Source organism: Drosophila sulfurigaster, chromosome 2L (genome assembly GCF_023558435.1).
Source record: "Drosophila sulfurigaster albostrigata strain 15112-1811.04 chromosome 2L, ASM2355843v2, whole genome shotgun sequence".
In the NCBI taxonomy this organism is placed as follows: Eukaryota; Metazoa; Arthropoda; class Insecta; order Diptera; family Drosophilidae; genus Drosophila; species Drosophila sulfurigaster.
Window position 1 is genome coordinate 7,234,710 of NC_084881.1, and position 144,179 is coordinate 7,378,888.

The 144,179-nt window shown below is 35.9% G+C and overlaps 10 protein-coding genes across 15 annotated transcripts; 5 read left to right on the forward strand and 5 right to left on the reverse strand.

Annotated features, from left to right (window-relative positions):
- The first annotated feature begins 25,988 nt into the window (after window positions 1-25,988).
- On the forward strand, window positions 25,989-73,804 carry LOC133850516 (uncharacterized). Its single transcript, XM_062286646.1, is given in 14 exon segments — window positions 25,989-26,213; window positions 48,883-49,358; window positions 59,267-59,815; window positions 62,505-62,971; window positions 63,047-63,368; window positions 63,370-63,525; window positions 63,527-64,033; window positions 64,756-65,473; window positions 66,302-66,493; window positions 68,033-68,671; window positions 68,790-69,433; window positions 69,497-70,178; window positions 71,196-71,454; window positions 73,329-73,804. Coding segments are annotated over 13 exon segments (5,571 nt in total). The 5' UTR covers window positions 25,989-26,213; window positions 48,883-49,106; the 3' UTR covers window positions 73,513-73,804.
- LOC133850527 (fibrinogen-like protein 1) lies at window positions 51,693-52,801 on the reverse strand. The gene is made up of 3 exons (XM_062286654.1): window positions 52,662-52,801; window positions 51,889-52,601; window positions 51,693-51,829 (listed from the first exon to the last, which is right to left on the reverse strand). The coding sequence occupies exons 1-3, from the start codon at window positions 52,734-52,736 to the stop codon at window positions 51,733-51,735; spliced, it is 885 nt and encodes a 294-aa protein (XP_062142638.1). The 5' UTR covers window positions 52,737-52,801; the 3' UTR covers window positions 51,693-51,732.
- Window positions 73,805-74,880: 1,076 nt separating the features above from the next.
- Window positions 74,881-78,244, forward strand: LOC133850539 (CD63 antigen). 2 transcript variants are annotated; one of them, XM_062286672.1, is made up of 4 exons: window positions 74,881-74,967; window positions 76,377-76,469; window positions 77,328-77,927; window positions 77,991-78,244. In XM_062286672.1, the coding sequence occupies exons 2-4, from the start codon at window positions 76,401-76,403 to the stop codon at window positions 78,063-78,065; spliced, it is 744 nt and encodes a 247-aa protein (XP_062142656.1). In that variant the 5' UTR covers window positions 74,881-74,967; window positions 76,377-76,400; the 3' UTR covers window positions 78,066-78,244. The 2 variants fall into 2 exon arrangements, with proteins under 2 accessions (XP_062142656.1, XP_062142649.1); XM_062286665.1 differs by lacking the exon at window positions 74,881-74,967 and adding an exon at window positions 76,221-76,317.
- A 1,601-nt stretch (window positions 78,245-79,845) lies between these two features.
- Window positions 79,846-83,977, forward strand: LOC133844589 (tetraspanin-6). 2 transcript variants are annotated; one of them, XM_062278767.1, is made up of 5 exons: window positions 79,846-79,930; window positions 80,028-80,151; window positions 81,886-82,074; window positions 82,139-82,309; window positions 83,318-83,977. In XM_062278767.1, exons 2-5 carry the CDS (start codon window positions 80,071-80,073, stop codon window positions 83,807-83,809), a joined length of 933 nt encoding a protein of 310 aa, XP_062134751.1. In that variant the 5' UTR covers window positions 79,846-79,930; window positions 80,028-80,070; the 3' UTR covers window positions 83,810-83,977. The 2 variants fall into 2 exon arrangements, with proteins under 2 accessions (XP_062134751.1, XP_062134679.1); XM_062278695.1 differs by lacking the exon at window positions 79,846-79,930 and having other exon boundaries at window positions 79,988-80,151.
- On the reverse strand, window positions 83,853-86,246 carry LOC133844382 (argininosuccinate lyase). Its single transcript, XM_062278372.1, has 3 exons — window positions 85,414-86,246; window positions 84,302-84,702; window positions 83,853-84,241 (listed from the first exon to the last, which is right to left on the reverse strand). The coding sequence occupies exons 1-3, from the start codon at window positions 86,141-86,143 to the stop codon at window positions 83,960-83,962; spliced, it is 1,413 nt and encodes a 470-aa protein (XP_062134356.1). The 5' UTR covers window positions 86,144-86,246; the 3' UTR covers window positions 83,853-83,959.
- A 530-nt stretch (window positions 86,247-86,776) lies between these two features.
- LOC133844723 (dTTP/UTP pyrophosphatase) lies at window positions 86,777-88,082 on the reverse strand. The gene is made up of 4 exons (XM_062278897.1): window positions 87,877-88,082; window positions 87,522-87,766; window positions 87,324-87,470; window positions 86,777-87,267 (listed from the first exon to the last, which is right to left on the reverse strand). Exons 1-4 carry the CDS (start codon window positions 87,964-87,966, stop codon window positions 87,120-87,122), a joined length of 630 nt encoding a protein of 209 aa, XP_062134881.1. The 5' UTR covers window positions 87,967-88,082; the 3' UTR covers window positions 86,777-87,119.
- Window positions 88,083-88,679: 597 nt separating this feature from the next.
- LOC133840607 (uncharacterized) lies at window positions 88,680-95,767 on the forward strand. Its single transcript, XM_062272541.1, has 4 exons — window positions 88,680-89,286; window positions 90,668-91,486; window positions 94,605-94,898; window positions 94,958-95,767. Exons 2-4 carry the CDS (start codon window positions 90,797-90,799, stop codon window positions 95,264-95,266), a joined length of 1,293 nt encoding a protein of 430 aa, XP_062128525.1. The 5' UTR covers window positions 88,680-89,286; window positions 90,668-90,796; the 3' UTR covers window positions 95,267-95,767.
- Window positions 95,768-96,146: 379 nt separating this feature from the next.
- LOC133847655 (neurotrimin) lies at window positions 96,147-103,955 on the reverse strand. Its single transcript, XM_062282829.1, is given in 6 exon segments — window positions 96,147-96,268; window positions 96,375-96,445; window positions 96,497-96,782; window positions 96,839-97,203; window positions 98,776-99,019; window positions 103,725-103,955. Coding segments are annotated over 6 exon segments (1,170 nt in total). The 5' UTR covers window positions 103,807-103,955.
- Window positions 103,956-113,476: 9,521 nt separating this feature from the next.
- On the forward strand, window positions 113,477-123,693 carry LOC133850386 (fibrinogen-like protein 1). 4 transcript variants are annotated; one of them, XM_062286470.1, is made up of 4 exons: window positions 113,477-113,621; window positions 113,755-113,905; window positions 120,720-121,429; window positions 121,499-121,708. In XM_062286470.1, the coding sequence occupies exons 3-4, from the start codon at window positions 120,972-120,974 to the stop codon at window positions 121,620-121,622; spliced, it is 582 nt and encodes a 193-aa protein (XP_062142454.1). In that variant the 5' UTR covers window positions 113,477-113,621; window positions 113,755-113,905; window positions 120,720-120,971; the 3' UTR covers window positions 121,623-121,708. The 4 variants fall into 4 exon arrangements, with proteins under 4 accessions (XP_062142454.1, XP_062142453.1, XP_062142452.1 ...); XM_062286469.1 differs by lacking the exons at window positions 113,477-113,621; window positions 113,755-113,905; window positions 121,499-121,708 and adding exons at window positions 120,538-120,678; window positions 123,401-123,693 and having other exon boundaries at window positions 120,732-121,429; XM_062286468.1 differs by lacking the exons at window positions 113,477-113,621; window positions 113,755-113,905 and adding an exon at window positions 120,541-120,678 and having other exon boundaries at window positions 120,732-121,429.
- An 11,179-nt stretch (window positions 123,694-134,872) lies between these two features.
- Window positions 134,873-137,206, reverse strand: LOC133847662 (transient receptor potential cation channel protein painless-like). Its single transcript, XM_062282843.1, has 2 exons — window positions 135,796-137,206; window positions 134,873-135,340 (listed from the first exon to the last, which is right to left on the reverse strand). Exons 1-2 carry the CDS (start codon window positions 137,203-137,205, stop codon window positions 134,873-134,875), a joined length of 1,878 nt encoding a protein of 625 aa, XP_062138827.1. The 5' UTR covers window position 137,206.
- Window positions 137,207-144,179: the final 6,973 nt, after the last annotated feature.

A 144,179-nucleotide genomic window follows, 5' to 3' on the forward strand; every position in this document is an offset into this window, starting at 1 on the left:
ATAAATCACAAGTTAATAGATAAAAATATTAATAATTAATAATAATAAAGTTATAATTAGTATAAATTTGACTATAAAAAGAACTAAATGGAAGAAATATGTAATTTTAGTATTTTATACTTAGATTATTGCAAATAAAAATATAAAACTAAGTTGTATAATTACATAACAATTGACTTTGTTATTTATAGATACTTATTTTTAGCCCAACAAAAGCATTAAAGAAGACGCATCAGGCAGCTAGATGAATGTCTAAATTACAAAATCCCAGCAAAGTACATACTCGTATCTATAATAAACACGTCAAGAAATAGGAGAAATGGGTTTGGGACTGCGACTTGTAATAGAGTCAGCTCCCTCAATCAAAGATGTGGGCGCGAGATTTTGTTTGAAAAATGGTGATAAAGAGACAAAGAGAGAGAGAGTGGAATATAGAATGAGTGAGCGAGATGGCAGGAAGATGGCGACGGCAAAATGCAAAGAGAAGAAATGCTGATAAATGAGGCAAGTAAATGTTGAAATAATGACGCCTTGCCTTTAGTTGAGAGTCTGAGACGGAGTCGGAGTTGAAGTTGAGAAATATGACACGGCATGGAAAATAGTTCTCTGTAATGGTTAACGCTGCCAAACTGATTGATGAACTCCCATTAAGCCACCGGACCAAGTTAGGAGCCAGTTCACTTGCAACTGAAATCTAACCAAAAAAAAAAAAAAAAAGTGTTAAAAAATGGTGAGTGATGATGCGTGGTACGGACCAAACATCGCTCTAATTGCACTCGCAATCAACGCTGCAACTTCAATCTTAGTGCAATCATAATCATCGAAAGTGCAGGGCACAGAGCATACCACATACCCATTCTCTCCTCCATCTTCATCGCCATCTCCATCTCCATTCTGATGTCTATTACTATGCCCAACCCATTCCCAGGCCCATTACTATTCCTGGCCTGCAATTAAATGGACTCTTAAACACCGCTCACGGCTTATCGCGTGTTAGACATCTCTCTGCAGCTCTTGGCAGCGATAAATGCTGGCGATAAGTCGATTCATTCCTCAATCTCATCTCCCTCTCAGATGATTTGCGTCGTCTCACTGTCTACTCCAGTCGCTGTCTCAGACTCCGACTTCAATTCCGACTCCGACCTCGACTCTCACATATGCGCCGCTAATTTCTGATTTTATTAAACGGCCATCGCATATAAAAATCGGTATTTTTACTCATCTCACTTTTTCCCTCTTTTTTTCCTTTCTTGAATATCATCCTATATAATTAAATACACCAAGCACGTCGTTTCAAGTTGGGCTTTTTTGTTCTTGCTGTTGCTGTTGCTGTGGTGGCTGCTGTTAAAAATATTTCTTCAATTTAATTTCAATTTCATGTCACAGACACAGCTAGGTGGGTGGATAGGCATGGCATTTGTTTCTCCGAGGGTTGATATTCATTTTTATTAACAGTTTATTTTGTATTTTTTTAGTTAAAGGTTTATCATGGACAGTCCAATAAATATTACATTAAAAGTAATTACATTTTGTGAACATGTTGATAAACTTTACTATTGCAAACAATAAATAAAAACAAAAATAAGATAATGATTACTTACTAAGTAAAATATTGTGCTAAATAAATATATTTACTGTATACTTTGGAATTACCAAATTACATTCAACTCTTCAATAATTTTTACTAAATCATTATTAAATATTTATATAGATTAAAGTATTTGTATAACATTTATACATAGGGTAGAACGGTACTATTACTTCAATTAAAATTATAACTACACTATTTATAATTCCAGAAAATTTGGTTGCAAATCAGATAATAATTTTAGAAGTTATTTAAGAAATACAATAAAACGACTGCTACAAAAGGATCTTAGCTGCTTTGGCTAACAATATGTTATGCTACAATATCAATACATCAAATATAGTTTTCAGTATATTTAAGTAATTTTGTATATCATATATACATATATATATATTTTGGTATATATTATATATATTATATATATTTTTATATATATTATATATATTTTTGATTTCAAAAATAATACCGCCCTTTTGCTATTCTTCTCTTCAAAATGGGTAGCGGGTATCTCACAGACGAGCACACTCGACATTTTCGCATTGTTAACCGAAACTTACTAAACTACTCTCGAGTCGAACTGATGCTGCAGATAATTATTATGCCGACTGCATTAGATTCACATGCGTTGTCAGTTTTTGCAGTCCTCTTCTTAGTGAACTGCAGTTGCCTTTTTTGTTACCCTCTCTCATTCTCTCTCTCTCTCTCTCTCTCTCTCTCGCTCTATTTCTCACTTCTGTCATCTTCGTTTCTCAGCACCAATGCAATTAAGTTAAGTGACAAGCAAATAAAGCTAGTAATCCTTGAATTTCCAAATGCATTGCAATAAACGAAGTATGGGAACTCCGAAACAATTAGCAAACCTTTCAAGATTACTTGAATTTATTTGAGTTATTTTTTAAATGAATAAATACCTGCTTCAAATTCTATATTTAATAAAAGCATTCAAAACCTTTATAGCTAAGAGTATTTTCAAAAATCCTATTTTTGTTTCCATTTTAATTTCTCTGCTAAAACATTGAAAGTTTTACGTAGATTTTTTAAAAATATGAACCACGAATTTCATTTTCATTCTTGCTTTTTTATATATGCAAACATTCTACTTGCTATTTATCTGTAAAAATCATTTAAAGTGAAATTATCAATTGTGAATTTGAATTTCTAGCTCAAATATTTCATATGAATTTATTTTATGATCTTCTTCATAATAAAACCAAAATATTTTATATAAATTACTAAAATTTCTTTTTGTTAATGTATCCGAAATCTTTTTATGATCAATGTACAATATACATTTTCCTAATTATTTATTTGCTTATTATTGTTAATACCTTCACAATTTTAAGCATAATTTTATGTGAGAACATACTCTGCTCATTCTGCACTCCGGATATGGAAATATATCCTGAAGCAACAAGTCAGCATCCTTCAGCCAAGGACTGAAGAAAAAAAGCCATTTTCCCTCAAGTCTGGCTAAAGTATGTGCAAAAATATTACAATTAAGTAGATGTGAAGGCAAATGCGCAACAAAGTCGTAGAAAAAGCGCAACAGCATGGACAACAGCAACATCAACAGCAAAAAATGTAAAAATGGAGGGAAATGTGTATAGAAAAAAAAGAAAAGAAACTGAAAACTGAAATGCAGGCGGGAAAAACAAAATTGACAACACGCCGCAAAATTCAATTACGTATTCATGTATGCAAAAAGGGGAAGCGCCAAATACGCAGCTAACGCAACAACAACAGCAATGAAGATTGTAAGAGTAAGAGGCCACAGCAATAGCAACAGCAACAGCAGCAGCAACAGTAGCTAAAGAATATGCAGAGCAACGCCCACACCTCACACACACTGGATTGGGGGCGGAGGCGGGGGGCGGGCATAGACGAAACGCGACGCGACGCGACGCCTCCTCATGTGGTTGGCAAGTCTTCCCTCTTCTCTCTCCTCTCTTGCCTCATTCACCTCATTCCGCACCTCGCGACGACAACATTTGATTGTCTGTGCATGTGTTCATATGGGTGTGTGTGTGTGTGTGTGTAAGTGTGAGTGTGGTTGTCATTTATGCAAAACAGCTGCCAAGTAAAGGAAGTGAAGTCACTCCCTGTCCAAGTTTATCTCACAGCCTTATTGATAAAGGCAACGGAAGGACTTAGACACAAAAAGGCATTCGACAAGGCAACAACAAGAAAAAAAATAGAAAAGAATCGAAAGTCTCACATATTTCAACACAACAACAAACACATCAAATCAAAATAATAAGGAACGACAGTAAAATACGCTGCAATATTTTCAAACTTCAACTTATTCACAATTATTATAAAGTTTTTATAATTATGAACAATTTCAGCAGCTGAAAAGTTGAATTAGTCTCTATATATGTTAGACTGTTTTAGTCTTTAAATTATTTCTCATAATTTTTAAATGGTATGTGAAACATTTCTCATAAAATAAATTAATAAATAACAAACCTGTCTTTACAATTATTTTATTTTGAAGTCAAAATGAATGGTCACGTTTTTAAAGATTTTCATTTAATTATTTTTTAACAATGAAAAACGATAAACTTTTAAAATAAGTAAAGGTTATTCTTATATTTTTGTTATTCTTATATCTTTTATGATATTTTTGCCAGAGAATTACTCATATGGGTAATTATCTGGCGGATTTATTACAGTCTTTAGAATGAAAAAACATAAGTTGAAACACTTTAAAAATAAGTAAAGGTTATTCTTATATCACTGGATTAGTGCTTTAATTAGAGCAAAGAATGGTTTTGGATTTTTTTCTGTTTTAATTGCAAAAATGAAGAAATTCGTTCGCAAACCAAAAAATGAACAAATTTTTATATTTTGTCGTAAAACAGAACAAGTTCCTAAAATCAATCCTAACTCTAAATATAGTACTAATCCAAAGCTTTAAGAATACCTTTCACTTATTTTTAAAATTGTTTCTGTTTATGTTTTTTTCATTCTAATGAATTCCACACCCCACAAATCCGTCAGAGAATTACGCATATACACAATATACTGCGTTTTAGTAAATATTAGAAATATTATTCGTAAAGAATTGAAGGAATACATTATGCAATGAATATAATTAACAGACAGATTTAATTAAAAATTACATAATTTGATAATTTATAAAAAACACACTAAAATGTTAATAAATAAATATTATTTTTAATTAAATTCGATAAATTATGACAAGAAAGTTGTAAGGCGCTTCTACAAACGTAATAATGCACGCAACATTTTTAATATAAGTTTATAATTCACAACCCATTAAGAATACTATTGTTTGTTCACTTTTTATTTAATTTGAAATGAAGAAATTATGTAGAAGTTGAAATCGTCACTTTTCTTCTTTGTTTCCGATTGTCTCACAACAACATTTAAGTCCATATTCACTTTGCACGCGAAATCAGCGGGAAATAATATTAACAAAACTCTTGCAAATTTTCATATTATATCTTATTCAACATAAAAAGTACAATACAATAATTTGATTTTTCAAATGCACATTTAAGAAATTTTATTTATTTTCTGTTTTCTTTTCTTTTAATCATAATCTGTCTGTTTAAACAATAAGTAAATTGTATAATTAAAATTAAGTTCACAGAAATAGCAGTTTTCCAATGAGTTCTGCTATTATATGTTATAGGATCTTTTCAGTAAGATACGGAGTTATTATTAAATAAAATTGAAACAAAAATGAAGCTGGTTAAACTAATATTCTAAGAATAATCCGTTCTTTTAAATAAAGCCTTCATTAAGTGCACTGAAAAAGACACTGATTATTGCACAGAACAGGGTATTAAAACAATTGGCTTACTTAACGATTATGGGTAAAAAAGAAAAATAAAAGAAAAAAAAACATTTCTATTAGACGATTGGCTTAAAGAAGAGAAGCAGCCGCATCTTCAAAAGCGAGCAAAGGGTTTTGCGCGTGTTTACGTATCAATCAGAGGACGCGATCCATTTGCATGATGTGGCATAAAAAAGAAGTTAGCTGGAAAGAGAAATGGAAATGGATATGGATATGGAGCTGAGATTGAAGATGAAGTTGAGACTGAGGCTGAAGCTGAAGCCAAAGCTGAGTCAGTGCATCTCTCAGAGGTCTGGCAAGATTCCGACATTGATCACAGCGTCATCGTCATGAGAAACACGAGATTAGCGCAACGAATTAAGAAATTGAAATTACTCCAAAAAAGTGTTTGGCGATCGATACAAACAGTCAGCATATTTCACATCATCCACATCCATACACAAGAACAACATCGGCAACACCAACACCAACACTAGCAACACCAACAACAACAACATCAACTCCAATACTCAATCCAATCGCAAGGCGCAAGTCATCGCGGATCAAATGCGTTTCGCCGACGCGTGATATTTGTGTTTTGTTGCCACAGACGCAGCAATCACGCTGTATCGAAAAACTGAAAACTGAAACTGAATCTCAATCCAAATCGCACTCTCAACTCGAATTTGAATCTGATTCAAATATCCAATAGCAAACGGCACTCGAGATGCGCTAATCTCCAGTCCAGTCAAATTCAGAGTCAGAGTCAGAGGAGTCAGAGGGCCAAGCCTCAGAGTTCAACCAATCCCCACTAAACTAATTAATCAACATTCAACAGTAAAATAGTGTCAATTGTCAACCTGAGATTGAAGCATTTGACTGGCCAACTATCGACTCTGACTGTGAGTGTGATTGTGATTGTGAGTGCAATCGATCATCGACACTCGTTTCTCGGTCTCTGATTAGCCGCCACTTTTACGCAGCATTCCACAACACACATTTGACATTTTCTGTTCAATTTTGATGGCTATCGAAATTGAGATTGAGATACGTGTCACATTTGTCCAAAAGTATCTCAAAGTGTGGCAAACTGTGTGTGTGTGCATTGTCAGCTAATTAAACGGTTGACCAAACGGATTAAACCGAATCGTTTTTGTTTCATTGTAAGTATGTTGCCCTAGAAATCGTTTCATTTCATTTCAACAACGAACAACTAAGATTTAAATTCATTTATTTACTTTAACAACAATTTTACCATTACTCTCTTCCTTGAGTTTGGCGTCACCTGCGTGCAACGCACGTTCACGACCTGTCGCTGGTGCGTTAAAAATGATTAATTAAGGCATTTGAAAATCATTTGTCATTCTTAATTTATTAATTAATTAGAATTGCCCAACACGTACATTGACACCTGAGTCCGTCTCCGTCTCTGTCGCTGACTCCGACTGCCACTTTGGGTGTTAACAAAAGCCATGAAAAACCGGTCGCGATCGCAGAGTTTTGGCTTGTTAGCATTTTGATAAGAGAGATGAAAACAAAACTATTCACAAGATGTTTTAAACTGCACGAAATTTATTAACATATTTACAAATTGTTTGGTTTAAGTTAGTACACGTTGCAATTAAAATACCAACTAAATTAAATTCAGTTGAATTTGAATAAATTCAAACCAACATTAATTTACAGCCAAGACACAAACCAAAAATGTCAGCATTTTGCACATAGCTAACTTTACTCAAAGCTAGCTGCTATGAAACACTTTTATTAGCGCCATCTGCCTGTGGTGGGAAAAGTAACGTTGAGTTGGAACAGACCTTCGTTAAGTGAATTTCCGATTTCGTTGGGTGTGGAGCAAACTTCGTTAAATAGGTTGCAAAATTATTTCGAATGCGAAGCAGTGAACTGCTTTGACAACTGCTTGATTGTGAAAGCAGTTCAGATGAGTCGCAATCAACAGGCACAGTAATTGCATCAATATTTCTTTCAGGTTCATACAGTGATTCTCTTTTAATATGAAATATGAATATTTCAATTGGATGTTCTAAAGTTGGAATATTCTACTGCCCTTTGACTATGTTTATTGATATATTAAAATTAATAGAAATTTCAATTTGCCGGACTCGCACGCAAACATGGGTGTTGGCTCAATAGAGATTTTGGAGGATTCTTAACAATAGTATTTTGTGATTATATGAATGTAATTGTTATTGAAAAATACAGCAAAATAAGAGACGTACAAAAAGTATCCGCTTGAAAGGAGGTATGAGCTGGAGGAAGTTTCACTATGTATTAATAAATATTTACATATATATATATATATATATATATATATCGAAAGCTTATTTGGATAAGCAATTATTAAATCATTTAAAGTTATTTTCACGAAGCACTGAATTCAGAAAACTGACTAATTTTTATATAATATATACTCACGTGAACTTTTGATATTGAATTGCTGTAAAAAATGTGGCCTAATTACAATAAATAAAAAAATGATGGGACAAGCAAAAATTTTTGCAAGTTTTCTGAAGAAATTTTGAATTTTCAGTAATCTTTATTGCGGGGTTTACAATGTAATTAAGTGCTCTATATATATTATCATATAAATTTAATTACAATCTATGCTATAGACTTTAGCTAGATGTTATAATATAGTAAAATTTCAGGACAAGAAGATTAGGCTTTATAAACTAATCAGCTTTGCAAGCAGTACACTGCTTGCGGAAGATGAACTGCTTGTGGCATGAATTCAATTATTCATCGCTTTTTAGAGGCCATTGATTGTGTTGTGAATCTGTGAATCCATTCATCATTCAACTGACTTTTGAATAAAGAATTCCTCGATAAACAACAGATCTCACAAGCTAATTCCATATGTCAATTTCCAGTCACGTCCTGTCCACAGTTTGATCAAAACAAGAAAACTACAATTGAGTTACGCTTTCAGAGTGCAGAACAATACTTTTGTAATTTACAATTATTGTCGATTTACGATCTGCGCTTTTGAGTCACACAAACAAATCAATGTTCGATTCAAAGACATAAGGAAGTAAGTATCTCCATCGCCATCGCCATCTGTCAAGCTGGCAATTTAAGTATAAACTCTCGATCAGCCCTAAAGGTTACCTGCCACAAACCAAAAAAAAAAGAAAACATAAACACGCACTTTGCGACGCTAGCCAAGTATTTATATAGCTAAATGAAAAAACGTGACCGGCCACACTCGAGCGGTAGAGTGTCAAGTTGAAGGCCCTTGCCAGCACCATCACCATCATCATCATCGACAGCATCATCATCATCGACAGCATCATCGGCAGCAGAAATTCATCATTTGAAGTGTACAAGCAGTTGCCAGAGCTTAGCCTCTGATGTCTGAGTCCGGTTTGGGACTCCAGCTCTCAGCTCCAGCTATCCAGAGAGCTCTGCGCGTGTCGCGGGTGTGGCAAAGGCGACGACACTTCGACACTTCTGCTGTGGCTGCGGCTGCCTCTGATGATGTCGTTGTGGCACTCAGCGCTTGATTGAAGTCTACGGGCGCTTAATGAAGTTACACGATAAGATAATTATGCTTAAGAGTCTGCAGTCGGCAAATCGTCAAGAAATTCGCTGTTGCCAATGCTGACTTCATTACGGACAACTTCGAGTACAAAAACGAATACGAATACGAGTATGAGTATCTATCGTAATTAAAATTGCACAACAACTTAAGACAACTTCCTGAAGTTCTCTGTTCTCAGTTCTCTGATTTCTTGCTGGCTTCTTTGGCTTGCGCGGCATGTACAATAATTATTACTTAATATTTTTTTTTAAACAATTCAAATGTTGGCTAAATAACATCGGCTCAGCTGTGTGTTTTGAATTTTGCTGGCTATTATATTATTTTTTACGACCCGTTTTTTACGAGCTGCGGCGCGGCAAGTCAATCGCCTTAAAGAACTGTCAAATCATGCAAATAAATGTGTTTTTAAAGCGACAGCCAAACGACTTGCCTCAACTTTGCTTGGTAGCCCAAAAGCTGACTCTCAATCCCCCAATCTGAATCTGAATCTGAATCTGAATCTGAGCCTGAATCTCAATCTGAATCCCGTCATAGTTGGCCAGGCTGAAGGTGTTGCTGCTGCGTGATTTGCACAAAATAACATTACAATGTGTTTATAAAAAAAAATGAAATTAATGAAGACAATGCAAATTGTTTGTACGCATAAAATAAACAATAATAAAACACACGGCGAGTATCGCATACAAATTAATAGTTTATTAATTGATTAATTAGAAATACATTGAAGATGGTTCTTGCATTCGATACTAGGAAACATTTATAGTAAAGTGTTTCCTGACTCTTGATGAAGCGAAGGAGTGTGAATCAGACTCGAAAAAGAATTCTAAGATGGAACAGCTCTATGTTGATCCATCTTTTGTCTGGTTTGTATTAAGAGAAGCAAATCTTATAAAAACAAACGTTCTTGCTTAATTGTACAACTTAAATTAACACGCGAATTGGCTGATTAATGAGATGAGCATGCAGAATTTAAAGTTCCGTCTGTCTACTTAGCTTTGGCTACTCTAAGAAACTTCAATTGAAGCATTAAACAAGAAGGAAAGCTACCGTCGAGTGAGCTCGACTGCGAGATACCCGTCAGAATATACCACATTTTTTAGTCAAAGCCTCTAAGTGTGTTTTTAGCCATATAAAAGTATTTCTTGTATAACTTTTACGGCTTTTATCCTATCGAAATCCAATGCTCAAGTAGCATAAATAGTATTTATTAAATACTATAGTTATTATTGCTTATACCAAAAAACGAATCTAGCTTCAAAACTACGCTTGTTATTCGATTTTTGTCGACTGCGATGGCAGAAGTGGAAATATCATCTCCGCTTTTGGCACTGATCAATAATATATATACTTTATGCGGTCGAAGTTTATTCCTTCTACCTGTTAAACTCATTTCCTGTCGTCACAAATTTATAATACCCTTCTACTTAATGGGTAGCGAGTATAAAAATATTAGATACTCATAACTAATAACTAATGCTATTTATTTTATTCAAGATGATTGGTAGCTGCAATTAAATTGCAAAAGTTTCACAATTAATTGCTAAAGTGGAAGATATTATTAATACTTATGACGGCGCCAGGAGTCTTAATAATTATTTTATGTGATTCCAGCAAACAAAACCATGAAAAGACATAGATTTCAGTGGCCCAGCACAAAGAGATCCATTGAAGCTCAAGACTGAAGAGCCAATTGTGCGTTTTATTTGCTAATGATCTTATAGTTTGTTAATTGCAGTCGTAAAAGCGCAGGCGGCAACTTAATTAAAACAAGTTTGCAGCATTCCCAAAATAAACGAGACAAGAAAGAAATAACAGTGTCATAAATATGTGTGTTTAAACGGCGGCACCCTTAACACGAATACCGAGAAAACCATTGCGAACAAAAGCGACAAACAAAAAAGACCAACAAAGAAAAAAAAAGGTTAACTAGACTTCAAGTCAAGTCCACTTGGGCAAGATTTGTGGTCAAGGTGAATGTTAATTGTGGCCCGTTTTCTTTTATTTTGTTGAGTGCAGCTCAACTGTATTTTATGCAGAAATTAAAGGTTAAGACATCAATTTGCAATTGAATTGCAAAAAAGACTTGGAAATTAGAGCATTAATGACAATGAACGATTGTTTAATCGCTTAGGTCGGTGCACAAATTGATTTTGATTTTGATTTACAGCCAGTAACAATTTAGCAGCAACTTCGGTCCCATCACAAAGCGTCTCGGCTTTATATGGTCAGAACTAGGTAATTGACATTAAGCCAACTGCGATAAAACTGGCAACTGAACAAGCCGATTTGACAAATTAAAGCACATAAATTAGGCAAATAAAATGAATAGCGATCGCTTGGCAACAAGCACGGCTGAAATCGATTTTGGTTATATGTGGCGTATACTTAATATTCTGTAATTCTGCTAATCCAACCTAAATGCAAAGGCATTTAAATACTAACTTAGCTGAAGATGAAAAAGGAACTTTGACTTTTATTTACAGAATTGTTTATACATTCTGTAAACTTTCAAATAAGGCATTTAAAGTATTGTATTATGTATTGTTAGGTGGAAATAATAAATAAAATAAACTGAAGAATATTTTTTAGTTTTACATTCTTTGTATATTGCTAAAAGAAATACGTAAATTGAATTATGTCATAAAATTAAGAAGATTATGTTCTTAAATTAAGTTTGTTTAAATTTTATGTTCCAAAAATTTTTATTAGACTGTTTAATAATAATAAAATTGGCAAAATTTATTAAAGTAATAGGAAAACAAATTATTTTACAAGAAATGAGAACAGGATAATTTGGCCTTTTCTATTTAAAAAGATTAACTTTTAGTAAATAGGGAAAAGGTTAAACTATACGAATTTTTAGACTAGAAAATGTTTACTAACACATAATTAAGCTGTTAATAATAGTCTTATTATCTAAGAGGAGAATTGTTTCATACTGTTTCCTCACTTTGTGAACTTTAATTTGAAGATTACATTTTAATAAATTATCTCATAATCAATCATCGGATTTAAAAATCATTAAGAATAAGCGTCTTCTCTTGTATCCACATTTACCTTTGATTATTACACAATTATTCTATTAGGAATCTTTGAGTTTTTGAAGCCGCCCTCGCAATTCGGGGAAATTGTTTCTAATTTTTCCACGAATTTCACGAAACTTTCTAGCGAGGCAGCTGCAGCCCTGAGTTGGCTGCAGTTAAGGGCATTTGAACAGCGAGGTGCTTGGCTCGTGTCACTGCGGCTGCGGGGGCGTATGATTGATGTGTCTGATGTGCAGTGTGTGATTCGTTTCGTTTAAGCAAGACGTGTACAACTTTGGCTCGCTGCAGACAAAAGCGAGACCGTTATGAGTCGCTATTGGCCATCAATCATCGTACGTTGTCATGACTTTTTCTGTGTAGTCGTCGTTTCGCTGCGTCTGCGCGTTGGCAGACAAACTGGTGCCAAATGGTGATGGAGTCGATGTTGATGCTGATGTCGTTGCTGATGCTGATGCGTCTGTGGAGCTTTCCCAGAAATGATCGGGTTGATATGCAAAGCTGACTATAAAATTCTGATCTTTATGGGAAGCACTCATCATCATCAAATGGTGGGCATTTCGTTGCTTTTTTATGACAATTGCTTCTCCTTTTGGGAACTTTTAGAGTTTCTAGTTTGCAGTATTCGAGTTTCTGTTGCTGTTGCTGTTTCTGGGATTTTAGTGTTTTCTCTTTGTGTTGCTTTTATTGGGGCTAATTTCGCAATCACAGTCGCAGTCGCCATAGCTAATGTTTGTTTTCTAAATTATGCTCGTCAAGGTTTATTGGGGAGCTGCTTTCTGCATAGGTCATAAACCAACGGATTTGTGTTGTTATGCACATCAAAAATGGATTAAGTGTCTTGCGGAATTGGATTGATAGGCGGCATTGGCAAGGGATTTGCGTTATTCAAATTGATGAACTGTGAAGCGAATTCACTCACAATTGCCTCGCCTGCGAAGCGTCTTAAAATTAACGATCTATTTCATCTCCATGCCATTTGATCTCTGCTCCGGTTTGGCCTAATATAGTTCAGCGCCATCCATTAGCTCATAAAAACTTGGGGAAATACGGCAGATTTCAATTTAAATATTCGCTCACTTATGTTAGATGAAATCCAATTTATAATACTAAAACAAATATATATTGTTTAATATTTAATGGTTTTTTCAATAATTTAAAATAAAAACTGTATTTCCATTTGTTTTAATCCTAATTGGTTCTTTAATAATTCACAATCTGAATGTTAAAAAGATAAATAAAAAACCAAAAATAAGATAGCTATAATTTTGAGAACACGACTGGCAGATGTCATACTCTAAAGATATACCAAATAAGTATATTAAAATATACTGAATCAATGAATGTTAGTATTACATTAAAAATATACTACTAAACATGCCAGATTGTCACCAAAACAAACACAAAGTTATAATACCCTTCAACACGGAAAGCGGATACTAAAATCTCAAAACACTTTAATTTGTTATTTTGAAATAAATAAAAAATTAAATTGCAGACGAAATCAATTAAATTCAAATCTGCAAATTATTCATTAAGAACCTAAAGCTGTGCACCTTTTTTTGGAAAATAATTAACTCCTAAAGAGTTCTGATGACTCAAATTATTTAATTTGCATTCAATCAAACTGTCAAATGTTTCCCAACTCGAATGCATGGCCAAAACTCCCCACGCTGCATTGCTGCGCCCCAAACAAAATGCAAAGCAAATTAAAAGCAACAACAACAACAATAACAACGAAAACAATGTTGGCAACAAATTTACGCAACGCTTTTTGACATTTGCCAAAACAGAGAATACAATTCAAACGCAATCAATCATTAGCATCTTTTGGAAATTAATTCTCATTTTTATTAGTTGTACAATTGATGCAACGTTCAGCAGCCAAAGGCAAACACAAGAGCAGCAACAACATCAACAACATCAATAGCATTAGCAATAACAATAACACTAACAATAACTACAACAACAACATCGACGCCAACGCTTAAGCAAATGCTGCCATTATGTCTGCCATACAGAAAATCGACAGTATGTGCAGCATAGTACGCATTCAATTAACACAAATGAATGAATAATTAAATATTGCAGAGAAAACGCAAAGATTGTTTATATCACTTCTGATGAATTCTTTGATGCCCTTTTGAATTTTGACTCTGATTTTGTTTGAATACACTTTTAAGATTTATCATTACTCGAGGAAGGCAACTCTTTAACTGCGGCATACCCCTCTTAGCTACTGCTGGCAATACAGGGTACAGTTCAAACGAAAGACTTAAGCGACGAACTGAGGGAGCAGCTCAGTTGGTTGATCAACTTCCCACAAGCGCAGTGCACATTTCAAAACTACACTCAATGCACGTAGTCGCAACTGAGAGAAGCTGCTGAAATGATGCCATCAACAGCAGATGACAAAAAAGCAAGGAAAATGTGAGTATAATACCAGGCACGTGAATACCCTGTAACTTTAATATTATTTTAATGTTTCCACAACTTTATTGAGTTGATAATATGAATATACTATATTTTATTATTATATATTATATATACTTAATTTATGGCATTAAAATATTATAGTTGAAATATTAGAATGTACCATAGAAGAATGCTTGCTAACAGATAATATGCAATAAATAACGTTGTTTAACCATTTCGTATTCGAGTTATGAGCTGTTGTAAAGTTGCCTTATTCAAGTAGCGAGAAGATTGTTGATATTTCTGCAAATTCATTTCATAATATGAAGATATAATTTTATACATAATTTAATTTATAATATTTAATTATAAGCCTTATATACTTTGAATAATAAATAAATAATAATTAGTTAATACGCACTAAACCTAAATTTAAAGCTGTTCGCACATTCTTTGATCTCCTAAATTGCTTTCTTGATGTGAATTGATTTTTAAAAATTCAATTAAAAGCAACATATATTTTAAGTAAATTAAATCATAACAAACAGCAACTTAAAGTTACATAAACTCCCTTTGTTACTTTTCGCTGGGTATGCAAAGACAATGAAACACAATTGAGATCTGATAGATGCGAAAGAGGAGAGCAAGACGTAAGAGGAGGAGGTGTGGCTTGTGTCTGAGCAAAAGTCAGACACTCGCAATAAAGAAATCTAATAAATGAAAACCAAGTTGTTGTTGTTTTTTTTTCGGGGGGAGCTCATAAAGCACACGCAGACAATTGTTTCTTCGGGGCTCTGCCCCAAAGCCTCTGCGTACGGAGTGTTTCTCAATGATCCAACGCCAACTTGAAGCAGCCACTGCTGACACACTCACCAATTCAGCAGCTCATCATCAATTCAGCGAGTCACCAACACACGACTTCAACTCGAACTGGGCTCATTCATTGGGTGACTTAATGGGCGCATAATTAACTAATGTGGGCAATGCTTAAACCTTGCTGGGCTTCAGGTTGACAGACAATTAGACTGGCAACGCGACCCGTGGCACGAAATGAGTGCGCAACTGTAGCACTTCGTATTTATTGTGCAACACATAAAACGGTTTTTGAAGAAAGATAGAGAGACAGAGAGAGAGAGAGAGAGAAAAAAATTAATAATTAACCAGACAGCCCCAATGGTAACGCCTTCCTTGCAATCCCCTTCAATGCAATTCGGCCCCTGGTTTCATGTTCAGCTTTAATCTTGTCTTCTTTTGAGGGGCTGTAATGTTTAATTATGTATGGCTTATTTATGAATTACACCAAAAAGGAAACCATATAACATTTAATTTTCTGTTTTAACAGATTTCACAAGCAACCATAATTATATGTTGTTGAAGTGAAGCCTGGTTTGAAAATATCGCAAATAGTGGGACAACAAATATTTTAAAGCTTGGAAAACTAAACAAGATTTTATCTAAGTGATAGAATTTAAATTTTTAATTTATTCTTTAAGCTTTTTGACTGTTAGGTTTTAAATAGGGTTCTAAACATTGTTCGCTCACTTGCTGTTAAAATTTGTTAAATAAATACAAAAAAGACCGGGGTTATTACTAGCATCTCTAAGCTAAGAAATCATATAACATTGAATTTCTATTCTTTTTGAAAAGCATTCGTTATTATAAAATTAATCTTTATTAAAATTCATAGAAAAACATGTTTTAGAATATGCTATTTTCACTTTGAATAGTATGACAATTTTGTATTTTTGTTTAGTGTTATTTTCTGTGCTTGATTTGAATTCTAAATAAGGTTATTCTAGTTAAATTTGATAGTAAATAAAAATAATTCTATGGAAAATGCGATGAAATTAAGCATTTCTAAGGTCAGAAGCCATATGACATATAATTTAATGTTTTAATCGATTACACTAGCATTTGTAATTATATATACTACCTACTTATTCACTACTACTTACTATCGAAGAATAATAGAATAAAATAGTTGGGTTACAAATATTTTACAGTCAGTTGTAAAATTAATGAATATTTTATATAAGTAAAAGAATTTGATAACTATTTTACCTTATGCACATAAATTTTTTAAATTTTTTCACTCTTTTGCCTACTGTTAATTATTGATGACAAGAATAAACAAATAATATAATAAAACAAATTGTATTTATTGCGAAGAGAAACATCTCTTAGCTCTGATGATGATTCATGTGTGAGTTGCAGGCTCTCTAACAGGAATTAAGAGTTGGCTAAGCTGACACTTTGATTGTCATATCAATGTCGTGAAATTAGCTAGTGAATGTCTAAATTAAATCCCTCTATGCGAATGGGCGTGGCAAATGGCGAGTGGTGAGTGACCGTGTTAAATCAGCAAAGGCTTTCAGACTCAGCTCATTAGATGGAAAGGCTTTTAATACAAATCTGTGTGTGTTGGGTGCGGTTGCTTGTTAGGCTTCGATAAATATGAATGCTGATTGAGTTATTCCTCAATGTGCTAAAGCGAACAAAACTGAAAGTTGCCGCTGCTCTTCCTGTCCTTCAAAATGAATAGTATATTTGTGACATGGTCAAGTTCATACACGTATTCATCTGTATTTCCCGGCTTATCTTTTATACATTTAATTAACAATATTCACTCTTGTGTGTGTGTCTTCAGCCATTTCCTACGCAGCACGTCCACTTCCATTTCGGAGAGCGCATTTTTTGTTGTATTTGTTGATTGTCAACCACGCGATAAACATCTTGAAGTAACATGCAAATTGTTAAGAGATGCTACCAAACAGGCCCCCAACTAGCAGCCATCATTCGCATAGTTTATGCCGTAAAAGGCCAAACTAATTAGCTTCCTGTTCGGCGCAATGTCCGAAATGGTCAAAACAACAATCAACGGGTATATAAACAATTTAATTATAAATAAATAATTAAATAAATAGCCAGCCCGTACACAGTCAGCCAATTTACATAGCTTGTAAATGCCGTAAATACTCGAGTCTCGAATCTCGAATCTTATAAATAGAATACAATATAATAGAGCCACAGCGAATGAAATAAATCAAGCCAAGCGCATTTAAATAAGATTCTCCAAAATGGTGCGAGCACAGACAAAGATTCTACATAACTATTTAATTCATTATATATATCAAATATTTAAAGTTCGCGCCATCTTTTGCCATCGGCTGCCATGTCGTCCCTCCTAATATGGCAGCTGGACCATGTGGCGAAAATGAATTTTTAATTCGAATTTCGAATTCGAGTCTGAATGCGACTGTGAATACGAGTGCGAGTGCGAGTACAACTCGACTACTCGTATTTCTACTCATTGTGACTCTGAGTGTCAGACCCACGCGTGTTAATTACAAATGATTTGTTATGGTTATACATATCTATCTGCCTGTGGTTGTTGCCATTGTGGGGCTTTTTTTCTATTCATTGTTTTGTTTTTTTGTCTCTATGTTACTCTATAGACTTGTGTCACATTTAGGCGCAACGTATTTATCATGTCAGCAATTAATCAATACGTTCATAGTACAGTTTTTCAGCATGTTACGTTCAGTTTAAGGGCGGTTCCAATAGTTCGTAATCAAATTTTGTGATCAGAAGAAGAGTGTGACTAGATAATGTAACATTTAAATTTACTATCAATCCATGTATAACTGGGATAAAATAGTAAACCAACAATATAAATTGATAAACAAAAAATGCTTTGAATAATAACCTTTTTTTTTGAGTTACAGTATAAATATTTATAATTTCAATTTTTATATTTTCTAGGTATATAGTAATAAAATAGTATGATGTGGACTGTAAATTAAAATTGAGTTTACGTTTTATAATAATAGATTGCATTCCATTTGTAGAATATTTAAATATTACTAAGAGAAAAATTTATATATTATATCGATGTTTATTTAATTAAGAAAATATCCCAAAAAATAGAATATGTAGAATCGAAAAAAAGAACATTTAAAATACTACTTAAAAGAAATAATATTAAGTATTTGCATATTATTCGAAATAAAAAGAATAATATTATTAAGAATGAATAAATAGATCATATTTATATTAATTATTATTAATTGTTCAATGCAAATAATATAAAAATGTAAGTATTTACATAAGAAAATGAAAAAAAACAATTTAAATAGCAAAATTTTATTATTTTGCTCTTCACAATGACTTCTTTATTGAATTGTAATTACAAATCTTAAATTTTTCATTTCGAATAGAAACTTATAAAACTTCTCTCGTAGTACTTAGTGAACAAGTACAAATCCATCGTTGCAGTTCATTGCTAAATGATATCATTGAACATGGCTTCTATTTGGGTGCTTCACACACACACACACACACACACACACACACACACACACACACACACACACAGCGAAGTGCACACTAAAAGCGTATGCAGTGGGCCCCGTTTTTAGTGAATAGGATTGAGGCGCAGAAATGTGCAAAAAGTGCGAACAAGTTGACAGTATTTGGCATCGAATTTGATTGTCTGGTTAAAGTGTTGAGTAAAGTAATTGTTATAGCAGTCGCAGGCTGTGCCCAGATGACAGTTGTTGGCATACAAAACGAGCACATAAATATGTATAACTTACAAAACACACACACACACACACACACACTAACAGAAACGAGTACTCACGGCGAGTACTCGATAGAGAGATAGAGTGGGCTGTCATTTTGGCCATAAATATTAGGTGTTAAAATTATGCTAAATGCAGTGGGTAGCTAGGCCGTGATTTCTATATAACTACATTTCATTGCATTCAGTTTCGCTGCCCAAGTTATTCGATTTCTGTCATTTTGCTTGCCTTATTTTCATTGAAACACTGTGACTTAATTTATGCCCATTGCCTTTCTCAAAGCTTCCAGTTACGCGATCTTAAAACACATTTTAAATCAGTTTTTTTCTTCCATTGGATTTTCATTAACTGTGAGACATTTTTGCAAACGATTTGGCAAACTTCTTCAACAAAGGCGGCCAGCAGTCTGTTACCAAGTCAGTTATTCACTTAGGCTCCCAAAAATGGTCATGAAAAAAATACTTATTGCGGTTTTTATGGGTAAATGTGGTTTTCTTGTTTATACGCGTTTATGCAAGAATTGCGACAAGCATACACATAACAGAGGTGTGGAGATTGAATCTATGATCGATGAAGAATTTCTCTTTGAGGTAATGTTGATGTAATTTTACTATAACAGAGTTTTTATTGATGTATTAAAACTATAATTCAAAAAGAATTTTATGTATCGATACTTATTGACAGTCTAACCAGATGAACACTAATGTGGTTGCCAGATTCACATCCAAAAAGTGACTAATTAGTTTTAATACTATTATTTAATGCAACATTTTGGACAGTTTTCATCCTCTCTTCCCACGGTCCATTCAGTTACGTATGCAAGTGACTTCTCCAGTAATTTTAAGTCTATATACATAATGCCACGCTTTGGGGACGGGGCTTTGCAAAATGCGTTCCATGTGATTTGCAGATGTTGTGAACTCCGACGACGTCAGTCAGCCGCGAGACAACGCAGAAAATTTGCTACTTGTTTGTTGTCGGTCTGGTTTAGTTTGGTTTTGGCATCCGAGCGACTAGCAACTGAACTGGCAAAGCAAAGCAAGCCCAGCGTACAAAATCTTTTAGCTTAACATGTAATAGCTCTTTAAAAGGTTCACCTAAGCGCGCCCGAGTTTTAAGACAGCTTTGCAGCGAAATTGGGTCAACAAAGTGTTATGTATGCAGCTATTTATAAAGCATGTGAGCCAAGTTTGTTGCCTAAGTCATTTGATTCGCCTCTGGCATTAGACATGAGACATGAGACATGAGAGATACATACATTGGCTGTGCCTAGTTGGCACTGCGCCTCACATTACACTCCAAGATGCACATTGATTAGCTAAGGCCAAAGTTTAAGCGGTTAAACGTGCGCCCAACCAACAAGCAACAGTCAGACACTCAGACACTCAGCCATCCAGCCGTTCAACTAAGCCAAAGATTCAGCCATGGCACAAGCTATGACAGAGCTAATGCCACGAAATGACTCAATTTGTGCGAACTATCCTATTTGAGTATAGCACGCATGCGTTCATTTAATAATTAAATAGACATAAATTACTTTATTTTAATATTTATTCTTTATTACACACGCCCAACCAAATAGTTCACACACACAACTTGCACGTGGTCAAACGCACAGACTGTGGTAAGAGGCGTAGAACCAAAATCAAATTATAAATTCAAAGCATATTCCCACCATAAATGTCGCATAAATTCGAGTATTTCGACAAAAGGGGCACGTAACATAAACAAATGCAAATTAGACGTAAATCAATCATAAAGCACGAGTAAGTCACCAACCGAAGCGCAGACATAAAACATATGTCATCGGCAGCACCAAAGCCAAGAATATGAAAATTAATTCTACTCGCTGACCACAATAAATTGATTGGGGCAAAAGCATTTAAGTAAATCAAGTTATTAGGATTCCATTGACCTTTTATTTGCAAAAAAGAAGAAATCTAAAATAAATACATAAAGAAAATGTAAATACTGCGTAAGAAATCGTGTTATACTTTAAAAGTATTTAAGAATTATTTAAACAAGTATGAAAGTTACAGACGAGAGTGCTTGACTATGTGAAACTTTGTTGTACTATTCAATACCAAATATACAAATATACCAAATTATTAAAAAAAAAAAGCCGAAGCGTATAATTGGTGTATCGATATAACAACACATTTAGAATATACCATTTAGTACAAAATATACCAAAAAGCCAACCAAAACAACTAAGAACCTGAGTCAAACAAATTCTATAACTGTTATCTTTTATTTGAAAAGGCGAAAGGGAGAGTAGCAAAAATAAAATAAATAATATATAAAATAATAAAATAAATAACAGGCATTGTCGAAAAAAAAAGATTGTTCTATCTCTTAAGGGTTTTTTGAACCAATGTTTCGTACGATTATATCGTCTCGACTTATCTAGAATATATATATACTTAATGAAGTGGAAAGTACACAAATTGTTAAGTGACCTTGATTTGATTTTAATTGGATATATCTGATTGAGTGAATCAAGCTTCAAATAAACAATTAATTCATTAAAGTGATCTTATTTCTTAAAGACATGAAGTATAATCAAAAATTTGTTTGCGTTCCTATCTCTACCTAAACTTGTAATATAAAAACAGCAAATTTGTGTTGCAATCCTAATCCTCAAAATGAAACAAAAATGAAGAGTACAACAATGCATATACTCATGACGTTTGTATAAGCAGACATAATTATAGTGAATATTGTTGTCAGCTCCCAGCATTAAAAAGTACTTCAAAATTTCCACTTTACGAGTAGAGAATACTGAGAATACTTGTGAATTTCTCAAAATAAACATTACAGCCATTTGAACGATGCACTGTGAATGTGACGAGGATGACACAACAAGCACAAACACATGTCATAAAAGGTAAAATACAGCAATAATAATAACCAAATAAATAAGAAAGAAATAATAAAAACTGCTCACCTGCAGCTGGCGCCCAGAAACCGGAAGCAAAAGGCAGACAACAACGGCTGATGAACCTTTACCTGACTCAAAGGCGTGTCGCAAATCTAACAAATAAATATATGCGAGTATATAATTTTGTTTTTGCATCATGTGAAGTTGTCTCGGTGTGAGTTCGGTTGTTTGCTTTTAATACGGCTAATTTAGTGCCACGATATGTTTTCAGTAATTAGTCAAGCATGCAACTCGACAAACTGAGACCGTGCAGACGCAAAATAAATCACACAAACTCAAACAAATAAACAAACAACAAAAACTTAAAGTAAACGTTGAGGAAGCAGTCATAAACACACATAAATATTAGCTTACAAAATGCATGCGTCAAATGTTTCGGCTTTTGGCTTTCTGTATTTGCTTTTGATTGGAGGTATGCGAAAAACGTGATTTGTGCTTTGGCTTGCGGCATTTTAGTTATACGCAAAAAAAAGATACAAAAAAAGTTTGACAGGCACGTGTGCCAAATGGCAAAAAGCCGCCTCATTTGTTTATAATTTGCTATTGCGTAAATTTCAGTTTTATTTCTAAGTGTTATTGACATTTGAACTCTGTCCGAAAGTATGATTGATATTTAACTAGGATTCTTTGCTTTGCTGATTCATAAAATTGAAACAATCAAATATTATCAGAGGCCGCAGAAAACGCTTCCCCTCAAATATTTCACTTTTAGGTGCCATAGACCTCTTTTTTCAGTGCCTTCGAAAACACCGATTATTTTGCAAGTGGTTTTGCTAAGAATAGTAATGAAACTTTACCTGAATGTACAAAATTTCATTGATTCATAGACTGTTCAATTTTTGATTAATCTGTATTAAAATAATGAAATATTCTGTTGACTAAATTATTAAAATTAACATTTTTTTAAATCATTAGTCTGTGCAGGGCAAACACTTCAGTGCTTGATGATTTCCCAATCACAAGTGATTTCTGTGGAACCCCTGTATAGTTTATATAATAATTATATTATCAAATTACATAACTATGACTGAAACTATCTAAGCTATCGTTTCCTCACACTCTAACTTATGTCGGTTGATTCACAATATCTGTTACAACGTTCACCAATTTGGAATTGACATCCATTAACCACAATTGTCAGACGAAAAAGGACGCATTTTCCATTTGTGTTTTCCAAAAATACCAAGTACACATCAACAACAGAAATGATTTGCCCAAAAGCAAAGAGTCCCGGTAATTTGTTTGCCTCACACTCAGACAGTCAGAGAGTCAAAAAGGAATACAAAAGCGTCCCACACAGGGACCATAACTTTCAAATGCGATTTGTTCAAAATTTGTAACTGAAAACAATTGAGGCTATTTCCAAATGGCGTGACAACATTTTCATTTTAGCCATGCTTGACTTGCTTTGCCTGCTGCTGTTTCCAATAACCGAATCTGTAACCAAATACGAATCCCAATTGCAATTCCCCAATGCGAAACAGCCACCGCCAGCAACACGTTTTGATCCCAAAGGCCCAAAGGGTCAAGTGGCGCGTGTAGCGAAAGCCACGCCAAAAGCCATAGATACTATTGACAGGGACAGAGCAATAGCATTAGCAAGCATAAATGCGAGGTGCGATCTGTTGATAGCAAATTTTCTACAAAATATATTAATAACAAATCCATTCGCTGCAAATTATTCAATAATTTGTGTTCTTTGTAAAAAAGTTTGTACTTTTACTTTAAATTAAATTAAGTAATTAATATATGTTATAATGTTCTAACTTGGGTTCTAGGTTTCAATCACTTGTTGAAGACTGCAAGATGAAAAGTAATAAATGTAAATATGTTTATATGTATGTATTTCACTGTAATAAATTAGTATTAGTTTTTTCTAGTCGGTGATAGAGAATTTTACATTGATTACCTCAAGGCGATAAATAATTTTAGTATTTATTTAGAGTATATAAAATGTTAAAGTTCTGATAACTTTTAGTTCATCAAATTTTTTCCTTGCTTCTTCTAACCGAAGGCCATTTTGTAGCCAGTGCTTTAGAAATACGTAAGTGTTAATTTTAATAATATCTTTTCCTTTTTTAATAATTATAAGATCGTTCTACTTCTTAGATAATAAGAAAAGAAAATTCGGAATTTCACAACAGATCTTAAAGGCGATGTTACATAATCTCCTCTTCAAGCCAAAGTGCTAGAGATGATACTTTAATAAATAAGGAAGTTTTTTTCTGATGAACAATATATCGATAATTTTGAACTTAGTATTTATCTTAACATAATCTGGCAGCTTTTCGCTTAGTAACACTGTCTATACACATATCGATACCGCTTTTTGTGTTAGCTCCACTCTACGTTCTGTGTATTGAATAACTTTTTGAGCACTTTCTTATTGTATTTCACATAAGTTACACACGGATCAACCCTCGCATGAGCGATGGCCATGTTGGTGAGCCAGCTACACACCAAATATATACAATTATCACAACTACAAGTGCACTTGGAATACAAAAACTTGGGCACAGATAGATGCAAAGGGCCCGAACGCAGTCTGGCGGCTCATCAGTATCTGTTCTCAGTTCGATCTTCACGCCCGAGTGCCGCTTGGGACCTTCCTCGGTACTCAGCATGCAGTGGAGGGCCGTGAGGTGGGCTGTGGTGGAGAGCGGGCAATACTTGGCTGAACTTGACATGCATTTTGTTATGCCAGTGCGTGTAGTAAAGTGAGTAAATGTAACTACTACGAGTAGGTAGAGGTAAGACTCTCAGTCTAGACTTGCTTGGCAAATTGTAAACTGCATTGGAGCACGGCCTACGTTCAGCATTGGGGCAAATCGCATGTTTTGTCTGCTCTGTTGTTGTTCTAATTAATCGACTCATTTCGTGCTGTCGTCAATGGGATTGGATTGGATTGGATTAGCGATGCCCCAAGCCAAAAATATGAATTATGGTCAAAAGCACTAAAATTCAATTAGTCAATCAGAGCCGACACATCTTTATTGTCTCATATGCTCATATTTTGTCAGCTCACCTGTGGTTTTATATTTCCACGAATTAACGTTTCACTTCGAACGCACATCGAGCACACTTTTTGGAAAAGTCAAGAATTCCAATTTTGCTTTGCGTAAATACGCAACTTTACTTACGTCACGTTACGTTACGTTATTACGAATGCGAGCCGGTCTCAAATGCCGGTTTCTTGGTGACTACGTAAGAGCAGAGCGCAAATAAATAAAAGCCGGCCAAAAGCGTTGAGAGCGTGAGATTTAAGAGTACACATAGGGTTGTCAAGTAACGTGCAGAAATTCAAGTTGATAAAGTCTTCATAAAATAAATACACTTTATTATCGAAGTCGTCTTTTAATAGTTGACTAAAAAGTAACAATAAAAATAAATGAGAATTTAAAATTGAATAATAAAATACAACATGATGCAATGTAAGATTGAAAATAGCCGTAATAATCCTTCACAAAATAATAAATTGCAAGACAATAAATTACACATTCTTAGAAAATAATTAATCGATTCAGTAAATGAACTTAGGAGGATATGCTGTCTCCCATTTTCTATAACTAGGAATGACTTCATAGAAATTACTTACGAGTAATAAATACTCTGCATAAATATGCAGCTCCTTTTTAGGGATGACAGCAGTAAATCAACTTTTATTACAAAAGCATTGTTACTTTTGTGTACACAGTATACAAATAATATTCAATTAGTTTATCTGGTGTCATTTCCAAGACACAGCCACTACTGCAAGTGGGTGAAAATCAATATAAACTCTAGAGTCTATAGAGTCTAGACCGAAGAGAGGCAACGACACAATGAGGGAGCCGAGCCATAAAGCAATTTACTCTTTACACTTCCGTTTGTGCTCTCTCTCTTCGCAACACTCTCTGGCCACAAAAGCTGACATCATCCATTGGCTAGGCAGCCCGATCGAGCCCAGACCGACGAAGCAGATATACTCAGATACAGACCAAGTTAGCAAGACCAGACCAGAGCAGAGCCAGCTGTCAGACTCGGGCTTATTTAACGCGCGGGCCAAGCTGAAAACTCTTTTAGTATAGCGTTGGCGTGCGAGACAGTCGGTTCGGTTGAGCACAAGATACACAAAGTACTTGACTCGCCTGAAAGCGAGAAACGAGTTCGAGTTGCGAGCAAAAAAAAATACAACAAAAAAACAAAATTATATATACTTAATACACATACAATATAAGCACATTTAGCGCAGGCGTTGAACTAGTGCGAAACAATAACAACAAAAAACTGAAAGAAAAAACAAAAGTAATAAATAATATAGAAAAAGAAAATGAACGTTAAATTATTTGTGCTGTGACTGTCTGTGATAAAGCTCTTTAGCCACTTGGCTGATGTCAGTCTATCTCTCTCTCTCTCTCTCTCCCTCTCCGTCTCAGTGTCAGGCCAAGTCTAAAGCTGAACTCGACGTGAATTAAAGTGAAGCCAAGCGTTGAGTGTGAAACGCAAAGCAGGCGCATTTAAAACGCTATCGCAAGTGCCGCTTTTTAGTCACAAAGACTAAGCAGCAAAAGTTACAATTTCAAAACAATTGTAAAGAAAGTGAAAAACGAGACGCGACAACCGAGTCCCCCAAACAAACAAAATAAAAGGGAAAGGGAAAGGCGTCTCTGCTCTTCGTTAACTTTGCATACATTTATCTTTTTTTCAAGTGCAACGCTCAGAATTACATATATACATATATACTGTATACAGATATATATTTATTTGCTTGTAGTTAGCTAAAGCCCACAAACAGCTGTTTGTGTTCAGTTAGTCGCCCACATGCTGCGGCATAAAAATCATTGAAAATTAATTTTTTATACATAAATAAATAATGTATATGGTAGATATATTTTCAATAATTTTTATTCCGATGCTTTGATTTGCTTTGCTTTTTCGCTGACTACGCGTTTTTTATTTATTTATTCAATAATACCGATACAAAAATTGAAACCACGCGTTTTCAATTGCTGTCTATGAGTGTGTGTGTGTCTGTGTGTGAGCGTAATAAAAATAAAAATCGAATGAAAAAAGTCGCAGCTTAAAAAGCGGCCAAGCGACATTGATGCCAATCGCCAGTGCATTTGGTTTTGCAGCAGAGTCTCCATCGACACCAACAACATTGAATACGAGTACAACAAGAATAACAACAATAATATAGCATAAGCCAAAAACGCCTTCAGTGGACTTCGATTGGAGCGTAAGACACATGCTAAAAAGAGCTATCAAAGTCTGACTATCGCGCCAGAGCCAGTGCCAGAGGTAAGTGTGTAATCGTCTTTTGATTTATTTATTTAAAGTTTTGTCCAGTTTTTGGTCTCTAATTTATATTCGATTATATAATAAATAACAAAGCTGTTTGCCAAAAATGTTTGCGATACAATCAATGTGTTGGCAAAGCACAGCCAAATCAGGCTTTATTATGACTTTAGTTGAGATTGCAAAGAATTACGGACAATTGCTTGAGTTTCTTTGAAATTTATATAGAGGGGAAAAATAATGTTAACTGGAATTGTTGCAATAAGAAAGTTCATTATAATTGCAAGAATAAATTATGTTTTGTATAACTTGTTCATTGTTCTTCCTCTGGATTTAGTTTCTCCATAAAATTACCACAAATTATAAAGTATTTTTTGTTTTAAATGTTCTAAAATGTAATGTCTGATTTTCTTAATGCGTTTACATTACTAACGACCACAGTCAAAATACATTTACTCATTATTTCCGGCAACTAAGTGTTACACAACATTTACATTTTTCTCACCCACCCAGCAACGTTCATTATCCAATGAGCTTTCTCATGCATCTCTGTGGACACACACACACACATCAGTAGTTGTAGTTTCTCATCTCGTCTCTGACTCGTTCGAAACAAAAGACTTAGGAAACAAACTTATATATATATATATATATTACACATTTGCTAGGTTGTTGAATCATGAAATCATGAAATATTTTTTCTTGCAATAAAGTTCAATGATTCTTTAGAGTCAATCATCTGTTCAGCGTTGCAGATTGTTGTAGAAAATCTCTCTTTAATTGTAGAGATTTATTTATATGATATCAGAATTTTGTTTATTATAATTCTTTACTGCAATGAGATGAGACAGAGCGAGTAACAGAATTAAACTACATGTTTCCTTGTTAATATTTATGACTATATTAAATTACTCAAGAACTCGTCCAGGGATCAGCTTAAGCCTCATAAAGTAGTTTGCGACGTGCATTAGCACAAATTACCATTGGCAAAAAAGGTGTTGGCCCCAATTGTCACCTCCAACGACATCACGAAAAACAACGACCCAAAAGAACTGGGTGTGGAGTTCTAGCATTACCTTGTGTCAGAGCTACGATAATTTTTATTGCCACGCGCCTTTTTGGCAATTTATCAGTCTCTTGAATGTCACAGTTAGAACTCAGTGTCTGGCGTGATGGCGTTGACATTAAGCGAGTTTCAGCACTGCAATCACCAAGCACTTTTTGTCAAGCTGTGACAACGACAACGAAGCACGTGTCAGACTCAGTTCTAATATGCACATAAAGGGCATATCAATTGCTGATAAATGGTAAGGTTTTCGCCTTCTACTATCGATATATTTCACTCATAAATAGATTGTAGATTGACAACAAATAATTCTAATAGCAATGCCGAAAAAAGTTCAATGTACAATGCTGACAAAAAATATTCATAATTTTCCTTTTTTTTTTTTTAATTTTTATAGCAATAATTCAATGGTGTTTTTGACACCACACCCGAGCATGCTATTTGCATATGCAGGGAATTCAATTTTATTTGCTGACAATTTTATCACATTGTTTTCTTTGTGAGTACAATTTCGGGCGAACGAAAAATTGCGCATAGCTAAAAGTAAAAACAAGAAAACAAAAAAATTAAAAGTAAAAAATCCACAGACAAACGAAAAAACCGACATATCCAAACGTTTCAAAGTCATAATTATCAGCTTTGCCTTTTATGGTTGCACATTGCTATTTTGAATGCTGAAAACAAAAAACAAATCCCAATAAAAACAAAAAAAAAATTCTATATAAATCATTCGTTAGCTGCGTTTCGCTTAGAATTAATTCCAATGAACTTTGGCAGACGTCGAGCCATTTGCAATTTGTTTGCATTTATATCTACAAAAAAATAGATGTTTTTAATGTTGGCTTTTGGCTTGGCTTTCGTATTAATTTCGGCGCCAGCCAGGATATAGCGTGCGCTTCATGGAAATGTAGCTAGCATGACTGATGACATAAGAGGTGGAAGTATTTCTAGGCTGGTTGACTTCAAGGTTTTTAGGTTTGGGCACATGAGTTGACGCTGTGTCGATTTTCAATCGACTTAATTACTATTGTGTTCCTAATTAGCTCGTATGCTAGTCAAGTCAAATCAAGTTTGTGTCTTAAGTCTTTTGTTTTGGACAATGTTTCTGAGACATTGTTGAGCCAACGTCAGTTTCTTTCCTTTCATTTATTTTTTCAACGTGCTTAATTAAACCATAAACACCTCAAAACACGCTACCATATTCAACATATTGCCACCCATATGACAAGCGACCCACACGACTTTTTTTCAGTTGTCGTTTTTTTGTCTTTTTTTCGTTAACAATGCCAATTCGAAAAGAGCAGTTGAAAACTGCAGTGACTACACCTCCGTGGCGAGCAGCGACAGTCAGTGAGCAGTCAACACTCGACAACATAAACGAAGCCCAACCTAGGACAAGTTTTTGCTTGATGTGTTGTGGGCTTGCGTTTAGGTTAATCAATTTAAATTACCTTCAATTAGGCTTTTTGTTTCTTTTCGGGCATTGTGAAAGACGGCGCTGAACAAAAGCAAAACGAGAAAACAAAAATATGAAAACAATTTGTTGCATTGTCTGTGCGCAAACGCCCAGCTAACGGAGCTATTTAGCAACTCAATTGTGAGGCTGCTGTTGCTGCCTGTGTGCTCTTACATAAATACATCTTACACTACAATATATAAGAAATGGAAATTACAATTTTATTAGCTCTTGATATGCCGGCATGCCTCCAATTTGTACAATAAAGAAAATATTCATTCATTTGCCGAGCAGCTGGTCAACAAAATTCATTTATGCATATGTATGTTGCTTTATTGACCCAGCCAAGCTAAGCCAACGTTGCCCAAGCTGTCACACACGGCGCTTTGCTCTGGCAATTAAACATTTTATAGCTTCATTCGATATGCATGCTGCCCCATGAATGCCAAGAAGTCTTGCCTCGTGTGCAACATGCGCTGTGTTGTGGGTGTTGGCTCGGTATGTATCATAAAATGCAAATTTCTTTGAGTCATAAAATAATATGAAAGAGAATTGATTGCCAGTAATCAGCTCAATCGGGACACATATAAGTAGGGGAGGGATGCCAGAATAAAACACAAATACAAGTTTTTTGAATTCTCCATAATTTGCAATGCAAACTTGCATGGTTTATGCATCAGTCGGCTTCTTGATCTATAAAGCAGATTTCATTCCCGACTCTAAATTACTTTATGAACAATTTATTGAAATTTATTTCTTCTAATTGGATGCCACAAATGCAAATCTTAACATGAGTTCAATAAAACCAACAAAGCTCCTCAAATAATGCCATCAACAAAAGACTTAGGCAACAAACTTGCACAAATTCGCAATTAATTAATTTTTTTGATCCACTCGCATTGCGAAAAATGTAGATTGTCAGGTGAAAGTTGATATATAAATTACATGGTGAATTGTCTAAATATCAAAAAACGTCGACAGCACGTCAGCCTGCCATTACAACGTCACTCGATTTAAATAAGCAATCAAATCAGCACCTAAGCAGTGTCATTGAACCAAGCAGCCAAGCAACAAGCCAACTAACCAACGTCCAGCAAATCAAAGCCGCTTAACAAAGCAACAAAAAAAAAACACAAAAAGGCACACAAAAACTTATAGTTTACGACTGCAGTCACACAAATCAACGGCGATCGCCTTACGACTGACAAACAGCACAAAGTCGCTCAGGATTGATGACAAGTCGGCGGCAATGGCAAATGGCAATTAACAGCGAGTACGAGTGTACTCAAAAAGCCTACCAGAGAGTATCATAAAAACATACGCAGAAACCAGAGACTTCAACATAAATATCACAAAAAATTAAGCGAAATGTGTTTATTGACGTCATTTCATGAAATCAGCAAACAAAAAATTGCAAAATTGCGGAGAAAATTCGCCAAGACAGATCGCAGACCGAGTCAAGCCTATCTCGATCCATCCCCATTCCTATTGCCACCCGCTGGGGTTGTATCCACTAAGAGCGAGCCGTTTGCGAATTGTTATAATTGCAAACAATTACAATGGCAATAAAGACTGAGACTGCGGCCATTGTCTTGTCCAGCCTGTTTCGGTCTCATTGAAGACAATTTCTGATTATTTTTTTGTGTGCTTTTTTTGGCGGAATATTTGCAATGACTAGCTAAAGCCTGCCTATCACATGGGCTAAGCAAAAAAAAGCAACAACCATGGCAATCCCATTAGACAGGGTCCAAGTTCGACCAGGTCAGCTCCTGCTGCTGTCGCTCATTTTTTTTTCTTTTGCATAATTATGTGCAGAATATTTTTGTTTGGCTTTTTGCTTTAAGTTTGTGTTTTTCCTTTTTTTTTTGGGAGAAGTCGCCTCTTGGGTCTTGTTTTTTTTTTCGACTGTGCTGCCAATTACCGGCATGAAGGTCTTTGACTGCGCAATCACCAAAGAAAAAATACAAAAAAAAAACCACGACGACAACAACTAGAAAATTTGTAACATTTTTGTTTTAGTCGGGGCTCTTCAAGTTTGTATTTGTTGTTGCTGCTGTTGCTTTAGTTGCTATTATCCAAGTAGTTTCGGTATTTTTTATGACTTGTTTTTCATGCTTTAATTTGTTGCGTTGTTGTTTTTCTCTTCTCGTTGGCTTTTTGTTGAGCTTTTGCCATGGCTCACAATTATTTTGCGGTTGCGTTGTTTGTTGTTGTTGTTGTTGTTTTCAGTATTTTCATATATACTTATGTATATAATTTTTGTTTTATTGTTGTTGGAGGCTTTTACATTTCACGCTCTTGACTTGATTGGCTTGCAAAACATTTCAGTGGCAATGAAAAAAAAGTGTTATATCTCTCAGGGAGATATGTATTTTGAATTAAATGCGAATAGAAATATCTACCTAATAATTATCCAACTAATCTTCTTTTAAATGCCAATTACAACAGCTTGCAACTCCAGTCCGAGTTTGCATTTCACTTACACTTTCTGCTGGTGATTCAATAAAAAAGACGATAAACATTCAATAATCGACAGCAAAACCATTTTTCAATTAACCTGAACCGCAAATGCAATTAACTTTTACACGATTTCTAAAAGAAAACAACAATAATGCAACTTCGCTCGCCATTTTACCCGGTAACCCAGTTATTCAATGCTTTAAACAGATGTTTAATTAAATGCTTGAAAAGTTTATTATGCTGCAGCAAATTAAATAAGTAATTTGAAAAAACCTTTGCCAACGATAATTAAGTTAAAAATCATTATTAAGCAACCAGTCTTTATTTGATGGAGTTAATCAGTCAACTTCATTAATAATTTGTATGCAATTAATTAAAAACTTTTCATTAATTAAGCCATAATGGATTTTGTGTGTTTAATTGAATTATGGTAGCAATAAAACTGGAAAATATAATGAAAATAATTTTGATTTCTATAAGAATGGACAATAAGCCTATTATATATTTTGTGTTCCCAAACAGTAGTAAAAAGTGTTGAAAAGCCTAATTAAAATAAAGAATCAACAATAAGCCGCAATTAATGTGGTGTTAAACTTGACCTCTAAACCATGAAATATGCATAATGAAAAAGGGCAAATCATGCGAGTTGAATGCGTTTCTCGTGCGTTTTTAAACGCTTCAAAATAAAACACATTATTATTATTATGTATTTCAATGCCTTCGTTTTAATGGGACGCCATTTCTATGAGCATGAATGAAATTGTTTGACTTTGGTAAGCAATTTGGCCTAAAAAATAAAACAAGTAAGATTTCTACGGTCGAGTGTGCTCGACTGTGAGATACCCGCTATGTTATTTTAAATAAAACTATATTCTGAAAATATACCGCAAAAATACAAAAATATACTGAAGAATATACATATATGGTATATTGAAAAAATACTTCATTCAAAATCGTTTTAATTGTTATTGTATGTACCATGAATCGCAACTCTCCCAAAAAATACTAAAATATACCGAAGGCTATATATAGTATATTCTTATAATACTTTATTCAAAATAGTTGTAGTTGTTATTGTATGTACCAAGAATCGCATCTCTAGTGCTTCGCTTGTTATTTTATTTATTTAGTTTTGCAGGGCCGATAGCATTTGCTTCTTCTTCTTCTTATGCCTCTATCTCTTATATAGTATAGTAGTCTCAGAGATCTAGGTGTTCATAAGGACGGACGGACAGACTGACATGGCTGCTATATCCCCACGGCTGTTGATTATGTCTAAGAATATATATAATATATAGGATCGGAGATGCCTCCTTCTGTCTGAAGGCACAAAGTTATAATACCCTTCTACATTTATAGGTAGGGGGTATAAAAAAGTTCAAGTTTATAGTTAATAATGCGGGCTAATTGGGAATTATATAAGGGGCTACAATATGTAAATTGCAGGTTGCATTTGACCTAGAACTACAACTATTGACAAAGAGAGTACTTGAGTGTGCGTTGGTTTGCGTGTGTGTGTGTGTGTGTGTAAGTGAGTGTGTCTATTGAGGTGCGAAATGTAGGTGAGGAAGTAAACAATTTTGGATATGAATTTGCTTATTTGGATTTGGGCGGCTTGTTGTGTTGTGTTGTGTTTACCCGCTAATAGAGCTGCTGCCCTGACCTTCAATATTAATTGACTGTGATGTTCGAGTACCTCGATCGTTTATGTTGTTATTATTACTTGTGTTTAGTCATGCTGCTAATGAGCAGCCACCAGCCAGGGGCAGGTTCAATGCAGGTTGAGAGAGACCAAGCTAATTTCGGGGGGATTGGCCACAGACACCGCGTGTGTCTGACTGGGCTGACTTTGCCTGCAGGCCAACATCAAGTATTTAAGCTGCTTTCATAAGCGGCGTTACCTAATCTCAGTAGCAGCTCTCTTAAATTGCGGAACTGCAATATAATTTTCAAACTCTTTGCTGCAATTGCAGGTTACAACTTTGTAACAATAAACATCATTTTCTTGAACAAAAGCAGCATTTTTTTTTTTTTTGTATCATGTTTTCATTCTCTCTGTCGTCATCCACATCCACATTGCCATCGCTTTCACTTTTCCACTTTTCCTTACAAGCTCATTCGTATTGATTATTGCCTATTGATGACTGCGCCGTGTGATTTTTGCTCATTTCGTCTGAGTTTTTTGGTTTTTTGCCCCAAGTCACACACATTTCTCATGTCTTGGTCTTGGTAGCCGAAATGAAAAGTTTTCGCTTTGCTATTTGTCATAATTAATTTTTTGCGCTTTATTATTTAATTTTAAAGACAACTAGCCAGCGACTGGGCTATTAAAATCCATTCAAAATCATTCGAATGCGAGTGTGATTGACTTTTTATAGCCGCTCTAGTTTTGCGTTTAATGAAGTGAAAGATGTTTGTGCACCTTTGTTGTTGTGTTTTCTTGTAATTGGGGTGCCTTGTGGTGTTGATAAATGAGCCACAGCGAAAGCTCATATCAAATTTAAGATTTACGATGAGAAAGGAACCTTTGAGAGACCACCGAAATGGAGTCATTTAGGTGTTGAAACTAAATGCATTTTTCTTTGGTAATAAATTTACAAAAATCGGATAAGAATAGTCAACTTTCAAAAGATCATATCTAGCATATTTACATTTAAATATAATGATGTCATATTCAGAGAAACACAAAATTGCACTTCTGAAACTTATATCAGATTTAAAATAGGAAAGGAACATGAAAACGATCATCGAAGTAGAGCAAATTTGCTGTTAAAGTAAAATTTACCTTACTTTGGCTATAAATAAATACTTTAAATAAATCAGATTAGATCAGTCAAATTCTTTAAGATTTTCTCTAGAATATATAAGTTGAAACATATTTCTTTCTATTCAGGAATATTTAAAAAATTATACTGCCAACCATATCATCGGAAGCGAAGATGAATTTTATAATTTACGATAATTTAAATAATCTACGATAATTAGAATATTACATATAAATTGCAAAATTTCTTAGGTTATTTTCTAGCATAGTAAAATTAATGTATATTGAAATATACTTGTATTAAGGGAAAGGCAAATATTAGACTGCGAGCAAAAGCATCTTAAGTTAAGATTAAAATCTAGGAATAAAATATCTGATACCCAAACATCCAACTTCTACTTCTTCTCTAGTATACTTAAAATGAAATGTATTGATTTATATTTAGGGATATATTTTAAATTATTAGCATGTACAAAAAATCGTTTTAAGCTCATATCACATTTATAATTTCCGATAATTCGAATATCAGATATAAATGTTAAAATGCTTAAGATATTTTTTATTATTTTTAAAAACAAAAAAAATGGTGATGTCATATCTATTGAAAGAAACAAGCAATGCTGAATGATCACCCTATGTGAGACAATACACTATTGCAGTTCTCTGAAAGTCAAACAAAGCTGCAGCATGACTAAGCCAGGTTCACTTCAAGTTTGCCAATCCCCGCAAGCCATGGCCAGCGTGTTAATCAGCAATTTAGAATATTTTTGCACAAGTTAAATGCAAACAAAGCGACCAGAGCAACAGATGTAGAGAAACTAAGGATTCGAGTTCCCTTCAATGCATTGCCATTTCCATTTCCTGCAACATTTGTTGGCCCAGCTGTTCGAGTTTTGCTGTTTGAGTGCTGTTATGGCATTGCAATGCATTTATCATTTGGCTCACACAAAAGACCCTTAGCTTGGCAGCAGCAGCAAACAAGCTGTGCATTGATTTCCTTTTTGCTATCTTGACAGCATTAACTTTGTTGCTAGGAAGTGAGCACACAGGAAGGGGAGAGGGGAAGGAAGGCAGGCAGGGGGCAGGCACTTCGACAGAGACAAACGAAATAAATGCGCGATCGGGCGATAAACTATTTTTAAAGACAGCTTCAGAGGAACGAGTCAAAGAAAAGCCAAATAAGCTGACACGAGAGATACTCTACAAAAAACTGAAATACTATATAAAAAGATAGTTTTCATAGTTGTTGTTGTTTAACTGATCGATCCTCTTGCATCGATCTACAGGGTATACAAATAAGACAAGTCAAAATGATTTCTTACACAGTCAGAGGGAGACAGAAAGAAAGCTGTGGCAAAAAAAGCCTAACAAGCTGTAGACTAAGAGCTTCTCCTGCCAAGCCATCCTCTCCTCCTACAGCCTTTAGGTTGTATTTGTTTTGCTTTTTCTTTAAGGCCTTGGTTAGCTTTAAAAGGAGTTGCAGCTGAGGCCAGCTTATTTCCTGCTGCAAAATAAAAATTCTAAGCAGCTGCCAGACTTGACTTGAGCCTCGAGAGCATCCTTTTGTCTTGGCAAAAAATGGAAAGAAGCAAAAGAACTGGCAGACGAAGGAAGGCAGAGCTGTGAAGACTTTGGTCGCTTGTTGGCTTGTAAGGAGGAGGCATTCGGTTCTAGGTCTTGTCTTGCCTGTTTGCTGCTTGCTTGCCTGCCTTTCTGCCTGCCTGCCATTTCTAGTTTGTCTCGTTGACCATTTTTAGCTTTTTAAGTACTCTTTGGTCATTGTTAAGTACTTTTGCGTGTCTGGCAGCTCAGCTCGACAGGCGCTGCCTTCTGGGAGAACATGTTTTAGTTGGTTATTTATGGGCAAAGTGTCAGCGCTAATCAAATGGCAGCCATCTAAAACAATTTGGTTTATATAGTATATACGTATATAAGCCAGGCAATTGGCATTGTTTTGGCCAAAAAGGTCATAGAACTATGTACGTAGCAAATGCTACCATTCGGATCTCCATCCTCATCTCCATTTCCATCTCTGCTTGACCACCTTCTACTCAAATACTCTCATAAAGATACAAATCTTTATAGTTGAGACGAAGACGTGCAATTGAAATTTGGTCATTTCCATATTGAGCCAGTTCCAGTTCCTCAATATTTTCCGAGTGCTCATAAACTGCAGTTTTATGGGCAACGTGTGGCCAGTTGTGCAAATGACGCAATGCCAACAGCGGTTCTTTTTTTTTTGCGGGCTTTGTGGTCTTTGATCAGGGCACACGTGTGTGCGATATTTGTCATCATCATCATCGAAACGCCGCCCACGCGAGTAGCATAGGGGGAATGGGAGGGGAAGGGGTCAGGGATTATAACTGATCCGCATAGAACGTGGCATTAGGTAACCTGAGCTCACGGAATTGTTGCTAGAAAAGTTGAAGCTGGTTCGTTGACTGGCATTCATCACTCATACGACGCGGTGTCCGAACCTTACTCAATCACAGATGAAAGAGTTTGATGGGAACACGGCTTTTGCGAATTGAATTGTGAAACGAGTTCTTTCGCTACGACGCGTCGGGTCAATGCCATAGAACAACGGCATATACTCGAATTGACAATCGATATGTAAATTAGCCAGACTCTTGCTGTGTGCTTGAGAAAATCATGCCAAACAGCGAACAAAATAATACGAAATTGTGAGGGATGCGAATACTTAATTTCATATGGATTTATTTAATGAGCTATTAAGTTGGATAAACATCGTGACGTGATTAGAAATTATACCCGAACAACTGTACAATAAACAAGAGAAAATGTGTGTGAAACAACTTATGGAAATAATCTAGTTTTGAAATGTTCATACGAGTATGTAGAAAGAGATCTCTAATTCAATATATTCCCATTTGATTTAATCGAAATTGAGTCTGTTGTATCAACTTGTTCTTGTCAGCAAAGAGATTTACTTGCCCTCTTTTGACTCTACTATGATAAATGATATATTTCTTTGTGATTTCTTCACTTTACATCTTATCTTTTGCTCATCTCTCACTTTCCTTTTAGAATACATGTGCTTTAACAGATGAGCATCGATTATATATTTTCTATAAATAAATATGCATTTAATTATCGATGTGCTAAAACATGCATTCGCCATGTCCATCAACGAGATCATCCTTCGATCTCTCTCCATAACATCACAGTTGATATATTTTGGCACCATTTATGTAAATCCGCTTGTCAGTCGCTAATTCGGAGCTATCTGACCAAACTGCCATCCGATTTGCTTAGCTTTCATGCAAAAATCCGCCAACTCGCCAATATGCAAATCTGGCTATCTATTTTATGTAGCTGTTCAATTTTTGCATGTCTTCAGTTTTTCACTATCCAATTAAGGGCATACAAAAGACTGAGGCGACAAACTCGGCCGAGACAACTGCAAAAATATTTTGCGGACATTCAGTCTCAAGGCTAAGCAACGGCAATCAATCAACGCAAAAACAGAAAGCACAAGAAAATAAAAAAGCCGCTAAATTATTATGTAAATTATAATTTCTTATTGTCAGCTGAGCACAAAAAGTAAAAGTGTTAAAATCCATAAGCATTCATGCAAAATTGTATGTTGTGTTGTATGCAAAAAGATTAAAACCAAAGACCATTAAGAATAGTCTTGAGCACAGCTTGGAGATACCATTCAGTTAATGAAGTTGATTATAGTACTTTTATTTGAAGTTGAGCGAGTGAGGGAATTAGAAATCCTCTTGACAACAGCAGCATTGAAAAACCAAATACAATTGTATTGTTTGCAATATTTACTTGTCAGTTAGTAAGATTAGATAACGAATACATTCAGATTATAAAACGACTTAAGACTTATTATTTAAGTATTATTGTTGTATTGTTGTATTTATTTAATTTATTTGATATATTTTGATTTGAAATTTGACAACGACTCAAGTCAGATGAATGTGTTGCTCATTATTCTTTGTGTCTTCTATTGTTTTTAATTAATATATTTTATACATTGCGATCACATTGAAAAATACTGAAAACATGTGCATTTCTTTTCTATTAATATTTATAACACCTATTTAATATATATGTATATTATATTATTTTATATATATTTTTGTGATTAATTTATTAGTATCTGAAATTATTATTGTTATTAGTAAATATTTTTGCTCTTATTCAAAATCTCACACTCAAGTGTAATTTGCTTTCTTGTTTTTAAATCCAGCTGTAGTATTTGCAGGGTATTTTGGTTTTTGCAACTGACCACAGATAAGCCAGGTCATATTTCACTTTCAAAAAAACACGAAGTGTCCAAGCCAAGCTTTTGACCACACACACACACCACACTTAACAATTCGCTGTCGTTTGCGATGTAGGCGTCGTATGTAATTAACTTTTGGCCCTACGAGGGCCATTCCCGATGCCATTCCCCCCTCTCGGCGAATGCAACTTCATGCGAACTGACGTTATGTGGCAAGCGCTGCTCGTTTTTCTTTCGTTACGCTTCATTTAATATGCAGTTCCTGAAAACGTAGCATATTTTATTTTATTTTACTTTTTTACTTGAGATTTCTTTTGTGATTTTGTGAGTTGTTCGTGTTGGCAAACGGTTCATTTATTTTGTCACATTGGAGCACATGCGTGGGCGTTTTCCAAGGGGGAGTGGCCGTGAGTAGTAACTTATGAATGTTGTCTTGATTTCGGGCGTCTGATAAACGCCGTTTGCTGACTTTATTTATTGGCCTGTTACCATTTTGGCAGTCGTGCCTGAAGGCGGCCAAAACGTTGTAAACTTTATTAGCAGGATATGACCAAAATGGCTTCCAGCAATTTTGAAAGAGGTTAGCTCAATAAAATTGTCAATTTGAAGTATGTGATTCACTTGATTGAAACATAATTTACAAATATGGAGAGCATTTCGTAGATTCGTTAATTTTTATGAGTGTTGTAAAAACATTAAAGTTATTTAAGCATCTTTTTTATTTCTCTCATTAAGTGGTAGAAGATGTCTGCCCTTCAATTTCCCTTTCTTATAATGGCCTCTTCTGCTGTTATTCGTGTAGAACTATCGTTTTATTTATTACTTCAATTCCAGCACGCAAAATATCATCTCAATGTATCTGAAATTGCACACAACTTACTCTCAACATAAGAAGAGAGCAGTAGTAAAGTAAATATTGTGGAAGAAAAACAACTTTCACCCACGCTTCTTTCAACTGTGAGAGATCTCTGATCTCAGATATTGTTGCGGCACTTTTGTGACACATTCTACGAGATTTTTTGCTCGAGCTCTTCTGGAGTCAAAGTCTGCTCCCAATTGTCAACAGCGATACAATGGGCGATAGCAACAACTTAATCAACGACAAGTAAAGTAATGTAAATAGAGTAAAGTACTCTCCGAGTATTCGTCGTATGGGTGCTCTATAATTATATGCATGGCTGGTAACATGAAAGTCGTTTGTGGGGCTTTAAGTGAAGAAAGTTAAAGATTTGTTAGTGCCATTGTCAACTGGCAAATGGCCGGGATAAAAATAAAAGCAAATTTCACACATTATTCAACTGTTCTAGCAACAATACAAATGAAAGTGTGGCATCAATAACAGAGTAATAAGAGTACCGAAACACAACACAAAAAAAGGGGCGTTTACAGCCAGCCAGCAATGACACTTAAATTGGCAACACTTAAGTGACAGTTGATGGACAGCAGTTGAACGAGGGAAAAGTTGACTTAGGCACAATTGTGGAAAGTGGATCAAGAGCGCAATCCGAGCAGCTGCACTCCAAGTGATTTGCTCTCCAAACAGAAGGTATATACGATACGATATAAATTCCCAGAGTTGACACGAACTACAAATGTTTATTTCCGTTTCAGGGCATTTCAGGCTTTTAATCATATGCAATACGGCAGCAGCTATGGCCTATTAAATATGCAAATCGAACACAGTTCGCAATCACAAAGTTATCACATAAATTAGTTAACAAGTTTGCTGGCTATTTTGTTTTGGTTTTGGCTTTTCGCTTTTCGCTTTGGTTGTTTGCTGTTTACAATTCGATGAATCTAATCTTATCGTTTCTGCGGGCCAAAACAAGCAACCATTTTAAGTACTTCCATAGCGAGTACGTCATTGAACTTGACTTTGAAGGCGTTCCAGTCGTAGCTTTTAGCTCGAGAGCTCAGCTCAAGTTATGACACTCGATGTCAGTCGTCTTCGTTGTTGTTGTTTTTGTGCTGCACGCAGGGCGGACAGATGTACAAATACAGATGCAGATACATATATGAAGATAGAGATACAGATGCGATGCGCTGTTAAACCAGTTTATTAAAGTGCAAGTGTAGCTGGCTAAGCATGATGGCCATTTAATTGTAGCCCCAGAAGGCAGCTCGCGAGATTCAATTTGAAAAGCAGCTGCATAAATCGTACTTGAAACTCTTCGACGTGTAGGTGTTTCTGGGTCTCCGAAGTATGTCGTTGTCTCATGCCTCGCATTTGTACGCTAATTAAGGAAAAAACACAAACACACATACTTATGTATCTGTATTTGTGAAAACAGGCTATGTAAATTTCGTCGATTTAGTTCACAATGCGCTTCGCACATTTCATCATGAAATTCTCCCGCTTTTACGCAATGACTCACAGTTATCAACTGTCCAATTTAGTTAACACAAAAGAATAAGTAGTCACAAGGGTATTTTTTGCCAGTTAACAACTTGTTTTTTTGGTGTGCCCATTACATCAAGTTCGTTGCTTAAGTCTTTTGTTTAACTGGCATCAGAAGAACTCTTAAGTGCGGCATGTTAATAAAGCGCAATGACGACTACCAAAATCGTTGTATGTTGGTGCCGTTGCCCTTTTTTTAATGTTTTGTTGGTCGCAACAAGTCGAAATTACACAACTTAACGGTTAATTTAATTATACAGCCAGATACGAAACGAGACGAAAGGAAACCGAGTAGCATTTTTTTGTGAATGCATTGCAGAAAAAGGAAAAGATAAGCAACAACACAAATGAAAAAAGAACAAACGAACTGTCAGGTAATTCGTCAATCTGTCAGCTTTTTTGACAGGCCAAATTGTGTGGGTTTTTTGTTGTGTTTGCCAAGTGTGGTTCTTTGTTTGATCTGCATTGTGAATTCAATTGGGTTGCAATTTATCAGTTGCATGCGGAAATAATCAGAGCAGCTGGCATAACTTCATTATGATGTTTTCAACAAAGATTGTGATTATCATAAATTGCCAAAGACTTTTGAATGAATTCTGTGTGATTCACTAAATGAATTTCAACACTAGTTCACTTTCACACTCAGCCAAAATAGCTCGTCACAATGAATCAATGAAATACTCGAACTTTGGGTGGGGGAAAAATTACACAAGCGAACGCAACGAGTCAAGTTTCATGAGACATTACGCATACGCATAGTCAGTGTGAAATTACGCATACGCTCTTTGAGCGCAATATGGGAAATCGACACCAGTTTGTGGGCGTTGCAGGAAGTCATAAAATGTAATTTTCATTAGACGGAAGATATCGCGGTGTCTATATAATATATCTGTTACTTTTGTCACAAACAGCAACACGGATAAATTATAACTATGTTACAATTACCAGTTTTTCAGTTTTTTTACATTTCATTTTTCGCTGCAATTGTGGGCAGAGTGTGAATGTCTCGAAGGTGGAACCTAGCAAGCTAGCTGCGAGCATATTCAACAAAGTGTATTCAACCACTTTTGGCAATCCAAATTATGTAATTTTGTAAGCAAATTGGCCAAGCCAAAGGCAGCTAAGAATTGTCTCTCAGACTAAACAAGTTTCCATTCATTTTACAACTCGGAATATTACAATGAAAATGCCATAAATTTGTACTCAATAAATGTCACTTAATTAAATGCAATTGACTCATTTAGCAAATTAATCAATGCAAAATAGCTACAACAAATCGACGCCCGCAACAATCAAGTGCGGGTGCCCAGCAACTCACCATATAATTAAGCGATTTGCGCATTTGCCTAACCAATACTTCCAACTGTTCCTCAGTGAACCAGGCGGAAGTCGCAACAATCCAAAAGATACATTCGCGTGTGCCTAATAACAGACGCTAAACGAAAGCATTGCGGTATGCTCTGACCACAAAAAAGCAACAGCAAAACAGCATTGTATTAAAATCGTATTTATTTACCAATAGAAAAAAATTGCCATGCTTTGGGAGTGTAAAAAGCCTCAAACAAAAAACAACATCTTAATACTGAGTTAGATCTATAATAAGTACAAACTGTGGGGTCAAAGTGACGCAGACGGAAGCACAATGGAAACTTGTGGTTTTTTATGAGTACATTCACATAGTCTGATGAATAACATATATATCACTATATATCAGTTGAAGTAAGGGGAGTTCTTGTTTAATGTGCGGCACTTTAATCAAAAAGTATTTATAATTGAATTGTTGCCAGAGTTTTGTGCTGAAAGATTGAGCCAAAACATCAAAGCGATCATAGATACTGAAAATTGAGACATGTATTGTAAGGCCCAGATCTACTTGAATACGAGTATATAAAGCGGTTTTCAAGATTGATGTTGAAAGGAGAGCAGATAAGAACCAAACCAAACCGAACAGAAATGACATGAGCAAGGAAGTGAACAATTGTTGTTTGGCAAGAATATGAAATGATTTTACAGCACACAATATAAAGATTTATGAAAAACGATTAAATCTTTCTGTGTTCTTTACTGGAATGTATCGATTGTGTTTGTTGCTATAGTTTAATGAACTTTATTTAAATCTTCACCTAATGATCACTGTAAATTTATTCGAGAAGAACTATAAATAAATGTGAGGTGCACTTTCAAAATCAAATTCAGTAACTAAGCAAAGAAATAGCTTACATGCTCAAACATATCTTGTTAGCAACCAAGTTTGTTGTCAAAGTCTTTCGTTTTTGCTACGGCTGTCAAAGTGACGCATTGGCCGACACGCGTTTGCTTCTGTTTGTGACTGAGTCAAAACTTTAAACCAGAACACCAGAGCCAATTATGCAAATCTTTGCATTCAGCAGCAGCAGCAGCAGCAAGTGAGCTGGAAACTGAAATAACAAAATTTGCATATCGGTCAATTGTTGCACGATTTTCGCAGCGCACGCGCTAAAAATAACAAAAATGTCGCTTATCCGATTGTGATTGTGAAATAAATTCTTCAAACACCGCAATTGTTTAATTGACAATTATATTTACTTGTACCTTTGCCTCTCTTTTCATTCCAAATCTATTTACGCACTTTCAATGCCACCGAATGTCTTGAACGCCTGCGCAAAACTTGCATAAAACATTCCACATATAAAAATAAGCAATTTTTCAGTCGAAGCGCAGCCCACACATCATTTATTTTTAAACCAACAAATAAATCAATCAGCAGAGTAACACCATTTCGTATTAATTTGTCAGCTGTAACACAAAACCAAAAAAATTCAGATTAACCTAGATAAAGAGTGTTCATGAGTACAATATAAGTTTAGGCAAATTTTCAAGTGCCACAATTACGCATCGAATTGAAATGCAAATACTACATAAGTATGAAACATCTGTCAAACAATGCCAGCCCAGTTTTGGCCACAAAAGCCACAGCAAATGGACTTTCGTTTTGGTAATGAAGGAGAAAATAAATTATTATTATTTTTGTACCTCATTGCGGTTGTTTCGCATTCATATTTCCTTACGGACTAATAGAAAAAAAAACTGTAAAAACGAGCATAAGAAATTCATAATAATATTATCATTTACACTGACCTTCGCAACAACTGGCGTTATACATTGTATTCGAATATGTTCGTAAAAGGTCTGCCATGATTACTAAGTAGACTCGAATGTCTCACGTTCGTCAGTGGCGACTCCGGGTGGCAATGTGGTTTTTTGTGGTTGCATTGCAAACTGGAACAGAACCGAGTAACACGCATTTCACATTCGAGTGGAAAGTGGTATGGGTTACACTCTCCATGGACTGCAACGGGATTGATAGAAATGATCTATATGTGTACGTATAATATAAGGCAAATAAATAAAATTGTATTTGCATTTTTCTTTGAGGAGCAGAACTCAATGTTACCAAAATAATTCAACTTTTTAATTTATGTTACGACATCATGAAATCCTCTGTTTATCTCTTTGTTTTATTTAACTACAAAAGAAAACATCAAATCCTTAAATTTACTTTGCTCACCCGCTACCAATAGGGTAGAAGAGTATTATAACTTAGTGTCTTCAGCAAATGGATCTAACACTTAGAAGGCGTAATCTTCGAGTCTGTCTGTCCGTATAAAACATTGGATCTGAGAGACTATTTTGCATGCAGATCACTTCCCACTTCCAGCCCCGAAAAATCGAATTTTTGCTATATTAAAACTATAGTCTTTCTCATATTATTATTTGATTATATGAAAATTGTAGCAATTATTTAAGAAATATTTGTATTTTGGATATACCAAATATAGTCAACGGGATATTAAAATATATTATAAGTATATTAATTTGGTATAATTTAAGAATAATATCTCACCGTTTTGCTCTTATTGGGAACCGGATATCAGTCATATTATGATTTTGTTACGATCAGATAAAATTTTTAGAATTAATTAAAAATTAATGTATACTCAAAAAACGATTTCTGTCTTAATTGCTTTGGTATATTTTGTGAATGTATATTGAAAGTAATAGTATTTTGATATACCAAATATAGTCTTCGGTATATTTCAATATTTTTTCAGTATATTAATGTAGTATACCTAATACCTTATTTTTGTTGATTTTATTAAAATGGGCACCGGGTATCCGGGAGAGTCTAGCACATTCGACTGTAGCTTTCTTACTTGTTTTGTTTTCCTTTTGAAAAATAACTGCAGCAATATCTCAAGCATAGGGTGGGAAGAAAAATTGTAGATTTAAATTAGAATGGCAGAAGATAATAATAATGTTTCTTCCAGTTTGCAATATCAGTTGACTGTGGCAATAATCGGTGAGGCCATCATTAGTATACGCTCGGTCGGCTAATGCATACGATTTGTTGGGATAAAGCTAGCTGGCAGTAACCTTTTGCGATGACAACGCAAGCGATAAGGCCAATTAATCAAATTCTAACGATAAATTGGCGACTTTATTGTGGGGAATTGAGAGTGTGTGTGTGTGTGTGTGTGTGGAAGACAACGGGAAAAATAAATTGGCAACGGTGCGGTGCACAGCATTTCAGTGTTTATTTATGCGCAGCGAGCGAAGTCTAATTACACATAATTGCGCATAATTAAAATTTAATTAACACAATCAAGCTGCTCGCTGAGCTGACTGGAACTGCTATGTTGAGTCGAGTTGAGTCGAGTGAAGCTGCTGCTGAGCCTAGCAAGAATTGAAGTCAAAATAGTGAAACCGGCAAAACGTGTCCAAGGTGCTTAGATGTGAATGTGTCTTTCGGCCAAGTTGCGTGCTCTGGCTCTGACTATGGCTTTGGCTTTAACAGGGAAATAGTGCAACCGAAAAAATAATAACAACTTTTATTTCTAGCCCAAGTGTTAAGAGACAAAATAACGCACACCGAAACGAAAACGAGTGCAAGTTCAACGGCGAAAAACGAGTTTCTTATTTTATTTGACTCACTCGTATTTATTTTATTTGTTGTGTTTGTTGTGCTTTTATGGCAAGCGTAACCAACTCTCCAACTCTCTGAAACTTCAGCCATGGGCATTGGCAGCGTCATCGTTGGCATATGAGGAAGTTATTGCCTCAGCAGCAGCAGCACAACTCGCTCGACGCTCGAAACGCCAAGATCAGCGAAAGAAAACTAAGTAACAGTTACTATTTAGCGGACCAGCCAGCCAGCCAGCCAGCATATAAAATATGCAGTAAAATTGCTTTTCTTTTAAACTGACCATGAGCATGGAGAGCGAAAAGGGAGCGGGAGGGGAGCGACTTGCGGCTATCGGCTGTTGTCGGTGGTGTACAAAGTGGGTCCGTGTGGTGGGATTGCATCGCTGACTCGGCCCGTGTGCTAAATTTGGTTTCTTATTTAGCTTAACTGGCGTTTCAGTGTTAATGCTGCCGAACACTTGTTTTGACAGCACTGGCACAGTGGGGCAAACTTGTATATTCAAATGGGATAACAACTAAATTGATGCCACAATGTTATTAAATATGAGAAATTAAATACACTTCTTACGTGTATTCAATATTTAAATGAGGTCGATTTGAAAAAAATATATATATTTAGCAATGGAAAAACAATTTTAAACAATGTTTAAAAAATATATAAAAATTACTTTGAAAATATTGCAATATGTAATAATTAAAGCCACAGATTACAGAACCTACTTTGTTATAAATTGACAGCACTCTTACAGTGAGACTAAGTTGTATACTCGGATGGTATCAAAATAAAAACTAAATTGTTGCGATAACGCCATCTGCTTGATAGGTAATGGAAGTAACACTTGTAGCACTTGAAAGTTGAAGTTTGTAAATTAGGTCGGATAAATGCAAATTTATTTAAAAAAAAAAATAGTAGTAATAGTCATAGTCTTTCAGCCAATGTTATTAAAAATACTTGGGGATATACTATAACTGTTGCTCATCAATAAGCTGAACACTTGTTTTGACAGCTGAAAAAGAAAAACTAAATTGAAGCGACAATTAAAAATAAAGCGTAAAATACTTTGATTACTTGGTCCAAATCCAACTGCTGTTCTAATAGCAAATAAAATTAAAATAAATTACCATTTATTATAAATAAATATTAATATAAATCGACGAATGAAACTCTTCTCGAATTCCATTCACCCAAACGAAACGAATATATAAATAATTTCGAAAATATAATTTTAACATTATTAGAATGATGAGACCAACGCTTGATACTCGCATATTGAGGCAAAGTTGGAAAAAGAAATGAACATGTATCTTAAATTTAACTAAACGTTTTCTTGTCAAAACCGGGCTTGATAACACTCTCAAAGTAAGGTAAAAAATACAAATGTAATAATGTAAATTATGAAACAACTGAATCACTGAAATCGCCGTCTGCAAAATATGATTACCGTGCAATTTTTGACAATAATTAATGTATGTTGTGTGTTGTCATTGTGGCAAGTACTCGCTGTGGCGGCTTGGTCAGTAAATTCTACGCCTCTATGCCTGTCATCAAAAACAAATTAAATTAAGTACCTTTGCCAGAATCAGACACATGTTACAAGCCGGCTGAATGACTGACTGGCTGTTGATCCAAGCGGAAATAGACTGTGACATCCGCCGAGTTGCTGACAGCTTCAACTCGGCTGATGAGGTCTCTCTCTCCGTTTGTGTTTGTGTGTCTGTGCCTCTGGTTCTGGCATATCCGCTGGACGTTGGCCGCAAATTTAATTAGAAATCTGCACGGACTTTGTGTTGGAGTTGGAATTGAAGTTGAAGTTGAAGTTGGTTCAAGGCACTCGGTTTCCGGTGCTGCCACTGGCGAAACGGCCAAAACGAAACTAAAAAGAAATAACAAAATACCAGAAAATAAAGAAAAAACAACACATTTTCACACTTTGCAAATATAATTAACTAACAAAATTTCTTTTCATTCTGCTCTTGTCATTTCAGCAAACGCAAACGCACAAGCACACACATAGTCAGACTCAAATTAGAGCGTGAAAGCAATAAAAAAAAGCACACGGGCAGCAAAGCGTGCAAAAGGAAAAGCAAAGAAAATTATCATAGTTAGCATAGAAGCAAGACGGAAAGGAGGAAGCGAAAGGGGGGTTATAAGTGTGCACAGTAGCATGGCTAGAACGTCTAGAAAATGATTATTATGATAATAAATTAAACTTGCCATTAATTTAGTAACGAAAACGGCTGTCGAGACGGCGGAGAGAAGACAGTAGACTGTAGGTAGCATAATAACAATAAATAATAATTTGAAATAGGCGAGCGAGAATAATACACACACACACACACACACAAAGAGAGCGAGTGACTTGGGCCCAAGCCACAAACTGAAGCCCAGTGCAGCAGCCCCAGAAAAAGAATACGAATAAACCAAACTAGACGACGAAGAGCAGCTCGAGCGCGTCGAGCGTGCAAATTAAAAGCGCACAGTAGCACGAAGACGAAGGAATACAGCACAGCACACAGCACAAACTGAAGCAACATGGAAGTGGCAACAACAAACAATCACAGTCAGAGCCATCATCATAATCATCATCGCAGCAGCAACAGCAGCAGTAACAACAACAACAACAACAGTGGAGGAGGCGGTGTTGCCGTTGGCAGCGGTTCCCGTTCGCCATTTCAGCGCGAGGTGCGTGAATGGCAACGCATCGATCCGGACACTGGAGCCCTGTTCAGCGGCCGCTTGGAGGCAGATCGCTGGATAAATGGACCACTGAACAGCTATGGCAAGGTAAGAGAACATAACCATACCAATATTATTTGTGCAACTTGAATAAATTACTCCCCAACTGCAAGCGAGATTTTAAATATGTTTTTGCCAATTTAAAATGCATTTGTCTTGCACTCGAATTTGCTCACTGAATTTTGTTCAGTGTACTCAGTGTATACTGATTGATGCCCCCAGACTCAAACTCAGGCCTAATTGTTGTTGCCTTCTTTATTTGCCAGTCTGCTGCTTGGGCTCGAGCATCAAAATGAAATTGAAAGGCACGCTCCGGGGCAACCTCGACTTCTCTGCACTGCAGTTGAGCGCTCTAAATGTAGAGGCGTCTACTAATTTAGTGCACTCTGCATTGGTGCTTTTGTGCCTGATTGCCAGTTTGGTTAGCTGCCTTTCGATTTTAATCGGTTAATAGTTTATTTAGCTATCAAGCGCATGGCCCGCCCCCACAAAAGCATCTCAGCTTTGGGATGCTAGTGAAAACGAACTTGGGCAGTATTTTCTACTTCTACTTCTAGTTGAATCTGCTGGCAGAAAATAATTAAAAATAAAAAAGTATTATGATGGCTAACTATATTAATTGTTTTAATATGAAATAGATTCATTAACTCAGATGTCCAATGGAGAAATTAGTAGTTTTCTTAAAGAAGTCTAGTTGCCTTTCAATAAAATGATTTATTTCAACACTCGAAGATTATTTGTGGACTATTATGTTAACTTTGAAATTTGTTGTTGATTAATTGAAATATTATAACTTGTAATGCAAAATGTTTTCACATACTCAGACTTTCAATTGTGAAGTTGAATAATTTACTTAAGGTTGTCTTTAATACTTTGAATTTTGTTTATTTTCATATATTCTAAGAATTAACAAAGATGAATTTAGTTGGCACTAAGATTTGATGCAATAAATCATGATTTTTGCGGTATATTAATTTAATATATTTTAAGAATAAAACATTTCTGTTTTTATTGTTTCTAATTTAAAATGGGTAGTCGATCACACTTTACTGTAGCTTTTTTATTTGTCCTAAATATAATTTCAATACTTATTATGCAGTAACATATTCAATCAAAATTAAGAGACCAATTATTACCTTAATTCCTCAATAGAATATTTGCTTAAAGTTAAGTGTTGTTAATTTATTAAGCGTGTGTAATTACGGTTTTGATTAATTAATTGGTCAATAATAAAATGCCAATAGCAAAGATTAGAATTCGCCAGAAGAACGCATAAACTACTATCAGATAGAAAGTAGCTAAGCAGCATCTTCTTTTCCCTCCTCTTTTTCTCTAACCCTCTCTCATTCTCTCCCTCTCTCAGTTGTTTACAATTATGAATTTACAGTTCCACTGCTCATCAGGCAATTACCCATAGCAAAAATTCCAATGATGCCACTGGGCATGCGGTTCGAACCGTTAGCTACGCATAGCGAATAGGAAAAACACTTTGATAGATCTCCATCGCACAGCAAGTTTGTTATTCTGTCTGGTTTGGTTTGTGTGTCAGGCAACTCCAACTCCAACTGCATCAGCATCAGCGTTCACATCAGAGAGTTGACCATCTTCAGTGAGGCATAATTAACAGGTCGCACGCAATAATAACAAAGAGACGTCAATCTTTTGCTCAGATGCTCAGATACTAGATACTAAACACACACAAGTTGTGTGTGCCACTTATTAATCGATTTGCTGGCGAATCTAAATGAATGAATCTTTTTTATTAATAATTACCCAAAAAGTGAAACAATGCGCATGGCCAAGACACTTGAGAAAATTCCAGCAAATGTTTGTATTGCTTTTGTTTTGATTTGTTTTATCTAACTTTGCCTTTTTTTACACACATACACACACACACTCATACACCTACATTAGTAATTAATGCGAGCTCTTCAGATTTCACTTGTCTTTTGGGCCATTGATTGCTCCAGAATTTGTCGGTCCTCAGACCGCTTGGCAATTATACTATATGCTTGCTCATTCAACGCTGAGAGAATACAGAGCGGCTCTTTAGTGAGCCCCAAGTGCCGGAGTCGTCATCGTCTTGAGTCGTGCGTGTGGCCAAGTCAAGTTCGCGGCTCAAGTGCTCTGATATATATAAAAGATAAAACTGAAATACCCAAACATCTGATGACATCATCGCAGTATAGAAGCATTCGCACATTCCTTCAACGAATTAAAAGTAATCTATGAAATTGTACCATATGAATTTATTTGTATTTAACAAGTCTCCACGTTATCTTGATCTTCTGTTTACACTTTTGGTCTGATCATAATTTGAGAGATAAAACTGAAATACTCAAACATCATCAAATTCCTTCATGAAATCAAAACTAAGCCACAAAAATATGCCATATGAATTTATTTGCAGTTGAAGTTCACTTTACACTTTTGGTCTGATCATAATTTGTGAGGACTTGAGCACATTTCGTTGCCAAGGATACCAATAGAATCCACCGTTGTAGGGACCATTGAGATTGCTGTAATTAAGTCACAATCATTTCAATATTATTCTTATTTCAATTCACGAATTACTTACCAATGATAGCAATTGTTGAACCACCATCCAGAGCTATTCTCATCCGCGCAATTTCTGTTGCTTCTATCGTTATCTTGATCAAAGGTTGAGAACTTCATGTTGTCGTGGAATCTTAAGCCATCGCCTGAAGTGCCTGAGAACTTGCCAAGAGAAGTGATTTGGAACGATGCGTCGTCATTGCCAATCGAAAAAGTATCGTATTTAGCATATCGGGTCTCATTGTTCAAGTTCTGAAGCACTATATAAAGCTCGTGAGGTTGTGAATTGGTGATCAGATGCAGTTTGTCAAGACCAATGAAGAATTCTCCTCGCAAATCTCCAAAGCCCCTTTGATAGTCTCTCCAGTCGCGGTTGAAATTCTCCTTGCCATTGGTGCGACGCTGAATCACTGTCCACCCGGAGCCGGAACCAGCTATTGACGAGTCACAAGAAACTTGGAACGGTTCTGCTCCAGGTATTTTGATAGTATGTAGTTCAGTTTCTTTACACAAGCAGCTGGAGGAGTGGCATTTATTGGACTCAAGCACATATTCGGAGAGTTGAGACTTCAATTCCTTTATTTGCTTTTCTTGTTCCTCAATTTGCTCTGTTTCCTGAGCAGTTTTAATTCGCAACATTGCTATCATTTCATCCTTATTGAGTGCCGCTTTTTCAAGTTTCTCTACTTCACCACGTAAAGTGGCCACTTCTCTTTCCAAACTTGGAATAGTGTTCTGTAAGTTTATTGATTTAAGTAAATGATTTTGAATACCTTAAAACAAATAAATACTCACTGTTTGAGCTCCATAACAAGTTTTTGAAAATGTTAAAATCGCAAACAAAGAAAATACAATCGCACTTTTCAACATTTCTTTTAAGTAATTTTATAAAATCAACCGATGACGAAGTCAGACAAATGAAAACTAATTCAACTTATTATTTAAACATCGAATGAAATTTCGAGTTGAGTTCAAATCTATTCCGTCTCTTTACATATATTATCAGCTATTTATTGTGTTCAGAAATATATAATTAAAGTCTATGTATTTATACAACACATTTGAATGAAGCCTAGGTCATCAATACGCCTATCACCTTCTAATCTACTATAAGACTGATTTTTAGTTTATAACATATGTATTTAGAATACAACAATATTTATTATAAATTTTCTTTATATGAATGTATAGTTTATATGTAATTTTTTATGTTTTAAAAGCATAGGTTTTTAATTTTCCCAATAGTTGTTTTTAATAAACTTATTTCACAATTACTTTTGAATTTAATAAGTCTATATATTATATATTATTATTAAATAATTACCTTAGCTGGCTGAATTTTATCTCTTTCTTTGTCCCATAGCCACTCTTTTTAGTCAATTTCATTTCTACAGCCGTAAGCAATGTGCTTTAGGCCTAGCTTTGATATTTTGGGCTTCATTTACTATTCCTATTCATTTTTTATTGTACTTCAGATAGAAGACCTTTTGCCAATTGTTACAATCACTCACTCAAAGTTTATATGCCCTTTTGAATTCACTATATGGCTGCAGGGTATTGAGAAACTTGCTGAAATTTGTTGTTGCTGCTTTAGTTTTGTTGCTTTTTCTATTGCTGTGCTGTGAATATATATTTTGTACTTTTCTGCCTAACTTATCGCGATTGAACGTTGTTGCCACTGCTGGCTGCCGTTGTCGTTGTCGTTGTCGAAGTCGTTGTCATTGTTGTTGCCGATAGAAGCAATCAATAGAATCGAAAACAATCAAAGAACCCTCGAACTAGAAATTGGAGCCGTAGTTAAAGTCAAAGCTGAAACTATTTGGAGTGGTCACTTCCAGTTGAAATAGTCGCACAGCTCGGTTGATTGCTTGCTCTGCGACCGAGACTGAGACCGAGGATTTATATCAATGGCAAGTCTATTGACTGAATATATATCCCGCTGTGTTTGTTTGCCGACAAAGTCAAAGGGAAAATTGCCGACGCGATGCGATGCGATGCGATGCGATGCGACGAGATTCGCAAGCCCACGAAAATTTCAATTGAATGAGCTCAATGGGAACGATCTTTGATTTGGTGCCAGAGCAGAGAGTAGAGCTGTAGAGCTGAAAATAGAATAGATCAGAAGACGCATCCCAGCTAAGCTCAGATACCGTTACAGAACTCAAAGTCATGGGTTGCTTCATTAACATTATGGATAGTTGCAACAACAACAAGAAAAAAGCAAATTTACATTTTACCAGAGCGCTCGCGACATGCAGCATTTGAATTATTTTTGCCAAAGTTGGAGTTGATTCTTGACGCTAAGGCTGAAGCTGGAGTTGGAGTTGCAATCACCGCGGGGCAGACGTAGCATGTGGCAATCCAAGTGCAGAGTAACGGTAAAAAAAGCCGCTGGCAGCAAGACAGACAATTTTTGTGGGTCAGTAGGTTGCCAACCAAGACAGAGGAAGAGAGCTTGAGACTATTGAAGATGCCTGCTCCAGCAGCGCAGCGAATCACCCCCTTGGTCATTTGGCCATTTGACGCTCTGCAAGCCATTTGTGCTATGGCTACTGCTCGTAAATTACATGCAACTAATTGAGGATGTCATCTAACGCGACTCACTTCAATTAAGCACCGCCACTTGTTAGTTTCCTGTATTACTGCATCTCGAGAGCCCACAAACCGACCATGATGCGGTCTTGAGCAGCAAAAAAAAAAAAAAAGATCTTGTATATATTTAATACATACATATATCTATGATTTAGTTGCACAAGCGGAAAGTACTCGCACTCGTCTAGTCGTAAAGGCAGCGCACGCTGTGCTCTATAGAGATATAAAGCCAACGAGATCGTGACAGAAATAATGCATATAAAAATGTATATTATTAGCGTTTAAGAGGCGCAGAGCAAAGCCACAGCATGGCCAACAAAATGGCCATTGTTAGGCCAAGAAAGCAATTTAAAATGCAGCAACGCACAGTGGGCTCAAGGTAATATAATTGGCCGATCATAAATATGGCATTGCAAGTAGCTCATGTGAAACATATTAATAAGAGATACATACATATATGGTGGTATATAAAAATACTCAATTTAGTTAATTATATTGTATATATTTTATATTTTTATTGTACTACATTTTTTGCTTTTTTATATTTTCTTTGATATACAATATATACGACATCTCTTAAAGTTTTGTTTCGTCAGTGGTAGAAGAATGGGAATGCGCAAAAGAGAGAAATAAAGTACGAAGAATAATAGCACAAAGTGTAGTGCACAAAATGTGATAAGTTAAGTTTGACTCTGTTTGCATCTCCTCTTTTCAAGTAACGGTAATTTCAACTAGGCTGCACGAACTTTGCTTTGCACTTTGAGTTAGTTAAAAACCGAGCTGTATTTTAATAAAATAGAAGTATCTTAAATGAGAAACTACGAGATTTATTTATTAATTTAAATTTGTTTATTTATTTCATACATGTTTGTATTTTTTAATTTCTATGTTATTTACTCATATAGTTTTAAATGTCAGCAGATATCTGATTATTATTATTTGTACAATTTGTGAAAAAATGAATATGAACTTATTAACGTAAAATATTTCGCTCTATTGTTTTCAGTTAATATTATTAATTTAATACATAACGAAATAGAATTCTTATCACATATTTTGTTTTTGTTGTATTGAAAAAATAAGAAAATATGTATGAATTTATTAATAAAAAATGGTTAAATAACGATTATAGTTGGGGAACGTTCATTTAATAATGCGTATAAAGAACACATAAAATCAATAAATTTTAATGTTAAGTTATAAAACAACCTTAGCATGGCTTGCTAGTTTTCACTCAGGTTGGTCACACTGTGCGCGCAAAGTCAGCTAAAAATAAAAAGAGTCAACGCTTTGGCATGTCTATGCAGCGATCTGCGCAGCCCTGCCGCCAGAAAAGGCGACATGCATGCGCAGACATGGAGCATATGGCAGGCAGAGGCTGACACGGACGGACAGACAGAGAGGCAGACAGACAGACAGACAGACAGAGAGTGAGGCAGCCCATAAGCTGAGATAGACAGTCAATCTTATGGCTGGAGACAGCCACGAAGACGTTGACGTTGTTGCGGGCAGCAGCATCATTAAATTCGTTTAAAGCATGGCTTGGGCGAAAATATTTTGGCATAGGTCAAGAGACAGAGTCGGGGGCTGTGTCTGCTGTGGCTTCGGCTGTGGCATAGTCTGAGTCTGCGGCAGCATCTACAACGTCTCTACAACATCACGACTTTGGCTTTGGTACTCACTTGTAATATATGCGAGCAGCGCAACATTTGCTTTTTTTTTGGTTGGTTTATTGCAGCTGCCGCATTTCGTTGAACCTTCAACTTGACTTTGAGCAGAAAACACAGCACACAACCAACCAGCAGCAATAAAGCCGTTGAGCATTTTTTCCTACTGCTGTTGTTGTTGTTGTATTCAATTTGACTCGTATCGAGCATAAGGCTGGTGCTTTGGAATCGGGTTGCTTTATCAGCAAATGCGAAGCCAGCAGCATGGGGGCTCAAGTTCGAGATCATGACACTGATTCACTGATTGTTTTGCCGTGCCAAAAGAAATATTTTCAAGTCCCGCCAGCTGCTGTTTTGATTAGACACCCCCTCTAAAGCTGTGTGCATGCAGATTGGCACAGCTTAATTAGCTGGCAGGCGAAATCAGGCCAAGTCTGGCCATAAAACTGCATTGAGCGGGCCAAGTCGAAAATCCTACACATGTTCTCACTGGGGAAAAAGAGGTCATCGATAGACAGACTACATATAACTGCAGTCACTAGCAACAGCAACAGCAAAAAATGTAATACATTGCCAAAAGGAGATTTAAGACAAAGTCTCTTCAATTCTCCTTCTCCTTCTTCACCTTCGCCTACTTCTTCAACCTTTACTTCTCCTGCTGCCATCGTGGTGGCGTGAGAAACTCAACGACAGAACGTGCATAGCCCAAGGGTTCGAAACCCGGCTTATAATTTATGTCTGCGGAACGTTGCTGGATATCCAAGTACCCGCTTACCCTTGGCTGCTGCTCAAGGATGAGTGTAACTTTAGGGAGCTGCACATAAAAATGATTATGCATTTGCAATTTGGCCTGCGGTTAAATGCGGCGATCATAATGCGGCCAAGACCGAAATGAATTGTTATTTCAAAGTATCCCCCAGTGACATCACTTTTGGGAAAACTTGTAGTTGTTAAATAAAACGAAATACTCACTCCACACATCTAGGCATATTCTTGATTCTTTTATGTGGTAACAACCCAACAAGCTCAGCTTTGTCTTAGTCACTGAACAAAAACCCATGACTCAACTCACAGCATCGATACATTTTTTATGTTCGTTGTTATTTTTGTTGTAATCAAATTTAATGTTTGCCATTGTTGTAGAGATTGTTGTTGTTGCTGTGCATTTGCATGGAAGTGGAGCATTGAGAATGCATTTGATTTGGTCATTGACACGAATATGCCCAAACTGAACCCTAATACAAAAAATTCTAACGCTATAAATCATAGTCATAATCGATTGCCACAATCGATCTTTTGGGCCACACAGCCCCGCACACTCAGTGTTTGTGTGTGTTTGTCGCTGGTCATGGCACGATCCAATAAAATAAATAAAAGAAACTGTTAATTGCTGTGAGTGCACACTGAAAAGGGTGCAGTGGGTCAGCGACTGAGGTCTGGTCACGTGTGCAGCTGTTGAGATAAGAGCTCAAAGCAAAACACTTGACGTTCAAGTGCAATTGGCCAACAACCTAATGACCAATGCGGCGACTATTTACAAGACGCATACGCCCCGTCAAACACACCCAATAAAAATGCATATTGCAAGCTGCTGAAATGAGGGTAAATGTTGTTGATTAGATTATGCAGTTATTTTATATACACAAATGACAAGTATTCATATACCTTTATAGAGATCATTCTCTTTAAAAGGTATCTTGACATATTAAATTAGCAAGAAATGTTCTAGTCCTATTACTAAATTAGAAATATTTATATTTCTTAATTAGGAACAAGTTTGATTTTGTAGACTAGATCTAATTAAATTAACATTAATTGAACTACAAGTGAGTTAATCGTATGGGCACGACTAACTTTGTCATATATTTTATTTAAAATTCAAATAAATTCACTAATTCACACTGTAAAACGTGGAGACCTTCGTCAAATAACAAATAAATTAGATTATATCTTAAGCATGTTTTGATTTGAGTCTTATAAAGTTTGATTTAATGACTATTATTTAAATATAAACCTGTTGATTTGTAATAGAGGGTATTATAACTATGTGCCAGCAGGAAATGTATGTAGCATACATAAGGAGGCGTCTCTGACCCTTTAAATTATATATAATCTTTATCAGCGTGAACATCCGAGACGATCTAGCCATATCAGTCTGTCGTTCTGTCTATCCTATGAACACATAAATCTCAGAGACTCAAGATTTGATACGTGTAATAATAATTAATCTTTTATGATTCCTGAAAATTTTGTTAACGATCAGATGAAAATTACTACCCAACTCAAAAGTATTACTATCGTATACATGCAATTCTGTTCTATTCAATATTATGTAGACAATTTCGATTCTGTCAATTAACACGTGGGCTGAAAAGTCCGGGCGTTACACATAGATTGTGCTAGTTTTATTGGTGTCACCTTTTTTCAGTTAATACAATCCTTCAGAAGACAGCTGCTAAAATTGCATGATATTCTATTCAATAGTTTGTAAGTTATTGAGCCAAAAGTGACACTACTTTTTATTTTCACAACAATGGATCAAATGCAATTTCGTCTTCTAATCTTACAATGCTTCTTGGTGGGAAAAATACCGTTCAAGCAAGGTTTTGGCTTGAAAAGTGTTATGGGGACTCCTCTCCATCAGAAACAACAACAAAACGTTGGTTTGCTGACTTCAAACATGGTCGTAGAGACACCGATGATGCAGAACCCAGTGGACGTCCAAATGGGAGGTCACACCAGAAAACATCAAAAAATCCACAAAATCGTTTTGAATGATCGAAAATTAAATTTGCGTGAGTTAGCTAACATCGTAAAGATATCAAAAGAACATGTTGGCTTAATATTGCATGAGCATTTTTGACTATGAGAAAATCTCTTCAAAATGGCTGCCGCGTTTGCTCACTTTTGAACAACAACAAGAATGTGTACAATTTGTCTACCAAACACATTGAGAAAACACTCATCCGCCCTGTGGACAGCAAGTAGACCTACTAAACTTGTCAAAAATTGTACTTACAAACTTACGATCATAATACAATACAATTAATACAATCCAAACACATTATCCTGCTATCACGCCAAAAATCCTAAACTCTGTCTCTCTCTCCCGCTCTCTTTGTCTCTCTCTCTCTCTCTCAGATATCCGATTCCCAAAATATCTCACAGCCCAATGGCACACAGCACACACAGCGCAAACAGTTGGAGGTGCTGCGCACCGCCAATGGCGCCATGCAAGTGATCCGCACACAGACAGTACAAAAGACATCCTCCACATCCCGTTGGTCCACCTCCTCATCCAGCACCACCACCCGCAGCAGTGCGGCGCCCATGGCGCTCTGGGCGTCCAAGCCAAGCCAAGGCGTTGACATCTGTGAGCTTAGCAACGACGACGATGACGACGACGACGACGATGATGATCGTGACGCTGGCGTCGCTGTCATCGTCGACCATGAATCGCCAGCCACATTGAAGTCGAGCCACAACTATGGCCATGGCCAGAAGGAGCTGGTTGATGATCATGTTGATTTTGTTGTGATTAATGGCCACTCGGACGACGCTGACGAGCGGCAACACAGCCAACTCGATGTCGACGACGACGACGACGATGACGACGTACCTCATTTGCACAAACTCGGCCACAATTTGTTACCCGATACTGCGCCAAGTTTGAAATTGAGCAATCTAATGGTAAGTTGTGTCCACGTACCCCTCTCTCACTTTATCTATCATCCATCTACCATCGTACCAAACCCTCCTCCGCCCACTGCTCCCCAAGACAGGCTCAAAATGCGGTAGTAGCAGTTTGCTTTGGGCCGCAATTTTTCATTTGCTTGTTGGCGGCTCATTAGCATGCTGCGATGTTTGCTTTTTGTTTTTCTCCATTTGCTTCTGTTTTCTTAAATGTATATCTCTTTCACTCTTTTGTTTTTTTTTGTATTTTGCTTTTGGTTTTTTGCATGGCAATCGGCAAGTCCCGACCATGGCAATGACCGAAAAACCATCTGCTTAGCTTGAGCAACGCTTAAGTGGAGGAAATCATGAGAAAATTGTAATCTTGAAGCTTACATAAATTATCATAACGAAGACTTTTATTTTACCTGTAATAGAAATGGGTATTTATATTTAAAGAGCAAATACAAGGGTTTAAATAAACACTGACAAGGCTTTTAAACGATAATTGGAACTTAAGAGTTATCTGCAATATAAAAAGAATATACAAAATACAAAAATAAAAGCTGCACATTACCTCTTATTTATGTGTCAATAAAAATTTAAGAACATAAAAGTATATAATCCTAAGTTTTTTAACTAAAAGACAAAAGTAAGATCAAGCTTTCATTATAAAAGTAAACACAGCGCTTGAGAAATATCTTTAATCAAATTGTTGATTCAAGATCAAATTATTTTGCGTAAATACTGTTAGATATATTAAAAGTAATTTTTTATACCCGTTACCCATAGAAGTAGTCTTAATAGCTGTAGCTAACAATATATGGTATATAATATAATCTACTGTATATTTTGAATGTGGTACTATATCATTAATAGCTGGTATCTTACAGTCGAGCACATTGGATTGAAGCTTCTAATTTACAAAAAAAATAATGTAAGATGTTTTAGAACAAAGTAAACTTAATGCAAATATGTAAGTCATAAAAGTTATTGCGAATTACTTTCTTTTTGATACTTTCTACAATTTAAATAAGAACAATATTTAAAAAGTCAGCAAAGAATATTATCATGTGAGCTTTTTTTGTGTTCCCTATTTGCACTTATTAATCCAAAAATTAAAAGAAATTTATATGTGCACATTGTCTAGACAGAAATTTGTTAGCTATTGAAACTTGACCATGGCACATCGATCTCTCTCAACATGAGATTGATGCCAGGCCCAGACGACCACGCTCTGAATGTGATTCTAATTAAGCGCCTGGCAACAATCGATACTAATAGGCGAGCTCAATTAAGCATTTAACACTTAAGCCAAATTTATGAAAAGCATCCAAAACCCATTTTGGCAACCCGACATTTGGGTCATGACTACAAAGGAAATTCTGGCAAAGGCAAAACGTTGGATGGAATCTCCGCTGGCTCGGTCATTAGGCAAACAGAAAAAAAGTCTTTAATTATTGGGTCTGCCAAGGGGATGTTGAGGGGCCCAGCCTCTCTTTCTATCGCTCTGTCTCTTTCATTTCACAATACTGCTTCAAAGACAAGACAGAGAGAGAGAGAGACGTGACTCTCGAGCCAAGTTTTTTACACCCACCTGAAAAGTGGCCATGCCCATCAATCTTGACACGTTCAGTTTTTTCTTTCTTTATTTTGTTGTATGTTGTTTGCGGATTAGTATGCTTTTGGTGAAGTAACAGTACATGTTGTGGATATAATTACAAATGATAAATTGGATAATAGGCAATACAAATATTTGAGAAATTAGCAAGTTAAATACAGAATAGAAAAAATTTGATATTTATGTACATACGAGCACATTAGCTCATTTAAGATATTACGAATTAAATTGCTTTATATTATTTATAACGACATATTAAAATTCTCTTAAAGCTTTTAGAAAATATATATTTATTAATAATTATTTCAATTCTTTGAAGTCTTAATTTTAAAAGTTTAATAGGAATCAAAGCAACTGAACATTTGTAATAATTCAATTCTTATGAGTACATTTATCTAACTTAAAAAGAGTATAGAATAATTGTATATTAATATATTTTAAAACACAAATCATCATTAACCACAACAACATATTTAAGTCTTTTGATATGATTTTTATTTTAATAGGCTGAGTTGTAGTTAATTCCGAACCCTCTTTACTAAGGATAGTTGTATAAATAATACTAAATAATAACAATATGAATTAGATGCTATAACTCTGAATTTCAAAGTTGATTATTTTACATTTAAAATGTCAAATGTATTAAATAATATATATTGATATATTTAATAAAATGTAACCAATAATAATATTAGAAGAAACTTTAAGGTCTTACTTATAAAAAAAAAGAAGATGGAGCGCTTCTAAAATGACTTATTAAATCAGATTCTTGTTGGCTTTTTGATCCCTCTTAATGCTAAGAATAAGTAAAATTTTATGAATGACTCTCCATATCTGAAACCGTCCCAGCTTAAGAAGTAATCAGCAATTAATGCGCTTATATTACACGGAAATCCATTAAAGAGTTTAGCTGCAAAAGAAGGACTTCCTCATGGAACTCCTTCTGCACTGCGCCCACACCAATAAAAAACAATAAGAGAACAACTGAAAAAGAGAGACAGAGAAAAAGAGAGACAGAGAGAGAGAGAGAGAGAGAGAGACAGACACTAATGCGTTCCAAAAACTGCTTTTGTTTGCCATTTACAGAAAAGCAGTTCGAGTATCTCCAGCCAAAGCAGCAACAACTCAAATTTAACAACTGCAGCGGCAGCGACTGTTGGCAACACCCACAGAAATGCGGGTAAAATAAGCCTACATGCAATTGTTGGCCAGACGACAACGACAACAGCAGCGGCAACAGCAACACCAACAACACCATCCACATCGTCATCATCATCATCATCATTATCAACGTGGCCCAAGCGACTGGGACTGACGGAGCAGGCTGACTTATATGGCCAGAACAACAACAGCAGCAGCAACAGCAACAAACGTCGCGTGGGTGTCCCAAGTGAAGCTGCTGGCGATGCTGACGTAGCCGTTGTTGCCACGCCAACGCTGCGTCGTGATTTGGAAAGTTTCCGGCATTATAACGATGACGCCGCCACCGCCACCACCACGACAACAACAACAACAACAACGAGAGGCGACAACGACGATGATGATGATTTGCGGTAAGTGTTTCGGAATTGAAATCGAAATATTCATGGCATTATTCGATTGAACTTGCTGCCAAAAACACTTTGCAGACTCAGTGCTCGCCATCAGCGTCGCCAACAGGTGTCCCAATCCGTCTACGCCCCGCCATTGCCCGCCAGCTTTGGCCACCTTGGCAGCCTGCAGCGTTCGCGTTCGATATCGACGGATGATCTCAGCAACGATTGGCCCGAGGACGCCGATGAACAGCCCTGCGGCGATTGGCGACGTGTCAGCAAACTGCGACGCTCCTTTCAATCCCAAGACTATCACAACAAAGTCCCAACTCGACCACGTCCGCGTCCCTTGGATTTGCCCAGCAGTTCGGTAAGCGTGGCCCGCATCAGGGCGGAGCTGGAGAACGGACGACTCCTCAAAAAAGGTCATGCACAACAATCACGTAGATCTGGCAGCCCTCGACAGCATTCTGAATCCCAACACTGCCTCCACGGTCACGCTGTCTGCCAGCAAGCCGCTGGTGGCCAAGCGCAGCACATTCCTCACAGCCGAGTCGCTGCAGGAGATACGCGGCCAAGCTCAAGAAACTGTCCGACGAGAGTCTCTACAAGGAGGACTTTCTGGCCCATCAGGCCATCACGAAGCCAGCCGCCGTTGCAGTGCTGCAAACCCCAGAGCCAGCTCAAGTGGCAGCACCACCTTCCGCCTTCCGTGCCGTCCACAACACGCACAGTCTGGAGACGCGACAGCGGCCCAAAGACACCAGCTCCAGTGAGTGGCACTTGCGACGCAAGTCCTACGGCTTTGAGAAAATGTCGCCACCCGAGAGTCGCAGCATCTTCCGTGTGGATGCTTCCACTGACAGCGGCTTGGGTCGCTCCGGCGAGCAGCTGGGCAACTGGTCACCCACCACAGATCGCACTGCTGCCTCAGCTGCCAATGGTGGACCTGGCTCCACGATCATCCACTTTGGACGTCAGCAAGCTGCACAGTCGCCAGCTAGTCCCAATGAAGCCGAGCTGAGCAAACGACACTCGATTGCCGTGGAGGAAACTTGGCGCGACATTCGCAAGACATCGCAGGTGAGTGACAACAAAAAAACCGAAGAAGAGACTACAATGTTATTGATCTGCAAATGTGTAACCTTTAATTCGCAATGATTACTAATGTTGTTAATTTACATGTCGGTTATTCAATCACTACATTAAGCAAAATCTGACGATTATTAATTCTAATGAATCCAAAAAAGTTTATATTTTTAATATGTGAGAAATCATGTTGCTCAAGGCAACATATGTAGAATCTAAGTGTGATCACACATGCAATGATTTATATCAGACTCCACAAAGTATGCAATACTTCAACAATATTCGAAAATAAATCACAACTAGACAATCTCAATAAGACAGAGAAAACATTTGAAACAGCTCTTTAGAGTTGAAAAGGTGTTTTAGGGATCTCATTTTTCAAAAGTCAATTTGTGTTGACTATAATAAACCTTACCATTTTCACATTAAATGTATGAAAGATTAAAAATACATTTTTATACTATTGTTTTTCGGAGGATTGTATAACTATGAAGACTTTTTTCATATTTTATTCTGAATAACACTTTTGACTTTTTCTTAATAAAGTTCCTTTATTTCTGTTAATCACAACATTTAGAGCTGATAGTTAGTTGTTTATTTAAGTAATTCCTAGTTTGGTATTGTAAAGATTATTTAAATTGCATTTAAATGAAATTATATTTAAGTGTTGATCGTAAAATTAATTAGAACTAACTGATTTTTATGGACACTCTCAGGTGCACGTGAATGGCGGTGTCGTGAACGGCAGTAACAGCAGCAACAACAACAATAATATCAGCAGCTCCACACAATTGCAGCGCAGCAGCGCTCAGAAGCGTGTGGAATTCTGCAAGACAGAGGTGCATTTTGCAGCCGAATCGGGCCGTGTGAATATTGTGGAAACCGATGGAAAGCCGCCGCCCACGCAGAACTTTCGACGACGTCGACGCACAGCAAGTGGTCCACTGCAAAGTCTGGTGAAATCGGCCAGTGTGACCAGCAGCATCAGCAGCACAAGTACCACAAGCTCTAGCAGCAGCAATGTGACGCACTTTGGCGACGATCCCACTGTGCGCAGCAAGCCAATTGCCTCGAGCACTGTGGCATATCGAGCCATGCTCATGGATCCCCCAGAGCTGATCACACAGCCTGTGGCTGGCAGTCAAGTGACGGTGATAACGACGACACCGAAGCAGCCATCATTGGAGCCTCGCTACAGTCTGCTGGAGACAACGAGCTCAACGTCCAGGCATAGCTACACTTCCACCAGTGGCGTGGATACGACCGACAATGAGACCGACGAGTTGGCCAACATACGTGGCATACTGAAGAACAAACCGATTAAACCGAAACCTTATCATCTGGGCGAAAATATCGAGAGTGCCGATGCGCTCTGGAGCATGCCAGCTACGATCAAAAGTGAGCGCGAGAGTAGTCCACCAATCAGGGAGAGCGGTGAGTCATCAATTACTTCAAAATCTATTAATAAACATAATTAAATTGAAATACAATCAGTTTTAAATTCCCAAGTGCTACATGTTTAAACAAAACAATAATTACTTTATAACTTTATAACTTTAAGATACCATTTTCAAAGCAAAGCTGTGCGGAATTTATTATTAAAATATAACAAATTAATATATCGGTAATACTGGTATATTTATATAGAACTACAGTCACAATATACCGTAGAGCACAAAAATAATACAATGTCTGCCAAAGCAACCAAGAACCGTAATAAGTAAACATCTATTTCTTAAATAACTTCAACAATTTTAATGTGATCGCGCTCAAAACTAACTATAGTTATTATTGTCTGCTCGAGACGGTAGCTTTAAGTTTAAGCTTGTTATGGATTTGAAACAAATATAAACAGAGCTGTCGAAAAAAAAATATCTCTATCTCTTAGAGTCTCTGAGATCTAGGCGTTCATATGGACGGACAGTCGAACGGGCCTATATCGTCACTGATCACAAATATATATACATTATTGGGTCGGAGTCGACTCCCTCTGCTTGTTACATACATTTCATGTAGGCACAAAGTTATATTATATTATATATATTCTTACCTATCTATAGTGGGTACGCACTTAAGCAAGTTTGAATTAACCTTTTAACATGCTAGAAAATTGATTGAATCCCAGATAAGCGATCACTTTATAATGGCAATCAAATGAAGGAATTAGATTAACACAGTTGTAAAAATCTAACAAGCTAAAATAATTACAGTTTATTAAACTGGATTTACTCATTTTGTATTTGTATTTGTATATCTCTTCAGCCACTGGCGATCACTCACCGATCACCACTAAATCGGTGGCTGAACGTGTGCGAATTGTGGAGCAACGGCAACAGCAACCACAGCAGCAGCATCAGCAACTACAGCAACAACAACAGCCATCGCCTGCTGGCAATGGTTACTCCACAAAGATCAATGTGAGCCTCGGAGCATCGGAGGAGTGGCTAGAAACAGGTTGGTAGAAGAAAAAAAGAAAAAGAAATTAACTACTCGTACTTATTTTAGCTATTGTTGTGCCTGTTGTAGTAGCTCGTAATTATTGTTATTATTAGTGTCTTATATTTTGATTTGTCTTTGATTTATTGTATTGTACTTCAACGCGGTTTTGTTGTAAACTCCTCTACTTGTCTCTCTCTCTCAACTAGCGCCAAGTCTCAAAGTACTGAATACTCATACTCAATACTTGAACTCGTAAAGCATGCTGCTTCTAAATTGCCGCTTCAACTCGTACTCGTACTCGCACTCGACTCGCCAATAAAAATCTCTAACCCTGAACATACACTCACTTTCTAACCATTACCAAAGCCAATCTATAGACCGTTAATCACGCTAATATCAAAACTACTTTACCCATGATTGGAACATGATTGAAAAACATTTAATGCTTAATTCGAATTTCTAGTGCACAATGACTGCTTTGCTTATAAATTGACAAACATAATTTTGAATTACTGTCATAATTATTAAAAAGTTGAACAAAACAATGAGAAAATATTAATTTGTGCAATTTCAAAACATTCTTTACTTAAATTTAGTTTAATTTTTATTCAAACGTTTAAATTGTAATTATTTGAGATAAAAATTTTAAAATAAGAAAATATTTAAAGATTTCAAGATCGTAAAATGGCTTTATTATTAAAATAAATGTCCATTTTTAATTCTGGTCTATTGTTAAACTTCAAAAACTTAAATGCAACTAGCAAACTGACTGAATTTAATAAATGAAACAGAAAATTATTAATTGTGAAATTTGTAAATAGCCAAAATATTATTTTCCGTTCAATCCTTTGTCGATTTAAATTTTCAAATCATTTAAAATGGAACTATAAATGAATATAGTTCTTTTTTCCAATTCAGTTCGGTTGTCAAACTGTAATGACTGTAACACTCAAATAAAGTAAATAAATACAAATTTCCATAATGCAATATTTTTATATAGAAATTTTTTAAATATTTTATGAATTAAATAAATCCAATATAAAACATACAAATTCTAAATTTTATAGTAGTTTTTAAAAAAGATTTATTTTTGATGTTTTAAATTCCAATTAAAGCACAAAATTTAAGAACAAAAAGAATTCATGTAAATGTCAAATATTGCAATATCTTTCAATGGCTCTACTAATAAATTCAACTTGCATTTGTGATTCTGTTTAATTTTACAAGTCATTAAAAGAGAATAATTAAAAAAAATGATTCAAATAAAATTTAATTAGAATCAAAATTGCAAAATAAATGATATTCATAAATGGCAAATTCTACTTAAAAATAAAAAACAATTATCCAGAAATTCACTAAAAAGTAAAAAATTGCAGATTACAAACATTTTGGAGAACCTCACCAATTTATTTAACTTGCTTTTTCAATCCTGAATCCATCATTTTGAATAAATACCCCAACACTGCTACTAATCCAACTGCAAGTCATTAAAAAAATCCAACAAAAAAAAAAGCAAACCACCAACAACATTTTTCGCACATTTCGCTATCACAGGTTCAAGCTCAGGCTCAGGGCCAGTTCGTCGTCGCAGCAGTGCCCAGGAGCTGCTGCTGCAGGACTTGCGCGTTCATCAGCGCATCCTCGATGAGGGCCTCAAGTCCACATCGCTGATCATGAAAACAATGCGCTCGGCCAGCGAATTCGATGAGGCCATGCGTCGTCTGAGCATAGCCTCAATCGAGTCCGCCCTAATACAGCCCACAATTGTGGTGCCCACGCCCATGTTGCGCTCCCACAGCTATCAGGAGGAGAGCTCGCGTCGTACCTCGACCACATCGATAACCAGCAGCGATCTCTTTGGCAGCACCCTCTATGACTCCTTGCCACGTACTCCGTTGGCACCGCCGCGTCTCAAGCTGCTGGGCAACACGCAAATACCCGTTAGTCAGCAGTTGATGCAGCTGCGGCGTCTCTACGATGCCGCAGAGCAGGAGGAGGACAGCGCCGATGAGGAGGTGAAGCGCTATTTCCGCGAGAACAGCAACAGTGATAGTGGAGGTGGCACTCAGGACAGCTCCTCGCCCGAGGATGTGGTGCACAAGGGTTGTGAGTACTCGAGCAGCTGGAGCCGGCTAAAGGCCAAGCGCACCATCTGGAAAATCGAGGCGCAAGAACAAACGCTAAAGCGTGCAGGTAAAACTAGTGAATCTTCGTCGTCTTCAAGTAGAGGAGTTTACTTCGCGTCTAGGGCCAAGGCAGATTTTCCCCGTCTTAAATACATTATCATGCTTCTCCTTATGGTTCTTTTCAGATCTGCCCAAGTCCAATGTGATGAACATTGCGCTGCATGCCCCACGGCTGCAGAAGCCAAAGCCAGCGCCTCCCACGCTACGCATTGGTCAGCTGGTGCCTGTGGCCAAGCCTCGCACTCTGCTCGTCCAACCGCAGCCACAGCCACAGCCGCAGCTCACTCAGCTTCCCGTGGATAATGGCGACGAGTCGGGCAGCGAGTCCTTGAAGATTGTGAAGGAGGCACGTGGCGCACGCAAGCTGCGTGAGCATGAGCTCTCCTACTTTGGGGTACAACATTCTCCGTCACCCAGCCAAACCGCCAAGCTGTCCACCAATCCACGACGATCGCTGCCGTCACGCAGCAAGCAAACAAGCCACAACGAGGAGGAATCCAGCACAGCAACCACTACGACCACCAAGTGGCAGTTGTTGAACGATCGACCCGATTTACTTAGACACAGCCCACAGGGCAACGACGAAAGCAACAACAACATCAAAGACTACAACGAGGATGACGAGCATTGCTATGAGAACATTGCCAACGAGTTGACCACCACGTTCCGTGTGAAGTCGCCATCTCCGAGCTACGAACGCAAAGCAGATTTGCAGCGAGATGCGCAGATTCTTAGCGAGATGACACGCAACGCTGATCAGACATTGAAGGTTCATCATCAGCCTCCTTTCACCACCCTTTACTTGAACTAATTCACTTTACTTTCACAACAGGCACTCTCCGATGAGGCTGCCTACAAGGATCAGCGACGTAGATCCTGCTCGCTACAGCGTCGCAGTGCCAAGCCTCTGGCCACCATCGACGAGAAGGTCAAGACATCGAGTGTGACCCGCGGCACCTTCGCCTCAGAGGCACGCCGCAATTCACGCCAATCGACGCCCTCGCCAACTCGAGCACGCAGCTCATCGCAGTCATCCATTGAGTGTTGTCCCCGCGATCGCTCGCGTTCCAGTTCGCGTGAATCCATGACCCAAGGTGGCAACTCGTCGGACGACAATCAACTGAGCAAGCAGCGCGTAGAGCGACTGCGCATGCGCACCCCGAAGCGAGAAAAGTCTCGCCACGAATCAAACGAACAACAGCGATCATCACGACAGAGCAGCAAGCCACGCAGCAGCTCCAGTGCTGTCACCCATCATCACAGCAGCAGGCATCGTGAGAAGGAGCACAGCAGCGAGCACTCGGGTGTTAAGCACAGTTCGGCCTCGGCTGCCGTCGTTAGCTCGTCGGGTGGCTCGACACGATTGCTGCGCTCATCGCGTGTCAGCGAAGAGAGCCGACCACGCACCAGCTCTCACCGCACCAGCGACCGAGAGCGCAATCGCGAAAGAGAGCGAGAGCGTGAACGTTCGCGCGGCAGTGAGAAGCACCGAGAAGAGCTGTCACGTTCACGTGGTAAGTCGCTTGTTTGCCTAAATATCGCCATCGTATTCATAATCCCTTGCCATATGCGTACTCGTATACTCGTATCTATTGCAGACTTGTTTGTTTTGGGCTTGCTCATTTTGGGTGCCACACAGCCGCTTAAGCTGCGCAAGCGTTTTAGGTTAGCTAGCCGCGACAGTCAGCCATTCAAATCGAAACTAAGCCCCACCAAATTTGCAGTTCGGGCAATAGATCAAAACTTGTGGCGACTGATCGAGTCAAGGCTTCAAGGCTGTTGCTTACTTTTTCCACTTGGCACTTGTTTTTCTTTACACCAAGCAGCTGAGAATGAAATTTAAAATGGCTAAACACACTTTTGAAAATTAAAATCAAGAATAAGCTATTGAAATTGCATTTAATTCACCGAACTTAAAGATATCATGCAGCATTACCTAATTGTAATTATAATAAACTATCTTAAAAAAAGTATTCTAAAATGACACTTTGGAAAACTACTTATTTTAAATCTTGAAAACTTTAACATTCAAATAAACTTTATAATTAAGGGTATCAAATTTAAAAGTTGAGATTGTTTCTGCCCTAAAAAACCAAATTTGATATAATTTCTAATATTAAATCTTAAAAATTCGAATTTAGAGTTTCAAATATATTGCAATATTATTTAATTGTCATTATTAAAAATAATATTTTAACTAAGGAAGTACTCCGAAAAATGAATATTTAATTCTAGGAGTATATTTGAAGAAGAAAATCAATTTAAAATGAGACGTATAATTGTTAATCGCAAAACAAAAAGAATTATTTTTGAATTAAATATTAGTAACCATACAAATTGAAGTTACTCATTCTCAGTTGCCGCAAACTACAAAATTTACCACTCACATTTTGGCACACACACAAAAACACAACAATTAGTCTTAATCAAGTTAACAGTCGTAGCGAAGTTCGCAAATTGGTTAATCTAACACTCTGACAACTTGAAATCGAATTCGCAAGCTCATCGTCTCCATTGACATTCACACACAGGTCACTCCAGTCGCTCGAGACACAGTGAACAGCAGCAACAGGCAGCAACAGCGGGTCACAAGTCGAGTAAAAGCGTTCGCAGCAGCAATCACAACGACACTGCACACACAACGTCGTCGGCACACAGAAAGTCTGCGACTGGCTCTAGGACAACAACAACCACAGCAGGCAGCACAACAAAAAGCACAACAGCAACAACAACGCACAAAGCAACAACAGCTACAACAGCAACACCAACAACAACGCACAACGAACTGACGTACGTATACGTAACGAATTTAGCCAATACACAAACCGCCGAGGATGCAGACTATGCCAGCATAGATGAGACTGCCGCAACTCCGCTCCCACAGCCGCCACTGCCACCCCCTCGCCGCAAGCGCAAGCAGTCTCTCATACCCGTGCCCATCTCACAGCCCGCAGCCGCCTACGAGCATCGCGTTAAGCTGGACATGATTCCGGTGGCGCCGAGCTACTCGAATCAGTCGACGCTGCGTTGCAAGTCTAAGCCTCAGCCTCGCAAGCTTTCGCTCAAGTGCACGCAATCAACGAGCTCAAGCTTCGCCTTTCTGCCCTATTTGCCGGCCAAGCGCAACTCGAGCGTTAGCCATGTCTATGACAATTATTTGCTGTACGCAACTCCAGCGGCAACGTTAACCGCAAGCAAGTTGCGTCCCTATCAGCACAATTTGAGCAACGAGCACGCTCAACTCTTTGGCAGCAGTGGGCGTGGTGGGGCGGCGAATGGAGGCGCAACTGCTGCGCTGGCGAGTCGGCTGGGCAGTTGGCCAAAACGGTTGCGCAGGCGCCAGGTGCGCAGCAGTGTGTCAACGCATCAGCCCTTTGGCATCTGCACATGTTCATAGTCAGCGCTGGAGCATACAACCAAAATAGCAAAGTCGCACAAGGATGGGCGCAACCGGATCTCATCGCAGTCACAGTCACAGTCAAAGATTTCTCTCACGTTACTCACTCCTATGCACTCCGAAATTGTTCTTCCTACTTTACTGTTTTTTTTTGTTTTTGGTATAATTTTCTTGTTTTTGACTACCTCAATGCACGCGAAAATGTCGAAACGAAGCACGCAATCAACACGAATAATTAAAAACCAATTCTCGAAAAGCTCAAGACGAATTGCAAATCGGCAATTGGCTCTGTTTTCTAACCCGTGTTCCCTCCTAAATACTAATACAATAAAAAATAAATCCCCATGGCATTGAGAAACAAAGAGGGAGACAGAGAGAAAGAGAAAGAAGAGAGTTTTTGTTTGTTGTTTACTCGGAGCACACACTCAATGGGAATGCACAAAAAACAAAACAAAACAAAACAAAATATCACACACACAACACAATGAATGAAAATGGTTCTGTTTTTACTTTTGACAGCGTAAGCCAAACTTCAAAATTTTGAAAACATTTTTAGTTAAGCAACACTGGAAGCATGTTGTGGGTGCATTAGGAATATTTAGAGCTAACACCAAATCTTTGCTCGTCTGTAGAACGTTGAATGCTAGACTAACTTTCCAAAACTAATCAACTTTTCTACAATTTTCTCCTCTTAAAACTACTTTTCAATTACAATTTGAAAAACAAAACAAAAAGTATATCTAAACAACTAGAAAGTAACGATTTAATTTATAACAGTAGATGGATTTCTAAAATGCATGTTTGTAAAGAATATATTTAACCAGCTAAAATGATATTGGAAATTTCTACTCTATGCTAACATTCGTAGCACAACCTCTACTACACTTTAGAACACTATTTCTAGTATCGATTCTAAAAAACTGACTATGAACATGTTGCTGCAAAATCAAAACAAAAAACAAAAAATATATCAAAATAAAAATCAAATCATCAATGAAATTGGACTGAACTGCAAATGAATCAAAACATCAACATCGCTCGCTCTACTCTATTTTCTTATTGTACCAGAACACTAAAAGCGGTACTTTAGCAAAACTGGAACTACGTAGTGGAAGTAGCACATTTGGTATACTCTATAAACAAAAAGGATGTTGTACTATATATTTATAAAAAACCAAGTAGCAATGCATATTAAAACTGTATTAACAACTAATACCATTTGGCGTAATGCTAATTAACCTCTTTATTTCCCTCTCTATCTCTGCAGACACGGTAAAAGCACACTGAATGGACATCATCATCACCATCAGCATCATCATCAGCATAGCAGCAGTGGAGCCAGCAAGCATCATGGAGGACAACAGCCTCAGCATCATATGCACAGTCTGACCACAACGACAATTGCGGCCACAAAGCATCAACGCGATCGCCATGGCAAGGATAGAAAATAACAATAAAGAATGGAAAGAAAAAGAAAGAGAGAGAGAGGGAACCTATCAACGAAGCAACGAACTACTAAACCTATACTAAATAATATAAAAACTAACTAAGATATATATAATATATTCATATTTTATGGCGTGCTTATTTTTAAGGCGCTTTTACGAAGCCAACTTTATGTGCATAAATCTGGTAATTTTTGAAATTTTTCTCACACTTACAAAAATTTCAAGATAATTACTTAAATTGGCGTATAAACAACAAAAAAAAAGTGTTTACTAATCCCACAATTAACATTTTATGCGTGCATCTATTAAAGCGATTTCCAAAAGCAGTTCCTTCAGCACATTCATACATACGATATATACAACATATAATATAATAATTAACTCAACTAATTTATACACCAACATGTTTTGGCATAAATTCAAAATTCAAGTATTATAATATGCCAACCCTGTTACAATATATATCCATAATCGTACCTAACATTTTGTTAAAAGAAAAACAATATTTGTCCTTTATGTTTACAAACATTCATAAATGAAAAAATGCATATAAATTTAAATAAATAACAAATGATACTCATATATATTCTTTAATAGCATTAAGTTTTGTAATTTGCATATGCGAAACGATTTTCATTTATACATAAATTTTTTAAAGATTTCGCACATGATTTAGAATCTGTTTTTCTGTAAATTCGTATAAATGCTACATTTCGATATATTATTTTTTAAAATAAAAATAAATATTTTCAGAATGACATGTGTAGAAGGTTTTTCTTGTTCTACCAGCTAGCCAATGGGTAGTAGGGTATTATAACTTTGTGCTGACAGGAACTTTAAGTAACAATTAGAAGAATCCATCTTTGACCCGATAAAGTATATATTCTTGATCAACGTCAACAGCCGAGACGATATAGTCATGCCCGCTTTTCTATATGTTCCTTCATTTAAATAGTTAGTTGAATTGGCTATCAATCTGGTATTTTTTACACTCCATGGTTTATTTTGAATGTAGTACTTTATAAATAAACCAAACACACCCTTTGGTATTGCAGTATATTAATTTGTTATATTTCGTATCTTTCTTATTAGTTCAATTTTGTAAAATCTAAACCAATTTTGCATTTCTAACAGGTAATTCTAAAGTCGAGAAAACTTTGACTTTTTATTTTAGCTTGCTAATTTTCATGTTATAATTTTACCATGTATAGTACGTGGGCTTTCGTGCCACATTTTTTATCTGTTCACTACACATGCACTTATAAACAACTACAACAATTTCTCAGTATTATAGTATTTGTAAGTACGTCAGGTAAGTATGAGAGTGATAACGAAAAAAAAAGCGGGAGCGTCAATGTGATTTTTTTTAGAATGAACGGGCCACTGAAGAGGCCACCTCAGTTGTCGTCCAACCGTCGTTACCAACGCCAGTTTATCGAGCTGTTCGCCGGTTGAGAAGTAAGTATGTTAAATACGAACAGAACCGATGTCTGACGAATTCTCTCAGAGAGAAAGATAGACGAACCGTTTACGACAATGACATTTGCAATTCCAATTGTAGCAAGTAAATAAATAAAAGCGACTCGTGCCTATAAATGAAATGGAAATTCATTATTAATAAAACCAAAAAACAAAATCGTAATCAATTTTAGGATCTAGATTTCATCGATGATTCATACTTGTATGTCGACATGAGTTAATGAGTCAATGCTAGGGCACCAGTTGAGCGATAATATAAAAGTGTTCCAAAACAAAAGTGTTATAAAATTAGTATAAGACAGTCAATTGCTAACAAATAAACGAGTCTATCACATTGATGTGAACAGCTGTGCGATAAGGTGAAAAAAGACTTCGCAATATTTAATTTTGTAAAAAAAAAACGTTAGTACCAACTGTGCAAATTAATTGGCTATGCTACTTAAATTAAATTAAAACTTGTTTGCAGTGAAATTTGATAAATATATTGAAAAAATAAAATAATTTTAAGACATACAAACATCTTATCTGAGTAAATAATTAAAATAGGTCAAGGCATAAATTAATCTGGTTTAAAATGATTTTTGAGTTGCTTTGATCATCGTATTGATCCAAACAGAAGTGCTATAAATATATCATAACAATAATAAATATTACGAAAGAGAATATCAAAAGTGTTGTAACCGGTTGATTACATATGTATTTAATTTAAAAGTCCAGTATAGATAAGATAGTGAAAAATAATGAAACTTATTCAAGACACGAATTGCTCAAACTATTGACGTGTGCTTAAATTCTTATATACTATACTTGCTATAAATTCCCACTGAACTCGTTTAGTATTGATATCGATTTTCTCGGAATTTCGCAGTCCGACAATTCTAGCACATTTAATTAGTGGCATGCAACAAACTAATTTCGTTGCAGCTAAAAGAATAAAATACATTTCAAAAAGTCTTCTATGCTTACTAGTATATACAAAAATCATCAATATAATAATATTTGCACAGTTTATGCGTAAAATGGAGTGCTGTGTCCGGGAATTGGGCATTGTTATCTTATCGGGGCCAAAACGAGTTTATCTTGTCTGAGCTGCAACAACGACAGGTACTTGGTAGCTGACCACATTTGGCTAAAACAAAGTGTTTGCCATATCGTTTGCCGATAAGACAACATTTTGTGATTAGAAACAATAGAACGAACGAAAGTTGACTTTGGGCTCTTCGAACGGTCTGCAACGCCAGTTATTATCATTCAGACTTTAATTCGCGGCGGTTGTGCTAAATTTTGTTATTTTACAGTAAACAAGACATACACAATTAATCGAAAAAGGTGCATGATAACTGCCCATAATAAATATAACAATATTGAAATTGTGACTCCCATTTCAGAATTTAATTTACTAAAGCACCAAAATGTCGCTTCTAACGGGCAGCGCAAATGCCGTGAAATACACGCTATTTGGATTTAATCTGATCTTTTTGGTAAGTATTCAACTATATAGTACACCAGTATTTCTAATATATATCTGGATGAGTCATCGAGCCGTGGGAGTGCTTTCAAAGCAGAAACTCCAATTAATAATTGCCAACTATCTATATAATTCGGCAGATAAGATAGTTACAACTCTTCATAAATAGCGTTAAAGTTTATATATATTCAAATTGAATAATGCTGTCGAATATTGAAGCTTATTAACTATCTCTTCGACTGCTTTCAGTATCTTTAACTACATATATACTAAATATCCAAAATACATATATACCAAATACTAAATATACTATTTAAATACCATTATGGCTATAAATGTATATACATACTTCACTACTCTACCTAATTTTTTCTAAATTTACAAATTAATCATAAATAACGTTAAATTTCAGATACATAAAGCTGCCGAATATTCAAACTTATAACCTGTCTTTTCCACTACTTTCAGTATCTTTAACTAAATATATTCTAAATACAAAATATACTAATTGCATATATACAAAATACTAAATATACTATTTATATACTTCACTACTCTACTTAAATTTTTCTTAAATACACATTATTCATTACCTATATAAATTCCAGTGCAATTTAAAAATAAAGTTAAGTTAAAGTTTTACCAATTTATAAGCTTGTGGAATTCCTTGTAGGCTCTACAATCTAGATTGGTATGGCTTAAGTTGACATTGATTAATTTGAAAGCATATAGATAAGTCACCATTTGAGTTATCTGCCATTGAGGCCTTTATTGGTTTATTGTTGATTGTAGACGAACAAATACCCTTTTTTTTTATTATTTTAATATGTTATTTATACAAATTTAATATGTATTTCTTTTGTTTAAATAGATCACTGGCATCATTCTAATAGCAGTCGGAGCTGGAGTTGGCGCTGTTTACACTGGCTATGAACTCTTTCTAACTGCCAAATTCTTCTCCATACCAACATTCCTGATTGTCATTGGAGCGTTCATCATTGTGATCACGTTCTTCGGCTGCTGGGGAGCATTGAAGGAGAACTATTGCCTCATCCTCAGCTTCTCCATAATGCTATTCATCATCTTTATACTGGAACTGGCAGCGGGCATCAGCGGTTATGTTCTACGCAATGACGCCTATAGCTTGATCAATTCAACACTGTTTGATTCGTTGTCGGAGTACAATAGCGTTAGAAAGACTCCAACGACTGCACTGTGGGACAATGTGCAGCGTGATTTCCAGTGCTGTGGTGTCACCAACTACACAAATTGGAGCGATAAGTTCAAGAACTCTAGTTTGCCTATCTCCTGTTGCAAGATTCCTGTGGGAGCCTTGGGCACCTTCACTTGCGAAAATGATACTTTGAATGATAATCTGAACACAGACGCCTGTTTATTGGGTTTCTCCGACTATATCTCCGATCATGCTGTTAGCCTTGGTGCCGCTGGAGTTGTCATTGCAGTGCTCCAGGTAATTTCCAAATACAATATCTCAACAGATACAGATTGTTAACAATTTTGTAAATTATTTCAGTTCTTTGGTGTCATCTTTGCCTGTTACATTGCGCGCGAGATCAAAATTCGAAATGGTATCACTGGCTTCATGTAGATAAAATCCCTCCTATCGATGGGGAGTCAAAAATGCATGTGAACTTTATACTCTGTAATCAGGGTGTTTATTCTTAAGGAACATACCATACGTTGTACTTTTCTGCTGATAAATTATTGAAATGTTTCTGTAATTTTAATAATTCCACTAATAAACACAACTTAGCTTTTAAATCCTCACTTGCACTTGATTCTGTAGTAATTAATTCGCTTTATTGCACTCACATAAGCAAAAAAAACTTAACAAGCGGAGCAATCGGAGCGAAACAAAATCCAATCTAATCGAATTTGTTAACAAAGGAAAGGTATTATTTCTTTTTGCGTCTTTCTTTTTAAAAGTATAGAAGAGATAAGAATCGACATATAAAATATACCGAAAACTGCGAATCATTCTTAAGACAGACAGAAATTATTATTTTTGCATAAGTATGTAGGAATTTGTTTTAATATCAGTTTTACGCCCGTTGTATGCTTAAAAAATATTCTAAATTTATTTGAAATAATATTGTGCTTCAATACAGAATAATAAATTAAATGAAAATAAGTTACAAAGTCCCAGTCGAGTGTGCTCGACTGTGAGATACCCGTTATTAATCTCTAATAAAAACATATTCTACAAATATACAAGAAATATAACACAATAATATTAAAATATATAGAAGGCTTTATTTGGCTTATTGATATAGTAAACATTACAAATATACCATAGAGTACTAAACATTCCAGATTGTCAGCCAAAGCAGCTTAGACCCATGGTAAGTATGCGTTTCTTGACATACAAAACTATTTATTAAATAACTTCTAAAATTGTTGTCTGTTCGCAACAAAATTTTTAGGAATCATAAATAATATACCGACTCTAGCTTTAAAATTACGCTTGCTATACAATTTATTTCAATTTCGAGGGCGGAAGTGAGCGTGGCAAAAACTTGAAACAAACTTGATCCGCTGTCGAAAAAGAATGATAGCTCTATCGCTTAGAGTCTCTGAGATCCAGTCTTTCATACGGACGGACAGACAGACAGACATGGCTGATTAAGAATCACATATACTTTGTGAGATCGAAGATTAATTTTTATGCCTGTTACCGTATGGATGCGGCTATAGCAATTTTGCAAAGCTCCTCTAAGTATGCTATGAAAAGGAGGAGCAAGAAATTGATAACTAAAATGGAAAAATCAGTATCTCTGATAATTACCAACATTTAAAATTGGTATCTTTATTTCTACACGATAAGGCCAAGCACTTTAAATATTTGCTCGCTTACTCAACCTAATTGCTGGCACAGTCTATGCTATGAATATACGTAGTTTGCCCAAAGCAAACTTGGACTAGACATGATGAAATCTAATGAATAATTTAAACTATTCGAAATAGCACGAGTAGTATTAAAAAATCGATAACGTCAACGTTGTGTTGACTCATTTCAAATTGATAAATAATCGATAAGTCATGGCAGACCCCACATCTGACCTTGCACTTGAAGTGCAGTTGAATTGTAGAAACAAACAACAATGAGAAATTACGTATTAAGTTCAGTTAAAATAAGTTTGTGTATTTGGCTCAACAAATTTCACATTTTATTGCAAAATAAATATATACTATACATATATGTATGTGAATGAATTATGCGCCAATCTTATCGCTGGCTTTTATCAACAACTTTTAGAGAAAAGAAAAACATTGGACATTTGTTGGCTGATAAGCTACGAAAAGAGCATAGAGAACTGCCACAGAGAGCGACAATTAGTGTGTGGGAGAGAGTCAAGCCAATTTGGCCGAGAGCCGAGAACCAATTGCGATTGTAACTGGCAACGTTTCACGTTCTGGGCTCGCTCAGTATACGTCTAGCTACGAAAAGTTAAAGTACGTTTTGTGAATAGTAAAATATTAAAAAAAAAAAAAAAACATTAAAAATAATTAACAAATAATTAGCTAAATATATAATATATACAAATTGCAGTTAATTGCAGATAATTCTATCGAAAGTTAACTAAAAAGCAAAAATGGCGAATCGGGAATTGGAACTGAATTCCGGAATGCGTTGCGCTAAATACATGCTCCTAATTGTGAGCTTTATGTTTGCGGTGAGTTTTTGATTTTCGAAATTTAATCAAACCTATTTCGTACTCCACTTTCGTGATTCATTAAACGACGCCATTTTGATATTCTTCCTACAAGAAATAGTATATAGTACATACATGAGTGTATATATCACAACGCTGATAAAAAGGCGCTTTTTCGCTCTTATCAACAGTTGAGCAATATTTTTATTTTTTGTCGTACTTGTGATTCACATAACACGTCTGAGCACTTGCTCCACAATACAATCCCACAAATATTTAATAACAGCTGAAGAGAGTTGCCAAAGAGAAACGGATCAAAATGCCTATTTGCTTTTCTTCTTTTATAAAAATAAACTTGACGACTCGAAAGACCCTTGAGTAGAGTTTCACTGATCGAAACAGATAACAAACTTTTGCAATGACGGCATGAATTTCACCTTAGTCTATGAATCAAATATATTGATATTACAATAGATGGCTTAGATAACAGTAATTACCAAGGCGAAATATGAAAATTAAACTAATTTAAATATTAGCCTACTTTATTATTAGATTCATTTGTTGAATCTAATGTTATACATACACACTTATTAATATAGGCTGTTCATCATATGTTTACCTAATAAACACTGATAAGATAAGTGACGCAGAAACATATTCTGACTCGATAAGTTCAATACTCGTACTCTTCCCTTAAGTGTATTGCTCTCATTATATCCAACTGACGCAATGAATTGGTGAACTAAAACAAAAACACCTGTATGTTTAATAGGCTTATTTATAAATGTACTTCAAGCTTTAGTTCAAATTGTTTAATGCCCTATTTAGTCAGCTCGAAATGCCTAAGCTTTTGTTTTTTTATTACAACTAATTACAGGTACTTCGAAGTACTTAAAATATACTATATATATTATCTTAAATAACATGATTTCAAGGCCAAAGCTTGTTGACATGCCACTGTACATTATTATTATAATATGAATCAATAATCTCAATTAGACATGCACTTTTATGCAACAAAAAAAGAGTATTTAATATAATACAAATAATGTACAAGTAATGTATTCCAAAATTTTGTTAGATTTTTCAACTAAGTGTAATAGGAGCTTATTAAGTTTGACAAACTATATATAATATTATATATTTTGATTTAGAATATTTTCGAATAAATACTTAGATCTCATAAGACTTTTTTTTTACAAGTTTATTTTAGAATATGAAAGTTCTCAATTCCATGATAATAACAAGAAATATCCGTATTTTTCTAAGATAACTTATGTGGCGACTAATATTTTGAATTCTATATTTTCTATACAAATTTCAATATATCCGAGAGACAGGAAGGTAATAAAAGTTCATAATAAAATTCTAGAGTAACCGTTACTTGAGATGCAAACAGAATCAAAAATATCATATTATGCATTACTCATATTATTCTTCATAATTTATTTAGATCTTTTTCGTTATCGAATTTTGATACAAGAGTAGAAAACTTTAAGAGGTTTCGTATAATTTTGGACAGAAGGGAAGTCAATATTTGACTGTAGTTTTCTTATCAGTTTAAAATAATATTGGCCCTTCTATTAGGAACTTATATACTATATATAATGATGAGTACCAAATTGCATAATGCCGACTTTCCTTTTTAATTAGAGCATTTCTAGAAATGACGAAAATGCTTTTCTCACTTGACATGAGTTCGCAAACTGCTTTTGTTCTATTTTCTATTTAAAATGTCTTATTATTATTTCACAGCTGACGGCCATACTACTGATTATGGTAGGCACAACCATTCAAACGATCTTCGGTGACTTCAGTCTCTTCATCGACGGACACTTCTCGTCGCCTCCCGCGCTCCTCATTGCCATTGGATTCATCCTGATCGCTGTAGCCACCTTGGGAGCCTATGGAGCTATCAAGGAAAGCGTCATGCTAATTAATTTGGTGAGTCAAAAAATAAACATCGAATGATGAAGGTTTTAACGATGTGAATTATAAATTTACACAGTACGGCGTCGCCCTCTTCCTTGTCTTCATCCTGGAAGTGGCTGCGGCCATCGCTGCCTTCGTGATGCAGTCGCAGGTTCGTGAGATGCTGATGCGCACCATGACCAACGCTCTGTCCGACTATGAATCGGACACCAACGTGGAGGCAGCTGTCGACTTCATGCAAACTGGCGTAAGTACAATAATTAAGTGGTATCTTTAATGAATAGGCATATGTATATAGTTCCTAAATTGAATGCATAAAGAAGAATTGAAATTCGGCCAGTTACTGTTCAGCGGATATAGTCCTGCACAATATTTTTTTTAAAGAAAATACGAATGGAAACGCGCAGAGCGTAAAATGTCGTTTTATATCCAGCTAATTTAAATTATTATTTAGTCAAAGACATTGTTTTAGAATATTAGTAGATTAGTGAATGAAACGATGTTGATTAATATGGTTTTGCGTACGGTAAGGCAGAAAAACTTCACTCCTTAAGTTAACCTCGTGTTATTTTTTACTCACACATATGGAATGTTGATATGAAAATGCTTTTGAACCGACTTGCGAATATTTGAAACCATCCCCGGATAACTAATACAATTAATATTATAAGTAACAAACTTAAAAGGAGACAATTTTTCAAGTAACTTATTTGGTTATCAGTCCTTAATATTACAACTTTCGCAAAAATATCTTTATCCGTGATAAAGGAAAAGACAAAACAAGTTTTTATAAATTGGTCAGCATTTTCAGCTTTAATTAATAAAATGTGAAAAGAAAAGTGAAATAGTTAAATTTTCCTAACATATTTTTTTTATTAAAAATACGATTATTTGTTAATTAAATTTTGAACATATTAGGCACTTAGCCTTAAGGTCTTAGTCACTCTGGCTCATCACATTGCAATAAGGAATTCCTAAAATAATCATAATAATAAAAATAATAATCCAATAGAATCCCGTCATAAATTTTATTTTATTACTATTTAATTGTTTCTGTATTTCATTGAAAATTTTGATAAACGAATTCAGCTATTTCCTTATTCTTATTTATTATATTAGTGAATATTTCCTTGTCATCAACAGGATTTCTGTTTTAATTGCGCAATATTTTATGCACCTACTAAATTTCGAAATTAGGCTGCATAATGTGAATTTTTTTAATTAATTAATTAATTTTATTACGTATTGCTTGCAGTTGGGCTGCTGCGGAGTTGTCGAACCCGATGACTGGAGGGAGTATTATTCGTACAACAAGAACGGAAGCCATCTGGAAGCCGACGATGTCGTGGTGCCCCTCTCCTGCTGCGCCGATCTGGACAAGACTCCCAACGACAACAACGACTTCAATTGCCTGGAACCCTACGAATATGGCTGCTTCCGCAAGATGAACTTCATCATGTCGCAGAGTGCTATGCTGATTGCCACCGGTGCAACCACAGTGGCCTTTGTGCAGCTGCTCGGCGTTCTCTGCGCCTTCATGTTGGCCAAGACGCTGCGTCGCAACAAGTCGATTCGTGAGGCACGTCGCTGGCAGCTGCAACAGAGCCTGGGAGTGCTCATCTCTGGCGGCAAGGTGGGATTGCCAGTGAACTCGGCCATGAGCGGATACCAGCAGCTGGAGAGCAATGGCGAAGTGGGCACCCATGAGCCATATACTTATACACCACAGAGTCCCAGTGTGAACTAGAAGCACAGTTCACACACTGTAAAAAACATTAAACATATACAAGTATAAAAAAGAATTAACATTTATTAAAATATTTACAACTTTTGTTAACTATAATTGAAGCCAAAGCGACATTCAAATAAAACCAAAAAAACAAGCCAGTCCCCTCGTCTAGGACTGCTGGCGCAATTCCTTGTCCAGTTTCTTGAGTAGTCGCAGTTGTTCCGCAATGCTTCCGGTCGAGGTGCCTCCAATCACATCGTACTGCTGCACATTGTTGCCATAGTCTGCCACGCTGGCAATATCGGCACCAAAAGCAGAGCAAATCTGCTGCAGTTCACCTAAAGGCACCTCGGTTATGTCGACGCCACGCTGCTCCGCAAGTGCCACAACGCGTCCAATGTGGTGGTGAGCCTGCCTAAAAGGCACGCCTTTGCGCACCAGATAATAGGCCTGAAAGTCACAACCAATTAGCCTAAAGTTAAGATGTGGAATAGGTGTTCTGCTACTTACCCAATCTGTGGCCAGCATATCTGGACTCAGAGCAGCTTCGAGTTGCTCTCGCTGCACTTTCATGGTCTGAACTACGCCCACGGTCACGTCTAAGCTTTGGGCCAGCTTGTCGTAGGCCAGGAAGCAATATTGCTTATCGAATTGCAGATCCTTGTTGTAGGTCGAGGGTGTGCCTTTGATGGTCATCATGATACCCGTCAGATTGGACGGGATCAATCCAGAGATGCCTCGAATCAGCTCCAGACTGTCGGGGTTCTTCTTTTGCGGCATCAAACTGCTGCCACTGGTGAAAGCGTCGTCCAGACGTATGAAGTCAAACTCCTTGGTGCTGTAGAGGATTAGATCCTCAGCCAGACGCGACAGATGAAGACTGACCACAGATGCGCAGTAGATAAAGTCCACTGGAAGAACAAAAAAACAAGTCTTAGAATGCTGGCATCGAGAGGTGAGTTATAAAAGTCCAGCCACTTCTTATTAACATTTTTATTATTAATAGAATGTTAAAATAACAGCTGTTCAATTCTATCCAAGCTTTCGAAATGATATATTTTTTATAAAACGTACACTAATAAGTTATGTATAGTTTAAAAGTTGTAAAAATGCCCTAGCTGAATAGTAGTTATCAAAATTAAGATGTTTGTTAACTTCAGTCCCATTTTACATAAGCGCTTTGTAAGGAATATAAATAATTAAGTGAAAATATTGAAATTATTGATTGAAAAATTGGAAATTGCAAAGCTATACTATTTGTAGCTTCTCTATTAAATTAATTGTCAAAATTTATTATGCGATCATAACAAAATATAGAAATCAATTAGAGTAACACAAGAGATAGGCATAGGAAAAAAACTAGGATAATTTGAATGCACACCGACGACAATGTTTTCATTAAATAATTATTTGGTCAAGAACAATTTACAAATTTTACAAATAAGGCAAGTTTTTTGAAAATTCTATATTGATCTTGAATAAATATATTCTTTTATAAAGTAACGAATTTCCATGTAAAAGACCAATATTTCCAATTAAACCCCTTCATACTTCTAATTCGAACTAAGTGATATCCTTCGAACCTATGTGTATTGGGTCTATTTAATATGTTCTCTACTTACCCACAAAATCACGATCGCCCACTGCATGCATGCTGTTGCCAGTAACCGCTGCGAATCCCAGGCGCTCGGCTAGCCACAGTCTATCGATGCCTAGGGGATTCCCGGCAAGAGCGCCGCTGCCCAAGGGCAGGACATTGGCACGATCCCGCAGCTCGCCCAGACGCAGGCAATCCTCGCGCAGGGCAAAGGCATGCGAGAGCAGCCAGTGGGAGAATTGAACCGGCTGGGCACGCTGCAGATGTGTGTATCCGGGCATGAGAACGCCCAGGTGTGACTCCGCCTGCTGGGCAATGGCGTTGATGAGCAGGCGAAGACGTCCCAATGTCTCGCGGATGGCTTTGCGCAGCCAGAGCTTCATGTCGGTGGCCACCTGATCATTGCGACTGCGTCCAGTGTGCAGACGCTGACCCAGCTCACCGGTGAGATCGACCAGCATGCGTTCGTTGACCGTGTGGACATCCTCATCGCTGGGCAGAAACTTGACGAGTCGTTCGATCCAATCGTAACGTATCAGCTCCAGACTTTTCACCAGCTTATCGCACTCAGCGTCATTGAGATGACCTGCTCGCTTGAGTGCCTCGGCATATGCTTTGCTTGCGTCCAGATCGTCGGCATAGAGACGTGCATCGAAGGGTAGACTATTGTTGAGTTCCATTAGAGCCACGTTGGGTTGGCTATTGAAACGTCCTCCCCACATTTGGTAGTTGTTGGTACTCTGATTTGAAGTCATCTTTTGTGTTGCGCTCCTCGACGTTGATGATTGTAGACTGATTGCCAGCTGTTCGGCTCGTATTGTTGATTTCTATAAATATGAAAAGTGTATATATTTTGAATTTATTGTGGACTGTTGCTTTATGTTATATAATCGTCTTATCTTTGAAAACTTACGTTACTCTTTTATACGAGTTTATGAGCTCTGTTTGAAGGAGACAAACCCAAAGTGCTGTGCGATTACAAATGTTTATCACAATTTATTAACTCTTTACGGTATTAAAAAAACTACCCCAGAATAATTTTCCGAGCAGAGGAGATAATAGACAATAACAATTTCGGTTTATATTCTAGAATCTCATATGCTTTGAAACATTTTATTTAATAGATTACGTGCTTTAAATTTTTATTTAACTCTCTCTTTTCATAACAATAAGTTTTTAGATATGATAGCATACGTATCAATTAAGGGTTAAACCCAAAACAAATCGTTATCATATTTTACACTACAGTAGTCATTGGATATGGGCATTTAAGGAATATTCTAAAACAAAACCACAAAATTGTCTAGCACAGTATTATTAACGACTGTACAATTCTTTGGCATTATTTAATATTAATATTTTAACAAATTCAAATTGGCATTGTAATAAGTAAATTATTTAGCTTTAACATTGATTAATTTTAACTGAATAATATTCAAGTTATTGTATTTTAAGTACGTAGTAACTCTATAACATTGTGTTGGTAATTTCTTGAGTAATTCATCATAAAACAACACAGCAATTTGACTTCTAAAGGCCTTGTTTTAATTTGTACTCTTGACTTAGTCTACGGAGAAACAAAAGTATACAATTACGAATACAAACAGAACGTGTTATCAGTTAAGTATAGCCTCTGACGTTGCAACAGATTAGAACTTTTTTTCTTCGGATTGTGATAAGCGAGCGACTGACAAGAAGTGTTAGCTGATTTCTTTACTTTTGTTGTGGTTATTAGTTTGTCAAATCCTCCAGAAAGAGCTTGTTCAACTCGCAGCACAGACGATTCAATGGCAGACCCATCACACAGTAGAAGTCACCATCGATGCGAGGAATCAACGCTCCACCCGGTCCCTGTACTCCATAGGCGCCAGCCTTGTCGCTGTTGGGGATAACATTAGAGATTAAGTGATCTTTATATTGGACTTGGGTACTCACAGTGGATCACCGCTGTCCACATAGCTTTGGATTTGTGCCGCCGACAGTTCGCCAAAGTAAACATCGGCCGTATCCGTAAATTGACGTACTCCGTTAGCATGTTTGAGGACTACGCCCGTAAAGACTCGATTGCAGGCACCTGATAAACTGAAGAATCTTTATAGATTGTGTTTATTATGAAATATAATTGAGACTTACTTTGTTAGCATGCGGACGGCATCGGCGGCATCCTTCGGCTTACCGTAAATCTCTTTGCCTAGTGTGACCATCGTGTCGGCAGCTATCACCAGCAACTGTTTGCCATCACCTGTGCTGCTCAAGCGGCTGAAGACTTCCTCCGCCTTGCCTAGTGCGGTGGCCTCAATATAGTCGGAGAACTCTTTAAAGTCCGCCAAGTTGAGGTTCTCCTCGAATGTCGAAGGACACAATTCCGCATTGAGACCCTTTAAATCAAAAGAACGATTATTAATCAGCAGTTCATCAGTTGTTGTCGTCATTGCACATCACGATTGAAGTGCACAGTTATTAAACTGTAATTACTTGTTTTATTTACCAACATTTGCACCAGTTCCTGGCGGCGAGGAGAGCCACTGGCCAGCACCACACGATAGTTACTCAACAAGTGTTTAATGGGCGCCAACATAATTAAAATGCTATCACGAAATTCTACGCGCGCGATGTAAACAAAACAAATACATGTGCTGAGGTAATTAGGGATGGAAGCGCAATTACCTTTGCGTTATCGATAAATATGAATTAGCAACTATATGTTTCGTCGATAGTCGTGCACTGCGAGAAAAGAATTTAATTTGTATATGGCTGTAATTTTTGCATAAAATGAGTATAAATTCAAACGAGAAATATTACAAATTTTGCAATTAATTGATTGTGACTTTAATAAAAGCAAATATAATATTCTTAAATATTTGTAGCGTAAAAGAAATTATTATTGTGAGTCAATAAAGATGTTTCAAAAAGGCAAATATGTATAGGTGGAATGATATTTTTAAAGTAAACAGCAATAAGTTTGAAACAAACGCAAATACTAATACATTAATGCAGAGTAAGGTATAATCTTTTAATAAGCAGACCATTATAATGCATCATCACGCAAATCAACAATTAAATTGCATATGATTTTTTTTAATTAACTTCAAAAGTTTAAACAATACGAAAATAAAATCGAAATTTTGAAAAATTCAACAATATAATTACTATATTATTCGATAGCACAAGACACCGATGCTCGCCATAAAAAAATGCGATGATTTCAATGCATATCGATATATCGATAGAGGCATCGATGTTTCTCGCTTCTAACAAAACGCGAAGCAATTCGCGGAATGCGATTCAGTTGCCGAAAAAGTTTTGTTTGTTGTGCAATTGCTGAAATAAAAAAATACAAAACAATTGAAACGTGCGAGAGGCGAGTGACAATTTTAAACGTTAGTTGTTGGCTGTGTGAGAGGGAGAGAGAACGAAGAGCAAAAAGCAACGACAACAGTGAACGTGAATCAAAAATTTGTGTTTCCTTGATCGGAAAAAGCGCATAGAAACAAGAATAAAATCGAAATGAAGAAGCAGCCTGCATTTCTCTAGCATTCTTGTGTGTGTGTGCTCGCGAGTGTGTGTGTGTGTGTTTGTATTAGCTTAGTGATATTTTTAATTGTGTCGCCGACATTGTCGTGTTGCCCGTTTCCCGTTAGCCGAATTAATTCCGCTGTGGCGAACACATTTGCCATTATTCATTCAGTAGCAGCAACAGCAACATTTACAACAGGCTCGTGTCTACGTGCCGCAACAAAGCAGCGTCATCGTCACCTTGAAGTGCCACAGTCAGCTGCTTCTGCCTCTGCAGCAGCAACAGCAGCAGTCACAAGGCGTCGTCGTTGGTTCTTGTCGCCGTTTCCTTTTCCGTCGTCAACTACAACAAAGTCCCAATTCTCGCAAAACTGGTGTCAAGGTTGGTAATAGAACCCAATAATAATATTAACATACACACACTTAAACATTTGTGTTTGATAAGCATTCTAATTGTTTATTGTACTTTCATCAGCATTTACACTCTAAAATCTAGGGTCTAAATGTTTGTTTACTTTTGCCAGCCACTGTTAAGTGTTAGAGTAAAATTCACAAAATATTGCGTAAACCTTTCGCCGTTTTAATCAATGTAAATGCGAGGGTTGCTTCAAAAGTTCATATTATAAGTTCTATTGTTATACCATCTCCCATCGTTAAGTCACATTTATTCAATAATAAAAAAAAACAAATTGAGCCAACCTACAAATAAATACTCTAATATTATTTAATGAAATCTAATCTAATACAAGGGAATTAATTTTTTCAACTATGCAATTAAAATATAGAGATTCACATAAGTGTTTTTAATAACATTAATTTTAGTTTCCGAATAATTCTAACTTCAAAAAATTCCTTTATTTGAGTTCCACTTTAATCAAATCTTAGTATTGTGGCGGATATTAAATCAAATTAATTGAAAAATGTGTGCAGACCTTAAAAAAAAACATAAAAATGTACACATTCCTAAATTAGAAGCACTGTTTTTAATTAAACAAATTTTAATTGTATTAATTTTTGATTTACTTTTTAAATATTTAATTGTATTTTTAAAACAAAACAACGATAAACATCGTTGTGCATGTGAAAATAATATGACCAGTTGAAAGCTTCTTAAGTTTCTGCACGTATAGGATTAAAATATAAGCAAAATAAAATAAATGATACTAACATATTGAGCCTTTAGACATGATTCATTGAGTATGTGTCTAATTTAGTATATTATGAAATTAAATTCACATCAATATAAACTGCATTCACGTTATCTCTACATACGCTATGCTTAAAGTAGATTATTATTGATTTTTTACGACCCTCGAATAGTTTTTGCAAATTGATCAGGCACATCGGAAGTGTACAATGTGTATTTATAAACAAAATACAATTTTCGCAATTTATGCATATTATACATATATTATATTATAGTATACGGCGAACCAGACGCTCTAATCTCATTAAACTTTACTGCTAAGTAGTAAATACTCGTTACCAATTTGCAAAAAAGAAGAGCGTCATTCATAAATAAACTTGAAAAGTCTAGATAAATCAGCCTTAGAGTTGAGCATGAAATTGATTGGTTTATTGCCCAGAGCTATTTAAACTGCAATCATCCTAAGCAGTGACTTTAAAACTGTAGCGTACTTCTCATTAACTTAACTGCAAACACATTCGTATTTGTATTTTTTGTATGTAAGTGTGATTGCGCCTAAGCAATACGTCAACTAACAACTCTCTCTTGTTCTTTTACTCCCTCTATCTCTCCTCAGGTATAGCGACAACACACGTATATCACGTGTTTGAGGTAGACGACAACATTGTAGTCAAATATCACGCGCTCGCTCTCTCGCGCTCTCTCTCAATTGTGTATTTTCGCCTGCTCACTGAGTGTTGTTGCCATGTTTTCGCTACAGCAGCTGATCAAAGCGACAGCAACAACGTCGTCGTTAGGTAGCGGCGGCGTGGGCGGCATCGCAGATCTATACAAGTTCCTCAGGCAACTCAACAGCACAGCAGCGGCAGCTACACGCAGCGTGACGTCATCAGCTAAAGACACAGCTACAGCTACAACTACAGCAATACCAAAGCAATCTAGTCAAGCGGCGTCGAGCGAATTCAACTTCAGCGACGGCAGCGAGAACGGCAGCGTCAGTCACAGTTCGGCATCGATAGCGCACGGTTGCTGTTCGAGCGAATCGGAATCGAAATCGAAATCGGAGTCGGCGCACGACGTGATTATATCAAAGCAATTTGTACGCAATTTACTGCAGCAACGCAGCCAGGACATACAGCGATTTATTCATACGCAAGGCAACGTCGATAGCGCCAAGTCCTCGCATCAACATCAACCTCATCATCATCACCAACAACAGCAACAGACAAACAAGTTTGCCATGTCTTCACTGGCAGCCGAACCACTTCAGGCAGAGATTTCCACCAGCGATGGCAGCAGCAGCACAGTTTCCACTGGAGCAGCAAGCGATGCCACTTCATGCCACGAGGCAGCCTCCAATGCTGGCAAGAAGCCCTGCTTCAACACTGGCCTCGCCGACATTCTGCAGTTCATGGAGCTCATTGGCAATCTCAAGGTAAGCACACAAAGCTGTTTAAAAAATTGAAGTCAAAAGAAAACCAGTTCACTTAGTGTCAGTCTCTCTCTCTATCTTTATTTCTCAAACGTATTCGCATCGATTTTTCCCCAAAGCAGAACCAAACAACCCCAGGATTTGTTTTTGCTCCTCTTCCTCTTCTCGCTGTTGTGATTTATATACAATCCCACAACACTTTGGTTGTTTTCTATTTCTTCCAATGCTGATTGTTATGGTCGGAATTATCGCGTGACTCTTAGATTAATTTTTATTTACTTTAGTGAATTGTGAAAGCGAAATACTCGTTGTTGAATTTTATGTTTGACGCGGAGGAAGCTTCAATGCCTATGGCAAGGTTTTTATATTCGACTTGAATTTTGTGGCGTCGACCGTGAAACTTTTTTCAATGTTAACAATTTTTAATTTTATAATCCACAATATTGTTATATCAGCCTTGAAGAATCAATTCAATCACAATACTTATGCAAGAAAGAGTGTCAAGCTATAATATGATATTCCATTTGTTCTAGAAAAATATATAAATTTGTAATTTTTATAATGTAGATTGTAAGATTCTTTCCGTACGCTTAGAAATATGATAATCTGGTTCGTCAAGGTGTCCTCAAAGTAATAAGCAACATTCAGTTTGAACAGCATTTTAAAAGCGAAAACAATGCAAATTCCGTTTTGTTTTGTTGATATTTATATTTTCTGTTGATCTTCTGCTTTTCGTCTGTACCCAGAAAAGTTTTTTTCTTTATTTATTTTTTCATTCTCGTATTGTATAATATTTGATAAATTCTCTCTCACTCTTCTCTTCTCTTCTTTTCTCTGTAAGCGTTTCGTATAGTTGCTTGCCAAATATATATATTCAAAATAGATTTACGAATATACACAAAAAGTGTATTCTATAGATTGTGTTTAGCTTGCTATTTCCAATGGCTGATGCGGGGTTTCCCTTCTAATGTGAAAGACTGCCACACGCTTAGATAGATAGGCTTTCCCCATTACACCTCTTCACTTCGATATCTAATCAGTATAATTGATAATTTCAATATGACGAATGGCGCGTTGAGGCAAATTAAACTAGCCAAACATTAGTCGCATTTCGTTATCGAATGAGTCGTTTGTAATTTGAGTAGAAATCGATTTTGAAATGACATTTTGCTCTATCGAACTTTGAGCTTAGTTTCCAATTGCATAAGCGCATCAATAAGAACCGGATGCGATAAATTGAAAAGCGCAATAAGGCAAAGTTCCAAATGGCTCACGTGCAAAAGCCCCAGCAAAAATTTTCCTTGTATTTTCAATTTTATTTTTACTTGGAACAATTCTGAAATGCCTGAGGCAAACAGTCTGTTTTCATTTTCGTTGTTATTCATTGACGTATGCTAAACAAGAGAATTTGACAGAAAAAATTGCAAGGCAATTTGGCAAAATGTTAGATATACATATATATTTATATGTGTAGTGTATATACTTTATAGCTAGTACATATCTATTCAGGCAATATCTAGAGCGTAGAATAGCTAAAAGAAAACACACAAAGTAGAAACGCACCTTGTGACTTTGATCTTGGCCTTCAAAATGTAGATAGTCTTCTTAAGGGTGAAGGGCATTAGGTTTCTGTGTCTTTGTTACTGATAGAGACAACTTATAAGTAGAACAGACACATCCTTAGTTAAACATTTGGTGATTCAATAGTCTTCGTTCTCTTTGTGTAAAATATTTCATCATGCAATCCTAAAATTGTTGTATGCTGCTGACAAAGCAAAAAAAAAAAGTTTTGCTGATTGCGTTGAATGAGTTTTGGCACATTAGCGAGAGATTAGAACGAAATTGAAGACAAAGACAATTATATAACTAATTATAATGCATTCTTTTGTCGAAGTCCACAAAATTAAATCTCTAAACTTTCTGCAACGTTTGCAACGTTTGTATCAATTACAAAACATTTATCTATTTACTCAATATTTTCTCTGGTTTGCATTTTCTAGATCTAATTTTCGGTATAGAAGCGAATTGTTACTTATTTCAAAGTGCCTTGAGCTGGCAGTTTTATTTGAAAACACGCGATCTTCAAAGAAGAGATCGTATAATAAGCTTGAACATACATCATTACGAAGTCGAACATCTGTTGCTTTGGTGCTATATTCTTTTTTATTCTCAAAATCTGTATTTGAGCAGACTTATTATCGACTGAATAGAAATGTTCTTTCTGCCTCATAACAGCTGTGCTGTTAGTCTGCCCACAACAATTAGTCTCAATAAAAGCATTAGCTTATCTAACTTTTATGACTCTTATCTGCTCTACTCTTATAACGACTGTTTACTTGTAATTTTGCATTATAATTAGGGAAGTTGTGAATATTTGCAAATACAATTTGCTAGAACATTTGTAGTAAGAATGATAAGAATTGGGATTGATAAACACTCAATTGTCAAGTATTACGTGACTTTTGCGAGATAAACCACAGCATTTGATAGCCACATGTAATCAACAATTGCATTTCTCTTATATGTAAATGGAAAATCAGCTGTGTGATTATCATCGTAATCGGGCATTGTAATACAAGAATTTAATTAAATGAAACTACGTGGTCCGAGAAGCGGAAGGAAAACAGTGGTTGGCAGTATCTTTAGCAGCTTGTTTACCGCATGGTTCTATAAATAAGCAGTTTATTGATCAAATAGCAACAGCCTACAACCCCAGTCGAGGAGGAGGTTTAAGTTGAAGGCCTCTTGGCCTAAGGGGCGGCCTTGGTGACGATGTCACTGACAGCCGACAACCGGCAACGTCGTCAATGTTGTTCCTCTTGCTCTTATGTATTTCTCTTTAATTATACAAAGTGCTTTGGGAAGAGCTATGCAAATCAGAAATTAGTGCGTGACAGGATCATAAAGCGTAGGCTGTGCAAACCGTTGATATGTTTACTAAATTGTGAGGAAGCTTTAAATATGAATTGCGATGGCATGAGAAGTGAATCATATACAATTTATTAGGAATTTCTATTTAATATTATGAATTGCGATGGCATGAGAAGTGAATCATGTACAATTTATTAGGAATAGCTATTTAATAGTTACTTACTTACTTCAATCTCTTCTACTCTTTCAGCATACCAAACGCACTGGCTGGGTTCTTCGCGATGTGAACGACTGCGAGTCCATCTCGGGACACATGTATCGGATGAGCATGCTTACTTTTCTGCTGGACGGCAGTGAGGGTCTCAATCAGATACGTTGCATGGAGCTGGCATTGGTGCATGATCTGGCCGAGAGTCTGGTGGGCGACATTACTCCGTTTTGCGGCGTGTCCAAGGATGAGAAACGTGCAATGGAGTTTAAAGCTATGGAGGATATATGCAAACTAATTGAACCGCGTGGAAAGCGTATCATGGAACTATTTGAGGTAACACACATTCACATTCACATTCAAAGTTTCTAGTATTTAATGTGAATTCATTGCAGGAATACGAAAATGCACAGAGCCCTGAGTCGAGGTTTGTGAAGGACTTGGATCGATTGGATATGGTTATGCAAGCATTTGAATATGAGAAACGCGACAATTGCCTGCTTAAGCATCAGGAGTTCTTCGACTCGACGGAAGGAAAGTTCAATCATCCATTTGTTAAGAAGTTGGTCAATGAAATCTACGAGCAACGCGATGTGCTGGCCAAGGCCAAGGGCGCCACGCCGCCGCCGGCGATTGAAGTGCCTAAAATGGAATCCACATTGTCGCCCACAAATGTAACCAATGGGCATGGCAGTTCAAGTTGAACATAGCAGACTTGCAACAGATCTGTCTGTGTAATTGTTTTAAGTTTTGAGATCTAGGTTAGCACGCATACACACGGATACACAATTTCATACACACACACACACATACAAGCACTTAATTTTTAAGCCAATCCAACTAACAAATGATTGTTAGGCCTACCTCGACACGCTCATAGTTAGAATTTATATTTATCATTTTAATTTATTAAACCTCTTGTTTTTAGCTTAACTAATGACACGGCACTCTTGGCCATGATTTGTTAAACACTTTCCTTTAGTTCAATTCTATTTGATTAAGCGTTAAAGTCATAGCTAAATACGAGATTGAAGGTGTAACACAATTGTACATAAACCCAAACAGAAATCTTAGCTAATTTTAAACGTATGATGGCAAAATATTTTACGTAAATGTTGTTAGGTGCAAGTTGTATGCAAATCAAAAGAAACAAGAAAAAATGAGGAAAAAGAATCAGAAAAATATAAACTGTGTATGTCAAAACATAATTTTGTAATTGAAAAATCAAATATATTGATTTTTATAGCTTACACAATACAATTTATTTTCCTTTAAACTACTTATTCGTGAACAAAATGTCGTATTTTAAAATTATAAAAGAAATTAGGCAAAAAAAAAATAATAATTAAAGTCCAGCTACAAATGTGACTAAAAGACAAGACAATCCTGTGTTTTATTCAATGGAAATAAACTTTATTTAAGCAGATCAGGGATTATGTTTGCGGATGGATGTGGATAAAATTTTAACGTCTTGAGTGGACTTTAAAAATTAATAACGGATATTTTAAAGTAACGACACCAAGACTCGCATCAACATTTCTATTTCAAATTCGCAACCTTTAATTAAAAAACCATTTGAATTGCTCACAAAAATAAAATTTTATTATGACAACCCAAAAATAGTATTGTACAAGCAAATTGTAAAATGTTTCGATGCCAAGCAAAAACTTGTGTCTTCGAGTTGTGAGCAATGTTCGTCGTGTACTCTAAAATATATAAATAATATTAAGTATGCAATTAGTTGACGATCAATATTGAAAACAGAACTACAGAAAATGAATTGAATTGCTTTTCATTATGTTTCATATTCACCTTCTATGACAATGTACTGATTGTCACGTGTTGATGTTTGATGTGAATGCTGCACATGCTTTTGGCCTTATCTATAAGAAGATTTAAATTTACTTTCATCACAGCATTATGTTATTGTAAACTTACGGTGTAATGTAATACTGCGTTCTGTCTCTCCGATTGCATTCTTGGCAATGCATTTGTACTCGCCAAAGTCTCGCTTGCTCACTGGACGTATCGTGAGGCGCATGACAATGCGATACACATGATCAACGGCCATTGACTCGTAGGTGCCACCTTGAAGCAGATCTTTATCCTTAATCCAAAAGTTGACAGATGCTGGCTGCGATTCACTAACGCATTCCAACGTCAGCTTCTGTCCCAATCCCACATAGATGGTATCGTACCGCGTCCAGATGGTGGGAGCAACTGAAAGTCAGTTGGATTGTTAAATTAAATTCATATTGGAATTGTGCTCCACTTACAATTTACAACTAACATGACGCGTTTGCTCACTGTGGGCGGCACTCCATTTGAGGCGATGCAGAGATAGGCACCCATGTGGACGCGCTGCAGCTGCCACAGTGTCAGATTCTGCCCCTCCAGGCTATAGACTTCGCTGTCCTCTGGCTCCCCCTCCGGCACTACCAAGAGCGGAGCATTCTCCTCGCGTCGCCAGGTAATTGTTGGCAGTGGAACACCTGTCGCACTGCAGGTGAGCGTTACATTCTGGCCACTGGATCGGACCACATCCTGACTGGTTTGGTAGTCCACAATGTCGGGCGGCACCACCACATCCAAGTAACCCATTTGACTCTTCATGGGGTCCGTGTTTATTTGGCACATGTACCTGATTGAAAAATATGAAACTCGAATATAATGCTAACAAATACTTTTTATACCCGCTATCAATAGGGTAGAAGGTATATTTTGTGTATATTTTAATGTTTTGTGGTATATTTTCAGTATATATGATATGTCGAGTATGGGTTCATTGAAAATAGGAAGCAGATATCTCACAGTTGAGCACACGCGACTGTAGCTTTCTTACTTGTTTTATATACATATTTTGATTAGATTCAATCTGCGGAGGAACATCCAAGAAATTGGTACTTAATTTAATGTTTGACTAAGGCATAATAAATCATACTTTAGTATGTGTTTCATGTTTAAATTTAATAGCAATTGATTACAAAATGAATTATTTGCATCATCGATTTAAAATACGCTTATGATTAATATTTTTTGGTGTGTTTTAAGTGTGTTTATATTATTATTTATTATTAAGGGTTTTATATTCATTCTCACTTTATAAATTTTATTTTTATTTGATGACGAAATATACGAGTGAATTATTGGCATAATTAACAGATTATTCATAGCATTTTATTATTTTAAAATGGAACCCACAAAAAACTTGATGCTATAGTAATATCATAAGTAAGGTTTACACGAACTTGATTTTTGTCAATTTTAGAATAGATTTTACAATCCGAAGTATTATATATGATGATGATGATATTCAAATCTCTTCATTTTTTTTACTTGTCAATAACAACTTGAACTAAAACTGCTCGTTTGTATTCTATCTATTGGCAATTTGCTATCTTATTGTTTCATGTTATTTATATATTTACTGTGTGTCTATTAACCAAATGTGTCAAACATCATTTTTATTAACCACTTTAATAAACCAAAAATATGAAGCACTTATCTTGTTGTTCATATCATAAATTATGGGACAAATAAACGAATTATGATGTACTAGAGTTAAATATATACTCTATAAAGTAGAATAGGATTATAAATTAATTCGAACGGATAAGGTAAACAGTATATAAAAAAAAGTATAAATCAATTACTTTTTCATTTGTCAGCTGCTCTTTTCATAAGAATTTTTTAACAAATATCGAAACTGATTTCTATGAAAATTATAAGAGATGATTTCTATATTTACGCTTACATTATATATATTACGCTCTTTAGATATAATTTTAAAATAACATACGTATGCAAGAAATAGTCTTGGATTTGAAGGGGGAAGGAAAATTAAAACCAAAATTGACTAGCTTAAAGAACACAAAGTTTAAACATCAAATCTAAATCTTTTTGATTATACATTTAATAAATAAAATAAATCACTTCTAAAAGTTAATAGCAGTTTTGTGCACTACTTTAAGACCGATATTTTAATGTTCTTAAACGGACTATTGCTCTCCATATTATAAACAGAGGCCATTTTAGGCAAACTGGAAGTGTATAGCTAATATATTCTCTTAAAATAATGTACTTTTATAGATGGATAGTGCACATAAACCCACTAAACCATATTTTGTCGTAATAGGTTATATACTATATTTTCTTTAAAAAATGTCACTTGCAAAATGCGTTACCCCGTGTTTTATTCAAATTATTCACTCACCAGCCGCGATCCGATTCGTGAACATCGCGTATACGCAGCTGCCAAATGCGATGCTCAGTGTGCGAGATGCCAATGCGATGATTCTTGGTAATGACATGATTCTGAATGCTCAGTATCGTCTGGGTATCGACCCTAAGCCAGGCCACCTTATAGCTAACCAGATCGTGGACGATGCACGTGAGCAGCGCATCGCGTCCCACGGGCACAGTTACATTGTTGATGGGGCCACTGAATTTTGGATCCGCTGGAAATGTAAGAGCAGGGTTGGGTTGGGGGTTGGGGTCAGGTAAAGCAAATGGCTAAGCAAAGTGGTTGACATTTATGAGTCAGCTCGTTAGGGGATTCAATGGCGCAAGCGATTTAAAAGGTCTTCGCCCAGCCAAGGATATGTTTACGAGGCGTGCAAATATTATAATTTGGCATTTGTTGTATGACGTGCTAAATGTTAAAGATGTGTGCAAACAACAATTTTCATATACGAGAATGCAAAATATAAAATATGAAGAACATTTTCGTAAGATTCGACACATTTTTAGGGAGAATATCATAGCTTGTGTATTCTCAAGTAAAAATATAAGAAATTATTGAGGAATATTAAATATTATTGTTCTAATTAATTTTGTATTGTTATTATATGCTAACAAACAAAACAAATTTACAAAATTTGAATACATTTAAGCTTAAGGTTAATAATTGAAATTATTAATTTAAAGATATTCCATTGAAAATTAGAAAAAAGTAGATATGATAAAATATATTTGGCTTAATAGATAAATTGTCTTTGGGAACTTTCTTCAATTACTTTAAAAATAATTGGGTTCAAAATTAAATATAATTTACTTCACACAATGTAATTTTCATACAATTATCTATATTAGTTAAACAAATTTAAATTAGATTATAAATAAAATAAAAAAAGGTTTTAATTATGAATTATATGTATACTTGAAGGATTAATATAAAAATATTTTGGCCAATCCAACATTATTTCAATTTAATTTAATTCTGTCTCTGTAATTTCTAATCCACAATTATGTGACATTTTTAATTTGGTCATTTCTGCGAGTGTCTGCAAAATATCAACTGTCCAAGTAAATATTGTCTAAATTTTTCCAGATGTCCTTTAGGCCAGTCAAAATACGTTTTCTAGTCGTTTTTACGCTCATAAATTTTATTACATAAACATTACGCGTAGTTAGCAGCAAATAATCCAACAATTAGTTAAATTAGCTTTTTAAGGGTGACTCTTGAGAAATGCAACCCAAAAGCCTAAAAATGTTAGGATGTCCATAAATTGGATCGGAGCTTGGGGGTGTATACTTTGGATTATGTCTCAAGTGTTTCGAGTTAAAGAGCAAAATGGAAACCTGCTGGGTCAGAAAGTTATGTCTTGGTTTTTCTGTTTTAAACATTCATAAATATTTTTTTTCGTTTTAGAATATATTTAGTGGAAAGTTGTATTGCAGATTTAATTATTTATTTTTTAAACTGACCCCTTTTTTTTTGTTATGCTTTTACCAAATCCTTACTTTATTTGTAGATGCAGCCAATTTGTAGAAAATTCTGAGAACACATTTTTTAATTTAACCGCAAGTTGAGAGCACAAATTTCATGCAACTTCGACGTCCACATTTGAGGCTAACTGATAATTTTGGGGTAGCCGCATTCAACTTGTTACCGCTGGCCGTAAACATTGGCGTCAACTTGCCGGCCATAACGGTAAACCATCACGCCCACAAAATGCGAACCGAACCGAACCGAACCGTAAAAAATCACATCACATGCCTAACAAGTAGCATGATTTTGCGGCTCGCCGACGCCTCACACACAGCAAATACCTAAATTACAATTATGACCAAATAATAACCCGAAAAAGAGCAAAAAGAAAAAACTTGAATGTACGAGTATAGTAGAGACCGAAGGAGAGCATATGAGAAATAGAAAAAGGGACAAAGGGTGAGAGAAGAGTCTTCAGTCAGTACCTAGAAAAATGTAAAAAGCCACTGCCAATGTGCGCTCTCTACCTTTTTATTTACCCATTTAGCCCTCTGATTGCCATTGCAGTGCGGGAGCTCTTCAATGTGTGTGTCTGTGTGAGTGTGTGTGTGTGTGTGTCTGTGTGTGTGTGTGGGGTAACTAGCTTCAGCAGGGGCCTATGGCATGCTATATAGCCTATAATTTGCGATTATGTTTGGGTTCGGGCAGAACGTCCCTCGCTTCGTCCCAATTGTTGAACGGTTGGCCAAAAGACGCCATTGTTTGAGCCGCTTTGTTGTTGCTGCTGTTATTGCAATTTGGCTATTGCATGTTTGCATATTGAAACATTCCAACGTCTAAACAGTTTTTACCATATGAACTCGATGAGTATACCAAACACTCATACAATAAAAGAACACGTTCTTCCTATATGTGTAGTATATGTTATCCCTATAGCATGTATGTCTGGTAAGGTCTAGCGACTAACTTTATTACCGCAACTTGCTTGATTACTAAATGTTTTGTTGGTTTGCCTTTTAAGTCGAAGAAGAGAAAAGAAAAGGCTATACTGAAGAAATGAAAATGGTGACATGAGCTTTTACACTAAACATTATAAATTGTTGATATCTCGAATGTTGAAATCGAATCTAATATATCTCAATTTCCAAATTTTATTTTTTAATTTGGAATCTTTATTTATCTAATTCACTAATTCTTCGATTAATTTTCTTAATTTTTGACTGGTTATTGGAATACTTTGCTATAATAATAAGAGAATATAAAAAAAAAAATGTAATTGAAAACGAAAAGAAAAAAAAACAGTCTTTATTACTTATTGAACTTACATCCCATTTAATTATTTTTTAAATAGTGAGAACAAACTATTTATATTAAATTATTTTAAAAGGTATAATTAAATTATATTTTAGCAAGTACGAAAACTAAGTCGAGTGTGTCCGAATGTAGGATATCCGATTTGAATAAGAGAAAACCCGTATGATATTATTATAAAAAATATACAATATGTAATATGTAAAATGACAAAAATATACCGAAAGTTGTATATTGATACAGAAATTCATTGAAAATATACAAATCAGTACAAAACATACCAGATTGTCAGCTAAATCATCTAAGACCAGTAGTTGATCAGCACACTTGATCGTATAAATACCCGTCATCATTAAAATATTTAATATAATATTTCTTTTGTAAAATTTAAAATAAGTTGAGAATTGTGTGATCTGAACTGTGAATCAACAAAATTTCTGCCTTTAGAAATTCTAAATTCACCAAATTCTAATAAATAGTTAGGTAAATTGAGAATCAAGTTGGATATTTATCATGTTAATCTTGTACTTATATAACAAATGCATTATGACAGGTTTTATAGTATTTTTGTTTTTAATTTAATTTGTAAGATTTACAAGCACATGCAGTATGACTTATCAAACGCATAAACAGACGCCGCAGGTTGTCCGTCGTTCTTTCAGCCAACGCCAAGTTCTCCAACTCTAGCTCTAGCTCGCCTCAGACTGCATGACTCTCTCACACCGTTGAACTTGAAACGGAAAGTGAATGTCCTGTCTGTTAGACACTCCAACTGTCTGCCATTTGGCAAATGCAAGCGAGGAAATCGCACAACGAAATATGTCAGCACGCAATGTCTGCCAAAAGCACTGCAGTTGGTCGCAGCTCTCGCACTCCGCCTTCTGAAGCCTCCATTCCTACCTCAACAACAAAATGAAATGAAACAACAACATTCGAAGTAAAGAGAATAATACCAGAGTGCCATAGGAAGTACAAAAAAAAAACGTCGCCTTTCCGCTTTGTTTGTCTGCCCCGCACCCCTCTCACTGACACCCTTCAAGGGACTTCCCCTTTTCTTATCGTGCGTCGGCGAGCCTGCCAATTTATTTTTCTAGTTCTTGACACATTGATTTAAGCAACAATTTCTGATATATTTATCAATATTTGCTGCCAAATTTAAGTAAAATTGCATTATTTTTTTGTTTACAATTTCTACTGTCTTTGGTTTGTTTAGGGGAATGGGACTTTATAGGGTTGCAACCCCTAACAAAAAAAAAAAACGGAAGTCGCTCGTCGTTGGCCACTTTCCCAGTTTTGCGATATTTGGCCGCAGTTTATTCACTTAAAGAACCGTTGGACTTCCGCTTGTTAGAAGAGCCCCATGTAATGGGTTTTTGTTTTTGCTATTTTTGGGCAGGTTGTTAGCATTTTTGTTATATATTTTGCACCTTCAACGTATTTAATTAGCAGTACGTTGCAGTTGCATGACACAAACTATATAAAGTAAAATTTTAGGTCTGCTTCTCAAAATTTAAAAGTTTTTTTTTGGTTTTTCGACTTATGCATATTTACAAAAAAAGTTGTGGTATGGTATTCTATGTTAATTGATTAAAATTATTTAATAAATTATTCAAAATCAAATTGGAAATTTATTATTTGTTGACAACACAATCTTAAATTCTCTATTAAATAGTAAATCAAAATAAAAATTTCGAAATTATGTCCGTATTTTATATGTAATAACGAAAGATTTGTATATATAGTATTATTCTATTTTATTTTATAGAAATAATTTAAAAATATAATCAAAGCCAAATTTTAAATTTACTCATAATTAGCATTATTTTAATTTTGGTATTTAATTGTGATGCAATATGAATTGTTATATTTATTTACAATTCAAGATTATAAATGAAATAGAAAGTAAAACAGAAATAATTTTTTATAAGAATAAGAAAACAAAGTAAATGCAGTTAGATAATAAGATTTATTAGTACGAAATATTTTAAGACAATAATGTGCAAACCTTCTTAAGAAATTTAATATTTGGTAAAAGTAAGTAAAGTAAAAGTAAGTAATGCATTATTTATTAAATATAAATGGCCTATTAATTTGGCAAATTTAATTAAAGTAATACTTTTTTCAGTTTGCTTGTAACTTACAGTTATTCAATTCTGAGAAAGTTGCTGTGCCCAGAAAGACAAACTGTAATATTAACAAAACATAAACGAAGCCTTTTTTCATATTCTACGCTGACTTTCACATTAACCAAAAATTTGCAAGTTGCCAAATGCGAAGTGAGTAAAATAAACTTTCTTTTTCGCACACTTTCACTGCCAAATGGCCAAAGAATTTCCGCTGCACTAACGGCAATTTATTTTTTCCGCCTTTCACAGAAGTTTGCTTTCCGATTGCCCCGTTTGTCAACAACACGTCTGCACACAGTTGAAACTGGCCGCGAACTGCGAATGGCGAATGGCGAACTGCGAATGCCGCTGATAATCAAGTGTCAAAATTCATATTCAAAATTCAAATGTTGCCAGGCGCTGACTCCGACACTGGCTCTGACTCTGACTCTGACTATTGCCACTAGCATTGCTGGCGCTGCGCATGTGTCTTGAGGGCTGCCAAATGCTGCCTCTGGCTGCTAGTTGTTGTGTGAGTGTTGTTGCTAATGGTGGTGGTGGTGTGGCATGCATCAACCCGCTGGGCAGTCGCCAAGGTGCCTGTGCCTGTGCCTGTGCACCATACACGCTTTCCGTTTCTGTTGCTGCCGCTCTTCTGGAGGGCTGGCCAAAGGTGCGGAATAGTAAATGTTTCATTCATAAAGTGCAGAGCGTAACATTTTCATATGCACGTGTCGCGTCATACTACACATGCGTCTATATGTGCATACTCCTAGTTGTTGCCATTGTTACACCCGTCTTCTGACACCTCATAACAGGTCTGTCATGACTACACAACTCTATCAAGGATTGCAAGGAGCTTCATTTGCACCTTTTAAACCATTTAGTTCGCCAGAAGCTACTAACTTTTATGTGGTGTATTTCATATTTTATTCGTCTAATACTTTGATCAACAGAGTTCGCTAAATTTATATAAACGAATTTATGTTAATTAAAATATGAGAAAGAATTTATATGAGTTTGAAAATATTTTTAAATTTTGATTTCAATAATTATGCAAGAAGATTAATGTATTTTTGGATATGATTCACACACAATTAATTGTATTTTAAATAAGGTAATACATAATTAATGTTTACACTTTAGTAATTGAAAACCTAGTTGCATCTACATAAATAAAGTAAGATGTAAATAGTTTAGTTCCCTTACATATTCAATGCTTGCAACATTTCATTGAAATAAAGTCTATCCAAATCCAACTTACGACAACTTGCTCTTTACTTACGGGTATTTTTAAAGTCGACTCCCTATCTTTTCCCATTTGTTTCTATGTATGTTGCTGCTGCGCATTCTGATTGAGTTTTAAGCGAACTGCCAGCTAATATTTGCCACCTGACAACACACTTTTTTGGTGGCAAATGCTTCGGCAACTCTCCCTTTCGGTGAGCCCCAATTGCTGTGTAATTAAGACCGAATTCCCAAACAAATTTGAGTTAAGATTTTCTTCATATCTTTTGTTTACGCATTGCTTTTACTTTTTGTGCCACATATGCACTTTTCTTCTTTAGCGTATGGGTCTGTGTGTGTGTGTGTCTATGTGTGTGGTATGTCAGCGCCCCTAAGTATGCTTTATTATTTGCGCGCAATTAGCGGATTTTCAATACGAATCAAGTGTAATTGTTTGTTACTCGATTTGTGCTTTTGTTGCAAGATGAAAGTTACTTACAAATTGTCTGTGTATTATGATGATTTCAATCATGTCCGCTTAAATTTATTTGAGTCTTTTCATATGATAAAATCGAGCCAGTAATTAAATATAATTGCGTATTTTGATTTTGTAAAATTTTATTCAGATTAGAGCATAGTATTAAGTGGTAAAATATAATATTATTTCTTTTTATATTATAACTTTGTGCCTTCTGAGAATATGGTATATTTTGTTCTCTATGGTATATTTTGTAGTATATTAATTTGTTATATCTTATAATATGGTTTTATTTTAAATGGGAGATGCTGCAGACTAGTGAGCTCGACTGTAGCTTTCCTTACTTTATTTATTTGTATAGAATCTTAAATTAGTAAATAATTATTTAGAGCATTTACATGTTAAGATTTAATTGAATAATTCCAAATTATCAATTAGAATTATGCATTTTTTTTTATAGTTTTATTTGCAATAAGCGAGTATTTATTAGTAAAATCTGAATACCTAGTTTATAGTATGTAAAAATAATTTGTTATCGTAAATAAATGTATTTGATGATTACGCTTGGGGGAAATTATTCTTGACGCAAACCTTTGACAAGCTTTTCACCTCACAACGTTGTGCAGAACTTTTCCGTTAGCTAAGACTCAAACACATTTTAGCTTTTTCGAAGAGCAACAGAACTAAATAGTAATCATAAAGAAAATATCAATGCATTGACTAAAATAAAATGAAGATTTATTACAAATGTATAGGAAAATACTTATAAGTGAAATTCATTTATAGAATTATTATTTTATATATCTGCAGATGTTAGCCAATTATTTCTTGGTGTTCAACTTTTAACTAGAAATAAAATTTATTATTTATTATTATTATTTCTTGGTGTTCAACTTTTTAACTAGAAATAAAATTTAGTTATTTAATGTAATATTTTAAGTTATTTTAAATCACTTTCTGCGCTTCATTTGATTTACTTAGCTCCATTGCACAAGGCTCGATAATTGTATTTAAATTAATTATGCATTTAAAGCACAAAAACACAAATGTGGACGTTTGTTTGTGTTAAATTAATATAATTACATGGTGCTTAATTATAAAAACAAAAACATTTAATTAAATCAATGCAAAAATCTCATTAGATATTCATACAGAACGATGCGAGTATCGCACACAAGCAGCCACTTGTAATGAGTACTATGAATACACTCGACTTTTGTGCCCACATACGTTCGATGTTGTTGCTGTTTTTTATTTGCACAACATCAACAATAGCAGAGGCTATAACAACAGCGACAGCAACACCAACACCAACAGCAACAACTAAGTACAATACAATAAACATTAATGCTTAAACGCAGACAAATAAACATAAACATTTATGTCAATAAAATGAACTGATGCTTGACCCGGTCGGTCAGATAAAACGTCGGTCTGCCTCACACACACCCACACATGTTTATACGAGTGTGCCAAAAGGCTGGCAACATTTTAGTTAATTGCCAAGTTCAGGCTGTAAACGTGTGTGTCCTTTACAACATCTTTGTCGAGTGTTTTCAAGCGTCTAAATATTTTTAGTCAAAGGCTGCATCGGCACGCACGAATGCTCAGATCTGTCATCCCTTCTCCATCTCCATTTTTATCACTATCTTCATCTCACACACATCCTTCGGTCCAAGTCATTGCCAAAGTTCATAGCCAGCAGCAGGTGTTGACCGAATACTATTCGATTTGCTCACTCTCTGTCTGGTAATTGTTAGAGTAAACGCTCAATAGCCAACTTCTGTTGATGTTGCTGTTGTTGTGCTATGTTTTGGGCCTAATTGAGTTTGCATTTGGTTTTGCTTTGTACAATTAGATTAGCAGCTCGAAATATTGAGCTTCAAACCCTTCCAGCTTAATTATTATAAATAGCCTATTGTTACAATTAAATCTAACCATTTAAAAGTGATAAGATTGTTAATAGAATTTGCAGCTTTGTAAGAAATTCATTTTCAATTGAATATTTTCTTAGACTAAATAACTAAGAAAGTAAGTAGTCGAGTATTCTGAAAATATATCAAAATGATATCACGAGAAAAAAAAAACTAAAATATGCTAAAGATTATATTTGGTATATTAATTGAACGGAATTTTCAGAAATCACAAATTCATTAGGTATAATTATTAGTTATATTATAAGTATTATCACTCTGGCTATTGTATTTTTAATTGTAATAATAATTGTATAACTAATTACTAGGGGTCTTAGTTGCTTTGGCTGACAATATATTGTGCCGTTTATGGTATTCTTTGAATGTGGCACTATGTCGATATGCCAAATATACCATTCGGATTTTTTTTTTAGTATTTTCTGTATATTTTGAATAAAAATACCGCAATATTTTGCTTTTATTCAAAATGGGTATCGGGTATTTCACAGTCGAGCGCACTCGTCTGTAGCTTTCTGACTTGTTTTTTCCTCGACATGTGTCACGCAAAAGATTGCATTTATAAAAATTAAATATTATTATTGAGAACAGATGAGGTAATAATTTTTGAATTCAGTTAAAAGTGAGTAAAAAATGATAATGGGAGAAATGAAATGAAATTTTAATCTTATTAAAGTAGCTCGACAAAAGAAGTACGGCAATAAACAAAATAAAAATATTCCTCGATAAATGATTTTTTAAGAAGATTTATTATGCTGGTCAGCTTATAGTTTTAAAAGATCGAAATATTATTAATTTAATTACCATTATTAATTATATTTTGTTCTTATTAAGTAGACTGCACTCTCCATAAAATATGTTTGTAAATAAAAACTCTTAAATTTATTCAGCTTAAAAAGTGAAAAGGCGAGTGAAAGTTTTTCCGCTTTGGGTTTTTGCATTTTCTCTCTCTTTGTTTCGCTCACTTTGTTGGCCAACATTTGTTGGTTGTGTTGCTCAAATTTGTAAATGAATACATTAAAAAAGAGATTTAAATTAATTAGTGAATTTGTTTGTTGCACAAAACACAAATAGTATGCGGTTACTTAGTCGAACGAACTCGGACAGTTCATGCACTCCTACACACACATACACACACACACACATACATACTCATTTAATGCGTTTAATGTAAATAGCTACTGCACTTTGTTTTGCAATTGATGCAATTTAACTTTTATTTCAACTGCTAAGTAGTCGTTGTAGTACTGGATTTTAATTTAAAATTTGTATCCCTTTTATGTATTTAAATTTTAGTTATATATGTATTGTTACAATATTATTTTAACTTTTCTTTGAACTGTTAAGCAAAGGAAATTGTTTACAACCGCTACCCATAAGGCTATAGGGTTATTCAGCTTAAGTTTTATTCCGTGCTCGAAAGTCGACTAAAATCGAGTAACAAGCGTAGACTTGAAACTAGAAACGATTTTTGGCACATACAATATATACTATAGTAGTTATTTGGATGTGATTAAATTAAAATTGTAGAAGTTAAGAAATACTTTTGTATGGCATACTTCGAGTGTACTACAATATTCATATACCAAATATAACCTTAGGTATATATTTTTGGTTTTTGTGTGGTATATTAATATGGTATTGTTCTTATTAAAAATCGGTGCCGGGTACCTCACAGTCGAGCACACTCGACTTTAGCTTTCTTACTTGGTTTTATGTAGTACTCGGTTTAATTTGTATACTTTTTTTCTGAATATTTATATTAATTATATGTGTATTTATCGTTATTATTTTAGCCTTTATTTCAACTACCAATTTCACGTTCCTAATTCCACACTGCATTTATTTGTTTAGTTATATTTCTAAGTACTTGTTGATATTATTTGATTTATTCATTTAAGGTTGAGCAACATTGATATATCGAAATTAGGATCTATCCATATTTCACTCTATACAGATAATTTTCTATTATTATTAGCCCAGCAAATATTTACAAAACACAAAAACTTTAAATGATTTTGCATCGAGATTTGAAAGGAAGCGGGAACACACACAGAGGCACAGCACACATCGACAGATGTATCAATAAATATTGAAATACGAGTACTTATGAATCTAGGCGAATATTTCATGATGCTGCTGCCACTGCTTCTGTTGCTTTTGTTGCCCCAGATTCCCACATGCAACTGCTCCCTGGTGGCAGAAAGCTGCACGAAATGTAGAACATTTTTCATTTCAACACGAACAAAATTGCATTTTTAAATACGTGCGAGAATGGGCGGGTGAACAGCAAAGAGAGAACGAGAGAGAAGAGTTTTTCACTAATAAATAAAAGGAGAAAATAATAAATATGCCACAGCAAAAACTAACAAAATGAATACAACTACAAACATAGCTGGCAATGCGAAGCAACACAGCAGTTGAAAAACAGCAACAAGAATTGCAACAATAACAACAGGGACAACAACATCCACAAAACCAGAAAATATTTAAAAAAAGCTTTTAAGTGTTATTGATAGTTGAGCATAGTAGTCCCTCCTTCTTCCCCCATCCCCCGTCTCTCGTCTCCCTCTTGCTCTTTTTGTCCATCCCAATCTCTCACTCTCTTCATGGCAATGTTTAAGAATTTTGTTTCATTTCCCTCGCTTTTTGCTAACAATTTTTGCATTTGTTTTTCTCTTGATCTGTTTCCTTCGCGTTCGTGTTGTTAGCTGTTGGCATTGTTGTTGCAGGAGGAAGGTTTGTAAAGGGAAGGGGGCGGGGAAAGCGCTTCCGGTTATTTAAATGCTAACAAATACAAATTGTTGGGCGTTTGCCGGACAGCACTCAACAGTTGTTTGGTTCTCTTCGCAATGCTTTCGCATGGCTCGAATTGGGTTTCCACTTTTTATCTGGCTGCCAGAAACATTTTGCATATTTGGGTTATATTTCAATTGTTGCTCTCGGTTTCGCTTCTTCTTCTTGTTGTTGTTGTTGTTGTTGTTGATGTTGTCCGAGTACTTCTGTTTTCAATTGTTTGCGATGCTCTTGATTGCTTAGATGTGATGCAACTGGGCTTCGTTACACTTTTAATTTATTAAATCATTTCGAGGGTCTCAAATACTATACCAAATAGATAAGGGCCACATATTTAATTATTGCTCATTTATATATTTGCAAAAATTATAATTTTTATAGTTTAATTAGATTTTTTAAATTTTATGTTGATTTTTGTTTATTTAATTTTATTTTTAATATTAATTTTATTTTTAGTTTTTTGCTAAAATATATTTTTTTTTCATTTATTTAATTATTTCAGTAAACACTTTGGCTTTACTTTGTAACAATTATTAAAATTTTATGTTTTTTCTTGGGTATTTAATTGTATTTTTCAAAATTATTTTTGTTATTAGTTTTTTGCATAAAAATGTTTGTTTGTATTTATTTATTTTTACTTTAGTTTTTCTGTACAACAATTTCTAGCAATTTCATTTTTCATTTTGTTTAGTTTTGATTTTTTATTTTATACATATTTTCATATTCATCTTGAAAATATTTTTGGTGTTGTTTACCATTTACTATTTTTGTTTTTTTCTTTGTAAATTTTTTTTATATATTTACTTTATTATATTGTATTACATTATTTTTTTATATGTAATTACTTTGTTAAATACTTTTGCTTTTCTTTTACTCATTTTTAATCTTATAGATTTTTTTATTGTGTTTAAATTATTTGTAATATTTATTGACTTGCTTTATTTATTTTTATGTTGATTATTATTTATTTGAGTTATTTAATTCATTCGTATGTACATAGATGCTGTTTATTTTATTAATATTTGTTGCTTCAATTGATTATTTATTTATGACATTTAAAATGCTTTATATTTATTTACTTTGTCTATTTTATTCATTTGAATTTACAAATGGTTTCTTCTAAGGATATTGATCTATATAACTTGTTTATTCAACTCTTCGGTTATCAGAGCATTCAATCGTCACTATTCTCAAATACATTTATAGCTAGTGCAACTTATGCCACTTTGTTAATCCATAGACAAGCACTTGGTGAAGAGAACAACAACAATTGGACGGCTTTCAGAACACGCTTTCACGCCGTATCAGGAAGAAGACCTGGCAAAACCCACCGATGAGTGCATAGTAAATTGTGTGCTCGATACTCGGACAAAATTTATTGTTTTCGTTTTGTTTGCAGTATGTATGTGTGTGTGTGTGTGCACTCTATTGTGTGCATTTATTTGTACAATTTTTTGGTATTTTGTTTTGTACACATTGTGGTCCATTGTTTTTATCAACATACCAACACTTCGGAAGCGCGCCGACTATTTTGTATTTTGTATTTTGTATTGACCACTAGAAGCAGAATCGGAGTGGCAGCTGCGAGCGGCAAATTCAATATTCAATGCATGCAATATGGTCACGTGAACAAAGAAAAATGCGATTAGTTGGCAAGTGTGTGGTTTATTGTTTCGTTGAGATACTTTAAAGAGCTTATCAAGTTGTGTCGTTGAACCAATCCGACAGAGAGAGAGAGAGAGAGATGAAACATTTGACCCACATGCATGTTTAGTTTGCACCTCGAGGCTCGAGGTGCTTCAATTATGCACATTATGGCAACTACTCTGGCAGTCAAGTGGGCCATGAGATTCACATAATGCTGCACAATGCGAATGTGTCATGCAGAAGAAGGAGAAGAACGTTGCTGCGTCACAACAACAAGTGTCAAGAGTGCGGTGGAAAAAGAAGTGCGTTGCATACTTTAAGGCGCTTAAATGCTCAACGCCAGGCCACAGCGACAGTCACATTTGCGCCATAAATAAACTGGCATATGCAACAGCAGCAGCATCAGTTCTAATGCAGTTACAGCTGCTTCTGCTTCTGCTGCTGCTGCTGCTGCACGCTGAAGTGTCTGTTGAAGTACGCAGTAGAAGTTGCAGCGTCCTTCGCGTGTGGCAAGATAAATCTCAACAAGTTTTTATGCATTCGCATCGCTCCTTCTGTTTTTTTTTTTTTTTTTGCTTCACAGTTTTTTCTTTTTCTTTTTGTGGCATGACAAAAGTCGACAACATAAGCCAAGCCAAGCCAAGCCAGGCAACTCAGAGTCCTTTAAAAAGTGCCAAGTCAAGCAAATGCGCCAAAAATGCATATGCAGATTTTATACATAATACGGCATATTTGAGATGTGTCAGGGAACTAACTCTCTTACTTGCTTTGATCACTCGAGCTCTTGTGCGTATGCATTACGTCCAACTGGCTCATTTAACAGACAAACAAACATCGAGCATACGCCACGTTGACCTCATTTTTCACCAAAGTGTTTTGCCCTGCATTCGCTTTGCTTTGCTTTCGTTGTACTCGCCTTCTATTCTCTCCGTTGTGCTCTGTTTTTTTTCGGGATCTCTGTCTTTGTTTGTGCTTTTTTTTTAAGGCATTTCGATTTTACTTTTGCCACTGTCGCATGCCTCCGTGTATTGTCCTGTTTGCCTTTCGGCGTTTTTTGCAAGGCCTTTTGGGCATATGCTTTGTAATGCAAGCCAAAGTCTACGAGGCTGTTGGCATATGCAGGCTACTTAGTTGCCTGCCATTTCTTGTTTATGTTTCGAAAATAAATGCCACTTGTTCGCGCTCTTTGCACCTCGTGCTCTTAACAGCAAACTGGAAGCTTCCAGTTCGGATTAAGAGAGTTCTAACGCAGAAAGAGCGTTTTACTCTCTTTTCAATGTTTGTTTGCTATTGGTGGTTGTGTGCGTGGGTTTGGATTGTTGTTGGCCACCCACGAGTTTCTTCAGCTTGCTTCGTTAGCTGCGAAGTTTGATTCGATTTACACTCGACGATAGATATGTCTAAAAGATGGTTTTGTTAACGTGCAAAAAACTCGAAATATTTTATGTACTTTGAATCATATTTTATTTGTTTGAATAGTGTATTTTTGTTGTTGTTTATTTTATTTACTTTATTATTGTTAGTAGCATTTAATCAGTTTTTATTTACTTAAATATTTTATTAAATATATTTGGAGTTTGCATTTTATATTTAAATTGTTTCATGCCGAAATTCAAAAAGCGTTTTATTAGCTCAGTTAGCTAAAACGCTTTTGAATTTCTATGAATATATTTTATAGATTAAGTCATATAAATGGGTTGAAAACCTTTGTTTATATTTGTGTAATAAATTAAAAGTTGCCTCACAAATTTAAAAATATTCAACTCTCATAAAAACGTGAGAGAATTTTCGAATAAAGCTCTTCAGAAATGCACTTAAAGGATTAAAAGTGCCGCACATTATTGACACAATTAGGTAAGCACTGAAGCACACACTTCACAGGCATTTGGGAAAAAGTGTGACATTGTTTTTGAAAATATTTTAAAAAGCATGCATTTTTTTCGTTTTCGTTTTGCTTTTGTTCTTTTACTTTTCATTTTCTGGTAAGTTTTTGTTTTCTGTTTTGTTGATCCGGATTGGCGTTCATCAAAATGCAAGAGAAAAACTGAAATTGTTTGCCCAACAACAGCAGCTGCAGGGCTTGAGCACAGGAATGTTGACATACTGTAGCTGTAGTCGACACAAGTACGATATAGTGGGTGTGTACTATCTATAGTATATATTATATAGTATGTTTAGGACTGAGCGTGGCTCACAAGATAATTGCCAAAAGTTGTTAAAAAAAAAAGTTTTGACCAACATTTTTGCAGCTAGTCAAAAAGTTGGACCCTTGGGTCAAGCTGTGTCCTGGCCCCAAAAAAAAGTTCGCTAAACATTTTATTCTATCTAATTGAGTGTGTTTAAAGTTTAAAGTATGCCAAAGTTTGTTCAGAAAGTTGCCGATTTAAGCCAAGTGAACGATTGCATCTTTATAAAGCCAATAATACTCACAAACTGTTGCTCACTTTTGGGATCCATTATTATTATGGCAATTTGTATTCTTATTATTATTATTATTACTGCCACATGGCGTTTGTTATTGTTATTTTGACTTACGCATTTTGATTGAGTTGTGCGCATTTTTTAATTTATTTTACACGTTCGTCCTTCGACCGGAAATGAACGCGCGCATAAAAATGTCGACGACCATCGACTGACTGTTGTGCCATTGTGTCCATAAAAAGTACGAGTGTGCGTGTGTGTGTGTGCATTTGCCTATCTACATATAAGCACAAAATAATAAAGCAACACAAATCCCAATTTCCGTCAATGCACACTGCGCATATCGCATGCACGCGTCGTATACGCAATATGAGTTTCTGTCCTGTTGCCGCTGACGTTTCTGTTGCTGTTGCATGCAAATGTGTTTTGCTATAGAGAACACAAAGATTGTGCACATATTTTGCTATTATACTCACAAATGTTCGCTCTGTTTTTGGTTAATTTTTTAATGCTTTAGCAGTATATGAAAATTTATTTGATTTACTAGAATAATTTTGCTTATTTCATAAAAGATAATATTGTTTTATTTTATATTCCTACCGTAAAGAACTTTTACTACTTACTATTTATAATTTGCTGAAAGCTTAAGAAAATTGTGTTGAAATATTGCAATATTGCATTTTTCAGTTGTAAAATTTTTGACTTTGGCCACAAGCCGACATTGATAACAATTACGAGTTAACTCAGACAAACTTTGCATATGATTTTAAGCTTAACTGTAATTAAAGCTTCCTGGCAAGTGCAGGACAACACCAACATCAACAACAACAGCAACAACAGCAACAACTACAGAAAGGGCAACAAAAACCAAACTGCAGCATAAACTTTGTTGGCAACTCATAACTTTTACTTTGAGATGGAGCAAAGTGCAAGGAACAGGATCTGGAGCGGGGCCACAATAGCCCAAAAGAGAAAAACTTTATAACACTCTGTACTTTTCTCTGCACAAGTGTGTGTGGTGTTAATAATAAACCAAATATGTGTGAATTGTCTATTGTTTCTGAGAGCTCGACTTAAAAATAATACGTAATCAGCTTAAGCATTATATAAGTTACTTGCGAAAAATCCTTGAAACCTATATTTATTTTGTATTTCAACAAAAAGGGTAAACATTTTTTAAATACTAAAGAAAAATATTGGTATAAAGTGCAAAGCATTTCTTTCAATATTTATGAATATATATTTTAAACTCAATAAATTATTTAAAAGATTAACTGCAGTAAAGTAAATGTATCGCTAAAATATAATGTACAATTTTTGATTAATCATAATATATCTTTATACAAATACAACAGGGTATATTAACTAAAAACTTTAGCCAAAGCAAATAGGTTGTTGTTGTGCTGTTGGAGGTTTTTGTTTTTTTTTGTTTTATTTATTATTTTATGTTGCTTCGTTGGTTTATTTGTTGCAGCTGCGATTCTTATGCAGAAGTGTTAAGCACGCGGTTTTTGGGCTGTGTGGCACATAGAAAGTACTTTTACTTCTGTTTTGGGTTCACAAGTTTTAAGAGCGAACTTTATGCTCTAATTTCCGAAAAGGAAAAATTAGCAAAGTATTTTGCGCCATTGCCATATCATAAACTGGCAAAAAGCACCAAAAACTGAAACTGGAGCAGCCATATAGCCTCATCTTAGACCCATGTGTGCATCAGTGTTCGTGTATGTGAGAGTTGCTCACAAAAGTCACATAAATTTGAAATGACAGCAGCGTTTTACAGTTTTTCGAGGTCGTGTGGTAATAAAGTTTTTCAGAGAAAACACAAATACACCGAGAGAAAATGAGAGAGCGAGAGCAACAGCTGCTCAAAGCGACGCATGATGACAGTCCAAAGTGGCAGCTAGTTAGACATTGGGGCAGCAACTGAGCCCAACTTCAACCTCAACCTCAACCTCGAGAGCGAGAGCAGAGGGCGGGTCAGAATGAAATGCTGCTGGTGGAGGGAGGCTCATGACTCGTAAAATATGTTTATGTCTGCGTTGAGTTTCCTAGGCCTGGCCCAAAACTATGTGCACTCACAATTGCTCTGTTGAGCTGTTCTATGAAATTATGCAATGGGGATTATTTTAGTTAAATTGCCCGACTGCGTCGTGGGTCACTCTGATACGGCGGACTGTCAGACAGACATTCGCATTTGCTCTTTTAACACAAGTTTGAGCCTGCTAAGGATTTAGCTGAAATGGAAAAGGAATTTGAATTGAGACAATCATAATAGAAGACAAAAATTGAATTACGATTTTTACCAACAAAAAAGTAAATACTTCATTAACAAATGCTTCTATTGTAATCTTCATCAACGTTTAATAAAATCATATTCTAAAAATATATTAAATTAATATAACGAAAAATACCATAATATACTAAAGACTATAATTTGTATATAAAATGATACCAAATTAATATACAGAAAATACCGAAATATACTAAATACTATATTTGGTATAGTACTATATTGAAAATATACTATAAAAATATAATGAGCAGCAACGTTTTTAAATTGTTCATTTCAATTCATATGCTTTTTTATAAATATTGCCTTTCGATATTAGCAAGCAGATTAAATTCATTTGAATTTATCAAAAAAATTAAAAAAAAAAGAAGAAAAATAAATGATTTGCAAACTGCCATTATTGAAATGCTTTTAAAAACTCACATTTAAAAGTGCTTAAATTAAATACTTATTTCACATCACTGGCGCACTGAAAAAAGAAAACCGAAAAAGGAAAACCACAACACAAATCAAACCACTTGTAAAAAGAGAGCAACAAACCCAAATAATTGCCACAAACAGAATATGTTTAAAATAAATTAAACAATGTGCCAAAATGCAGACCGCATAACATGCGAAATTCTATGCATCGTCGCGAAATGTGCAATATAAATTGTAATTAAATTGACAGTCGTCAATACTATTCTCCTCAACCCAGAGTAATTTGCACTTTAATTATGGCAAATTGCCAAAACAGCCGCTGGCTGATGGGCAATGGCTAAGCCCGTCGTCCACTTTTGGCCAATGCAGAGCAAATGTCGCTCAATGATGAAAATCAAATGACACAAATCAATGACGGACCTGCGAATTGTGGTCACTTGGCCATTAGAGCAGCGGCTTTTCCAACGCCAGTTTCAGCACCGATTTAGCATTATAGAAAATGCGGCACAGTGGCCACAGTTTGGTTCCACAACTTACCCCGTAACCCCTTCTACCCTCTAATCACGGCTCAATGTTTTCGATTTTGGCTATTTATTAAACTAGATGCTGGAGGTTATAACATATGCTTCTGATGTTAGATGCCATATATGTTAGTTAGGAACATTAATTTAAAAACAAAGGCCTTTGTCAAAATTTCAAGAATCTTGCAAAAAAAATTGCTGATATTTGATTTGCTGATTCTTATATAAAAATACAAATATTAGTTTTTTTTCCGATTGTTCCAAAGTAGGATAATCATTACTGATTATCTAATGTAAACAAGCAGTAAAGCTACAATGCGAAAACATTAAACCATCTAAAGTATACTACTATACTGTAATATTGCGAAAGATAAAATAGGTATATTTAAACAGTTATGTTGTACTAAATATATACCAATGAAATACAGAGATATACCAAAAGCTATAATTGGTACGTTAAAGTACTACTAATTATTACAGCTTATCTAATTTAAACAAGCAGTAAAGCTACAATAAGAAAGCATGAGACCGTTTAAAATTTATAAAATTAATATACTAAAATAAAAATAAAAATAATATAGATATGTATATAAATTAATAATAATAATAATGTAAAACATAATAAAACGAAATATTCAAAAGTGTCAATTAAAACAATTAATTTATATTTTATTCTTTAATTATAAAAAAGATAGTTCTAAAGTAAAACTTTTTTTGTTTATAATGCATATCTAGATTTTAAAAAGTTTGCAATACTTTTGTTCAGTCAGTTATTCAGTTTCAATAGCTTTTCTATTAAAAACAGTTGGGCGATTTCTGTAGCTAAAACTGAGATTCACATTCAAGTTTGGTCCGCAGAATTGACCCATTTAAGCTAATCTGACTACAAGTCTAATTAATGCAAATTAAGGAGACCCATTCCAACATATAAAACTGGCATTTAGAAACCGCGTACAAGATTTAAAATGGGCGGAGGATTCCCCCACATTACAACGAAATTGAGGCTTTCAAGAGAACGACTCTGACGACAACTCGTCGTACAACATAATTAGGCTTATGGCAGTGACTTTTATAGTCAAGTGCCACAGAAATCCCGCTACTTACTGCTTGCCGCTTGCCACTTGCCACTTGCCACTTGTTCTCAGTCCCCAAGCCTCGATGGCGCCCATTTGCGTGCGTCGCTAATTAGTGTAAAATGTTTCCTGTTATTTACCTTTTTCGGTTTTGCAACAAAACAGGCGACGAGACCTAAATTGTGCATACTCGTGGGCTATACCAACTGGGACAGGGAGGCATTGGGGCATGACATTTAGTGGATACTTGTATCGGTAACTGTAACTGTAACTGTTTTGGTTACGGTGTCGATTTTTATTTGTACGCTTTGTGACGTGACCTGTTTTGGTAATAAATAAATAGTCGTATTTATTTTGCAGTTGTAATCAACACAATACGAAAACAAAGGCCAAATCAGCGCTAATTAACTCGAAGTCCCTCCCTTCCTCACCCATGTAGTGAAATGTCCTTGCCATTTCATCGCTACTTAACATGCAGAACATCAACTCGTTCAACTCAACTCAACTCAACTGAGCTGAACTCGTCTCGACTCTGCTCGACACTCGAAACTCGCTGCTGCGTAAATTGCATTTTAAAATAAATTATAATGATTATTATGTTGCAAACAACAGATGTCAGCTCGACTGTAGAGTCATGTCTGTCAATTGTCGTACTGTGAAAACGGGAGCACAAAGCTCTCTCTCTTTCTCTCTCTCTCTCTCCCTCTCTCTGTTCCCTCTCGTTCTATCTCTGTCTATCGGATTGCTCATTGTGAACACTGGCAGCACAATTTTGCCACTTTGCCACTCAGGTCTTATGGGGCAAGCATAAAAATGTTAACTGAACAACATTAACGCAAGCATTTTATGACGTTGAACTTAATATTATTAAATCAGTGACGAGTTTACGAAGCTCTAAACGCTACACAGCACCATGATGTTCATTTCTATGTTCTACGCTCTCACAAATAGATAATCGCCAGTTGAATTGAGTAATTCCAGTCAGGCTATTTCTAGTTAAATTAACGCTAATATTCCACAAAAGACAAATTAAAGAGTTAACCAAGCAAAACTACGCAACAAAGGGAACTTTTTGTATAATAAAGAAAGAGAGATCACAGAAAATTCATTATGTCTTTGTGTTGTTAAGACCATTCAGCTATTTTGTTTACAAATTATATTAAATTCGATTTATAAATATATAATTTATATAAGCTCTTCAAAAATTCTATTCTTGACTAAAATTTATACAAATATCTATAGTTATACCCGCTACCCATAGGGTAGAAACTAGAAAGGTATCATAACTTTGTGGTATATTTTGCACTCTATAGTATATCTTGAATGTAGGACTATATCAATATTCCAAACATAAGATTTGGAATATTTTTTTTGCTTTTTTTGTGGTACATTATTTTGATCATTTAAGAAGAATACCGCAATACTTTGCTTTTATTCAAAATGGGTAGCGGGTATCTTCTAGTCGAGCTCACTGGACTGTAGCTTTCTTTCTTGTTTTAATGCATTTTTGAAAAGTTCAATGAAATCCTATTTTCATTCATTTTCAAATGAATTCGCCCAAATTAAGCACAAAACGTATGTCAGATAGGGGCGCTAACATGATGATGCGAAGTGTATTTTTATTAACAAAATAAATTAGATAATAAACAATGAAATTTAAAATAAGTAGAACAACTATTCCCATTTTAAGTCTAGTGTGAAAGCGACTTGACTGTTGGGCTGATGTCACAGTACGGGCGAAGCGAATAGCACTGCTTTCAAAAATCATTCCGCTAAAAAACAAACTAAGCCAAAAACAAAATACTCTTAGCTTAACATTCTAATTAAACTTTTATTGCATTAAGTTTAACTAAATTATTAAATTAAAAAAAAAGATTTTTAGACAAGAATCATAAATTACAAAATAAAAATAATATTTTCTACAAAAAGCGTAAAAATAAAAATTGGTGATTTTTAATAATTTTGGGAGTGTATACATCAAGAGCAATAAAACAGTAGATAGCGCTTGCCTTAGCACTGATAAGAGGTAGGCTGATGACTTGTTGTGAGCTTGACGAGAGTCAGTTTTAAATCAACTGCTAAACGCGAAGGAGTGTGAATTCGCTTTTTTAATATAATTTAAAATGAATTGGAATCTACTCCCATGTATATTGATACTTATACGTAGTTGTTATGCTACTGATTTGGTTAGTAAATTGCTGAACTAAATAAATTGTATCTAAAAAAGTGTGGATTACAGGATTGCGACAACGAGAATCAGTGCTCTCGGTATTGTTATCAGGTAGTGAAACCTCTGCTTCAATACGCAAAGAAGGCACAAGAAAAAGAACGCGATTTTTTGAAATTAAAAGAAATAAATCGTAAATTGGACGAAGAGAACGCTGCTCTAGCAAAACAACTTGTCGAAAAATACGAGGAGTTACAATTTTATAAAAATTATAGATCTAGTTGTTTAGATAAGAAATCTGGCATTCAAGAGATGACAGTTTCCTATGTTCAGACATTCCCAGTGTATTGCGACTCCGAATTGATCGGTTCCGAATGGACAGTTATTCAGAGGCGCAAAGATGCCAGCGAAAGCTTTAATCGAGGCTGGACCGACTATCGAAGGGGTTTCGGAAATCTAAAAAACAATTTCTTTATTGGACTTGAAAATCTGTATTTGTTGACCAATGAAAAGCCCCATGAACTTTATATATATTTGAAGCGCTCGGATAATGAAGTTCGACATGCTAAATATTCTCTGTTCAAAATTGCTGGCGAATCTGAGAATTACAAACTATTGTCGGTTGGAAATTTTTCCGGCAATGCTAATGATTCTTTAAGCGGACATGTTAATATGAGTTTTTCTACCTATGATCGGGATAACGATGAGTCGAAGTATAATTGTGCCTTGGAATGGTTGTCTGGCTGGTGGTTCACAAAATGCTTCTTTAGGTAAGTTATGTGTATTTTAGTATAATTTTGACAATAAATAAAACCATTAATAATTTTCTTAATTCGCAGTAATCTCAATGGGCTTTACAAAGATAATGTGATAAATCTACAAAATGGAATTAGGTGGAACTCGTGGAACTCTGGAAAGGAATTGACTTTTGTCCAAATGATGATAAGACCGATAATCAATTAAAATATTGATCTTTTAACATGATGTCAAAAAATAAATGCATGTCTGTTTGTACAAAGAACAGCTTTAAATTTCATTCTATTCATTTCATAATTTCTTCCCTTCTTAAATTTTGGTATAATAATTTTTTCTATCAATTGTTTCACAGTTTAATAAACTATTTTCATAAAAAAAAGTAAGACAAATTTTGATACTGTTTATTTTTCAATTAAATGATGAATCAATAGTCATTAGCATGAATATCACGTGAGTTTGTTCGCCTACAAACATTGTGAAATATTTAAATATATATGTAAAATATTTGCGATAAGCCATATGATCAGCAAACATATTCATGTGCAGTTTTGTTCTCATTGCACAAGCTTCAAAGGGCATTCGGATTCGTGCGAATACCCTTCAATCTGCCTTGTACTATATGATTTGCATTGCCATTGCTCTCAGCGTTGCCACCAACATTGATGAGCCGCTCTTTGTTATCACGGCTACGACACTCTGCGTTTTTGTGTAAAATTATTGCTGGTGTAGCCGTTTCCCATAGAGTATTATAGCTTTGTTCGTATAGAAAATATATGCAACAGACAAAGAAGTCATCTCCGGCATCTCAATCACGCATATGATAACATTTGAACTACTGATAAGAGAGAGAGAGAGAGAGAGAGAGAGAGGGAGCGCATCTAATTCTTTTCATTACTAAGTGTGCGCTTGAGATGATTCAGTTTTAGCTGAGCTGCTTTATGAGAAGGAGTCTAATTTCGCGTTGATAATATAAATTAAAATGAATTTGAAACTTTTATCATTTCTCTTAATACTTGTGCATAATTGTTTTACTTTTGATTTGGTTAGTGTTTTGTTTAACTAAATGAATTATACCTAAAACTATTTCGATTACAGCAATGCGCCAATGATAAGGCTATCGAAAATCAGTGCTCTCTGTATTGTTACCAGGCAGTGAAGCCTCTGCTTCAATTCGTAACTGGGGCACAAGAAAAAGAACTCGAGTTCTTCAAATTAACAGAAACAATTCGTAAATTGAACGAAGATAAAGCTGCACTGGCAATACAACTTGAAAACAAAAATAAGGAATTAGAATTGCATCGTGAATCATTGATATCATGTAAACTAAATATGGAAAATGTAAAGGCTACTCAGTGCACTGATGCAACCCAAAAGTTTGATCTCAGAAATGGAAATACATATTCTGTAAAGATTCAAGAAAACAATTCAAATATGTCTAGTTGTTTAGATAAGAAAGCGGGAATTCACGAGATGACAGTTTCCTATGTTCAGACATTCCCAGTGTATTGCGACTCAGAATTGATCGGTTCTGGATGGACAGTTATTCAGAGGCGCAAGGATGCTAGCGAAAGCTTTAATCGAGGCTGGACTGACTATCGCAGGGGTTTCGGAAATCTAGAGAACAATTTCTTTATTGGACTCGAAAAGCTTTATCTATTAACCAATCAGAAGCCCCATGAACTTTATATATATTTGCAGAGCTCGGATAATGAAGTTCGACATGTTCAATATTCGCTGTTCAAAATTGCTGATGAATCTGAGAACTACAAACTATTGTCGGTTGGAAATCCTTCGGGAAATGCTGAAGATTCCATGGCCGTTCATGTTGGTATGATGTTCTCAACCTATGATCGGGATAATGATAAGTCGAGTGATAATTGTGCCTTCGAATGGAACTCTGGCTGGTGGTTCAGCGCTTGCTACCATGGGTAAGAATTAAGGAATAACTGTGCAACAAATGCAATAACAATTTCTTAAATTCTCAGCAATCTTAATGGGATTTATAAGGATAATGTGACAAATCTTGAAAATGGAATTAGGTGGAACTCATGGGACTCTAAAAAGGAATTCACATTTGTGCAAATGATGATTAGACCAATAGTCAATTGATTGATTGACTCTATTTTAAAAAAAGTCGATGGTTTTCACTGGCATTTCAATGAATTTTTATTTAAATTTTTCTTCTCTTTTGAATATTGTTAATGATAATTTTAATAATCTACGATTAATTTCTTACAATATTGTTAAATCTTTTGATTGTTTATATTTGTGCTGCTTACTCTTCAACTAAACTGAAAGTTAACAAATAACTCTATTCAATTGATTCTTGTTTTATGACAGTAATATAATTCATTTTTGTAAATAAAGGTTTGATTCTGGTGATTATATTTATTCCCGCTACCTATGGAGAGTGTTATAACTTTGACATTGCAGGAAATTTATGTAACAGGTAAAAGGAGGCATCTCCGTCAACAGCAGAGACGTAATATTTGAACGAATGAAGCCGTATACCAGCACACTGATCGGACCTTATCAGTGCGGCTTCAGACCTGGTAAATCCACCATAGACCAGATCTTCACATTGCGCCAAATCCTGGATAAAACCCACGAAAATGGAATTGACACACATCATCTCTTTGTCGATTACAAAGCTGCATTCGATAGCCCGACAAGAGAACGCCTATTTGCCACCATGTCTGAGTTCAGTATTGCTGCAAAGCTGATACGTCTTTGCAGGATGACATTGAGCAGCACCATCAGCTCTGTCAAGGTAGGAACAAAACTCTCCGAACCTTTCAATACCGTTCGAGGTTTCAGACAAGGCGACCCCCTGTCGTGCAACCTCTTTAACTTCGTGATGGAAGGGGTCTTGCGGAAAGCTGGTGTACATCGAGCTGACACTATTTTTATAAAGCTCCTTGTTTACGCTGATGACGAAGTATATGCTGTCGACAAGCAGGGAGGCGCGGCGCCTAGACTCCCAAGTGGTAGCAGACAGTGGTCAAGGAGTTCATCTACCTTGGCACTGCCATTAACACCAAAAATGACGTCAGCCTGGAGATCAAGCGAAGAATGACAGATGGAGCAGCGCTTGGAGTGTTAGAGAGAAAAATTCTTCGCAAGATCTTCGATCCCGTTCGGATTGGGGACGACTTTCGCATTCGGATGAACCACGAGGTGTACGAGTTGTACGATGACGTGGACGTGGTCCGGCTCGGTCACGTTGTGCGTATGGATGAAGAATCTCCAGCTCAGAAGGTATTCCAAGCGAGAGTCGACTACTGGCGACGACGAAGGGGACAACCAAATCTCCGATAGAAGGACCAAGTAGAGCAGTACCTCAGGTATTTCCAGTTGGAGGAGGCGCGCGAAGAGCAGAGGCGCCTGGAGGGAGACGCTGAGGTCGGCCAAAAAATTGTTAAAGTTATTCATATTATATGGTGAAAATCTCTTAGTTGTTTTGTCTGACAATCTGGTATATTTTGTACTCTATGGTATATTTTGAATGTAATAATATACAAATATAGCTTTTAACATATTTTAGTAGTTTTGCGATATATTTACTTGGTATATTATAAGAATGCCGCACAGCTTTGCCTTTATTCAAAATGGTCTCACAGATCTGCACACTCGACTGTAGATTTCTTACTTGTTTTCTTTCGGATACTATTACCTTAACAGAAAGCGTGGCGACCACAACATGCAGATGCTATTAAACACCGAATGTGGAATAGTTTGTTGACCCAGAAACATTGCAGAGTTTAAAGTAAAATATGCAGGACATGCCACATAATCAGCAAACATATTCATGTGCAGTTTTGGTAACCACATCGTGTAATTAAGTAAATATTTTCGCATATTTTTGCCAACAAGCGAGCGCATTCTGTGGAAGTGGCCGCAAGTGTAAAGTGATATGGCCATGAGGAGAGAGATACTGCAACAGCTAAGGGAAAGAGTGAATGTAAAGGAAGTATTCGACGATGGCCAGCAGGGTTGCATATTTGTGGAATGCGAATGAGATATTTGGCCGTAAGGTGTGTGGATGTGTGCTTCATTCGCAGATTTGCTACATAATTAAGAAGCAAATGGGAATGGGCAGCGCGCCAAATTAAGTATACGCCACGTGGCTGCCCTGCAATGCAGCCAAGCAAAATTAAAATAACCGCAGCCGTACAACTGCAAGGCGTCCGTTAATAAAGTCAAGCTGCAGCCCCATGAAGCAGAAGCATTGTGTTTTAATTGTAAGTGGATTACACGTGTGCGTGCATTATAATTAGCTGCAAGTGGCAAGTGGCCAGTTGCAATGGGTAAGTGGTCAGTGGACGTTGCAACTGTTGCATTATTCTGCACCTGCAGTTAAAAATATTTGAAATGTTGCTTTAATAAGAGTATGAGATAACAAAGACGACAGGTCACTTGGTTTGACATTTTGAAGACTTTAAAGTGAAACAGTTGCCAGAGTTTAGCAGGCCGCAGGCTGGGTGAACCACAAAGTCAGTGCCCGAGTCAGCTAGAGCGAAGCTAGCATATTTCCCAAAAGACGAAGACAACGCCATGGAAATGGAGACAGCAACCGAGCATCACACTTCGCCCTCGACTTCGACTTCCACTCTGTCTTAGCTTAAGAGAACGACACAAGCAGGCGAAGCAAAGTTCAAGTTATGAATAATTAATGTCTGTCTAGCTGTGACACTGTGTCTGTATGTGTGTATGTTGAGGTGTGTGGCATTCTCTACACGGAAGCTGAGGGGCGGACCAAGCCTGTTTCTCAGTCCATTCGTCTGTCTAAATGTCTGGTTGTCCGACCATTTTGTCTGTGCTACGCTATTCGTGTGAGCGAGTTGATAATTTGTTATAATTGCCGGGGGACGGCCACAGGTCAATTTTGTGGGCATTTATATAAATTTGCAGAGACAGCAGCACTGCGACAACAAAAAGTCACAGTCACAGTATACCGAATCAAATTAGTCGAGGGCTGATGTCTGAAAAACTTTGTGAAGGATGTTTGTAATGCGACAAGCATTGCAAATTTATATTCCAAGCTGTTCTCTTGTTGTGAGGGAATAAATAAATCAGCGATTTAGATGTTTTCTTCCAATGTATTAAAATATCATGTTAATTATGAAATATATAAATGAATTTTAAATTCAAATTTTTTAATAAGATTTAATCACTATGTATTAGTCAATTTATTATTCCCTATTGATTTTTTCGGGTATATAAAAAATCACTTGATTATATAATATTAAGAGTAACATTTAATTTCAATAGAAAACATTGACTGATATATTTTTGAAGTTCGTATTTCCAAATTAGAAGAAACTTATTTCACATTTAATATTTATATTTTAAATATTTAATTATCTTCAATATTTAATCATATTTCAACGCAACACCGCTTCAACTTCACATTCGAATCAAGATAAAAAAATGAATGAGGAAGTTCTAGTGTGGCCAGTTCATTTATATAACATAGAACTAATACTAATGTTATCGAATGGGATATTTCAACATATACGTATTTATATTTATGTTTTAATACTTAATTTAGGTCATCTGCTTCAATGATCCAGTTCGATGGTGAACGTTTTTACACAGAAACTACATCACGCGAACAGCTGTTTAAAGGTGACAAAGTAAACAAACTCAGGTAGGAAGAATAGCAAAAGCAATAGAAATACATCAGCCGACAATTAGCAATTTAATAGATTATGCGAATTATGCCTTCGAAAAGTATAAATATATATATCTATAAATTGAATTTATTATCAATTGAGTCTACTTATTTCTGTTTTATATCATAATAAGCAACTCGTTCTGCAACGATAAGATTTCTGTGCAAAGTTGCCAAATTGACGTCTTGTCGATTTTCTTTATGCCTCTGTATAGGAGTATTTTCTTTTTTTTCGACATATTTAGTTTTTTTTTTTTAGAATTGCTAAGAGATTTGAAATAATTTGAGGGCGTTAAAAATTGTAAATCGAATAATCATCTGATTTCCATCGATATCGTTTTTTTTTTTCGATAAGTAAACCAAAGTACGACTACATTTTCAGAATTATTGCCGCATGAATGATGCGGCGGAAGGTTCTACTTACCGGAAATTTCAATGAGTTCAGTTCAGTCTAAACAGTGTATAAGGTGTTGACAAAATGTATTTAACCTACAAGTTGAACAATAATATTTATTAAACGAAACTGAATTCAGTAGATTTTCTGATGGGGTTCGGCTTCTACTTCCATGTGTTGTTATTGTGCAATTTCCTGCTGAACGTACGGATTCTACACTTTCAAATAAAATTTAAAGAAAGTAGATTTTCTTTATAGCATTGTAATGGTATGTTTTTAGTGATGTTAATCTTTTTACACAGACATAAGAAGTTGTGATTCTGATTGTCCATTTCATGTTTATCCATGTTCTTTATGTTCGACTTTTTTTCTTTTATTTTTTGAGTGCACGCTACGTTTAAATGTGTGTGTCGAGCTCAAGTTGACTAAGCACACACTTTTGGCCGGCAAAACTGCAAGCACAGCTTGAAACAGCAAACATCAGCCGTGAAGAAAGACAGCAGCCCAAGGTTGTGTGTTTGTGCCCGAAAGACATAATAACTTGTCGGGGCCGGATGTTGGCTCGCCTTGGCTGGCCGGCCACACCTCGTGCTTGGCTCACTCTGGCCATAAATACCTTAACAGCTTTTGCGTAACTTAAGTCACCTCAGCACTTAAAAGCAGAACTCAACTCAACTCTGTTCAACTTCAGACATGACTGTGACGGAACTGGAACTGAAACTGAAAATGCGTCAAGTACTGCGCGGTGTAAGCGCATTAAACTCATCCGCAGGTGGGAGTTTAAGACTCGCATTACGTTTAAACGCGCACAATGCTCAACTTTTGCAACTGCAATGAAATAAGCGAGTTAACTCAATAATGCACTTGGCCAGCTTACACACAAGAGAGTACAAGAGTGCAATTGCCAGGAATCGCATCACCCTCATGCCCGAATACCTTTTGAGCGCTATTTCATATGATTTTAAGCCCATTCATTGAAACATATGAAATACTCCACGTATGTCATTGCCATATAAATGGACTCTTTACACTCTAGACTTTTTTTTTTCATTTTTATTATTATTGCTTGCAGTTATTATTGTTGATGTGTACTTGGCAGCTTTTATTTTTCTTTGCGCTTTAATATTTCCGATGCAGATATCTCAGCGATTGACATTCGTGGCGTATACTTAATGTCGAGTGTACTTTACTGTCAATGACGGATGACATGTAAATAGTCCATTATTGTCAACGGATAAGTAAGCAAATCTGCTGCTACTTAATGAGTTAATTATTCGCACAAGTGTTTTCAATTAAATGACATTTCATTTACCAGCATTCATTTTTGCAAAAGGCAATAACAAAATAAATGTACTGTATTTTTAAAGTAAACTCGGTATTGTTTGCTTATTTTAATATTTTGCTCACATCTGAAATGAATCAGGAAATTCCCTCAGAACTCTCTCTTTGCAATTTGGACAATTGCATTTATTGAGACCCGATTTAAACCTGCATTCCCAACTATAATTTGGCTTATTTTACGGACGCAAAAATGTCATAGCCAAATGCTCTGCGGCTCAACCTGACACACATAAAGACATGGGCTACATAATAATGTCAGTTGCCATTTTATCGAAGCCAGTCAGTCCTCCCACTCAGCCTCAGCTCCGAAAAAAAAGCCGCAAAGGATATCAATGAACAATCGATGGGGCGATGGCGACACACTAGCCACAATACTCTCCTGCTAAAGTCCCAACTCTAGAGTTACAAATACACGCACATCCACGTCTTACGGGCATGGATACAGATACACAACTACAGGATACAGATACAGATACGTTGATAGCAAGACACGGTAGTCGTCGCAGTGAATTTGTAAAATACGTGACAAACATTTGCAATTTGGTCAAAGTCGCTGTAGATGTCGATTGTCGTTGGCGTTGGCGTTGTTGTTGTTGTTGCCGTTGTCATTGTCGTTATCATCCCGTTCTCCAATACTCGTACATTTTCAACAGTTTTTCCTTTTCTTTGTACTCCGCTCTGATATTTACAATTCAATTGTTCTAATTTCATTTCGCAAGGTTCTCATTTCTCCTCGCTCCAAAATAAAACAAAACGAAGTTCAATTGAATTGACAGCCTGTGAGAATTAAATACCCCCAAAAATACTTTTTCGACCCACTTTTTATTTGTTTCATGTTTCACGTCTAAATTGATTTATATATTTTCGTCGACTCGTATAGTTTTTTCGTTTGCTGTTTGCAGTTTTTCGCACTTTTCGCCTATCTGCCGCATTTTTATTGTCTGGTTGACCACATTTTGTGGTTGCCTGGGTTATAAATTTATAGTAATTTTTTATGCCATTTTAAATGGCAACATAAATTTAAATTTATTACCCGTCGATTTCCGTTGTGGCTTGACCGGTGCTTCTTTTTCTCTTCTGCTTTCGCTTCCACGGAGTTGCAGCTTCTGCTTTGCGGACTCTGAAAGCCGCAGTGAGTCTCTTCGTCACCACAGGAACTACGATTGCCTGCTGTGATTTTTATGCACTCCTGTGGTCTTGTCAATTTCACTGTAAATATTTCAGCTTTCACTTGTTATTTAATTTATTTTAAGTGAACCAAAGATTGACGAGTTGAACTCGTCTGTTTTTTGTTTCAGCTATCTCATAAAAGTAGTAAAAAACAAAGCAAATGGTTGAAAAAAAATGTGTAAAAATCATAAAAAACAAATTTTTAATAATTTAGAGAGTTGCAATTGATTTAGTTAGTCTTTTTGTTTACACCTTATAATAAAAGTAATTTTAGAGGGATATGCTCACAGAGATGAAATTACTGAAAATGAAGTGAAAGTTTATTTAGCCATAGAAATGTATAAATCTCTGACATATTATAGTTGGTTGATTCCTTTTTAATTTATTTTATTATATTTTATAAATAAAACATTAATATTAAAATAAAAAGATTGTTTTTAAGAAAACAAGTAAGAAAGCTACCATGAGTGTGTGCTCGACTGTGAGATACCCGCTACCCATTTGTAATAACTTAGCACCATATTCTAAAAACCTAAAATATACCGAACGCAATATTTGGTATATCGATGACTGTTGCATACATATCCTGTAGGCACAAAGTTATAATACAATTCTACTCAATGTGTATTGAATATAAATATTAAATAAACACAACTACCTATCTAAATTAAATATTTAGTTTGTAGCGCTGGCAATGTAAATTAATAAATAAAATTACATAGTTTCATTGCCAAATATTAAATAAGAAATTAAATCAAAGATAGAGTGCTATATTTATTTATTTTCTCCAGGTTTTATCGTAAATATTTATGTCTAGTTGCTGACAACAATTTTGGCTAATAGATCAACACTTTGGCAACAAACAGTTGACGCTAAAGTAAGTGCTTAGCATACCACGTAGCTAAGAGCAAATTTAATTAATTTACTCACCACACTTTTTAACAATAACGACAACAACAACAACAAGCAGAGGAATGAGTTTTCCTTATGACTCGGACAAGCCATAAACTCGAAAGTTACGAAGTTGCGAGTCTTTCTCAGCAGCTGCAACTTCATTATGTGACTGATGATGTACAGCAGCACTAAGTAATCATATTTTTCCTTTTTTTCACTTTTATATTTTTCGCTTTGTTTTCAACAGTAAAACCAAAAAAGAGAATAAGGATGTCGCAGGACTTGCAGGACAATCTCGACAGCGTTGGGACGTTGCGAAGCATAACTGCATAATGGCGAGAGAACAGCAAAAATTGGCATATAAAAGGTTTTTTAATGAATGGAATTAGTGTCTGAGCACTGCACTGCACTGACTTTGTTAAATCGTCCGGGCAGCGCCTCCAAAGTCCTCGAAAGTGTCCATCAGTAGCCATCCTGTGCACATCCCATTTCCATTCGCATTCCCATTCCATCAGTTCATCAGTTAGTCAGTCATTCAGTCAGTCAAAGTATTTGGCATGCCAGCAACGTCTGTGTTTCTCCTTCTCACTCGGCGTGCTTCTGTTCTCTGCTCCTGTTTCTGGGCTAACAAAATTAGCGCTTATTAGTGCCAGTTGGCCAAACTTGTGCTGCGTTTTTCATTTTCGACTTTTACTTGCCATAATTTCCCTCGAGTGCGCCACTGAGAGAGATCTCTAATTGTTTTAAACGAACTTTCATCAAAGTTGATGTACCGCAAAATGTTTGCAACGCGGCTCTGAAATTAATATGTTGTTTAACGAGTATTGTTTTACAAGTTGCGCCGCATTGAATGCGTTTCAAGTGGAAGTGGAAATGTGGAGAAAATTGCACTTACTTTTCTTGCACTTGCACTTCAAGTCGATTTGAATTGTTTTCAGAGTTTCGCAAAAGAATTTTTACTACTAATTTAAATGTATAAAGTGAATTGTTAAATGAAATTGGATTCTTAATTTTTTTTATGTTTGGTATGCGAGTTTAAGGTGCGAGTATTGGCTGTTGAGATCTGAGGCTTTATGTGGCTTCGTATGCCTTGATAGGTCTACTCATGATCCTGCTTTTCGTTAAAAGAGAAGTGAATGAAGTTTGTTTATTAATCATTTATTATTTCATTACTTAATCCAACCTATCGTAAGCAAGTAAGAAATCTACAGTAGAGTATGCTCGAGTAAAAGCAAAACAGTGAAGTATTACTTTTCAAGTATAACTAATTAATCTGCAAAAATACTTAAGTATACCGAAGTCTACATTCATATGACACTATTGTAATTATTTCATCCAACCTATATCAAATAAAGCGTGAAATCAGCTATGCTTTGATTTCCATTACAAAGAAGGTTTCCCATTTTATGTCATTAAGACAGTATAAGTCAAAAGAAGAGAAGTAAAGGCGAGTTCGTATAAACATATAATCCAGAAAATGCGACATAATCAGGACATGACTGCAATGCAGTCATAAACTTGCACCAAATATCAATTTATACACTTAATTAAGCGCATATGTGACTGCGCCATTTTATGAGACACTAATGGACAGAGGGAAGCAAATACACACACACACATACACTCATGGCATCGTTTATATATGCCAGATTGATCTATACACAAGCACAACACACACACACAAACAGAGCTCAGAGTCAATTGCAATTTTATGAGCTGTTGAAAATGAAGTGTGTTACTGAGAGAAGCGAGAAACGCGAAACGAGAGGCGAGAAATGGAAATGGAGAGAAGCGAGAAGCAAGAAACGAGAGACGAGAGACTTCACTTCACAAGCCATTACGCTGATTGGCTTTTAATGTTTATCAATACATTACGCAGTCAGTATCAAAATTGCTATCCTCTCTGACTGACGTTGAGAGAAAGGCCTCATTTCATCTGAGGCGTTGACTTGACTAATGCACGGGTTGAGGTTGCGAGTTGAGGTTTCTGTGGCTTACCCAGCTACGAAAAGAGACAAACTGCTTAAAAATTCACGTCCTGTTGATACTTTGGTTTGCCTTCCCTTGCATTCTATTTTTCGCTTTTTGTTTTTGGTCCTCACTCGTGTCGTTTCGTGTCTGTGGCATATAAATTTCCATTATCACATGCTAACATTTAGTCCAGCTATTATTTTCATACAAAAATTATAAGATGCAGGCAGACACAAAGGCCAGAGACACGGACCAGTTTCAGTTCATTTTTGTGGAGCAAATGTCGGCAGAGTCCTCAGAAACCATCGCCTGTCCTGGACTGGGGCCGAAGTGCATTTTTTTTACTGCAATACATAGTCCTGTGCATAATTTATCTGTCAGCGAAAGTACTATAGCGAGTGCAGGAAAAGTAAACGAAACCAGAAGCATTTTTATACCCGCTACCCATAGGGTAGAAGGGTATTATAACTTTGTGCCGGTAGGAAATGTATGTAACAGGTAGAAGGAGGCATCTCCGACCCTATAAAAAAAATATATCAGTATCAACAGCCGAGACGATATAGCCATGTCCGTCTGTCCGTATGAAACACTGGATCTCAGAGACTCTAAGAGCTATAATAATTCGACAGCATTTGTTATGTTTTCCCGGAGATCATGTTTGTTTCATATTTTTGCCACGCCCACTTTATCCCCGGCAAATCAAAAAAATCAAATGACCAGCGTAATTTTAAAGCTAGAGCTACGAGTTTTGGTATATACAATAATAACAATAGAAGTTGTGATTCTTGATTTCGAAATTTGGTTGCGATCAGATAAAAGTTGTCAAATAACTTAAACAAATACTTTTGTATGGGCAAAAACGCCTACTTACTTGGGATGTTAGTGACAACGAAAACGAGACGAAAAGATAACGTAGAGAGTGATGACGCGCTGATGAGTTCTTGATTTCAACTGTCTTTATAATTCTATGCTAAGTTACATTAAGCCTAACTTAACTAGAGCGGCGAAGCGAGGCGAATTCGCTCAGAGAGCAACAAACGAAAGCTTTATTGCGCTCTCGCTTCCCCCTAATTCTAACAACTTCATTTGGTACTTCATGCTCTTAACTAATATCAATCAAATGCGCCAACAGAACCGTCTTTGTTATATTTCGAATGTTGTACTATATCGATATGCAAAATATACATTATTATTATTAATAATTATTATATATATTATATCGGTATATTTTGAGAAGAATACCGCAATTTTTTGCTTTTATTCAAAATAGGTAGCGGCTATGGAGCACACTCGACTGTAGCTTTCTTACTTGCTAAAAATAGGTATGTTTAATGTATTATACATAAAAATATTATCTATAATGCGTTGAATTTATAATAAACTTCGCCGCATTACCTAGTGTGTCAAGTGCAGTCCAGCGGAACTGCGATTCCAACAGCACAGACTTTGAAAAGGATTCTGTACCAGATAGGCGAAGTACTAAAAAAAGAGTAAAATTTCACATGTCTGGAAGTATTTCAAAAGATCAAGGGAGAAAAGCTTGCCAAATGCCTTGACTGAGGTAATGAGTACGAGTATGTTACAAGACAAGCGTCAATACGTCAAAATTTGTATGCCGGGAAATTTGTATATCGGAGACAATCGATGACGCTGTCGACACTATCGATTGGTCAAAATTGACTATAGTCGAATATCGACTAGTATCGATAGATCTCCACCTCTAAATCATTTATTATATCAGTTCAAATTGATTAGTTTATATGAATATTATTTCAGTTCAAATTGATCTAAAAATTTATTATCCTAAAATTGCAGTGAATGTGCTGTGTTTGTTACGAGTTAGGCTATACGCACAATTTATGAGAGCTAACATCTTCCTTGATGAAATTTAAGCCAATATGAGATTTTTAAAGTGCAATTTTTAATGAAAGAAGAGAGATAATCATTATTGGTTAATAGTAATGAACAAATTAGTAAATCTTTATATTCTTGCTTTTATTTATTGTTTGGTAATTAATGATTGGCTGGTTTCTTTAAGTTTTGGTTTTTGATCTCCATCAACAGCATCCTGATATCCTTCTGTCGTTGTTCATTGAGATCTTTTTTTTCCTTTTCTTTAATAATTTTAAGAGCTCGGGCAACAGTCTGATTTTCAATTGTTATATTAAATTGATTCAAATCCTCCGTCTCATGCATTTCAGATTCCATAAATACTTGACTTCCGAGGACATTATCTCCTTCATTCGCAATACATTCAATACTCTGATTTCTATGCCTCTGACTGTACACCTTCGCCCGATTCTTTTGTTTTGGAAATATGGATATATAGCTATAGGTATCTGCATGGATTCTCATTAGTTTCTTAACGAAGCGAATCACACGTTCCATTCGAGGCGAACTCCAGTCCAAGAGTTCTTCATAATTGTACAACACATTTGCTCGACAAATGGCAGCATTGATTTCCACTTGATCCCGAATAGTCTTTGAAGCATAAGAGAAATAATAAATAGTGAAATAAGCATAAGTCAACAAAAAAGTTGTATACGGTCGTATAAATAAAAGCTATAAGATAATAAATTAATAAATTGAACAGATATATTTTTTAAAATATACCATGGAGTTTTTTCAGTGACACGGATCGACGGGCATAGCTATAATTTCTTGGTTGTTGACGCTGATATTTTATGGATATAATGATAATGACTTCTTTAGCCTGTTATATAGATTCCCTGCTGCAATAAAGTCTTAATAATCTGCTTTCCTATGAGGAATGGGAATAGAAACACAAGTTTTTGTGGAAATACTCAGACATGTCTGGATACCGTCTTTGAATTTCTGAGACAAACACTTCTAAACTAACATACGGGCAAACGAGATGACATGTCTCAGATTACGTAAATAATATATTTACTTATGGCACACTGAACTTCACTAACCTGCGTATCGCCGACAGCCAGGCCGCCCAGTAAATTGGTCAGGACCATGACCATAAACATGAATATGATCACCACAAAAATACTGAAATATCCATTAGCGTCGATATTATCATATTCACCGTTGAACATAACAATTGTCTTCAGTAACGATAAACGGAGTTTCGCAAAGGAGAGACTGAAATCTTTAACTGTTGAGTTCGCTGAACCAGTTAAGTTCGCTGAATCCATAGTATTGGCTGAATCCGTAGAATTCGCTGAATCCGTAGGGCTCGGTTTGGAAAACAGTACATAGAAGCACAAGCTGAAGCTGAACAACAGCATGGAGTACTGCAACAAGCTCTTTGCAAAAGTACTAGCCACCTGGCGCAGCATAAGCATGTGGGTCGATATGGCACGCACAGGTAGGGCACTAATAACATCAATCAGCTTGGTGGACATCAGCAAGATGGCGAAGACGGTAATAATCCTTTGGTTGTCATCTCCACACTCGATGTTTGTGAGGATGAGCATAAAAATCAGAATAAAATTGATTAATCTGCCCCAATGTTTGGCTATCGCAAAACAAAAGAGTTCCACAATGAGAAGATAGCCAATCAGCACTTGGAACAGACTCTTAACAATCCAGATAGGAAGCTCGTTGTTGTGACGTTTAGGGAAACGCAAGCAAATATGGATCCACAAGATCAAACTTAAGATGATATTGATTATTAAGTGGGTGGTGATAAAGATGGTATTAAGTCGATTCCACTTCAGCTGCAGGAAGCAGGTGATCAACGGATGCTCCAGCAGTGTATACAGCTCATTCGACCGGGCCATGCAGGCAATGGGAGCAATATCGAGTTCGTTGTTCTCGTTGGTCATATTCAGAAAGTTCATTATGATCTCGTAACCCTCATGACTGGTCTTCCCGCCTCGCCCAGTGATGCAGTAATCGAAATGCTCCTCCAGAAGCTTGGCATCCATATCCTCGATCACAAAGCGATTGTTGTCATTGCGCACTCCCAATCTGGCGCCCTCCCTTAAGAGCACTCTTATGGCAATCTCATTGTGGCAGAGCACCGCATAATGCAGAGGCGTTTTGAGCTCATTATCGAAGTCATTGATATACTGCCGCCGATATTTAAGCCATTGCAGCAAACATTCCTGGTAATCGTGCCGCTGCAGGTCATTGATCAGTGGTTTCAATTGCACCTGTTTAATCATTGTTTTTAAAAACGTGCTCTTGGGCACCGTCATTAGAAATTTGCTCTTAAGCAATTGAAGAGCAGTCGACCAGTTACCAGCTTTGACAGCCAATTCCACAACATACCCATTTTCCTGAGGCAAATTATTTTCCAGGGTGGCAAGCAGTGCTTCGAGTGCATTCTCAGTATGCTTTGTGATGTGCTCCATAAGAAAAGCTCGCAACATTTTCTTGTTATCCCAGTTTGTTGGGTATAGCTTCAGACTGTGGAGCATTCGCCAAACAGGCTGACTGAGTATCTGACGCACTAGGAGATGGTAGAGCTGGTCACTGCTACCATCGAGAGAATGCATCAATAGAAAATCGAGTCCTTCGAGATAATTGAACCGACTGAGTTCGGGCGCTTTTAGAAACTCTGAGATCAAACTCGTTCGTATTTCTTGCGAGATTGTTTCGTTGAGTAGCACTTGTTGCATGAGAGATTTGCCATCAGAATCAACAATATTGGGTGAAGCACCTATGTCCAATAGAATTTCAATGGCCATAGTGAGACTGGGAGCATTCTCTTTTTTTAGGCTTTTGATTAATCTACTTAATGCTGTTTCCCCCTCGTACATATGATCAACATCGACTTTGACGTTGCCTTGAGTCACCAGCACGGAAAGATTGTCAAAACTCCATGAATCGATTGCATAGTGGATGGCAGCTTTTTTAAGCTTCGGATTAACCTATTTAGGGTTTGACTTATATATTTTTAAATATTAATCACTATCTTATTCACTTACGTAATTGGGATCGCAGTTAGCACGGAGACACACTCTTATAAATTTAGCACATCCTTCTGTTGATAGGGCCTTCTCAAAGATGGTCATTTGATTGTCCTCATCCCTGAAGTTAGGATGAGCTCCATAGCTGATGGCATCTAGAAATCCAATGAAATTTCCAGCTTCAAGTGCATCCTTTAGCTCTTGCTGAGCATCGAATTTGCCCTTCGCCATTCCTTGTTCTTTCTCAACTAAAAATTAAATCCGTAATAAGCTAAAATATATGGAAGTTAGCATGGGGGTAAATTCTGAATCATTCTATAAATTTTGCTTTAGGGTCATATCGGTTTTGTATACCCTAAAATTTAGTTGATGAATATGTATGAATACATCTGAGTGCATTTTGAATTAAATGCTGAACGCGTTATATTAAAAATTGTATTTATATCATTGACAAGTAAAAATAATAAAAAAAAATAATGAATGAAATAATAAAAACACAACTCCATAAAGGTGGAACAAAGTTCGCCGGGTCGACTAGTTGGTATATATAATTCAATGAGTAATCAGTACAGTAATAAAATAAAAATAAATTCTAGATGCGGGATGCAGTGAAATTTCTCTTGGCCGAACATTAATAACATTTAATAATTAATATTGTTATTTATCGTGTCGATCAAAGCAACCATACATACATACAAATATATGCAGGTATGGGTGTACCTGGTTTGCGGGCAATACAGCCATATGAAATTTTATAATTAAATACAAATTTAAAACTATAATTTGCCTAAATACGTTATAGACATGCATTCTTAATTGACTGACATTGATATTTTGTACAATAATCATGCGGTACTTGTACTATGCGGACCTCGATGTCAGAAGAAGTACGGAGCAATCAGTGGATGGATATCGGCGAGGCTGTAGGACGCATGTGTTTCTTCGTCAGAAACCAATGTTATCTCCAGCCTTCTTGAAAGCAATTCTCCTTCGCTCGGTGAACGTCATGCAGCTGTCTCTGGCTACCAAGATATTTGCCGTCGTTTATGCAGATCATCTGTTTGTGGTGTAGAACCAGCTAATGCGGCCAGCAAAGCTGTGACGTCAAGCTTTTTGTTTTTGGCCGTTAAATACTTGTTTTAGTGTGGGGGATATTCATCTTTAATCAATTTCAGATTTCTCCGCATTTTTTTTTGTTAACAACGAACTAAGTTTTTTAAGGTTAAGGTTTTAACTACGTTTTAAACTTCATTTTTATACCCGCTACCCATATGGTAGAAGGGTATTATAACTTTGTGCCGGCAGGAAATGTATGTAACAGGTAGAAGGAGGCATCTCCGACCCTATATTCTTGATCAGCGTTAATAACCGAGACGATCTAGCCATGTCCGTCTGTCCGTATGAACACCTAGATCTCATTTTATTCATTAAGAAACCCAACTGGGAAACGCTCAATTTCAATACTATTTTAATCTATTTATATTATCATATTTAATAATAATGTAGTTATCTTGCATTTTATTCTCTAATTTGTATATACCTTTTCTAGAAAACAACTGTTAAATAATAGTCTGGTTAGCTTATAGCCACACCAAAGGTCTCCGGCAACATGTGCTGTGTGGACTTAGTCAAGTCATCAGAATGTACAATGGCTTGAACTACAAAATGAATCTCTAATTAAAATATGTAAAACAACTTCATGTTAAATAGTAATGAAGAGAAAATTTTAAATAATAATCGCTCTACAACATCAAATAAATTAATCAGTAATTCCGTAAACTCTTTCGATTTATCCCATTGTCCGCGCAGTGACAAAAAAAAAAAAACTATGGCAACACTTGCAACAGCAACAACTGCTGCTGTTGCTGCTGTTGGCTGCCCGGCTAGCTGGCACATGCATCATCATCATGATGAGGAGGCATCGAGGCTACAGAAACTAAATCCTATTATGAACTTTGAGCTTATGAAAAGACTTCAAGCGGCGCATTGTCTGCCGAGCTGCACAGGCGAAATCGCAGACTGAGACCCCTATGTGTGCTGGCAAATGCTGCTGGCAACGTTTACACTTCTGCATAATTAAGTTATGTGCACAATACACGAATACACTCACACACACAGAAAGAGTGAGCGGGAGAGAGAGAGGAGGGGGAAAATACCTTAACGTTTTTGCCATTAGCCACTGTTTTTCATTGCGCATACGCCGTGTGAGTCACAGTTGGTATGCTGTTTGGTCGCACAGCTGCTTAGGCATCTTTAATTGTAATAAATTGTTGCAAAATTAGCTGTTGTTGCAAGTTTGTTTAAAGTTACACAACTTAAAGCTACCCCAAACAGCAGCTGCCAATTGCGAATGCAGCTGTCGGCAATTTTGCAGAATTTCTTGCTTGGTTTTGCACAATTTCCGTTTGCAATTTATCTGAAGCATAGCAGCCAAGTTGTTGTTGTTGTTGTTGTTGTTGTTCCTGGTGGTATCGAAAACAATTGGCAGCTAATTTTGCGCAAAATTTGCAATTTTTTATTTTCATCGTGTTATTGTTGTTGTTGCTGCTTTTGCTTGCCATCCGGTAATGAATTGAGTACTGCAAAAATTGCACTGGATCCTTGCCAGCAGCTCTACCTCAAACTTTGCCACCATTTCATCCTTTGCTGAGACTCTCAGCTGCGCTGTTCTGTGTTCTGGGTTCTGCAGTCATGGCTTTGAGTGTCGTAAAATGCAAAATAAATTTCTAATGAATATTGAAGTGTGAAATTTGAATTGATTGCATTTGATTTGCGGATTTATAGCTGGATATTTACATTGTGGTAAAATCAGTGGCATGTCTGTTTCCACAGCTGGACAACTCAAATACTCGATTCAATTGAATTGTTAAAACGGGTAAGCAGCTTTACTCAATTTCCCAGCTACTTTCTCACAAAGTATTGCAACAGCTTTTATGTTATTTAAGCTACGAATTCCGCATAAGTTGAATGCCAATGTGGGTTATGCGGCATTTTCAATTGCAATTTTGGAAAACAATTAATTTTCAATAAATGGAAATTCGTCGTATTCCAATAATTATTTAATAATAAACCTGTTTGTGAGTATTCTTTATTATTATCGAATTTAATTTTGTTGCATTTATCTGAAAATATTCGTGCATGCTGTATAAAACTGAACATAACAGTTTAATAAACAATTTTCTTTTTCTTTTTCTATGAAGTGTGGTATAAAATCCATCTTATCTTCGTCGCCAAGTTACATCTTCTGCGTTGCGAAGTTTCCAAAGCCATTATCCTTTGAAAGTTAATTATTCCCTTTCCGCCCCCGCAAATCGAAGAAAAATTAAAAAACCAAGCGTATATATAGTATTGTTATAGACAATAATAACTATAGTAGTTATGATTCCTTAAATTTAATTCAATCGCATAAAAATTGTCGAAGTTATGAAAGAAATATTTTTTGTATGGCAATTAACGCCAACTGATATTGCTTTGGCTGGCAGTCTAGTATATTTTGTTTGGGCTTGGATACTTTTCAGTATTTTAGTTTTATATGAATTTGCTGCTTTCGCTGATTGTCTATTTAAAGTATATTTTGTTTTCTTTAGTATATTTCGAATATGTTCCTACATTGATATATTAAATGTGGTATTCCGTTTATTTCAGTATTTTTGCGGTATACTAATTCTAAAATACCGTTCTGTTTTACTTTTATTCAAAATGCGTATCGGGTATCTCACAGTCGAGCAAACTCAACTGTAGATTTTTTAATTGTTTTTTTTTTTTGGTATTATTGTTTTTATTATTGTTATTATTTATTTAAATTTTTCTTGTATTTAATAATTATTTATTAACTTTCATGGAATACATAAGAGACTACTTCATTGACTGGACTGAGTTTGGAAATGAAATATATTTAATTTCCCCAGAAAATTTCTCAGTTATCGTAGGCTTAAAGCTAAATCATTTCAAATTGTCTAATTTTAGAGAAAACAAATCAACACCAACTTCGTGTAGCATTTCAAATAATTTATCAAATAAATTATAATTTAAAATTCAACAATTCATGCACGCAACTCTAAATCTTAGAGTCTGTACTAAAAGGATTAAGCTTAGTGAAAGATCTGCAGGCCATACAACATGAAACTAAGTAAAACCAAATACCAAAAGCAATTCAAAGCCTGCCTTTATGTTGCAATGCATGAAAGTGGTTTTAATTCAAGCGTGTTATTCTTGTAATTCAACATTTAATCTGTATACTCGATATACACGTAGCTTGAACTACTTAAAAACCTTAGAGTATAGAACATACCAATTGAATTGCCAAAACCACATCGAACGGGTCGAGGAGCTGGGCCATTATCTTGGCATTTGCGATTGCCGCATAATTGCAAAACTATTACAATTTGCCCATTTCCCAGCAAAATGCAGAAATTTGTTCACTCTGGCAAAGAGTTTAATTGAATTATGTATGCGGCAGTTTTTGGGAAACGGAAGGGAAAGAAGGGGAAATCCTTGGCAAACTTGGCACGGCCACAAACGAAATTGTTGCCAAAACCAAAAGAGATTCCTTCACAATGCCACAATCCCTGTGCCTTGTTTAATAATTTTATAACAATTCTAACGGCGGCAAATTCAATTTTATTCAATATTATTAGCTGCGAGGCGTGTTCGTCCTGTTTCGTCCTGTCTCTGCCGCCTTTCTTCAGTTTTGCGGTAGCCAAGTTTCGCTCTGTTTGCCACTTAACCGCAGTGGAAGCTGGTTGCCATCTCGACCCTGTTCGAGCCTTGAGTTGGGGATTTGGGATCTCTGGAATCCCGTGCAGCATCTGAATCTCAATCTCTAGGTGTAGGCAATGTCCGTATGTGGTCTCCGGCTAGCTTTCGTTTGTTTGACTTGCTGTTATGCCAACTTGGCACGCAAACTTCTCACAAGTTTGGCTAGTTAAGCCAAAAACCGACGGCTGCCTGGCTGCCTGGTGTATATGGAAATTGGGTCGCAACATCGTTATTGTCATCATCATCATCATCATCGTTAGCATCCTCCGTTGGCTCAACTTGGCTTGGGTTTCGACCGGGGCAAGGCCAAGACGGCAACTACAATGGCAACTTTGTAGCCCTTGTTTGGTTAGTAATCTACTTGGGGCTTTTCAGTTGATGTGGAGCACACATCTCCACACCCATACCCTCACACACACACACCCATACACATACATAGTTTATTGAAGTATGCATATATTTGTATGTTCAACACACACGCTTTCATACTGGGCGCTCCTCATGTTGATATTGTCGCGCTGTTGGTGAGAAGTTGAGAAATATTCCCAAAGGGTTAAATTAGTTAATTTGCTAAAGGTTAAAGACATCTTGTCCTTTGTGCTCCCGATACAGACTCATTTATAATACATATGTTACAATCTGGCAATTTTATAGTCAAATTTATCGTAATAACAATTAACAACACAAAATATAGAGCATACGAGGAAATGCTTTTATCAAGAAAGACTTTAAGCGGCGCCACAAATTTTTGAATGTGATTATTGGATTGTGGATAAAAATAATACTAAAAAATAAAGAATTCAAGCAATATTACGCAGTTTTTAAGTTGAGATTAATACTCTTAGAACATTCTTTTTGGAAGCAACAATTTATTTTCCTAATATAAAAAAATAAGAACGTCTTGAGCTCAGCAAAATATTTTTATTATTATTATTTTTTGCAGCGGAAGCAAAGGACTAAGTTCGGTAAATATTGAATACATTGAACTATGTCTTAAAAATATGACTGAAACATAACAAAAAAAAAATAAATCAAGCATAATTTTTCACTGAAAACGCAAGACTATATTAGAATATGTTAGATCCCTTTGAAAGTGGTTTTTGTTTGTTTGCTTGACATAATATTGACTGTTTCTAGATTCTTAAATATCAGCCATATCATTTTCTACACTGATGACTTAAACACCCTTTCAATTAACTTTCAGAATTCATTCCAAGCTAAGCAAACTTAAAGCCCAGCTCAGTTACTTTGGTTAGCGTTTAAATGCTCATTTCAGGGAAACAGCTGTTTTAGGTTCTCTGGCTGCTTTTGCTGAAATCCGAGAGGCTCACAAATTATATGTTAATGCAATTGTAATTGATACAAATTTGATTTCGGCAAAAGCAGAAAAATATGTTGCTGGCTTTCGTTGGAGTTGTTGTTGTTGTTGTTGTGGTTCAGCGTGGCATTGAAAATGAGAAATCATTTGGCATGGAATGGTAGGTGTGGCATATGTCGGCATAATGTGGCACACGTGGCAAGCAGTTGGGCGACTCTTGGCAGCTGCCAGTTGCCTGCCACACAGTTGCCAACTGTGGGTGGGGGGACGTGGGTTAGAAAGAGTCGAGTTCCCTTTGACTTCCTTTGCTTCCTCGCTTTCATTGCCTCGCTGCCAGCGAACGCGAGCTCTCAAGATA

Excerpts from the sequence above, each read along its gene's own strand:
- LOC133850527 (XM_062286654.1), bottom strand. The coding sequence starts at position 52,736 with ATGTTGAAAAGTGCGATTGTATTTTCTTTGTTTGCGATTTTAACATTT. Across the intron at positions 52,602-52,661 it reads CTTGTTATGGAGCTCAAACA|AACACTATTCCAAGTTTGGA; the intron begins GTGAGTATTTAT and ends ATAAACTTACAG. Across the intron at positions 51,830-51,888 it reads TTCAACAATTGCTATCATTG|CAATCTCAATGGTCCCTACA; the intron begins GTAAGTAATTCG and ends ACTTAATTACAG.
- LOC133850539 (XM_062286672.1), top strand. The coding sequence starts at position 76,401 with ATGTCGCTTCTAACGGGCAGCGCAAATGCCGTGAAATACACGCTATTT. Across the intron at positions 76,470-77,327 it reads GATTTAATCTGATCTTTTTG|ATCACTGGCATCATTCTAAT; the intron begins GTAAGTATTCAA and ends TTGTTTAAATAG. Across the intron at positions 77,928-77,990 it reads TTGTCATTGCAGTGCTCCAG|TTCTTTGGTGTCATCTTTGC; the intron begins GTAATTTCCAAA and ends AAATTATTTCAG.
- LOC133844589 (XM_062278767.1), top strand. The coding sequence starts at position 80,071 with ATGGCGAATCGGGAATTGGAACTGAATTCCGGAATGCGTTGCGCTAAA. Across the intron at positions 80,152-81,885 it reads TTGTGAGCTTTATGTTTGCG|CTGACGGCCATACTACTGAT; the intron begins GTGAGTTTTTGA and ends ATTATTTCACAG. Across the intron at positions 82,310-83,317 it reads TCGACTTCATGCAAACTGGC|TTGGGCTGCTGCGGAGTTGT; the intron begins GTAAGTACAATA and ends TATTGCTTGCAG.
- LOC133844382 (XM_062278372.1), bottom strand. The coding sequence starts at position 86,143 with ATGACTTCAAATCAGAGTACCAACAACTACCAAATGTGGGGAGGACGT. Across the intron at positions 84,703-85,413 it reads GGGCGATCGTGATTTTGTGG|TGGACTTTATCTACTGCGCA; the intron begins GTAAGTAGAGAA and ends TTGTTCTTCCAG. Across the intron at positions 84,242-84,301 it reads ATATGCTGGCCACAGATTGG|GCCTATTATCTGGTGCGCAA; the intron begins GTAAGTAGCAGA and ends TGTGACTTTCAG.
- LOC133844723 (XM_062278897.1), bottom strand. The coding sequence starts at position 87,966 with ATGTTGGCGCCCATTAAACACTTGTTGAGTAACTATCGTGTGGTGCTG. Across the intron at positions 87,767-87,876 it reads AGGAACTGGTGCAAATGTTG|GGTCTCAATGCGGAATTGTG; the intron begins GTAAATAAAACA and ends TTTGATTTAAAG. Across the intron at positions 87,471-87,521 it reads GCCGTCCGCATGCTAACAAA|TTTATCAGGTGCCTGCAATC; the intron begins GTAAGTCTCAAT and ends AAGATTCTTCAG.
- LOC133840607 (XM_062272541.1), top strand. The coding sequence starts at position 90,797 with ATGTTTTCGCTACAGCAGCTGATCAAAGCGACAGCAACAACGTCGTCG. Across the intron at positions 91,487-94,604 it reads AGCTCATTGGCAATCTCAAG|CATACCAAACGCACTGGCTG; the intron begins GTAAGCACACAA and ends CTACTCTTTCAG. Across the intron at positions 94,899-94,957 it reads GTATCATGGAACTATTTGAG|GAATACGAAAATGCACAGAG; the intron begins GTAACACACATT and ends AATTCATTGCAG.
- LOC133850386 (XM_062286467.1), top strand. The coding sequence starts at position 122,395 with ATGAATTTGAAACTTTTATCATTTCTCTTAATACTTGTGCATAATTGT. Across the intron at positions 122,458-122,510 it reads ATTGTTTTACTTTTGATTTG|CAATGCGCCAATGATAAGGC; the intron begins GTTAGTGTTTTG and ends TTTCGATTACAG. Across the intron at positions 123,344-123,400 it reads TTCAGCGCTTGCTACCATGG|CAATCTTAATGGGATTTATA; the intron begins GTAAGAATTAAG and ends TTAAATTCTCAG.
- LOC133847662 (XM_062282843.1), bottom strand. The coding sequence starts at position 137,205 with ATGTTGCGAGCTTTTCTTATGGAGCACATCACAAAGCATACTGAGAAT. Across the intron at positions 135,341-135,795 it reads TGGCTGTCGGCGATACGCAG|ACTATTCGGGATCAAGTGGA; the intron begins GTTAGTGAAGTT and ends TATGCTTCAAAG.